At 46.2% G+C, this 144,179-nt stretch overlaps 1 protein-coding gene across 1 annotated transcript; it reads right to left on the bottom strand.

Annotated features, from left to right (window-relative positions):
- Positions 1-25,866: 25,866 nt before the first annotated feature.
- On the bottom strand, positions 25,867-138,987 carry LOC146859672 (astacin-like metalloendopeptidase). The gene is made up of 13 exons (XM_085643426.1): positions 138,864-138,987; positions 127,325-127,349; positions 124,847-124,912; positions 122,116-122,256; positions 121,896-122,013; positions 108,327-108,502; positions 102,187-102,268; positions 99,604-99,731; positions 96,613-96,728; positions 30,434-30,659; positions 28,779-28,897; positions 28,033-28,255; positions 25,867-26,186 (listed from the first exon to the last, which is right to left on the bottom strand). Exons 1-13 carry the CDS (start codon positions 138,930-138,932, stop codon positions 26,176-26,178), a joined length of 1,500 nt encoding a protein of 499 aa, XP_085499552.1. The 5' UTR covers positions 138,933-138,987; the 3' UTR covers positions 25,867-26,175.
- Positions 138,988-144,179: the final 5,192 nt, after the last annotated feature.

The following is a 144,179-nucleotide window of genomic DNA, read 5'->3' as shown; positions in this document are numbered from 1 at the left end:
GCCAAAAATTGGATTAATCACTGCAGCCGGTGAACCTTGCAGGTGACAGGATAAGTTTGTAGTGCAACCATCACAGGCCCCGTGTAAGTTAATACCCTGACAAACGAGAGAACCACTTAGTGTGTGTTCACAGTTTTCACCGCTAAGAAACACTTCAAGTTCCTCACTCCAACATCTATGTGTGTAAGGTAAATCCCAGGATGTCTTGATGTATCCTTTACCCAACCTTTCATATTTGCCAACTGGTATATGTTTTAGGCAATACTGAAAATGGAAAGTTGTAACAGGCAGAGTAATTTTACCATGTATGAGCCATTCAGTAGCTGGTTTTTCTGCCACTGTGAATGGTAATTTCTCCAGTTTTTCAATGCTTAGCACAGTGTAGTCTGCTCCCCTTTTTGCCAGTTTGATCTATTTATCAGTGAGATTGAATTCTGAAAACAGTGACGTAGTGTTGATTAAACGCCATGGCACATAACCTGCTGACCATGTTGCAACGTGACCAAGTCTTGTTCCGTGATGTCTATGACAGAAGACACAATGCTGTCCAATGAATATATCCTGGACGACAGAGTCATTAACCCATTGTCTACTACATAGAGAGTTTTCTCTAAATTAATACGATCAATTTCTTGTATTCGTTCTGCAGTCTCTGCTTTGGTAAGCTTCCATGCTTCATTATAAGCAGCATAGATACCGGCATATATGAAACGTTTTTGACGCGGTTTTCTTGGTCCTAGCAAGAATTCCCGAAGGTCTGTGCCTTCTTGAAGTAAAGTTAAGTGTTGTTTTACATCCTTCAGTGTAGCTTTTTGTAGCCAATCAAGGCAAAGTTTCCCTACACTGTATGTTGTTACTACTAAGGGTGGGCGTAGTTCGCGAAGTAGCACTTCGCGAAGCTACGCAAAGTGAAGTTCGCACTACGCGAGCTACGCGTAGCACTTCGCGAACTGCGTAGTAACATGTTCGCACTGTGCAAGATGTTGTTTTCAATGATTGCACAGTGCGGACAAGCAACCGGCACTGTGCAATCATTGAAAATGGCATCTTGCACAGTGCGAGCTGTAGTTTTCTGCTGCTCGAGTACATTTTTACTCGAGCGGCAGCTTTCTCAACGCGAACTGGTAGTTTCTCATCGCGAGCGGTCGCGAGCATACGCGACCCCTCGCAATGAGAAACCTGACCTCCTTGCGTTGGGAATCTCGCCGGGAGGTTTATTTTCCATGCTCGCGATCGCCAACTTGATGTTGCTGATCGCGAACAAGGAAAAAGTCTCGCCGGGATGTCATTTTGCTTGCTCGCGGTCGCCAACTTGACGTTGAGGACCACGAGCAAGCAAAAAATGACCGCAGCACTAAGCACCACTAAGCTAAGCGTGTTCGCACTGTGCTACGTGCAGTTCGCGTAGTGCGAAGTAGCGCGAACTTCGCAAACTACGCGAGCGTAGCGTAGTGCTTCGCCCAGGCCTAGTTACTACCCCTGGATGCTGTCTTTGAACATAGCGTGGGTCTGGCCTATTGATAGTGAAACCCTGTGTTTTGTTCAGGAATCGATCTTGGCAGTTATTCGTGTCTGTGGGCCAGACAACCATTTTTTCCATTCTGGATCTGATCTGTTGTGATGCAAAATATTATGTACGTCGACCTCCCCCAGTGTAGTGCTATTTCTTGCAGGTATAGGTATGGTCGGTGTGTTCATGTCTTTGATCTTGGCTAACCCAAGGCTGGACAGTGTCATTCAAAAACATAATTTGCTCAGGGATGATACAGGCTCTAAACAAAGCTTCTACCCCCTGTTCTTGCCAATCTTTTGTACCCGAGACATATTTTGTCTCAATGTTGTCTTTCCAAAAGTCAAAACCCTGTCAAGACAGTTGGGCAATAAAGGTTGCAGAATAAATCTGTTTCGTATTGGTTAACATATGTTTCGTTCCTGTCTTATTCACGTTTGTAAAGTAAAACGTTTCTGGATTAGACAAATTCTAGCCTGAAAAATATGTCAATTTCATTGCAAAAGTTTTCGAACTACCCTTCGGAGGTGTAGGACAATGTTCCCATTGGTTATACATAAATACATTTCTAGGTGTTGCAGATTTCTGCAACAAATGATGAGCATAGTGGTTATAACAATACATTTGTTCATAGTCTGATGAACCCTCTAAATATTCATGATTTGTGAATACTGTAGACATCTCTAGATCAGACATCATGTTATTAACAGTCTAGAAGTCCCAATCATCAGAAAAGGTATTAGAGGTAATAAAGTCAACGAAATCTTAAATAAATGTGGAATCTTCAAAAGCTCTGACGGGCCAAAAATGTTTATAGTCAGTTTTGTCACAAACTATTCCATCATGTATTGCAACGGCTGTGATGTTCACTGCTGACAAGTCTCTTGCTTTACGATGGGATGATTTGTGTGACTGGAGAAGTAAGTTCATTCTTTTACTTGCTGTGTCCATTTGAATATATCTTCCACTTATCAGCATACCCATAGTCATTACCAGAGCTAACCATAGTAGAAAGAAGAATATTCCCAAAACAATCCATAGTTCAATCCATGGTGAAACCAGACAAGTCTTTTTCAGGATATGAAAAAAGTCTGTTGCTTGCTCTTTGAAAGTTATTTGTGCTGGCGTTGTTTCAGGTTCGCTGGGATCCTCAGACAACGTATCAAAGTTCATGAAATAGCCAGAGGCAGTTCTGTCAATGGTTGGAATTGCATCAGGATTTGTTGAATTCACTGGAACTGAGGTTCCGTGTGAGACGGAACGACAGTTTTTGAGTGGTGACGAATATGGATGAGTTTGGTGTCTACGAACCGCAAATGACGAGTATAGTGGGTGTACGCAGTTTTGCTACGCAACCACGTATGGTTTGTCTCATTTTTGGGTTTGTTCATCCGAACCCTCGGGTTCCATTTTAGATACGGCATCCATTTTGTTTCTTGCCCTCAAGTAGCCAGCGAACGGATGTTGCCCGCTTCGTGACCCTGGGACTCCCAAGCTTACACGAGGGACACGTGTTTCTTTGAGGGTGACTTTTACGATAAGGGAAATGACACGGCGAAGGCAGATGGCCCCGCTCGAGACTCATCTTGCCGTGCTAGCCTATTGTTTCAGTCATGCATGCATTGGACACGAGGTCTTTGATCCAGTCATCAAGTTTCCTTTATTACTCTTAAACATTTTTTTTAACCTGTTGTGCATCTTTGTCCTTTCTTTGCATCTGTTTTTGTTCCTTCTCCTAATGTGTTTACGGTCAGGATGGAATATGTTTTATTGCGGGGTAGGCATGTTTTTACAGTTGGGAACCGGCAATGCTGCTGTAATTATGTTCCGGCCTCTTGAAACATGAACACGACTCTTTTGAAGTTTATTGTGGGAACTGAGTTGTAACCTTTGTTCGCCATACTGTGCAATGGCAAAAACGTGTATAAAAGGAGCGATCCACTTTAGCAGTTTGAAGCAGTCTCCGAGAACCTACACGTTGTGTACTTCTTGTGATTTCTGTATCCCTGCAGTAAATAAACGCTGATCTCTGACGTCGCTGGAAGTGTCCCGTGTCTCTGTGTTTTGTACGCCAGAACAGGTAACCCACGAAGGTTTCAGGTGTTGTCCCCTGGCACCGCTGGGTCTTAGAATAACCCAGTCCTTCAGTTGGCGCCCAACGTGGGGCGACATCAGCGGTACCGGTCCAAAGCCCGACGATCGTGAGGAACTTCGTGTGAAATCTCCGAGGGAAGGTGCACCCCGCTTCATCGATCCAGTTGTCGAAATAAGTGGCCCGACGTCTTTTCCCGTGAAGATCCCCGCCTCCTGACGGCTGCGACGGACTGATGCCCTGACTGTCGACCTGTTTTGGCGCCTGGCGTAGTCCTTTGTATGGCGAGACGATAGACGGGCCTTCCTGGTGACGCCATTGTTCTTTCAGTTAAGTATTTGTGGGTCGCTCCCAGTGGTCCTTTGTTGTTTGCATGGTTCCATAGCATTTGTGGTTCTTAGTTGTTGGGTTTTATTTGACGATTGCAATTGCCAAAACCGAGGGTCTTGCATTTTTTTGCGAGGACATCATAATTCGATAGCCCTTGAAGTTTGTAAACTCGGTTAGTGTGCACGATGCCTGGCCGTAGTACTTTGTTTGGGTTTCTTAAATGTTGCAGAACGGATTCCCGGCTGGAGGATTCATGTCCGATACCTCCGGTTGGAACTCCAATTTATGAGCTCTATAGTCGCCATGGCGTGGGTCCTAGCGTATATAACGAATATTGGGTTCGTTACACTAAAAATGATGGTGTTCTTAGTTGGCCATCACATGGTAGTTTCGAAACTGCCATTTTAGATAATTTGGAAGCTAAACTGTTTAAAAAGAAGGCTAGGCCAGCCATGTTTGATTCCTTCCGGTTATGGCGTAAAGAGGCCAAGCAGAAAGAAATCAAACAGAGTAAGAAAAATAAGAGAGAAGGTGTCATTACGGTGATGCGAAATGCTGAACAGTATCAGCGAGACAAAGTTAGTGCTCGACTTCATCATATGGCGGTGGATAAGTGTTATCCGGTGTTACCGTCTAATGTCGATAAAACGGGAGAAGAAGTGATAGAAGATTCGCTATTGTCCTATCTGTTGAAATCACCACCTCCCTATGCTCCAGATACTGTGGGTCCTGTGATTCCTCCTATTCCTCAACCTGCTGTTTTGGCGGCTGCTGGTCAGCCCGTCGTTCCTCCCGCTCTCTCGAATCCTCTGGTGCCGCAAATTGTTCATCCTCCTTTACCGGCTTTTCTTCCTACTGCGCTTTTCCCAGCCCCTCCTCAGCCTGTCGTTCCCGCTACTCCTGGTGCCGCGTCCACTTCTACTGTTTCCACTCCTACTGTTGTTGCTCCTGTGCCTTCTTCTTCCTCTCCTTCTGTTCGTAGCCGTCTCCTGAATGCTGTTGCTACTCTTTATTCTCCGCTTTTTGGGCCAATACTTGGATCGACTCTTTCTGATGTTGCTCAGAGGCGCAGCCAGCTTCCTGATGGTAGGGAACGTGAATCGTTGGTAAAAATGGCACGTAAATGGATTCGTAATCCTGTTAAGTACACTTCGCGTATAGTGTTTGAAACATTTTCCCAGTTTAATGCGCCCACGCAACGATTCGTGTTTGAGGAAATGTGTAAATCGTTGAAGGAAGAGTGGGATCATGATGTGGTCGATAGTGTACCGTCTGAGGTTTCTGAGCTCCAGCATCAATTTACAACTGGTGTGATTGTAGGTGATAAGGTTCGAGCTGCTCTAGAACGCCTGTTATCCTTTCGATGTACAGTGCAACCTCGAGCACTGTTTAAAGATGAGACCGAAGAGTGGATGGCAAAACCTGGTCAATATCCTATGCGGGAAGTTCCCCCAGTGTGGATGCCAGGTGATCCTAATGCTAATCCTGCTGTCCCAGGACGTTTTCAGAGAGTGTGGATACACCTCCCTTGGAAGCGATCGGAAGTTTTACAGGTGAAGCAAACTTTGCCCGATCCCCGTAAAAATCCTGCAGGTTATTATAAGGAGTTGTCCCAACTAGTAGATGCTACTGTTATGAATCTTGCTGATATCGACATGTTGTTTGGCAATGTAGTGCCTCAGCCGATTTGGGCGAAAATTCGTCACGAGAATCACGCGGCTGAGTTAGGCGGTGACTGGGCTGCCCTTACGGCGGCAGACGCCCAGCAAGTTGGTGGGGCTAAACCTGAACAGCTTATTGTGGCTTTGCCCCAGAGGATAATTACTCTTATGAAAACGCTTATGCCAGCAATGCGCGTCAATTGGGACAAATTGTCCGCGTGTAAGCAAAAGAGGGATGAGAGTGTCTCCGATTTCTTTACGAGATTTGAGGAAGCATTTGTTGATCATAGTGGTCAGGACATGAGTTCGGAGGGTGGTCAGCGGTTGTTCGTTGATAAATTTGTATCGAACTTGTTGCCCGAACTCAGCAACAAGTTGAAGAATTCTGAGAGTTCGTGGGCTGTTTCTACCACTGCTCAAATATTGGCTACGGCCCAATATTACGAAAACAGAGAAAAGGAAGAAAGCGAACGTGCAGATAAGAAAACGAAGGATCTTAAAACTAAGGTCTTATTGCAGCAAGCGTATCCTCCGCGCTCTAATTTCAATGACTCGCAACAGCCAAATCGCTCACAATCTCAGTTTTCCAGATCACAGGTGCGCAATGACTCTCCCGCACCTCGCTTTGTGTTGGGGTATAATCAATGTACATATTGTCGAGGGGAGGGCCATTTGAAGTTTAATTGCCCAGTTCTACGTGATAGGAACAATGGTGTGTCGGCTCGAGGAGGTCGTAGTGGTCCTCAACAAGCTTCACGTGGTAGAGGTCGCGGTGTTACTCAGAATCATGCCGAGCGTCTTGCGGCTTCGTCAGACTCGCAGAATTGTTTCGATCGACGCGATCTCTCGTCTGGTAGATCTGCACAGTATCATGTGGACGACTATTATGTTGAGCGTGATGTTGATACGGATGGTATCTACTAGGACAGCCATAGACAAAGGAAGGGAGAAGTATCAGTTCCGGTAGATCAGAGAGGGCCTTATGTCGCAGTTGCCACATTGGGTGTCGTTGAGCCTTTTCTGTTGGACACTGGTGCAGCAAAAAGTTCCATCATGCATTCGAAACTCCCTGGCGCGCCTTTGTCTGGCTTAACGAATGTTTCCGTTGGATTCTCTGGCGCCCCCGTTAGCAATCCAGTTTCTAGCCCCTTGCCCCTTACGATTGGGTCTCATGAGTTAGAAGCTCCTTTGATTTTGACTACTGGTTGTGGTGAGAATCTTTTGGGCTTGGATTTGTTGAAAAGGTTACATGCGAATTTGTACTGCTCTCCTACGGGAGTGGAGCTTACATTGGGTCAGAGAGTGATTTCCCCTATGTATCTATCGATCGACAAGCTCCCACCGGAATTGAGTTCTCTTCCGGCTTCTTTGTGGGCGACAGGTCCCAATGATGTGGGCCTGCTGGAAATACCACCTTATGTTGTTCAATTGAAAGTTGATGCGCGATTACCGCGCATACCCCAGTATCGTATCTCCCTTGATGGTGAACGGGCACTATTAGCGATCATCTATGATTTGATCGATAAAGATGTTATTGAGGAGACACGAGGTAACGTGTGTAATAGTCCTGTGTTGCCTATTCTGAAGCGAACTGATCCCTCCAAGCCTCCCGTGTACCGTCTAGTTATTGACTTACGGGAGGTAAATAAAATTGTTGTCCCGCAGTTTCCTGTGGTGCCTGACATTACAGCTTTACTGACTCTGATTCCAGCCTCTGCATCATGGTTCTCGGTAATTGATCTGAAGAATGCGTTCTTTAGCATTCCAATTGCTGAGGAAAGTCGAGATTTGTTTGGTTTTTCATTAGGTGGTCGTAGTTTCCGGTTCAAACGCGCACCTCAAGGCTATTGTGAGAGCCCATCGATCTATAGCCAAGCTCTCAAGAGCCAACTTGATGCATTCGTGCTGCCAGCTGGTGCGGCCTTGATTCAGTACGTTGACGATCTGTTGGTAGCTGCAGACACTGAACAAGTTTACAAAACTGCTACTGTGTCACTGTTGCAGCATCTATGCGACTTACACCACAAGGTGTCACCTTCTAAATTGCAATATTGTTGTCAAGAAGTTACCTACCTAGGTCACTTATTGTCAAAGGCGGGTAGAAGGTTGACCCCTGAAAGAATTGCAGCAATTGCTCGAATAACTGTGCCGACGACTCAGAGAGATGTGCGTGCCTTTTTAGGTATCACGTCATACTGCAGACAGTGGATTCCGAACTTTTCACTGTTAGCGAAACCATTGATAGCTCTCACGTGCAAGGATGTTTCGACTCCTTTGCCATGGACGGAGGAATGTCAGAAAAGTTTTTCTGAACTTCGTGATGCGTTGTGCTCGGCTCCTGTGTTAGGTACTCCTGATTACAGCAAGCCATTTACACTATACGTCCATGAGAGGGAAGGTTGTGCGTTGAGTGTTTTAACGCAACAATTTGGTGGCAAGCAGCGTCCGTGTGCATATTTTTCCTCGACCTTAGATCCGGTAGCTAGAGCATTGCCGAGTTGCTTGAGGGCGACGGCGGCAGCTGCGGCATCTATTCGACAATCCGCAGGTCTTGTCATGGATAATATGCTCATAGTGATGGTTCCGCATGCAGTTGATACTCTCCTGAATCGTACAAAAACTCAACATCTGACGAGTGCAAGGTTGTCTGGGTACGAGCTGACCCTTTTGGCAAGTCATGTACAGATCAAGCGTTGTAATGTACTGAATCCGGCGACATTGTTGCCGATTAATATGGAATCAGATGAGGTACCACCACATGATTGTTATTTACGAACTGAGGAAGAAACAAAGGGTCGTGTGGACCTGAAAAACACTCCATTGACAGATCCCGATGGTACTTTGTATGTGGATGGTTCTTGCTTTAAGTTGTCGAATGGCGATGTGACGACTGCGTATGCTGTAGTGACATTGAGCACGGTTGTGGAAACTGCGAGATTGAATCAGAATTCAGCACAAGCGGCAGAATTGATTGCATTGACAAGAGCGTGTGTTTTGTCTAAGGGAAAGCGAGTGAATGTGTTTACCGACAGTCAGTACGCATTCGGCGTTGCGCACAGTTTTGGAAGACTGTGGAGAGAAAGAGGATTTATGACATCGCATGAGACGAAGATCCAACACGGGCAGCTAGTGAATGATCTTTTCGATGCACTTACGTTGCCTAAACAAGTGGCGATTGTTAAATGTAGTGCACATCGGAAAGTGACGGATGATGTTGGTCGTGGTAATGCATTTGCGGATGAGATTGCTAAGGAAACGGCTAAGAATCTTACAACCCGAATGTATGTGACAAGTTCAGTAAGATGGCCGACGGAGACTGGTATGTGTGAAGACACTATTGAGAGTGTGAAAGCAATTCAGAACGAAGCCACTGAAGCTGAAAAGACCAAGTGGAAAGAAAGTATTGGAAGGTTGGATATGCATGGATGTTGGATTGATTTAACGGAACGTCAGAGGTGGATGTTACCAGATGCGTACGTGTTAGCTGTTGTGACGATGGCTCATGGGTTGTCACATATTAGTGCAAAAGGAATATGTTATGTTATGTTATGTTATGTTAAATTAAATTTATTAAGCGCACGTACGCCCGTAGGCTTCATGGCGCTGTGGAAGACTAGCAAAACATAACATGTGACAGAAAGAAAGAAAATTTAACTAAAGATAAGCTTGCTTAAAGAGCCAAGTCTTAAAAGCCTGTCTAAAGGCTAACAGATCTTCGTGGAGTCTTAGTGGCAGTGGCAAGGAGTTCCACAGGGAGGAAGCTAGGAAGTGGAAAGATCCTCCTCCCTGGCGTTGTTTCCTGATCCGGGGCACGACTAACAAATTCTTTTGGCCAGAACGGAGAGCACGGGAGGGAGTGTAACTGACCAGCAGGCAGCTAATGAATCCAGGGCCCTTACCTTGTAGAGCCCTGAAGATAATGCATCCCGCTTTAAATGCTGCTCTCTGCGCTACAGGCAGCCAGTGGAGACTGGCCAGTCCAGGTCTAATAGACTGCCACTTAGGAATTTTACAGATCAACCTGGCCGCTTGGTTCTGAACCAGTTGGAGTCTCTTGAGCTGCCCCGCCGGTAGGCCCAGATATAAACTATTGGAATAATCCAAACGGGACAGCACAAGAGCAATGATGACCTGAATCAGAGCAGGGTGGATTAAAAGGTGGGCGATCTTCTTAATCTTGCGAAGTTGGAAGAAACTTGCAGATACCACAGTCCCTACCTGGCTTTTGAGCGAAAGATCTTCATTAAAAGTGATACCTAAGCTCTTAACTGTTTGGGATTTAGCTGGAGGATCTCCCATTTCTGGAGGCCAGAAGTGTGGTCCCCAATGCAGTTCACTCTTCCCAGGCAAAATCAGTTCAGTTTTGCCTGGGTTGAGTTTCAGATGATTTAGGCCCATCCATCTCTGAATGTGAACCATGACCTCCCGAAATTCGGTGGCAGCGCCAGGGGAGTCCAGACAGAAGATCAGTTGCAGATCATCTGCATAGTTAAAAATTAAGGCGCTAAACTTTTTTAATGAAAATAACAAGGGTCGTAAGTACAAATTAAACAAAAGTGGGGACAGGGACGAGCCCTGGGGGACTCCACATTCATTTTTGATTTTGGGCGCTGTAAAAGTTCCCAATCTCACTGCCTGGGTACGCTCCGAGATAAATGACTTCAGCCATCTAAGTGCCGAGCCTCTCAGGCCAGCCTGTTCGACACGGTCGACCAAGATGGTGTGGTCGACCGTGTCGAATGCGGCCGATAGGTCGAGAAGTACCAATGCTTGGTGAATGTCCCTATCTGCATTGCTTCTTAGTACATTCTGGACCGCCAGTGTCACCATCTCGGTTGAGTGCCCTGGTCGAAACCCAGCTTGGTTATGCTCCAGATATCCAGTGGTTTCAACGAAGCTAGAAAGGCAGCTAGCAACGTGTGCCTCCAGGATTTTTGATAGGAATGGCAGCAGGGATATCGGGCGGTAATTAGATGGATCGTGAGAATCAAGACTGGGTTTTTTGATCAGGGGAATCAATAGAGCATGCTTAAATCCTGCCGGTACCTTTCCCTGGTTAAGTGAGTCGTTAAGCAGAGAGAGGATCCCGTGAGGGATAGAGTGCCCAATCTCTGTAAAAATGTGGGGTGGGCAGATGTCATCGGGTGATCCAGACTTAACCCGTGCCAGGAGAGTTGAAAAGGTTTTAGCATCTATAGCAGGAAGGGTGTCTAATGTAGTGGGGTTATTAAAAATATCATCTAAAGGAGACGATTTAGGAGAGCTAGCAATGTTGCGTTTTATATTTACAATTTTCTCTCTGAAAAAATCATTCAGAGAGTCACACAACTTCTGGGTAGGGGCTATTGATGGGGCTGTCCTATCATCGTCACAGAGCTCGTTGACTATGTTAAAAATATCTTTAGTTTTATTTGAGGAATTTAAAAATTTTTGAGAAAAATAGTCAGATTTATGTTGGAGCAAGATTTTTTGGAACTCCTTTCTTGCGGTACAGAACACTGTCCTGGCTTGAGGGGAGTAGCTTTGTCTCCATTTCCGTTCCTTCTGTCGAACTCCCAGTTTAAGATCTTTCAGTTCTTGGGAGAACCATTTGTGTGCTTCATTTCCTCTAACATTAGGGACCCGTACTAAGGGGGCTGAGAGGTCAGCTGCGTTAAGTAACCAGTTAGACAGCGCTCTCTCGCTAGTGTCCAGATCATCGTACGGTGGTGGTACGGTTTTGTTTAAAATGTCAATAAATCCCGGAAGGTCCATAGATTTCCATTTGCGGAATTCTTTGCTCTTGCATGGCTTGGGTTTGACATTTCCGCCTACTTCTAGTGTGAAATAGATGATGAAATGATCCGACCAGATACATGGGCTGATGACTGGATTGGATAAAGATAGATTATGCGTCCATATCTGGTCCAAGCTGTGACCTTTCTGGTGAGTGGGTACATGGATGTGCTGATTTAGATTCAGGTCTGTTAGCAAATCTATCAATTCAGCAGCTTGAGTATCTGTGCCTATGCTATCAAACCAGTAATTTAGGTCCCCAATAAGGATGATTTTAGAGTAGCTGACTACATATGAAGCCAGCTGCTCTGCCAGAATGGATGGATATTTGGCCATGTATTGGGGGGGTCGGTAAATCAGGACCAGAATGAGGGACCCACTTTCAGTGTCGAGATTAATCACCAAGTTCTCAGTGTCCGGAAGGATCAAAGAAGGCAGTTGCCTGACCTGAAGGGATTTCAAGATTATAGCTGCTACTCCACCTCCGGCCTTCCCAGGTGTACGGTTGGCCGTCAGAATATAGTATTCTGCAGGAAGAGCCACGAGTACGTCGGGGAGGGAGTGAGGGGTTAGCCAAGTTTCAGCTAATAAGAAGATGTCAGGTTTTACCTCCTTCAGGAAAAGAAAAATGTCTATCTGGTTTTTGACCAGGGACCGAGTATTGAGGTAGTAGCAGCGCAAGCTGTGTTTTACAGAGGGTGCAGTTTGAGGCTCAGGAAAAGGTTGTTTTAAAGGCTGAGCATGAGGCACAGCATTGATGGAAGAGGAAAGCCCTAGGCTTTGAATGCAAGTCAATGTGCGTGGGGCTAGGGAGTGCTTACAGGGACCATCAGGATTGTGAGGGCGTAAAAGCAGGAGTTCCTGAGATGAGTATTTATAAAAATGGCCAGGAGGAGTGGGCTCGGGTCCCGGTCGGCCGCGGACGGGCGCAGACGGGCTTAACTCAGGCGCAACTCCGGTGCGCCTCCGTCGCGCCCGCTGCGCTCGTCCGCTGCGCTGACACATGATGGCCCGTTTAAGTAGGGGCGGTACTCGTGGGGGTGTGGCCAAGATGACCGTGGCCTCGCCTCACCCGAGCAGCCCAATCCAAGATGTCGGCCCCAGCTGCTGCGAGCCGCCGCTGTGTTCAGCGCTGTGCCGTGCCGGTGCACTCAGAAGGAGTGGAAGGTGAGCTCTTGTCCCCTGTATGGAAGAATGAGGGTATTACTAAGTGTGCGGAGAGAGTGGTTAAGAATTGCATGGTGTGTTTGATGCACAATCCTGGCAAGGGCACCCCCACTCCACCTGGTCATTTTGCTCCACCTGTTTGTCCCTTTGAGGTTATCCAACTGGACTTTATCCATATGGAGAGATGCAATAACCTGAAGTATGTTTTGGTTGTGGATTGTGCGTTCTCTAGATGGATTGAGGCCTATCCTCTTAAGGATAATACTGCCCTGACCACAGCGAAAATCCTGCTGAAGGAATACTTTCCTAGGTATGGAATGCCACGAATCGTGTGGTCGGATAATGGAAGTGAGTTTGTGGGAAGTGTGATGCAGAGCGTGTGTAAGGGCCTTGGAATTCGTCAAAAATTCCATAGCGCTAATCATCCTCAGGCAGCGGGTTTGGTTGAAGGGTACAATGGTACCCTGAAACTGAAACTTGCAAAAATACAAGCTACGACTGGTCTATCATGGCCTGATGCCTTGCCTCTGGCTCTCCTATCAACCAGAGCGACTGTACACTCTCGAGTAGGGCTTAGCCCATATGAGATTGTGTTCGGCCGCCCTGCAAACATTTGGGGAGTCCCGAGACCTAAGGCCTTTGATAGTCTTGAGTATCCAATGCTAATTGATTACCTTCATGATTTGACCACTAAACTATGGTTAATCCATCAACAGGTCTTTGAAGCTCTACCGGTGCAGACAGAGGGTCCTGGACATCAGCTCCGGCCAGGCGATTGGGTCGTTACCCGAAATTTTGGTCGGAAACGTAACTTGTAAATGTCAAATGTCAAGGTACTTAACTTGGAGCCAAGATTCGTAGGACCCTTTCAAGTCTTGTTGACAACAAGGACTGCGGTTCGATTGGAGGGCCGGAAAAACTGGGTTCATGCCGGCCACACGAAAAAGGTACCGATCCCCTTACCAACAGACGGTTGGGTGAGAACTGGGATTTCGGCAACGGAAACTGAGACTCCTTTAAACTTTTTGCCGTTCAGTGACGCTCAACTTGTAGAGGATGATTTTTCGCTGCCAAACTCACTTGTGGAGTCATCAGTAGCAGAGAACCCAAGGTCTAGCTCGTTGTTCACCTCATCGAACACTGTTGCGCCAGCTGAACACTTGTTTGTAGAGCAAACTCGACCTGGAAGAAGTCGATACTTTCTTCGTTCAAGGACTAATAAAAAGTAGTCGTATATTCGTTTTCTCCTTTTCCTGGTGTTATGAACATTATGGACAATTATATCCTTTCTTTTTGAGTTCTTATGTGCTTTTCACTGCTAAGGGATTTGTATTAAAACTGAACATTTTGAGAAAACCCTACCATCCGGGTTACCGTAGGGCCGTGCGGGTACTCCTTTCTGTTTAGCAGGTTTCTGACGCTAGGTCGGTTACTTTTGTCGATTCCTGGGAACTCCTAGGGATTGATAATCGCTACTCAGAACGAAGTGCGTCAAGTACGTCACAGACGGTTTGTAGAGGATGGCATTCTCTAAGCTGTTGGAAGTAGAAAGGATGTCGGCGCAGAGATCAGAGTTATATAGGGTTGTACGAACAAAATGTTTTCTGTTTCAGGTGTTCCTACTGTTTCTGACTGTGTCTATGCTATTGGTGGGCGGTGTGTATTTTGGAATACAGTTGTTATTACCTTCTGTTTCACCTTCCCTTTCTCCTAAACTAAGTTCCATCACCACTGTTTCCCCACATTCTTTTCATCCCTTGCCTCAACACGAACAGGTTAGACGTGCGGAATTTATGAATAACTCCTTCGTTCAACTCCTACATCAGCATCAGTTGGTGATGAATACTACCAACTGTTGGGAGTGTGGGTTAATGCCACATACCATGGATAGGGGTATTCCATATTTGGTCCTTCCTTACAGCTCCCAGGGTTCAGCTCGAGCATTCCAAACTATGTTCCGTAGTGCACTAGATTCCTACCCCAGTCGAGAGCCACGCTCTGTCAATTTTGGTCCTGGGCCGTACCACAAGCCTTTGGCGATAGCGATAGCGGATTTAGATAGAGATGTTTTTGATGCATCACTTATCCCAGATGAAGAGGTGCAGGCCTATAAGGATCTGAGTGAGGCTGAGTATAGTACGTCAGTGGGTGATAGACAGCTTAAGAGCTCGTCCCCAATATGGATCGTACCACACCTCGGTAATTTCTGCTTGAAAGGTTTGGGTCGAAATCCGAGAGCACAACTTGGGAACAGTGCTTGCACTGACACGTATGTCCTACCGATGCTCTCTTCCGCTGTTTTTCTGACTGCTAAGGGCACTTATTTCGTATGTTATGAACGCGCATATACATGGCTACCCCGTGATTTTTCGGGTACCTGTTATCTTGCGAATCTTTTACCACCGACTTTCACAGTTGCCTCAGACTATCACAAGACTAGAGTTGTGAGAGGCGTTATTAGCAAAGAGGATACTGCCGGTCAAGAAGCAGGAGATTTCTTTAAGGGTTTCTTGCCGTTTTGGGGACCTATGGTTAATAGTAGGAACCTACGACAGTTGACCCGTGTAGTTGAGTCGACTGCTAATATTACTGCGAGTGCCCTTGGTAATTTGACAGCTGAACTTCAGGCGGATAGACTCATGACGTTGCAGAACCGGATGGTTCTAGACGTTGTTCTTGCAGATAGAGGTGGTGTGTGTAAAGTTATCCATTCGAGCTGTTGCATTTTCATTCCTGACAATGCTCCAACTGTCTACCAAGCCATCTCAAAGTTGCACAAGATTTCCGAGTCCATACACATGGACGAAGGTAATTGGACGCTTCTAGGATGGTTTTGGGGTCTGATGTCAACTTGGGGTTGGAAGATTCTGATGATCGTAGGGGTTGTTGTAACGTTTCTATTCACATGTTGTCTTTGTGGACAGTGTGGTCCTGCCTTATGTGGCCTTTGTGCTACAACGTGTATAAGACGGCCATCTGTTACCAAAGAGACATTGATGAATAGAATGATGTTCCAGCAGCAGGTGAACGATCTGATGAATATTGAAATTGATTCCGATCTTGACTAGTGCTTGCCTACATGAGGGCAAAAGGAGCGTCTGAGGTTCCGTGTGAGACGGAACGACACTTTTTGAGTGGTGACGAATATGGATGAGTTTGGTGTCTACGAACCGCAAATGACGAGTATAGTGGGTGTACGCAGTTTCGCTACGCAACCACGTATGGTTCGTCTCATTTTTGGGTTTGTTCATCCGAACCCTCGGGTTCCATTTTAGATACGGCATCCATTTTGTTTCTTGCCCTCAAGTAGCCAGCGAACGGATGTTGCCCGCTTCGTGACCCTGGGACTCCCAAGCTTACACGAGGGACACGTGTTTCTTTGAGGGTGACTTTTACGATAAGGGAAATGACACGGCGAAGGCAGATGGCCCCGCTCGAGACTCATCTTGCCGTGCTAGCCTATTGTTTCAGTCATGCATGCATTGGACACGAGGTCTTTGATCCAGTCATCAAGTTTCCTTTATTACTCTTAAACATTTTTTTTAACCTGTTGTGCATCTTTGTCCTTTCTTTGCATCTGTTTTTGTTCCTTCTCCTAATGTGTTTACGGTCAGGATGGAATATGTTTTATTGCGGGGTAGGCATGTTTTTACAGTTGGGAACCGGCAATGCTGCTGTAATTATGTTCCGGCCTCTTGAAACATGAACACAACTCTTTTGAAGTTTATTGTGGGAACTGAGTTGTAACCTTTGTTCGCCATACTGTGCAATGGAAAAAACGTGTATAAAAGGAGCGATCCACTTTAGCAATTTGAAGCAGTCTCCGAGAACCTACACGTTGTGTACTTCTTGTGATTTCTGTATCCCTGCAGTAAATAAACGCTGATCTCTGATGTCGCTGGAAGTGTCCCGTGTCTCTGTGTTTTGTACGCCAGAACAGGTAACCCACGAAGGTTTCAGGTGTTGTCCCCTGGCACCGCTGGGTCTTAGAATAACCCAGTCCTTCAGAACCAGTTAATCACTTGGTACTTCTTTGTAGACATGTGTATCAAGACAAACTGATATTTGGGTCTCAAGAGGTATTAGTTCCGTGGCATTGTTGTTTAGTCCTTTAGTTCTTACTATAGAATCTTCAAAGGTGATGAGTCTCTCAGTTTGAACCTATTGGATTGTAGCTAGAGGAGTGCGTCTGCTACATTGGTGGAGTCCACTTGGCCTACTGCTTAGTATCGGCCACATAGTGTGGTTTGATCTGGTCGATGGACACAAATCTTTTCTCCTTTTTACCAACAAGGGACGGCAGTATTACTGTTCTGGATCCATGGATTGCTAGGACAGGTACTGGTTGGCTGTAAGAAGCCCCAAATTCCTTCTTGTCTGTGATCTTTTCTCTGACTAGATCACCAAGTTTTGGGATCCAGACAGGCCTTACTGGGACGGATGATTTCCCCCCAGTGATGGTTGGCTTCAGGAACACGTTGCTTTGCTTCGTTCTTAGTTCATTTAAGTCCTGTAAAACAGCCAAACAATCTTTGATATCAAATTTCTTATTTTCCATCGCTGTGCCTTGCATAGCAAGGTCTGGTACCAACATTCTAGTTCCAAATAGAACTTCATATGGAGTGACACCCCCTAGAGAACTTCTTGGTAAATTATTAAGTGCGCGATGGACCCCATAAAGGTGTTTGACACACCCATCAACCGAACCTAATGCCATAGCTTTTATAGACTGCTTTATGTCCCGTTTTTTTTTTCCAAAACAGAATTTCCCTCAGGATGGAATAGAGAAGAATACCGCAATGCTATGCCCAAACTGGCCATGGCTTCTTTGTAAGCTCGAGAGCTAAACGGAGGAACCTGGTCAGAATGTAGTGTGCCAATTGCTGATAAAGACTCGCAAATCTTTTATAACAGTTCGAGCGTCAGCCGAGTGCTGAGGCCACATCCATAGGATCCTAGATTTAGGGTTTGTGGGATTGCATTCGACAAAGACAAAGATGCGAATTATTTAAGTATATCTGCTATGTCTATTGATGTATGTCACCACGTGATGTTTTGCACGGAGCACTGTCACTTTAAAAATGAAAAAATCACTTACTTCCGTGTCATGTGATCAAGGCTCACCCTGAGCCGAAACGCGTCAGGACGGAGTAATGCAATAAAAATATTGTAGCACGACACCGTCGTCCGTATCCATTTTTGCAAGCAAGCTGAGGAGCGATGGAGTGTGTGGATATATATATATATATATATCTATATCATGCTCGTGCTTGTTCCGGTAATTGAAAGGCACTCGAACACACACAAGGCTTCAAGCATAAGCCTTTAATGACTGGTACAGAAACGTCTAACTCCCGCCTTTCACAGTCAGATTCCCACTGCCTGACGCGTTTAAAATACATTCTTCCTCAGAGGCTTGTGTGGAAAAATGAAAGAGCACCGGCTGGTTCCAATCACACCCTTTTCACTGATGGCACGCCCCCTGATGGGCTGCTCTGAATGAGCGCTGTGCATTAAGGTTGTTGTAGTCCCATTACTTTTGTCGGCGCTCATTACAAAATGTTTTGTTGGCAAAAAAGACCTGCAAATAGGTCTCGGCAGCAGGCGCTTCTTAAATCCAAGGAATGTGCCCCACATGCGAGGACCAGCAGATGACGACCCTCGTGGCCCCCAGGTTCTTGGGGTGGTGCAGCTTTCGACGGCACGGCAGCCGCCCATAAATCATGCTCGTGCTTGTTCCGGTAATTGAAAGGCACTCGAACACACAGAAGGCTGCAAGCATAAGCCTTTAATGACTGGTACAGAAACGTCTAACTGCCCGCCTTTCACAGTCAGATTCCCACTGCCTGACGCGTTTCAAATACATTCTTCCTCAGAGGCTTGTGTGGAAAAATGAAAGCCCATCAGGGGGCGTGCCATCAGTGAAAAGGGTGTGATTGGAACCAGCCGGTGCTCTTTCATTTCTCCACACAAGCCTCTGAGGAAGAATGTATTTGAAATGCGTCAGGCAGTGGGAATCTGACTGTGAAAGGCGGGCAGTTAGACGTTTCTGTACCAGTCATTAAAGGCTTCTGCTTGAAGCCTTGTGTGTGTTCGAGTGCCTTTCAATTACCGGAACAAGCACGAGTATGATTTATGGGCGGCTGCCGTGCTGTCGAAAGCTGCACCACCCCAAGAACCTGGGGGCCATGAGGGTCGTCATCTGCCGGTCCTCGCATGTGGGGCACATTCCTTGGATTTAAGAAGCGCCTGCTGCCGAGACCTATTTGCATACTCGAGATGCCTGTTGGGCTAGTTGGCCCTCAGGGACCCTCAGTATTGAAGAGGAATTAATTCCCCAACTTACAACTCGCCAGGGGGCGCGTTTGCAGAGTGCTGCAAGGTGGGGGCGTGGCCTCCGGCACGATGCCAGTCTTTTATTTATTTTAATTTTTTAAGAAGGGGGGCTGTGTGGTTCCCCTTCTTATTCTAATTTATTGGCCCTGATGACCCCATCCCCCAGGGCCTGTCTCCTAATTATATTTTTTTGACCCCAATCCCCAGGGCCGGCCACTGTTTTTTATTATTTTTAAAAAATATATATTCATAGACACACCTAGGACATGCTGGACAAACCGTACGTACCTATCACCATGACGATTTGCGTGATATTCATTAAAAGGCGACTATGCATACAATGAATCCACGTGGAATGTATTTACACCACTAGTGAACCTCTGACATGTCTGATGCCCTACCGTGCCTAATCCCGGTAGACACCCTTGTTGTTTATATATACAAACATGGGTAGATATTGACGGGCACATTTAATACACATGCACACCAAGCCATTCAAAGGGGATTCGACAAAAATTCGACCAAAACAATGCAAGAAACCCCCCTCACGGTTAATAAAACACACATCCACTGTCGGATGTGTAATACTTTTTATTTTACTCTCTGGAAAGGGGACGAACATCACTTGAGAGTCACAGCGCGCTCCTGGCAGAGCCCAATGCTGTGTTACACCCACCATTGCCTGCCGAGTGCCACACACCTCTGTGTTGTATTCCACCAGCTAGTGCATATGCTATGACACTCTCTAGCCCATGTGCACTGTAACACCACCCCGTGAATATGTCATGCCACACTTGTCTTCGCACGGGTTATATTGCCCCATCTAACGTGCCTTCCTCGATGCCTATGTTATAACGCACAGTGCTATGCCATACATATTACAATCTGGGATCCATATCTTTGTCACAGTGCATATACAACGTTACACTCCCCAGCACATATTTTATATTACAACTTTAGAGACTAGTTAGGTTACACAACACTGCCCTGTGCATATTACACTCCAAGGCGCATATCGCATAGCACGCGCTAGTGCCTGTGCTATCTCGCGCTCTCCAATGAATCTGTCATTGCGCACAATGTATTGCATATTATATTTCACGCCCGGTTCATCTTATATCACAATTTTTGGTGCATAGTTTATACCATACACTATATCTAGTTTTCATTTTCAATCGTGCTCTCAGGACTATGTTCTATATAACACTGTGTTCACCTACCCTTTTCACGGGCATTACATTTTGCAATAGGGGGTGGAGGGTCAGGGGGTGTTTCTGCCAAGTGAGCCCGGAGTCACAGTCACAAACGTCCTCTTCTTCCTAAATAAAAGTGAGATTATGCTGCATACTTGTTCATATTTTAAGTAGTTCGCACAGACACACGTTTTAAAAACAATAAAGTTCCTAATACCCGCCTTCTCTGAACAGTTAGCTTGCTGCCCCATCCCCCTCCCCCCTATCCTCTGTTGTGTGAATCCATGGACTAGCCTCCTCCCTCCTGCCATGCATGGTCTGATGTGCTGCCACTGCCCTCAATTTAGTATGATGTACCAGTCCACTCCTCCTGCCCTCCATTGCCCAATTCTATGCCCCATCATTGACCTCCTGCTTAAACTCTGTGCTTAGCTTGCTGCCCCTATTCTCCTTCCCCCTGCCCTCCGATGTCTTTGTGCATGCCCCTGCTCCATCCTTTTTGCCCACCATATTCCATGGACCTGCCACTCCTATCTACTCTGAGTGTTCTGTTGAGCTGCCACTCCCCTCCCACCTGCCTATAACTGTCAGATGACTGTAACCTGTCCCTGCCACCTCCACCCTGCCTGTCCACATGCCATGCCCCTATCCTCTTCCTCCTGTCCTACATGGTCCATTGTACTGCCACACCCTTCTGCCCTCCCTGGTCTGTTGTGCTGCAACTGCTCCTCCTGCCTGCCCCGTGCTGTCTGTTGTGAGGCCCCTTCCCCTGAACTTTCTTGTCTGTGCACAGGTCCTGACCCTCCCTTCTATCCTCCATCGTCCTTTGTGCATGCCCCTGCACCCTCCTTCTTGCCCATCATAGCCATTGTGCTGCCACTAACCCTCCCAATTGCCATGCATGGTCTTCTGTGCTGCCATGGCCCCTCCCACCTTCCCTGTGTGGTCAGTTAGCTGCCCCTGACCCCCTCCCACCTTCCCTCCATGGTCTGTGTGTATGCCATCACAGTCTCACTGTTGCTCTTCACGGTGTGTCTTGCTTCTAGTGCCCATCCTGCCTGACCTCCATGGCTATCTTGCTGCTCCTGCCCTGCCCTATTGCCCCCAGCCCTCTGTTTACATGTGCAGACCCCTACTCCCTCCCTCCTGGCTTGTCTGTTCCATTGTAATGCCCCTGATCCGTCCCTCCTGCCCTTTATGGTCTGTTATGCTGCAGCTTTCTCTCCTGTCTGTCCATTATGGCCAGCTAGCTACCATTGCCTCTTGACCCTCTGTTCTCTGTTGTCCATGTGCATGGTCCTGTCCCCTCCCTCTTGCTTTCTATGGATTGTTGTGCTGCACTCCTGTCCCGCATGCCCTGTGTGGTGTATTGTGCTACTGCAAACCCTGATGGCTGCCCTGCAGGGTCAGTTTGGTGCACCTCTCCATGTCCCTCCTGTCCTCAGTTATCCAAGTCCATGTCCCTACCCCATTTCCTTCCATGATCCAATGTACCATACTTGCGAACATTTTGAGCTTGGTAAGAGGGAGATTTTGAAAAAAAACTGGGGTATTGATTTTCCCCTTTGAGTTACATTGAAAAAGAGGAGATTGTAGACAGGAGACAGATCAAATAAAGCCCATTTGTGCTTAAAAACATTGGACGTTTCCTGGCTGAATTGGGTCTGTTGGCATGTATGGTTGGACTACCATTGCCTCTTCCTTCTGCCCACTATGGTCTATTACATTGCCACAGCCTCTCTTGCAAGTCCTGTATTGTTGGTTTGTTGCCCCTGCCCCCCTTTCCACTGCCCTCCATAGTCTGTTGTGCTGCCACGGCCCTTCCTGCCTGCTCAGTGTGGTTAAATTGTTGCCTTTGCACCCTCCTACCTGCCTTCAATTTTCAGAGTCCGTGCTCCTGGCCTCTGCCTCTCAACAGTATCCTAATGAACAACTAGATTGCTAACATTCTATATTTATTACAAAAGTGTGGAACGCCTGACGTCATCTTGATGTAATCAAAACTGTAATACCTAGAGCATTTCCTTTAGAAATTACATATATGAGAGGGTCTTATTGGCATCAAAATTATGGTTAGTGCTCTAAAAGACTAAAATAAGGACATATTTTCTGAGTTTTCAAATAGCGACAAAGCACTTTTAAATTATTTGTTATCTTTATGTTTTTTTATCCAGTTGACCACTTGATTAAATGTTGCACTTGGGGGAGAGGATGTGGGGTTACTTCCAGAACTGCAGACTTTGCAACTGGGGAACCAGGTTGGAGTTTCTGCTTCAGCTCGACATTCTGTGATTCTGGTCAAATCACTTAGTCTCCCCATGTCTACAACCAAAATGAATTTGTTCTTGTGTGATGTAACCAATGCTCATGTAAAGCACTCCAATACCTGACAAGTCTGCACTATATAACACTGCAAAAACACAAAATAATAAGTGTTTGCACACTTCTGTCATTGGGCTATATTTGGGCTACATCTGGGTGATTTTGGGCTACATTTGGGCTCTTTTGTCTACGGTGGCCATCTTGGGAGATTTATTTGTTCTGAAGTTTCCTAATTTCCTCATGTACTGCAGTCTCCTCAGTAGGAAATGCTTTCAGTTTTTTACTTTGATTCCATCATGAAGGTATTCAGATATGTCACACATTTGCCATAAATTCTGAAAGTTAGCACTCTAGTTGCTCATTAGATCACTGTAGTAAAACTACTGTTCACCATGGAAAACTGCTCCTGGTATTAAAAGTGCATGTTTCAGTCTGCATGTCAGAATTTTTTAATGAAATAGAAGAGGATTTGAGAAGTCACTCAAAATGTGCCCTCATTTTCTTTCTTCAGCTTTAATCATAATTTCTATGGCAAAATGAACCCCCTCATTGTGTTCCTTTTTAAATTAAATGTTTTAATTGTTACCAGTTTATTCCAATCAAGATGGCTTCAGGTGTGCCATACTTTTGTCATAATGAAGACAGTAAGCGCTCTAGTTGTTTTTAAGAACACTCTGGGACATTCTGTCATTGGGCTATACTTGGGCTACATCTGGGTGATATTTGGGCTACATTTGGGCTCTTTTGTCTCTGGTGGCCATCTCGGGAGACTTCTTTGTTATGAAGTTTCCTAATTTCCTCATTTACTGCAGTCTCCTCAGTAGGAAATACTTTCAGTTTTTTACTTTGATTCCACCAAGAAGGCATTCAGATGTGTCACACATTTGCCATAAATTCAGAATGTTAGCACTCTTTTTGCTCATTAAATCACTGTAGTAAAGCTACTGATCACCAGGGAAAACTGCTGCTGGTATTGAAAGTGCTTGTCTCAGTCTGCATGTCAGAATTTTTTAATGAAATAGAAGAGGATTTGAGAAGTCACTCAAAATGTGCCCGAATTTTTCTTTCTGCAGCACTAATCATACTTTTTATGGAAAAATGAACCCCCTCATTTTGTACCTTTTTAAATTAAATGTTTTAAGAGTTACCACTTTAATCCAAGCAAGATGGCTTCAGGTGTGCCATACGTTTATCATAAGTAGGACTGTTAGCGCTCTAGTTGTTCTTTGGAACACTCTGGGAAGCTGCAGTAGAACACAAAGGAATCAACTGACAGTCTCTGCCCTTGTTGGATGTACATGTTTTACTGAGAATGTCAGACTTCATTCTCACATGACTGAGAAAGATAATGTGAATTTACAGAAAATAAGCTCTCAGTTTAGCTTATAGATCACCTTCCAAACCTCTGTGGGAAAAGCATGAGAAAATATTTTTCTCTCAATCATGATATCCCAGCAGAAGGTTTTTTCACATGGTGAAATCACCTTAGAACATACCACAATTTCTAAAATGAGTATGGTACCATCAACAAATGATTTATAATGTAACTAAAGTCTTAAAACCTTCTATTAACTGCAATGCTTTTTAATGAGGTGCTATCATGTATATTGGTCCCAAGATGGCTGCCAACACTTCTTGGATGAAGTGCTGACAGCCAATCAGATCTCAGTATGAGATGTGTGGTTAGGCTCCGCCCACATATATATATCTGATTTTACTTTTGATTTTCTCAGGAACTACTGAACAGATTGACACCAGACCTGCAAAAGGCACCTCCCTGACCTGTTGACAACCTCTCTGCCAAATTTCAAGTAATTCTGTTCAGCCGTTCGGGCTGTACCTTGGACTAAAGGTCCCTATGGAAAATTGCATGGGGAAAACGTGTTTTGGGATCCCCCTTTTTTCTCAGCCTCCGCTTGACGAATCCGTCCGAGACTTTCAGGGTAGGAGCGGAGCAGAGCGCCCCACCTATTTTGAAACTTTCTCGAGGATTCATCAACCGGCGCCAAAGTTATTCCAAATAGAATGTTGCGGATTTCCTATGGAAACACGGTCCTAACTATAACTATCTACTGGCGACCGCCAGTAGATAATATATATATATATATATATATATATATATATATATATATATATATATATATATATATATATATATATATATATATATATATATATATATATATATAATATATATATATATATGATCTTTATTTACAAGGAAGCGACATGGTGCCATGCACATCAAGAGAAAAGGCCTGCACTCTGAAACGTGAGGAATCAATGAATTTTATTAAGACAGCACTAGTCTCTGAGAACGCGTTTCAGCTGCTCTATCAGCATTTGTCAACTCACAAGCGCCATTTCTAACCATTATTTATATGTCCACCTCACGTGATTTTATTATGGTTAGCATAAATATAATTCTATATCCCTCTCGCAAGCCCATCAAATTATAAGCGTTCCGTCAAATCACAAATAGTATTGTGTGAATTAATTTCAACAGGAGTAAAATATTCAAATTTTGTAATCCATTAACACGGAGGTCAAAATACATTTTCCAACTGCATAACGATGCTAAAAGGTCAAGTGCCGTGTTTTAAAATGTCACTGTCCTACGTTCCCCACGCTTGGTGCTTTGCCAAGTGGTGGCAACATAGGACGGTGACATTTTAAAACACTGCACTTGACCCTTTAGCATCATTATACAGTTGGAAAATGTATTTTGACCTCCGTGTTAACGTATTACAAAACTTGAATATTTTACACCTGAATAACCGCAAGCTTCTTATTGAAATTAAATCACACAATACCAATTGTGATAATACCAAATACTTATAATATGATGTATAGGGGCTTACAGGAGGGACATAGTATTATATTTATGTTCACCATTATAAAATCACGTGGGATGAACATATAAATCATGATTAGAAATGGCGCTTCTGAGTTGAAAAAGGCTGATTGGGCAGCTGCAAGGGTATCCTCCCACTGAGTAGATGTGTGTGTGTCTAGCACTGCATATGGTAGACTGGTTATTAGAAAAACTAGGTATTAAGCTTCATATGGAATTCAAGAAGAGAGGAAGAGGTTCTAATGTGGAGTGGAAGGTTGTTCCATGCTTTGGGAGAGCTGTTAAAGAACGCCCATCCTCCTGATCTAGATATATCTTCAGATCCCCATCTGACGTCACTTCAGTATATAATGAGTGATAGTGCCAAAAAAACACCTAAGTTCCATTATTAGTGGCCAGGCCCTGATTCACAGCATCCATTCATCCTTTGTACCACTTCGAGCTGACACAGACGACGTGCGTGCACATGCACACATGTGCACAGGCCCACACTTGTGCACACACACACACACGTACCAAAAATAGAGAACCCCAAACAGAAGGGCAGGGCCCACTGTACCAATATAAAACTGGTTCTATGCTACATGATCTGCAAAAGAGTCTAACACTTTATTTTATATCTTTATTTCACTTCACATCAGCACAACATTTCACACTTAGCATAATTCAGGAGCCAAATGTCAGGCAGGTTGAGAATACTTGCTTCACACTTGGCAACCACTGTTGGCAACATAATTCTTACTACATGTTATAACAACACGGAACAGAACACATGTGACAAGTTCAACAAGAGAGAGAAGCAGGAACATTAAAAACTTAGACTCATTGAGAAACAAATGCAGCACTTAAACCATCCACCCATTCTTTACGTGGAACAGATGTACTTCCTGAGTCCTGGCCTTCTGTGAAGCTGTGGCATGTCAGCTTCTCCTGGGTTAGGCATTCACTGCAAGTAAATATGAGAAAACACTTATAAGTTGTTGAAGTGTAAGAAGACTCTTCCACCGACTGAATAGCAAAATTCACTCAGGTTTTCATGATACCCAAGGAATATGTACTGTGCATATTTACTGAGGTGATTATTTGCATATTATTTGATCATTCTAAACTATGAATGGGTTTTATTGTTATTGTGAATAATTGAGCCCAACCCCATGATAGAGCTGGTCAGTAGCACTTTGGGATCATTCAGACCCCAGCAGTCAGTGAATGAAGGCTGCAGGGGCTGCAGAGGCACTGTCTCCACCCATGCCTTGACAGACCACCCATCCTAATTAGCTGTAACAGTTGAAGCCAAATTATTTTTGCTGCTCACAAACAACCCCCAAGAACAAACAAACAAAACCAATGTCCCTGACATGCAATGTGTTTTCCCCAAGCCACTGGAGACCACTTTTGTTTTTCCCTTCCCGATTTCGCCATTTCTCCCATGGCAGACACTGGCACGGCAGATCTGCTTTGGGAGGCCAACCCTAAATAGAGTAGGTTTAATGATGCAACAAAGACAGAGACATGTGGCAGATGGATTACAGTCAGTAGAGGCTGCACCAGCAGTTGTCCGACTCCAAATAAGAAGGGGGACTAAGAGTTTCCCCGAGCAGTACCCCACTTATTCACAACAGGACTCCCCCTCGTTAAGACGCTGATCCTCTTTGTCTTCCATATTACAATGGTGGGAGAAGAGGATATTTATTAACTGGCACTAGTGCCCGTCTTTACAGGGCATCGACAGTAGATGCGATTTACTCTGAAATGCCAATTAGCAGCAGGACTGCCATTCCACCAACTTCTAAATGACCCCCTTTGTCTTCCACTGAAAGGGCAATGACACATGTCACTACTACCAGAGTTAGATGGTGGGAGATGAGGCTATTTATTAATTGGCACTAGTGCCCTTAACACATGTCACTACTGCCAAAGTTAGATGGTGAGAGACAAGGTTATTAATTGGCACTAGTGCCCCATGATATGTCACTACCACTGAAGCTAGATGCAAGTGATGAAGCTATTTATTAATTTGCACTAGTGTACCTTGTTATAGGCATCCTCAGGAGATGTGAAAAGGTCCAACAGTTGGCACAATTGTATCTGAACATGTATATGAATCCCACACACTCCCAGGGGTGTATGTTAATCCTTTTCTGCTGCTACCTCACCAATCTCAATCACTTACAGATGGTGCTCATTGATCAGACCTCGACAATCCTCCACATATGGACCTTGAATGCTGAGTATTTAAGGTCAATTTATACTTGCATACTATAGTTTCACTGCCACTGCTACCCTATATATTGTGTCTTGCTCTATGATGTAAATTGGACAACCATTCACTAATTAACATCACATGTGATAGCCAAGGTAGCACCTTCACAAAGTAAGGTCCCAGGTGTTGGAACTTTGAGTATTGGTGGACATGTGAGTGGTTTGGCCTTCCAATGTACTAGGGTCACACCTTTACATCCATTCCTTGTACAGTTTGTATCAATATCTTCAACTGACTCCTAAGTCAAGAAAAACACCTTCTTGACCCTTGTTGTTAATGGGTGGAATAAAGGTACAACTTGTGCTTTTTGTACACACTATATTCTTTCTAGAGCATAGAGTAGCTCTTTTGTGTAGGCTCCGCATACAGCAGAGCATACAGGCTAACCCCATGAACAGTAAACTAGAGCACATGTCTTGGTTAACACATGCCTTCTGACACTTCTTCTCAGATAAGAACAAACCCATCCCTGCGTGCTCAGCCTCAGTGATGAAGAAACAGTATGTCACTTTACTGCAGATAAACTTACCAAAAGAGTAGGTGGCCTGGAATCCCTTCATGTTCAATGAGCCATCACTGTGGAACTGGAGCAGAAGGGAGCTCCCGGTGGAGGTCACTGGTGGGACTATGCTGGATCCACAGTATTTGCCAATAAGCGGGGAGGTGGTTTTTGCACCATTGAAAATAGACAAGTAGTCATTGGCACATGTGGAATCAGGTTCAACGGCAAAAGATGTGAATGTCAATGAGACCTGCAGTGTGTAAAAGAAGTATATGTTAGCCCTTAAATGATACCTCTGTCATACCAGCAGGAGGCAGTGTGCCATAAGGATGAAGACAATGTGACAGCTGTTTCTGACCATCTTTATTATGGCAGTAGGGGGCTGTGTGAGGTATTGAAGGAGAAATATGCATTGGCCCTTATTTAGCATCGCTGTCCTGCCAGCAGGAGGCAGTGTGGCATAAAGAAGAAGAAGTATGTGTTTGCCCTTGTTTACCATCGCTGTCCTGTCAGCAGGGACCTCTTGAGTTTTTATACATACAGTTCAGAGGCTAGACAGCTTCATCACCCAGAAGTGGCATTTGATCATCTGAGGGCTTGGCAAGCTAGATCAATTTTTTAAACATGGCTCTGATTCCCTGTTCTGGAAAGCCATGGTCCCATGGCGCCCTCTCAGTCAGACATTCTAGAAGGTTCTTCATGATTCCAGGATCTACGAGGCTTGCACTCTTATTCTCAGTACTAGAATTAACTTGGATAGCTCCAGCCCTTACCTTGTATCCAGCTGGAGCCATGATGTAGAAGCCACAGTCCATGTTGGCACGGTAAACGTTAGGGAAGTAGGGGGATGAGACAGTACCTGGAGAGCTGGTGAATGTGCCCCCGCATTGTACTGTCAAAAAGGAAAAAAACAATCTTAAGTCCTCTGCAGCATAGAGTACTAGTCACGAGTGTATAATGTTCACATGCACAAACCACAGAACACCATCTCAGCTTCAGCCCTTCAACAACTGTGTGCCGAACCGGAGCCAGGAGAAGGTTTCTGCCTGCTGCCCCTTGCGCACTGTTTCTACCTCAGCTCAAATGTCCCCTAAAATAGTGGTAGATGGCAAGAAATTGAAGGTATTAATGCACATCTGGGAATCACCTGCTGTCATGTTATGAGGTCCTAGTCAGAAAGTGTAAATTTACATTAAGGATGTTAAATAGAGCTCATGTGAAAAAGCGGTTCTTCCACTAGAGGACCCCACTATCAGACATCCTTGTCAGTACACTCCGATATCACTAATCATATGTGTACCTATACATTTTGTGAATAGTGTGTTCTATGCCAACCCCGGATTATCAGTAGGCAAGATTTCACAGACACAGAAAAGAGAAACAAAACACCACTAATCCTTCCCCTTCCCTAGACTCAAGCGGATTATGTCAGCGTACTGGGCCCTCAACATCTCCTTGTATTCCATGGTGAGACTTCCATTGACTGAGAACAAGCACTTCCTGCATGAAACCTGATGCCAACATGCCCAGCTATCCTGAGAGCACAGCTTACTTGGCGTCTACAAGAGGCATTTGCGTCCTCTCTCTCCTGACTGAGACAGCTTCCCACCAAGGACCATACCATTGCTGTAGGAGCCTTTTGAGTCCTTCCTCCCCTCTCTGACACTGCTCCGACATCAATGACCATACCATTGCTGAAGGAGTCCTCTGTATTCCTCCTCCCTCTCTGAAAGTGGCCTTACACCAAGGACCGTACCATTACTGTAGGAGGCCTCTGAGTGCTCCGACCCCTGTATGAGAGCACCCTTACACCTTAGGCTGTACCATTGCTATAGGAGGTGTTTGAGTCCTCCCTCCCCTGTCTGAGAGTGCCCCAACACCACAGACTGTACCATTGCTGTACAAGTCCTCAGCATTTCTCCTCCCTCTCTGAGAGTGGCCTGACACCAAGGACCCTACCATTGCTGTAGGAGGTCTCTGAGTCCTCCATCCCCTGTATGAGAGCACCCTAACTCCAAAGACTCTACCGTTGATGTAGGAGGCTTCTGAGTTCTCCCTCTTCTGACTGAGAGCAGCCTGACACCAAGAACCGTACCATTGCTGTAGGAGACCTCTGAGTCCTCCGTCTCCTATCTGAGAACGACCTGACACCAAGGTCCGTATCATTGCTGTAGGAGGCTTCTGCATGCCTTCTCCCTATCTGACAGTAGCTGGACACCAAGGACTGTACCATTGCTGTAGGAAGCCTCTGAGTCTTCCTTCCTGCCTAAGAGTGCCACAGCACCAAGGACATACCATTGCTGTAGGAGGCCTTTAAGCCCTCCGTCTGCTGTCTGAGAGCACCCTGACACCAAGGTCCATGAAATTGCTGTAGTAGGTCTCTGAGTTCACCTCCCTGTCTGAGGCAGCCTATCACCAAGGATCGTACCATTGCTGTAGGAGGCTTTGAACCCACTGGCGGTAATGGAGCTGTCCGTCACAAATTCCAGCAACATCTCATTTCCGGAAGAGGTGAATATCAGGGGCTGCATGGTCCCACACGCTTTGCTGAGTAAGACTGGGGCCGTCTTGTTGTTGCCATCGTAAATTGTGAGGTAGTCCGAGGCGCAGTTTGTGGATGATTGGAGATCGAAGGCATCAAACTGCAGAAGAATCTGAGAAGGAAGAGCATTAAATTAGACATACTGATCTCCAGAGTGTCTAAAACTATCCTTCAATTCTTTAAAAGGGTCTTATTTTCAGTTTATGAAAGTCGTACGCGGACTACACAGTGATTATGCATTCACTCTCAGACAATCACTGAACCCTTTTATCTTGAGTCTTTAATTCATTAACTTCTTCTGTTTGCAGCCTCCTTTGCCACATACCTCGAGTTCAATTGTGTGCTTAAAGAGACACCATCATCTTATCCCTGCTCCTCCTGTCTTCTCTCATGGTGCCTCTACTAGTAACCAAACCTCTGCTGAAGCTCAGGTACGTCTTGTGAAGAAGTAACACACTGGATTTTTGATTGCTTGTGCTAAGCTGGGGCTGTCAGTCAAGTTAAAGGAGCAACAAAGAGAGATACTGTGGTGCAGGCTTCAAGAAACATGGTACAGTTGGTTCCTCACTGGTCTCATAGTGAAGACCCTAGACCTCTGGGGCACTGCCTCTGGATTATCAATAACCTGTGTTTGTACCTTTGAATGTGAGTGATGCCCAACAGCAGACCATGAAATGCAGAATGTTTCAACTCTTCAGATGAAATCTCACAAAGATTTCCACGTTAGGAATAGAAGTTTATACTTCGTGCAAGGATTGTACAGTAGAACAGAGAAATATCATGTAGTATCACATACAAAGGCATTGTAGCCCGAATATCAACTAGAGAAACATCCTGAGTATGTATAGCTAAGTATAGATTTACTACTTTCCACATCACCTCACCTTGAACCTATATATATATATATATATATATATATATATATATATATATATATGAAAATTACTGCTTTCCACCAAACAACCTTCGGTCGATTTTTCTTATTCTTCAGACACGGACCCAGTGCTTACGATAGCTGTTTAATGTCGGCCTTTACACGTTTCAGTCCTGGAAGGACCTTGATCACATGACAACGCCATCAGTGTTGACAGACCATTTAAAACGCTACAATTTGCACGTGATTGCTGATGCGTGATAGACATAGAACACAAGTTAAACATACTCTCATTAATTTCCAATGTCGCTCACTGCTTTGTTTTCAATAACATATGTATAAATACGGATAATTGCAATGTCAGATGCCAACTCACAAAAAATACGGAGATTGTCACGATTTGATGTAAAAGGTTAAAAAGTATTGTTTTTTTGTTTTTTTTGTTGTTGTCCTCATTTGCCTGCCCCACAGCCCCCCCCCAAAAAAAAAAACGACAATCACCTTGGATGTCGTCGGGAACTAGATAGGAATATCTCCTAGACCCGGACACCAGAAGATACGAACTGGCGAAAGACGTTCTCCGGAATGTTATATGGGGAGGAAAAAAAAAGAGAGGGCACACCAATCCTCTCGCTACTCCATCTAGACTTGAACAGCCTTTCGGACGGAACCACCAAGGAACCTTGGAGTATAATGGCATAATCATCGGACCCGGGAAAAAAAAAAAAACCCCGGAAGACCTGCCGAGCATTTCTACTTTCACTGAGCCAGCACGTTCCAAAAGGTGAGGTTACGTTCACAACATGATCTGGCCAAGTCCACCTTAGATGTGTCATATAAGGACCTACATACCTTCTCCCCCCAACCCCAGCTCGGAACTCAGATTCTGTGTTTTCTAATAACCATAAGATGCAAAATGCTGAGATCGCTTTCCTGTTTACAGTAAAGACTTGCCATTTTTGAGTTTGCTTTACAGTACAGTATTGTAAAGAATTGCCATTTTCTATAAGACATCTGCTGAATATTCATCATGATTGGTGTACATTTCATTGTACTGTCTCGTCTGTTTTGTTCTATTTAATTTTATACTCATTGTTTAGTGTACTTGTTCCCCCTTTTTGTAGGAAAAGAATAACCTTAAGACACTGATATATTCAATATTTCTGAACTGGAGAATACCGGTTCACACATTCACTAGGTCCTGAGGAATGCCCAACGACCCCCTCCAGGGGCGCCAGAAGGGCAGAAACATGTCGACCACATCTTTTTGATTTGGACACCTAAAGTGCTGGGGTTACATAATTTGACCCACTGCACCACTCTTGTTTTTAGAAGTCTACCAATACACCTGACGGAATAAATTTTGCTTTTGAAGGAAGTACTGGCAAGACATTTTTAAAGCCAATTTTTCACGTTATTTTGCACTTTTTTGCACCAATATTTCTGATCACTACTGCGAAGTAGCGGTTGCCTCCAGGTGGAGGAAGCATAACACAAGAGACCCAATGATAATGCTTACACGTATTCAAAAGGCGGAGAACCAAGATACACCGCCAATACCATCACAAATACGTGATTGAGGGTTCTCATAATACCTATTTTGGTATTAGTGGTTCAGACAACGACCCAAAAGACCCCTATTTCCAGTTACAAGTGATCCATTCCCTTATGATTCAAGACATATAAGGACATTAGCCAGCCTGCGTGTGATGGTGCCTTCTGGTCAACCCAAAATTTGCAAATCTGCCGTCTGGCCAGCAGAATTGCATAGAATAAAAAGCACTTTGCTTGCCCCGTGGTATTATCGTCCACGCCAAATATTATTAACGGCAGTGTGACAGAAACGGAAATCTTAAGACTAGAGTTCAAAGTGGTCTTTACTTCCTCCAAAAAGGTGTTGATAAATGGACAGTCCATAAACATGTGGACGTCGGAGGCTGCGGGGAGATTGCACTTATTACAGCATTTTCCAGTCTGATATTTGGATAGCCTTTGGGGGGATAGATAGGCTCGATGAACAGTAAACAAATGATTCCGCCTCAGCCAAGCCGGCTCAACCACTTTATACAGGAGAGTGAACGATCTTATCCATAGGTCCTCACACTGCATACCCATGAACCCCCCACTCCCCCTCATCTGGTAAAGTGAATTCCCCGTCCACCTCCTCCTGAATAGCCCAATACCAGAAAGCTACCTCTTCTCCCCCTCTTGTCTCTCTACCAACTGTTCTTCCAGGATGCTGCTCCTCCCCTTTTCCTAATCAATTCCCGGGACCAGCTAACGAGCTGCATATATTTAAATCTCGATAGTGTTGGGCCGACCTTCTCATATAACTCCTCCCAACCTACCAGTGCCCCTCCCACTAGCAGCTGTCCCCATCTTACTATCCCTGCCTCCTTTATGGGAGTTGCGAGACTATCCTTCAGACAGGGAGGGAGCCCCGGGGAATCCTAAATTGGGGGAAACTTGAAAAATAGGGCAACCCTATTCTATCTCTAATCAACTTCCAAGCTTTTGCCAATGATTGTAGGGTCTTTAACCTCACCTTCTTAAAGAACTTCCGGTCCCTGAATTTAAATAGAAAACCATCAGAAGGCAGATCCGCCCCATTCAACATAGCCTTGAACATTCTACCGATTGATGAACTTGATGGAGATTTCAGCAACATCCTGGAGTATGACAGCTGAAAGGCCCAGGCATAATATTGTATGTCTGGTAATGTGATCCCCCCCTTCTCCCTCCTCCTTCTCAGTTTTTTCCAGGCCAGTCTGGTTGATTTATAACTCCAAACAAATGAATTTATATCTTGCTGACATTTTTGAATTTGCTTAGACTCAAAAGCTAGAGGGATAGTATTAAAAATAAATGTACACTTGGGAAGGATGGACATTTTTACTAAACTAACTTTCCCAAGTATTGTCAATGGGAGAAAGGCCCAAGCTTTTTATAACGCCCGACATTCTCGAGAAACCTGATCCAAATTGGTATGTGCTATATTACCAATCTCCTGGGTGATCCTAATTCCCAGGTAGCGCATAGATGGAGTGACTACCAACTTCGGGTTTTGAATATTCCATGTCATTACCTCTGTCTTTCCTTCGTTGATTTCATACCCCGAAATCTGCCCGAATTCTTTAGCCCATTTGATGATAATGGGGAAGGCCTGCACAGGGTCAGTTGTATAAATAAGGATATCATCCGCATAGAGTCCTATCCGCTTAACCCATCCTCCAAATTCAAAAGAGGGGATGTTATACTCCTCTCCCAAGATTTGAGCGAAAGGTTCAATGTACATATTGAATAGGAGGGGAGAAAGCGGGCAGCCCTGCATGGTACCCCTCGTAATCTTAAAAGGCTCAGTAAGAGCCCCATTGACCAGAAGTCTAGCCCTTGGATCCTTATAAAGCAGCGTGATAACTCGACAAAAATTATCCCCTAAATTGAACCTTTTCAATACCGCGGCCAGATAGGGCCAATTGACCCTATCAAATGCTTTGGTAGCATCTAGGGTAAAAATGGCCAAAGGAAGAGAAAAAGTAGAAGCAATGTCTATGGCTCCAACCAGGTCGTGGGTGAGATCTGCCAACTGTCGCCCCTTATGAATCCCTTCTGATCCTGATGGATTATTGAGCCAATCTCGTTCCCCAACCTTCTCAAAAGGATGGCTGCAAAGATCTTATAGCCAACGTTTAGGAGCGAGATTGGTCTATAGGACCTGCAAACAGCCGGGTCCTTACCAGGTTTGGGGATCAGCACTATCGTTGCCTCATTCCACGATTCTGGCGGGGCTGTGCCTTCAAGAAAAATGGCATTAAAGAGGGCAGTCAGAGTTGGAACTATAACTGGACCTAATGCACCATACACTTCCCCTGGTAGGCCATCCGGGCCAGCCGCCTTCCCTCGCTTCAATTGTTTGATAGCGTTACTGACTTCCACCTCTGATATTTTAGTCTCCAAATGGTCGCGCTGTTCTGACAAAAGGGTGGGCAGATGAGCCTTGTCTAACCAAGCCTCCCTGGCCGTTGGGTCATCTACAATGTCTTCCTTATAGATGTTTTAGAAGAACTCCTGAAAGGCGATCCCTATTTCTGAGGTGGAGGTTCTGGCCTTAGCTTCCCTTTCCAGTTTAATTTCCTTAATGTATTTTTTGGCCTGATCTGCTTTTATTTTCAAAGCCAAAATTTTTCTTGCCGCCTCTCCATACTCAAAGTGTGACAACTTACTTGCCTCCCATCTCTTGGCCACCCTTTCCTGAAGTAAATTTTCAAGATTTATCTTCAACGCTACCCGCTTCTCCTGATCCTCTACCGAACCTGGGCCACCTTTCTGCTCTGCCTGCCTAAGCTCCTGCTCTATGTTAGTAATTGCTGTCCTATAAGCCTTGCATCTATATGCAGCTCTATTTGTTATGCAGCCTCTTAGGAAGGCTTTAAATGCTTCCCTTACAATGGCTATCGAAGCCGAGTTTAGATTGATTTTCAGAAATGTGCTTACCTCAGAGACGAGGAAGCAGATTTCTACCTCTTCAAGCAGGATCGTCCGGTCAAAAGACCAAGAGGTGCTGATCTGCTGGTAATGTAATATGGTAAAAGAGATGGCCGAGTGATCAGACAGATGAGAAGGGATATATGTTATCTCCTTCAGATCATCTTTCAGCTTGTGGCTAAAAAAAGCATAGTCAATTCTTGACTTGTGTTTATACTTAGAATTATGAAAGGAAACCCCTAGTATGTTACCCGATCTCTACCTCCATACATCTACCAACCCCAGATTCGACATTATAGCTATAAGTGTTTGCCTAGATTTAAGAAGGCGTCAATGCTCTTGAATTGTAAGATTTGTCGAGCTTGGGGTTTAAGACTATATTAAAGTCTCCCACCCAAACTACGGGTCTTGGCATGAAATCAGATGGTTCTGAATGTTATTCAGGAATGACGAATCATCTTGGTTCGGGCCATAATAACCCACTAGAATATACACTTGCCCTTTTAACTGTACTTTCACAAGTAGCCATCTTCCGCTGAGATCTTCCTTCTGTTCCAGAATCTGGGCTTGGATCTGCCTTTTAAATATTATATCGATCCCACGTATGTTAGCGTTGTGGTCCGTACACATATTTATCCACCCACTTCAGGTTCTTAAGCATGTCCCTCACCTCATGTTTGAGTAGATGTGTCTCCTGGATGACAATGACCTGCGCGGGGGAGTCTTTCAAGTATTGTAAGATTCTATATCTCCTGGCCCTCACACGCAAGCCATTAACATTCCAGGATAAAAACTGCAACCCAATCATAATGCATTGTCCCTTCCTGTCCTTCCTGTCCTTCTGCCTACGGAACCAGCCTCTCTAAAGTGAACCGATCTACATCTCTTAACCTGAACATGGTCAAAAGCTTTTTTGCATAATATAGGAATAACTGGGACAAACTTATGAGGACTTTTTAACCCTTTCCCCCACCCCCTCCCCTCCCCTGGAAAACCCTCCCTTACTAGTACTGGCCAGGTGTGTCGCCAGTTTGAGTCAGGAACAGACCATCCCCTGAACCCCCACAAAGCCTATTAAAGAAGGAACCGGCTTGCCACCACCTCGATATCAAGTTAGCTACTGAAACCAAAGAGATGTCAGTGAGAGCATGAAGAATGTCAGTGACGGGGTGGTATCGATGCGGGGGTGGGGACTCCATGGTGATAGTGCCCAAATTGACTTAACGTCGGGTTTATCACCTTTTGTATTTTTTTTAAATCTTTTTTTTTTTGTGTAAATTTTGTTTTTTATTGAAATTTTTTGGGGATTTTTTCTTTTTTCTCCCCTCCTCTTCCTTCCCCCCTCCCCGTTCTCTTTTTTTTTCTTCTCCCCTTCCTTTCTTTCCTTTCTTTTTCTTTTTCTCCCCCTTCTTCCTCTTTCTTCCTTTCCATATAGATCTTTCCCCCCTTTCTCCCCCCTATTTTGAGTTGTTTTCTCTTGTTACTTCTCCCTCTTCTCTTTGATTATCTAGTTATTATGACCCCCACAGCGCGACCTTCAGTTGACTTGGTAGCTTTGTCAGACTGACCTTATACGATTTTTTCTAGTCAAGCTTTTTGAAGGTATTATTCCTAAAATCTCTATTTAGTTACCTTGTCATTTTCGTTTTAACCCAAGTGATAAGCCTGACACCCTAAGAGGACAGAGAAAGAGGAAAAGGAGAAAAAGAAAAACCCCGAATCGGAAACCCGATCAGTTCCCTTCTCATGAGTGCTGACTAATGGAAGCTATTTGCTCATCTGCCTCCGGAGGGGTTCGGATATTATGCATTTTGTTGTTATACATCACCCTCAGGAAGGCAGGGAAACTCATCTGTACTGTTGCACCTGCTGCTCTAAACTTATCCATTTTTTGACCTAGCTCCCCTGTCTATCTAATGTGGTTTTAGACAGATCTGACCGGATTTCAAAAGAAAAATCTGTAGCCTTTACTGATTTCGCTTTTAATGCTAGGTTCAGTATTTTTTCCTTGAGTGTATAGGTGAGAAAGTTCACCAAGATCGTTCTTGGTTTTACTCTCCCGGGGTTGAGGCGGAAAGGGTCTCTGTGTATCCTCTGTATATCAACTCTCGAGAGCTTCCGTCGTTTCATCGAGATTAAATGAATCTTTTATTAAAGCCACCACAAATGTCTTTGTTGATTAGCGTTGAAGCACGTGTTAGCTTAAGCGCCCATTCTTGCCCATGTTTCACATCTCTATATTTGTATTTTCTGTTCCTGAAACGCTGTTCTGTTTCTTTGAAGACTTCTTGCACTGTTATGTCTTCTGAGAAATTTCTCCTAATCTAAACAAATTCTCCGTAGGGAATGCTTCTTTTCAGTTGGTTCAGATGAAAGCTCAGTCCATGTAGAATGCTATTAGTGGAAGTCGGTTTTCGGTACTGTTTGGTGTAGATTTGATTGTTCCTAATATATACAATCACATCCAAAAATTGAATCTGTTGTTTGCTCATGTTGCAGGAGAATTATAGGCCCACTGTGTTGTTATTTAGAATTGTAAAATATTCTTTGAATTCATCTTTGCTGCCGTTCCAGATCAGGAAGAGATCATCTATATATCTCAGCCATAGTTCTATCCTTGTGGTGTACATTTCATTGTCCTCGTTCCACACTATGAACTTCTCCCACCAGCCCATAGTGAGGTTGGTAGGGCTTTGGAGAAAATGAAACTCCCATGGCAGTTCCTCATGTTTGAGTATAGATCTGGCAGTCAAAGAGAAAGATGTTGTTTCTTAGGCATAGTTCAATCATCTGCATAAGCATCTTTGTATGTTTTAATTCTTGGAAGTTCCTTTGTCTTAAGAAGTATTCCACTACCTTTAGTCCTAGGTCGTGGCTGATTGAAGTGTATAATGATACAACGTCTATTGTTACTAAATAAAAACCATTTTGCCATCCAGTGTTGGTGAGTGTTCTCAAAAAGTTTCCAGTATCCTTGATATAGGAGCTCAAATTAGTGACCATAGGTGATAAGAAATGATCGACATAGATAGACATGTTCTCATATAAGAAATTGTAACTGGAAATGATTGGCCTGCCTGGAGGTTTGATCAATGTCTTGTGTACTTTCGGCAAAAAGTACATCGTAGGCATTACTGGACTCTCATTATTTAAGAATAGCGCTGCTTCCTCACTAAGGAAGCCTTGTTGCCAATTTTGTATTTCCAATTCCAAGCCAAGAGTTAACCCTCTGATAACCAAAGATCTCAAGGGGTAGCTGTGGAGCGCTGCAAAGGAATATCCAGGAGGGTGTATTTACCACACAAGTCCGTAAGTGAGAATCACACAGGAAAGAGCCACACCAATGTTAGAAACATACTGCAGTATTTATAACAAACCAACATTAAATTAGTTTGGTATATCTCCTCCCCGGAGATATGCATACACAAAAACAATATCAGTACAACAGGTAAGTAAAAACATACAAAAACACCTAGGCCCCTTTAGTGGGGCTAAACCTTATACTAAGTAAGCGGAATGTGAAAGGGGTACCTTAACAAGACTACCACCCAAGGATCTGTAGGCCAGGAGCACGGAACCACCAAAGGTAAGTAACTAGGAGTTCGTAGAAGTCAGGGTGCAGAGGTGCTACCCCGACTCAGTGTCCATAGAACAACATGGGGAAGTCAGTTAGGATTTTCAAGATTCAGGACCCTTCCTAGAGGACCCAGAGGAAACTCTTTGAAACCAGGGTGGTTGGCAAGCATCCCCACCTGTGGATACCCAGAGAAGCAGGATACCTACACTAGGGAGCTTGGGTGAATAGGTGTGAAGTGGAGTTAAAGTCAATGAGGATCTTTGGGAGTCCAGCTGCTACTGCAACCTGTAGACCAGGTCAGAGGAACTCAGGTAGGTATTCCGGATGAGAAGCACTTAAGGAAAAAGGATACAGAATTCAAGCCACCCGGAGTCGACCAGGAGGAACAGAAGCAAAGTGCCCAACCTTCTTGGGGGTACTGCACGGTAGGATGGAAGTATTGGAGTTGCAGCTGTGGAGACCAGGTGTCAATGTAGAAACACAGGAGCCATCCACGAGCAGTGCCATGACAGTTGACGAATTGCAGGAGCGTCAGTGGCTGGCAGGACCACCTACAAACCTTGTAAAAGCAGTAGAGGCATTGCAGGGAGAGTTACAGAAAGGAGGACCAGCAAGGTCAAGGGAACTGACAAAGCACAGGTAAGTTAGGGCCAGCACTCAGCAAGCAGGAGAACCAGTAGGAATCAATAGAAGACCCTGGGGGATCCTCTGCAAGCAGGCATGGGGAGTCACAGGGAGGCCTCAGCAGCACAACAAAGATGGATACCCACGTTGCAGGAGATGCAGTGAGGACATCACTTTTGCAGCATGGTGATGCTTGAGGCTGGGGCTTTTTGGAGCTCAAAGCTCTATGGACTGGAGTGTCAACAAGCCTTGGCAATGGCAGTTACACGCGGTGCACAGGGGTCCGGTTCCAGCAGCTCAACAAGGGATTGTAGTCTTGCAAATTGCACAGGAGACAGGTCAGGCCTTGGGAGAACTACCAAACCACCACCTGTTTTGTAGAGCCTTGAAGAGTCCACAGGGCAGCAGGATCCACAGACTGGTCGTCAATGTTGAGGTGCCTGTGGCTGAAGGGGAGTGACACCTTCACTCCAAGGGAGATTCCTACCAGCTGTCCTTAATGCACACTGAGTCCTTGTAAATCTGGAGAATGCATGGCCACTGATGTTGCAGGATGGGGCAAAGCATGGAGACAAAGTTGCAGTAGGAGACTATGTACCAGGAGCAGTCTTGTCTCTAAGCCAGCACAGTCAAAAGCGGAGTCCAGTGTCCAGGTGCAGAAGCGTCTTGTGGAGGATACAGAAGATGAGTTTTAAAAGTGGAATCCTTGTTCCAGTCAAATCCAGGGTCCCATCCTCAGGGGAGCCCTTAAGTAACCCAGGAAGGGGATTGGACATTGTCTGCGGGGACCCACCTAATGGGGGGCAGGGGGGAGGGTCAGGGATGCTACTCTGAGGATCTGACCAGTCAGATGCTCCCAGGGGCCTCTGTTAATCTTGCTTTCAAGATGGCAGAATCAAGCAGCTACCTGCTGGAGCTCTGGGCACCTCCTTGGGGGGGGTGCTGGACAGGGGGTGGTCAATCCCGTCCTTTGTGTGGTTTCGCACCAGAGTGGAAGCCAAGGGTTCCTGCACTGGTGCAAACCGGTTTATGCAAGGAGGGCACCAAATGTGCCCTTCAAAGCAGCCTGGTGGCACTTAGAAGCACCCCCACCCTAGCTCAGAGACACTTAATTATAAAGGAGAGGCAGCTACACCTCTCCTATACAGGAAATCCTTTGTTCTGTCTTCTGCTGCCAGAGTTAGGCTCATCAGCAATAGGGCAGAACAATGTCTAGGGTCAGCGGCAGCACTGACTTGCATACAGGCCCTGCAGGGCTACACAGGAAGACATGGAGGATTCCTCTAAGCAGGCCCTCAGTACATGCACCTAACACTAGAATCAGTGTAATTGAATGATTCAACATGTTTGATACCAAACATGACCAGGTTAGGCGTAGCCATTATGTAGTTGGACTTTTCGAGTTTGGCAGTGTCTACTACATACCTTAAAATGGCTTCACTGAACTCAATTTAGAAGAGAGAGCACGAACACTTGGGCCCTGGTTGGCAGGATCCCAGTGTACTACAGTCTAAACACACTGACACCAGGCAAAAAGTGGCAGCAACCATGTCAGAAAGATCCTACTTTCCTACAATATATATACAAACACACACAGAAAAAACAAAGGTTACAGTGATGTTATAGTTAGGCCTACATTTCACTCGTATAAAACCGTAGAAGTTCAGCAGTTATAGTTACCTGAGTTAACAAGTATTAAAAATATATACCAAGGTACCACAAAAGCTAAATGAGTATAGTTTGTTTACTACTAATGAGTGATACTTTTTCTAACATATATTATGTGAGTGGCTATGTGACTGTTTGTATCTGTGTGTGAGTGGGTATGTGAGTGGCTGTGTGGGTATTTGACTAGGTGTGTGAGTGCCTGTATTGGTCAATAAGGGGTGCACGAGTAGCTGTATGGTTGAATTAGTGGTTGTGTGACTAACCATATGAGTGACTAAGTGGGTTTGAGCAGCTGTATGGGTGACTGAGTGGCTGTGTGAGTGGGTTTATTGGTGAGTGAGTATATGGGTGGGTGAATGGGTGCATGAGTGGCTGTATGGGTGTCTGAGTGGTTGTATGGCTGAGTGAGTGCCTCCGTGAGTGGTTGTACTGGTGAGTGAGTAGGTGTATGAATTGCTCTATAGGTGGGTGAGTGGTGTGTGTGGCTGTAGGGGTCTGTGAGTGGGTGTGTGAGTGGCTGTATCAGTAGCTCAGTGGCTGTGTGAATGGCTCTGTGTGAGTGACTGAGTGTGTAGTTTGGTAGCTGTTTGAGTGGGTGTGTGGGTAAGTGATTAGGTAAGTGAGTAGCTGTATTGCACAGTGAGTGGCTGTCTTAGTGTCTGTATATGCGAGTGAGTAGGAGTGTGAGTCACCCCAGCTAAAAAAGTTAGCTGGGGTGGTAGAAGCTTTGTCACATGTGCCGCTCGGGCATGGAAGGAACTTCCTTTCCATCTCAGGAATGCCGTGGAGTTGCTGACATTCAGGAAGGGGCTGAAAACCTGGCTGTTTGCTACATTGACAATTACACACTCTGCTAATCGGAAGACAGTAGCCAGCGCCAGGACACCCTCGGGTAACCGTGCGCTCAAGAAATAAAATTAACATAAAATTAACATATCATAACAGGTATGTAAGTGGTTGTGTGAGTGGCTCTTTTGAAAGGCTGCATGGGTGAGTGACTGGGTATGTGAGTGGCAGCATGGGTGAATAAGTGGGAGTGAGAGTAGCTGTATTGGTGACTGAGTGTCTTTGTGAGTGAGTGTATGGGTGAGTAGGTCACTGTGTGAGTAGGTGTATTGCTTGAACATTAAATACTTAGAAAAAACAAGAAACAAGAGACGTTTGACAAAACAAGAGCAATTGTTTAATTAAATAGTGCAGCTAGGATAACATTTACAGGGATAGGGTCTGAGGACTATCTCAATTTACAGTCGATCGGCCATGTTCTTTTTAACAATTTGTTGAATGTAATAAAACAGGTCAGATGATCCTTTTTAGGTAAGGAATGTGAAACATTGCCTGTGAAACCATAAATGTGGGTATTTGATGAGGAATCCAGGTGGGCCGTGACCTTGTGTGGGCACAATGCGGCCAGTTGGTAACATGTCCAGATGTCTGGCATGGGGAGCGCGTGATCACTGGGTGTACTGTGTGTGCCACTAAACCTGTTCAACGCCAGCCAGCGATATGTGGATGAGGGACCAGGACTACCCTGCGGACCAATAGGTCCCATATCCAGCACCTAGGTGCAAATAACGAATGGCAGAGTCCACACCCCTGGTCGCATGGAGAGGAGTAAGAGGAAGATGCGGCTCAGTCCAGACGAAACCTGGGTCACATACACAGAGGTGTCCCAACACATGGTGCCACTGAACCTGAATTACGCAGGCCGGTTGGGCTATCCAACCTATGCCGGCGACACTCGGTGAATGGGCCATGCTGACCGCTGCCTCAGGCCTACACCACAGTTAGGTAGGTCACACATTTGGAACTGAGTCTTGATTACACCATGGCAGTGAACACCATATAAGGCATAGGACAAGTCACTATACTCACTTCGATGTGGTGCCAACAAGTCTGTGCATGGCATCACAACCACACGTGTAAGTGGCCCTACGCGGACTACTGCCCTCGGCCTACGCTGCGCTCGAGTGGGTCACAGATTTGGAACTGAACATCGGTTATTCGAAAGGCAGAATACATGTCATCGCACGCATGGAGAGGTGTAAGAGGATGACGCGCTGCAGTCCGGAGGGAACAAGATCATAGCTATGGAGGTGATCGAACACTACCGACAACTGCCCTTGTGTCACTAACTCTGTGCCTCACCAGCCAACGACACGTGGCTGTGGGCCACTGCTGACTGCTGCCTCCGGCCTACACTGCGGTGCAGGGGGTCACAGACTCTTCATTTTGCAATGGCTGAGTTCATATCAGCTTATGGGCATCATCGCAGACAGCATCCCCTCTCAGCCCCAGTGCCACTATGTCTGTTCCCCGACAATCATGGGCACTCTCTGGTCGAACTTTGGTGGCGTCTGAGTCTATGGACTGGGGGAAGTTTTCATCCTCATGTAGCTGATACCTAATTGGTGGTGGCAACGAGGCTGTCGCATTTCACTCCTCCATTTGCTGCTTCTGGATAAAATCAAACCTATCGGCGTCATGCCCTGGAGGACACCTTCCACTGTCCCCCGATACCCTCTGCAACATACACTTCGGACATTGATGGTGACCCGCACAGATTGCATGGACCATCTGACTGCACCGCAAGTCACTGTCCCATGGCTGGGTGCCTGTGCCGGCTGCTGTGCATCCGGGCCACTAACTCTGTGCTGGTCAGGTTCGGGACCCTTTCGTTTGAGATATTGGATGGGCCCTGAAGCATTGGCCTTGGGGTCATCAACACCATTTCTCTGTGGCCCTGCACTGTACGTAGCCTCCGGGCCCAACAGCGTCCCACCGGGCTCACACACCAAATCGAATCCTGACCGGCCTGGACATGGCATCACCGCAGGAGGCACACACCACCACCGCCAGGACCACCTCCAACAGCCATCAGTCGACACGGTGGTCCTGACAGACTTACGGAGTTGCTCAGACCTGTCGTAGATGCCATAATCGGCCTGATACCCTGCTCAGCACTCCAGGTGCCAGTGACTCAGTGCACCGCAAGCCATTGTCCGTTACTGATTGAGTTTAGAACTGTGGAGAGGTTTTGCAGCTATGCCACCTCATACAGTGTGGGGGCACTGAGACGTTGATGGGGAAGTTGATGCAGGTATGACACACCCCACTGTGTCTGTCGGAGGGACACAATCCAAGACTTTTTCTTCACATGGCCGTGCTCATCTCTAGTGTCCCATCCCCAGTGCACTGAAACTCACGAACACTTCTGTTTGCATGTTGGCTGTCCTCTGGACTTTCTCCGGCTCCCTCCATATTGCTCAGCAGTTGAGTCTTTTATGCATGTGTTTTCTGTTTCTATTGCACTGGTGTCTAATGTTCAAGTGGTTGCCAGCACCAGACATCCCATGCAGAATGTCTTACACTCTCCCCACACACATCCAGCCCAGGTATGACTGTACATGTGGCCTTGCCAATAAAGGGGCCGGGTGCATGTGCCCGTAGCCAGTTCAACGTGATATCCGCGTGTGTCCCTGTGGTCTTGTTGTATGCATGAGGGCCCTGGGCCGGACACCATTACATTGTGCTGTGTACACCGGATGCAAACGTGTCACCTCAGGCAGAGGGTTGTAGCTTGGACATGTAGCTTTGTCCTCACCCACTCAATTTGTAAGGGGAGTGGCCAGGGCTGTCGTACACAGAGCCAACATGGGTGTGTGACTGCAATTTGAGCGCCCCTGCCCGTGGTTCTGTACTGTGAATGTTCAACTGCATGTGTCTCTATAGCAGTGTGAGTCTCCTTAGTGGGGTGTTGGTGGCCCCTGAAGGGTGATGGACACCTACGTATGTGTCCTGGTTGGCATTCCATGGGTTCAGCCCCCACCTACACCTGTTGGGCCACCTCCTTTTGGCATGCAGGAACATGGCATTGGGGTGCGATGTGTGGGTGGGTGAAGTGTGGTGAGCCAGCTGTGCTTGCGGGTGCTTCCTGCTGTGTGGTCTGTTGCAGGCTGGGTGTTCTCCTCTGAGTAGCTTAGCTGTCCGGGTCCTGGTGGGGGGTTTCGTGGGATATCCATGTGCTGTTGTGGGCATGGGTGTCAATGGTGTGGTGGCCCTCTCCGGCATCACTGATGTGTTGTATTCTGTGCTCGGCTGAAGGTGGTGAGTGCCCCACTGTGATGTGAAGGGGAGATGCATATTGACTTTGCATTGATATATATGTTGGTGCATTGTGCAGGTTTGCATGCAGACTGTATGGCAATGTACATTGTGACTGTTTGGGGGCGCTGGATTCTTCTGCGGGACAGTGTACATTTGGTCTACATGATGGCTGTGATGCCTTACATGTACATTTCCATTTCACAGTTTCCGGCTCCGTCATATGTAGTAGGCATGTTTCTGTGCATGTGTTGAGCCAGTTGTGTCCTCCGTTCTGCAGTCCATGCATGTTGTTCCTCGTTGTCGTCAATGTGGGTGTGCTGTTCGTGCTATGTGTGTGTGCTGCAGTGTGCCAAGGGGATCGGGTCCATGGGTCTGGGTGATTGTGAGTGTGCAGTGAGCTACGCCTCGTTGTGCATGTATGCCATTGTGCCCACTCCCCCGTCCCCCAGTCCCTGTTCATTGTACTCACTGTTGATGTTGTGCCAGGTCCTCTCGAGCTGTGTCCATACTCCCTACTCCTTGCACTGTCTCCACACTGATGACTGTGGCCTGGGTTTCCTTCAGCTCCTCTGGTGGCGCTGGACTGCCACCTCCTGTCGCCGTTGCTGCCTTCCTGTTGGCAGCGGGTTTGTGCCTGGTTTAGGTAGTCATGGTTCAGGTAGTCATGTCATGCTTGTGCCTATTGGCCTCCTGGATTGGCCTCCTGGGCAATCTGACTGCAATCCAGGTGGTCTGATAGTTGCTGGTAGTGTTCTGTAATGTTAGACCCGGCCTTGTGGCATGGCCATCCCTGACCCCTGGCCACACCCCCTGACCTGTACCCCTCATTCAGTCCCTCAGTACACGGCCTAGCCGGTCCTGCCCACCAGGACCCACACACACCCGACCCGGACTTCCCTGTCCGTGCCCTCCATCTTCCCAGCACCACCGGGCCCGCGTGCCCACTTCCTGCACCTACGATGGCTGCCCGGCACCAGCACAACCCAGGCCTAGAGGCGCCACCCCGTCTGGGGAACATCGCGCTCCCATAGAGTGAGAGAGGGAGGAGCAGTTTCCATCACACCTCTGGCCTCCCTGAGGGCTGGCTCCACGCCTGCTGGGTGTCTGAGACTCCTCCCGACCCGGCCCTGAAAGGATCAAAGGACAACATGGCAGGAAACCCCAACGAGCGCCCCCCAGGCGCTAAGACCCCTGCCTACATGGACCCCCGACATCAAAGAGGAGCTGACCTATATCAAGGGGTGCTCTGGGGCTATCTGGCAGATTCGACTCTGGAACGACGAGAGCCCTGCTGACGTGGTCGCGGCTCCCTTACAACCTTGGAACCTCTGAGCCTGCTGAGTGACTCGTGGCTTCCCTGAAGATCGTAAGACCTCCGAACTTGTGCTTGAGCCCTGCTGAGTGACTCGCGGCTCCCCTGAAGAACGTAAGACCTCCGAACTTGTGCTTGAGCCCTGCTGAGTGACTCGCGGCTCCCCTGAAGATCGTAAGACCTCCGAACTTGTGCTTGAGCCCCGCTGAGTGACTCGCGGCTCCCCTGAAGATCGTAAGACCTCCGAACTTGTGCTTGAGCCCTGCTGAGTGACTCGCGGCTCCCCTGAAGATTGTAAGACCTCCGAACTGGTGCTTGAGCCCTGCTGAGTGACTTGCGGCTCCCCTGAAGATCGTAAGACCTCCGAACTTGTGCTTGAGCCCCGCTGAGTGACTCGCGGCTCCTAAAGACTCCTCTGGTCCGGCTGGACTGCCGCGTATCCCCCGGCTCGAGGATTGTGAGCTGTGCGCTGGGTATGCCCCTGCATCTATCCGGATCCCCCAAAGACTGTCCCGCTACCTCCTTCCCTACCGAGACTCTCTGAGCACGTGCTCTATTTGTACATATTTACCTTGGTGATCATAAAGATCTGACGAAGCGGAATAGATAAAGATCTGTTCCCAAGAACCTACCGTGTGGTGTCTCTTTGTCGTGTGGTGCCGTGTGTGCGATCCTAGATACGAGACTCTTCCCCCTGAGGAGTCTCCCGCCAGTGCCCGGCTACGATACCCCGAGGGTAGGTCTCAGGGTGTTCAGGTAACCTCCCTGACTCCTCTGGGGTCACCTTCTAACATGTCACCTTTGTGACGCTAGTCTTGTTTTACTGCGGTCTGCACCCCGTCTTCCTCTCCCTCTTCTCCTTGGCCTTCCCTGACCCCGTTGCTGGTAGTCTGTAGGGGTCGAGTTGGCCCCTGCGCTGTGTCAGGGTGCATCCATGTTGCTACGCGCTTGGATTGTTTTTGGTGTTTTTTTCCATTGGTTTTTATGGTGCATTGTTCCACCAGATGCGTGGGAATTTGCAGACCTGTGGCTGGTTTTCGATACTTTTTGTACCGCGGTTGGCCTCATCACGTATCGCATTTATGAAGGCGTAGTGTTGATTTTCACGTGGAGATTTGAAGAGTTATCTTGTGACTATCGCATGCTACCGCCTTGTTGTGAATTCCACGTTGGCAAGGGGTTATTTTCCCGCAATGGGCTGCGATATTGAAAGTTGCGTTACGCTACACTTGCGGTAGTTATCACAAGTTCTTGTGAATTTCCCCCAAGAACTCTTCTTCTCATGCTGTCTGGAATGCCCTGTGTTCACTCTGTATGGATCTTAGTCTTTTGCAAGGCTTGGTAACTGGACTGTAAGCCATTGTGGAGCTCTCCAGCTTGACTATTAATGTGCAGTAAGTGATGCGGACCAGGAATCAGATTTTCCGTCTCATGACCGATGGACTGAAACCGCCTCACAACCGATACCGCCGATGGACCAGCACCGCCTCACGACCGATGGACCGACACCACCTCATAACCGATACCTTGGCTTACGACAAAAGGACCAACGACAGACCTCTATGAGCAAGTCCAAAGTATTGTTATTTGTTTAATCATACAACGTAATGTGTAAAAAGAGAGGCTTGCATATTGTGATTAAACATTTAATTGTAAACACACATATTGGCCTTGGTGTATTCCCAGAGAAGCATGTTATAAAAAGGATTTTTTGCAATTATGCTTGCAAGAAGGCAGTTATCCTAATTTGATGGCTACAAGGTACGCCACTTGGCCACATCTAGTTTTGTCTGCTCACCCCAGAGGCAAAAGCAGCAGACACAGTATCAAATTGTATACATTTATTACCCAAATGCACATAGAAACTATGCCTAAAATGTGGGCTTATTTTGACTATAAAACCACACCAGAGCAGTTACACCGTGTAATTTGTATTAGCATGGGCTGTTCTGCTTCTTGGCAGAATAGTGTTTCAGTTCAGACAGCAGGCATGCTGTGTGGCCACATCATTCATTCAAATGGGAGAGTGTAATTCATAATTCCAGTCTGCAAGGAGGTAATCGCCAACAGGCACAAAACCAGTTCTTTTAAGCCTTTCTCTTGCTTGGCAAATGTGGCATGATGTTAAAAACTCCCTAGAAGCCATCTCAGGTTTTATGGGTCCTGCTGAATGTTTCTAATGCGATATATGTATTTACTCTTAATAAATACTGTCAATATTTTTATTTTAACTGAAATTGGTATGTTTTTGACCATAGTTTGCCATCTTTGCCTTGTTTTGATAATCACTCAGTTACCTGCTCTAGGGTCCTCAATCATGCAGAGCAGATCTACCACATGGTGATCAGCAATAAATCTTCTTTCTTACATTAAAGGTTTAAGGGATGTGATTTATCAGCTAATAATAGAGTTGGCCATAGCTGTCAAGTGTTCAGAATGCCCATGTGTGACCTCTTCATTTTTTTCAGAGTGCCTATGTGTGCCATTTTGTACAGAGCACAAGGGAAGAACAAAATGACAGGGACAGACAGCACGGGGACAGTGAGGGAAGAGATGGGACAGCTCGAAGTGAGCTAAGATAGTGGGATAGAGTCCATGAAATCAACTGTTCCACGCAGTGATGGCCCAACACAATGAACTATAAAACAAGGCAAATATGAGCCAGCACCTTCAGCTAGAGCTAAAACATCTACAGATTACTAGATATCTCTAGTATCAGCTATTTTCCACAGCAAGGACCCAACACCACGACTGCAAACTAGAGGTCATCTCTAGCAAGAGGTTTTGTCCATTGCCCAGGCCTAACAATCACATTGCCAGGATATACAAGGGTCCAGAAGACTGGTGCAGGGTCTTTTACCACTGAAGGCATGGTCCACGTACACATACATGTGGCAGTCCATAGACAAATGAACCACATGCATGCATGTCATTAATATAGCCATCTGCACACCCAGGGCAAACAATTCTGAACAGCTAGGCTCTGCACCAGCAATTTTCCTGATGCAGTTTGGAGTATGATTTCACATTGGTATTTCATAAAATAATGTGCTTTCTCTCACTTAATTCCCTTCCCAATCCACATTCTTGTCCCTTTCTGCTGCCCCTTAAGCCACTCTTGTGCACCTTGCTTGTCATATTATGTATTTTATTATCATGTGCCAGCGTGATTGCTGGGAAATATGAAGCTCCCCCCTTCACCCAGCCTTACTGACCAAGCTAAGCCCCTAGTTGCGTCTCAAATCCACAATGAAAATTTCAGAAAAGTGCAATGCTACTGAACAGGCTTTAAGAAAACAAAAAAAACAGACATTCAAGTAACCAAATTTGGGAAATGTTACAAATATCCCATGAAAACGAGTTGCAGCTCATACACAGAAAGTCTCTTCCTCGCTAGCAGAAAATGTTATGGTGTGAAAAAGCACTGCCACATATAGCTTTGCCCAAATACCACCTAATGAACGTGCGCACCTGGAAGCCCACAGAATAATAAATGGACAACAAAGAAAAATCCCTTCCACAGGAGCTCGCAAGGTACCGAATCCTATATGCTGCACCAGATCACCTTGCCCACTCTAACTGCATTTTTGTGTATTATAATTGTGTGCACCATACCTGATATGTAAAATAGGTGGTCAAAGATGCTGGTCTGTGGGCAGTGAGGAGGAAAGCAGGCTTGCCTCCTGCTGCAGTCCTCAATGGCGGCAGATAGTGCTGGTTGCAGGCGGCGCGGGGAGAAGAGTCTGCAGGCAGAAACGTTGTCAGTGAAGGCGGTGGAGAGTGCTGGCTGCAGGCGGTGTGAGTTGGGCAGCGAGGAGGAAAGCAGGCTGGCCCCAGGCTGCTGTCCTTCATGGCAGTGGAGAGTTCTGGCTGCAGGAGGCGTGAGTTGGGCAGCAAGGAGGAAAGCAGGCTGGCCTCCTGCTGCAGTCCTCAATGGTGAACAAAGCGGTACAAAAGGGGGTGGTGATGGACGGAGCGTCAGAACCAATCAAACACTCACACACAGTCAACAGATCTGGATTTGATCCATCACCGTTCTTTAGCCCACTCTGCCACCCCAGTTCAGACATGGCCATATGCAAATCAGTCTGACCCTGTGCCTCATGGGAACAGTCCAGCCCGAACTGCCAAGCCATGCCTTTCCTGGACCGGAAACAAGCTTCCTAGGACCGGTTTCTGGCATTTCAGCTGTCTTCAGCCAGGCTTGCTTGAATCCAGTGGCAAAGTGAGCAAGGGACTCACGACTGAGCATACCCTGCTAACTTATGGCGAACAAAGCGGTACAAAAGGGGGTGGTGATGGACGGAGCATCAGAACCAATCAAACACTCACACCCAGTCAACAGATCTGGGTTTGATCCATCACCGTTCTTTAGCCCACTCTGCAACCCCAGTTCAGACATGGCCATATGCAAATCAATCTGACCCTGTGCCTCATGGGAACAGTCCAGCCCGAACTGCCAAGCCATGCCTTCCCTGGACCGGAAACAAGCTTCCTAGGACCGGTTTCTGGCATTTCAGCCGTCTTCAGCCAGGCTTGCTTGAATCCAGTGGCAAAGTGAGCAAGGGACTCACGTCTGAGCATACCCTGCCAACTTATGGGGAACAAAGCGGTACAAAAGGGAGTGGTGATGGACGGAGCTTCAGAACCAATCAAACACTCACACCCAGTCAACAGATCTGGGTTTGATCCATCACCGTTCTTTAGCCCACTCTGCCACCCCAGTTCAGACATGGCCATATGCAAATCAGTCTGACCCTGTGCCTCATGGGAACAGTCCAGCCCGAACTGCCAAGCCATGCCGTCCCTGGACCGGAAACAAGCTTCCTAGGACCGGTTTCTGGCATTTCAGCCGTCTTCAGCCAGGCTTGCTTGAATCCATTGGCAAAGTGAGCAAGGGACTCACGTCTGAGCATACGCTGCCAACTTATGGCGAACAAAGCGGTACAAAAGGGGGTGGTGATGGACGGAGCATCAGAACCAATCAAACACTCACACCCAGTCAACAGATCTGGGTTTGATCCATCACCGTTCTTTAGCCCACTCTGCCACCCCAGTTCAGACATGGCCATATGCAAATCAGTCTGACCCTGTGCCTCATGGGAACAGTCCAGCCTGAACTGCCAAGCCAGGCCTTCCCTGGACCGGAAACAAGCTTCCTAGGACCCGTTTCTGGCATTTCAGCCGTCTTCAGCCAGGCTTGCTTGAGTCCGGTGGCAAAGTGAGCAAGAGACTCACGTCTGAGCATACCCTGCCAACTTATGGCGAACGAAGCAGTACAAAAGGGGGTGGTGATGGACGGAGCATCAGAACCAATCAAACACTCACACCCAGTCAACAGATCTGGGTTTGATCCATCACCGTTCTTTAGCCCACTCTGCCACCCCAGTTCAGACATGGCCATATGCAAATCAGTCTGACCCTGTGCCTCATGGGAACAGTCCAGCCCGAACTGCCAAGCCATGCCTTCCCTGGACCGGAAACAAGCTTCCTAGGACCGGTTTCTGGCATTTCAGCCGTCTTCAGCCAGGCTTGCTTGAATCCAGTGGCAAAGTGAGCAAGGGACTCACGTCTGAGCATACCCTGCTAACTTATGGCGAACAAAGTGGTACAAAAGGGGGTGGTGATGGACGGAGCATAAGAACCAATCAAACACTCACACCCAGTCAACAGATCTGGGTTTGATCCATCACCGTTCTTTAGCCCACTCTGCAACCCCAGTTCAGACATGGCCATATGCATTTTGTTTTGCATATGTCAACCCGAGTGGGACGGGTATGCTCAGACGTGAGTCTCGTGCTCTCCATGCCACTGGAATCAAGCTATCCTGGCTGAAGAGGGGTGAAACCCCGAAAACGGTCCTAGGATGCTTGTTTCCAGTCCAGGGAGGACCTGGCTTGGCATTTCGGGCTGGACTGTTCCCATGAGGCACAGGGTCAAGACTGATTTGCATATGGCTGGGTTCAAACTGGAATGGCATGGTGAGCAAAAAAAACGATGGATTTAGGCCCAGATCTCTGTACTGGGGTGAATGTATGACATTGTTCTGCATTCTGTCCATCAACTGTTGTTTTGCATTTGTCACCCCGAGTGGGACGGGTATGCTCAGACGTGAGTCCCGTGCTCTCCATGCCACTGGAATCAAGCTATCCTGGCTGAAGAGGGATGAAACCCCGAAACCGGTCCTAGGATGCTTGTTTCCAGTCCAGGGAGGACCTGGCTTGGCATTTCGGGCTGGACTGTTCCCATGAGGCACAGGGTCAAGACTGATTTGCATATGGCTGGGTTCAAACTGGAATGGCATGGTGAGCAAAAAAAACGATGGATTTAGGCCCAGATCTCTGTACTGGGGTGAATGTATGACATTGTTCTGCATTCTGTCCATCAACTGTTGTTTTGCATTTGTCACCCCGAGTGGGACGGGTATGCTCAGACGTGAGTCCCGTGCTCTCCATGCCACTGGAATCAAGCTATCCTGGCTGAAGAGGGATGAAACCCCGAAACCGGTCCTAGGATGCTTGTTTCCAGTCCAGGGAGGAACTGGCTTGGCAGTTCGGGCTGGACTGTTCCCATGAGGCACAGGGTCAAGACTGATTTGCATATGGCTGGGTTCAAACTGGAATGGCATGGTGAGCAAAAAAACGATGGATTTAGGCCCAGATCTCTGTACTGGGGTGAATGTATGACATTGTTCTGCATTCTGTCCATCAACTGTTGTTTTGCATTTGTCACCCCGAGTGGGACGGGTATGCTCAGACGTGAGTCCAGTGCTCTCCATGCAACTGGAATCAAGCTATCCTGGCTGAAGAGGGGTGAAACCCCGAAACCGGTCCTAGGATGCTTGTTTCCAGTCCAAGGAGGACCTAGTTTGGCAGTTCGGGCTGGTCTGTTCCCATGAGGCACAGGGTCAAGACTGATTTGCATATGGCTGGGTTCAAACTGGAATGGCATGGTGAGCAAAAAAACGATGGATTTAGGCCCAGATCTCTGTACTGGGGTGAATGTATGACATTGTTCTGCATTCTGCCCATCAACTGTTGTTTTGCATTTGTCACCCCGAGTGGGACGGGTATGCTCAGACGTGAGTCCCGTGCTCTCCATGCCACTGGAATCAAGCTATCCTGGCTGAAGAGGGGTGAAACCCCGAAACCGGTCCTAGGATGCTTGTTTCCAGTCCAGGGATGACCTGGCTTGGCAGTTTGGGCTGGACTGTTCCCATGAGGCACAGGGTCAAGACCGATTTGCATATGGCTGGGTTCAAACTGGAATGGCATGGTGAGCAAAAAAACAATGGATTTAGGCCCAGATCTCTGTACTGGGGTGAATGTATGACATTGTTCTGCATTCTGTCCATCAACTGTTGATTTGCATTTGTCACCCCGAGTGGGACGGGTAAGCTCAGACGTGAGTCCAGTGCTCTCCATGCAACTGGAATCAAGCTATCTTGGCTGAAGAGGGGTGAAACCCCGAAACCGGTCCTAGGATGCTTGTTTCCAGTCCAAGGAGGACCTAGCTTGGCAGTTCGGGCTGGTCTGTTCCCATGAGGCACAGGGTCAAGACTGATTTGCATATGGCTGGGTTCAAACTGGAATGGCATGGTGAGCAAAAAAACGATGGATTTAGGCCCAGATCTCTGTACTGGGGTGAATGTATGACATTGTTCTGCATTCTGCCCATCAACTGTTGTTTTGCATTTGTCACCCCGAGTGGGACGGGTATGCTCAGACGTGAGTCCCATGCTCTCCATGCCACTGGAATCAAGCTATCCTGGCTGAAGAGGGCTGAAACCCTGAAACCGGTCCTAGGATGCTTGTTTCCAGTCCAGGGAGGACCTGGCTTGGCAGTTCGGGCTGGACTGTTCCCATGAGGCACAGGGTCAAGGCTGATTTGCATATGGCTGGGTTCAAACTGGAATGGCATGGTGAGCAAAAAAACGATGGATTTAGGCCCAGATCTCTGTACTGGGGTGAATGAATGACATTGTTCTGCATTCTGTCCATCAACTGTTGTTTTGCATTTATCACCCCGAGTTGGACGGGTATGCTCAGACGTGAGTCCCGTGCTCTTCATCCCACTGGAATCAAGCTATCCTGGCTGAAGAGGGGTGAAACCCCGAATCCGGTCCTAGGATGCTTGTTTCTAGTCCAGGGAGGACCTGGCTTGGCAGTTCGGGCTGGACTGTTCCCATGAGGCACAGGGTCAAGACGGATTTGCATATCGCTGGGTTCAAACTGGAATGGCATGGTGAGCAAAGAAACGATGGATTGAGGCCCAGATCTCTGTACTGGGGTGAATGTATGACATTGTTCTGCATTCTGTCCATCAACTGTTGTTTTGCATTTGTCACCCCGAGTGGGACGGGTATGCTCAGACGTGAGTCCTGTGCTCTCCATGCCACTGGAATCAAGCTATCCTGGCTGAAGAGGGGTGAAACCCCGAAACCGGTCCTAGGATGCTTGTTTCCAGTCCAGGGAGGACCTGGCTTGGCAGTTCGGGCTGGACTGTTCCCATGAGGCACAGGGTCAAGACTGATTTGCATATGGCTGGGTTCAAACTGGAATGGCATGGTGAGCAAAAAAACAATGGATTTAGGCCCAGATCTCTGTACTGGGGTGAATGTATGACATTGTTCTGCATTCTGCCCATCAACTGTTGTTTTGCAGTCCTCAATGGTGGCAGATAGTGCTGACTGCAGGCGGTGCGAGGACAGGAGGCTCTGGGTGAAGACATCATCAGCAAAGGCAGCGGAGAGTGTTGGCTGCAGGCAGCGTCAGTTGGGCAGCAAGGAGGCACGAGGAGAGGAGGTTCCAGCTGAAGACATCATCAGCAAAGGCAGCAGGAAGTTTTCCAAAGGTCTGGTAAAAGTTAGCTGTGAACGTGCACCAGCTGACTTTTAAAGGGCCTTTGCTACCCACCAGTGCCAGGTATGTGACATTATAGAGGCTCTCTAAATACAGAAGTTGGCCTCTGGAAAAGTTGCTATTGCACATGTTCCAAAGGCCAACTCTGAGTACCATGGCTCTAAAGCGTCTCCTGTGTGCATTTATTATTAAATCAAACACTGGCATCAGTGAGGATTTATTAGCATGATATGTTTGCTACCAAACATCTTCGGGTAACATGAAGCCATCATGGAGCTAGGAAACTGGTAATGACAAGTATCCAGCTCATGTACTCTTTATGGCTTCCCTGTGCACTTAAAAAACCCAAGAATGGTTCAAATATTGCAGGGTCCTATCTGCTAATGTAGATATGTCCACATTTGAGATAGAGTGCACCCTGACTTAGACTGCAAGGCCTGCAGTAGGGGTGAGTTACCTTTATCTCATGCAATGTATGAGGGCATGGCACACAGGGCTGTGTCCCATGTCGACCTTCCGCATTTCTCTGCACGGAGACACACAGCCTGCAATGGCAGTTTGCATGGTCTTGGTGAAGCGACTCTGGGGTGGCACAATTCATGCTGCAGTCCCAGAGGACTCTCTTCAGTACCTATGCCCTTGGTAACAGGGGTACCACTTGCTAGGGTCTTTCAAGAGTGGATGAAATTGTGCCAACCACGATACAGTTTTGGGAAGAAAATCTGGCACTGGGGACCTGGTTAGTAGGGACCCAAAGCACTTGTTTTTTTCAGTGAATTTCTAAGGTTTTGTATTCTAACTATAACGTCCATGTAACCTTTGATATTCTAAGTCAATTTCTAGGGTTTTTTTTACATTTTATTTCCTACTGTGACCAGTAACCTTTGAGTGTGAGTGCATGAGCATTTGAGTGTCGCAATGGGTGTTTGAGTGGGTGTGTGAGTATCTGAGTGGGTCTGTGAGTGGATGTGTGAGTGTCTGAGAGGGTATTGGAGAGTGTGCATGAGTGGCAAGTGTCTAAATGGGTCTGCAGTGGGTGTGAGAGTATCTGAGTGGGTTTGCAAGTGCCTCCATAAGTATATGAGTCAGTCTGTGAATGAGTATCTGAGTGGGTGCGTTAGTCTCTGAGTGGGTCTCTGAGCAGCTGTGTGAGTAGCTGTATGGGTCTGTGAGTTGTGCAAGAGTGTCTGAGAGTGAGTTTAAGTATCAAAATGGGTCTGTGAGTGGGTGCATAAGTGTCTGAATGGGTCTGTGAATAGCTGTGATAGTGGATGTATGGGTCAGTGAGTGGGTGCATGAGTATCTCAGTGAGTGTCTAAGTGTGTCTATGAGTGGGTGTGTGAATGTCTGAGTGGGGCAGTGACTGGGTATATCAGTGTCCGAGTGGGTCTGTCAGTGAGTGTGTGAGTGCCTGAGTGTGTGAGTGGGTATCTAGGTGTCTGTGTAAGTATGTCAGTAGCTATATGAGGGACTCAGCCACAAAGGAACCATCCTGCCCTTTTGTCCAACAAGCGTCCACAGTTTTGCACAAAATGTCTACCCAGGTATAGTACATCTACTGTTAATTATTAAGTGCTACCGCCTTGGGTAAATGTCCAGTACATATTCTACACTACAGCTGAGTAATGTAGCATGAGGAAATGTCACCAGTGCCTTGTATGAGTTTTAGCAATGTGATTGTTCCTGGTTTGTTTTTATCCAGAAATAAGTGTAACATGTAGCCTATAGGGGGGCGGAGCTTAGCTCGCAGCGAAGATGGCTGCTTGAGCCATGAGCTCCGGCAAGCGGCATACCAATCCTTCAATTATCCGGCCCCACATGCCTTGAGACTGCAGCCAGCGCAGAGACTTTGATGCCGTGGTCAGAGTGCGACCCGGCGGCGCGACTCCTGCGCCGGTGTGCGCTGAAAGTACTGTGCGGCAGCCGGCGGCTCAGGAAGCGGAGCTGGGCCGCTGATCCCCGACCTCGGGTGCGCGCACAGACAGACTTGCGTTGCTGTGCGTGCGGCCTGCGGGACTGCAAGGATGCGGTCCGTTCCTGATGACCCCAGCTTTCGCAGCCCAGGCTCGGGAGTGGCACGGCGTAGTGTCGCCTGCAGTGCAGCCCAAGCCACAGAGGTGACGGGAGGGGCGATTTCGACAGCGGGCTCCCCCAATGCATGCAGAAACCAGAAACTCGGGCCGCCAAGGGACTAAATCATAGGAGTTGCGATCGCCATTTACTATTGGATTCAATTCAAGCTCAAAGATTACAAAGTGGCATCAAGCCTACTAAAGGATATGTACTAAACTCACCTGTTGGACTACAATAACCATCATGCCAATCGGCATCACTGTAAGCCACGCCCACTAGGGGCGCTTTTCATTCAATAAAAGGAGAATGTTAAACAGGTGATACTTTTTGTGCCTCTGTGGAGAAGCCCATGACTAAGAGGCGTGGTTGCCTTGAAACGCGTCAGGCATGGCCAAAATGCTGGACCAAAAGAAAGAAACACACGTACCTCTACCCGTGGCATCCCCGGGCTGCCCTCCTCCTCTTTCTCCCATTTGGATATAGCTGAAGACAGTCCCTGAAACCTGTGGCTTTTTCAATGTATTTCTATGTTTTTTAAATGCTAATTTCTAAATATAACCTCCTTGAAATCTATGTTTTTTTCAGTGAATTTCTACGTTTTTTTACATGATAATTTCTAACTATAAGGTCCCTGAAACCTATGGTTTTTTCAGTGAATTTCTAAGGTTTTTTAAATTCTAATTTCTAACTATGCCTAGAGAAGTAGGACATGTGCAGAAAAAGGAAGAAAGGAGCAGAAAGAAGCAAGAGAAATGCAGAAAGAGGCAACAGAAGTCCAGAAAGAGGAAGAAAGGTGCAGATAGAAGCAAGATATATGCAGAAAGAACCAACAGAGGTGCAGAAAGAGGCATTGATGCAAAGTCATCCTGTGCCCCGGGCACCTCCCAACTTTTGCTGACTGATACTAGTGGTTACTGACTCTGACTGACCCTGGGCTCTGCCTAACCAGGCCCAGATAAAGTGCTATGCTGAAAGACACTTAGAATATAGTGAAAACACCTACATACACAGGGTACACTATGGGTTTGGGTACCCCTGTGAATGGCATGACCTCCCCTGTAAGGCCCAAGTACATAATAGGGCAGGGGGATTAAAACTACCTCTAAGTCCCTAGCATGTAAAAGAGCATAGCATTTTAGAGGCCAGCGGCCCTTTTCTGCACTTGCATGTGTGCACTGCTGAGCCTGAGGTAAGTTTAAAAGTGGCCCTGTGTGTGCAGAAAGAGGCAAGAGAGGTGCAGAAAGAGGCAAGAGAGGCACAGAAAGAGGGATGAAGGGTGCAGAAAGAGGCAAGAGAGGTGCAGAAAGAAGCAAGAGAGGTACAGAAAGAGGCAAGAAAAGTGCACAAAGAAGCAACAGAGGTGCAGAAGGAGGCAAGAGAAGTACAGAAAGAGGCAATGGAGTTGCAGAAACAGGCAAAAGAGGTACAGAAAGAGGCAATGGAGTTGCAGAAACAGGCAAAAGTGGTACAGAAAGAAGCAAGAGCAGTGCAGAAAGAAACAACAGAGATGCAGTAGGGGGAAAGAGGGGTACAGAAAGAGGCAAGAGAAGTGCAGAAAGAAGCAAAAGAGGTGCAGAAAGAGGCAAAAGGGGTGCAGAAAGCAGCAAGAGAGGTGAACAAAGAGGCAAGAGAGGTGCACAAGGAGGGAATAAGGGTGTAGAAAGAGGCAAGTAGGGTGCAGAAATAATCAAGGGAGGTGTAGAAAGAAGCAAGAGAAGTGCAGAAAGAAACAACAGAGGTGCAGAAAGAGACAAGAGAAGTGCAAAAAGAAGCAAAATAGGTGCAGAAAGAGGACTGAGGAGTGCATAAAAAGGCAAGAGCAGAGCAGAAAGAACCAAGAGACACGCAGGAAAGGGGAAGAAGGGTACAGAAAGAGGGACAAGGGTATAGGAGAGAAGGATCTGCGTCTTATGGTTACCCCCACTGTTTGCTGGTGTTTCACTGTTTTTCGACTTTAGTCTGGCTGGGACCCTGCTATTCAGGGCCCAATGCTAGCTGCTTCCTCTCCAAATTGATTGCATGTACTTTAGGTACACCACAGATTGGATCCTGAGGTACCCTTGTGAGTCCCTAGTATATGGTATACTATGTACCCAGGGCATAGGTACCCCAGAGGCCTACCAGGGGCTGAAGCATGTATTATGCCACCCCTGGAAAGCCACCCAAAATGACACCACAGGTCTGCTACTGCAGCCTGGGTAAGGTGGTGCATGCACCCCTTACTGAGTTATAGGTTCACTATACCTCACCTATCACTGCACATACAAACCTATCTGTCACTCCTATGGCAGGCCTTAACAGGGTGCTTGGTTATATGTGAGAGGGTGCCCAGGCATGAGCTGAGCCACTCTGCAGCTTTCAGAATCTCTTCTCCGGGGTTGTCAGTGGTGCAGCCTGACCATATACACTTAAGTGCATTATAACCAAATGGTAAATGCTAACTTTGGACTGGCTGCATGGAAACATGTTGTGTTTGGTGTCAAACACCTTGGAGACATGGCAGTACTCGCATACCCGGTAGAAACTTAACAGATGCCTGGCATCACAAAATAGATGCTGCAACCACAGACACAAGTCTGGCCTCCTGCTGCTGATCGAAACTCTGGCAGGGGAGGCCTGGAAAATAGGTTTCCTATCACAGGGAGGTGTAACCACCTCCCAGACAGGCTTATGTGTATTGGGGCTGGGTGGGAGCACTCTCAGAGTACTTTGAAGTCCTGCACTGGGCGCACACTTGGTGTCCCTGTGCATAGTCCAGCTCAAACCAGTTCAGGGGTCTCCAGCCCCTGCTCTGGCGTGAAACTGGAAAAAGGAAATGGGTGTAGGCACCCCTCTTTCCAAACCCTCCCATAGGTGGGTCCCCTGAGCTAGTCCAACCCCTTTCTTAGGTATTAGTAAGGAACCCCAGGCAACAGGACTTTAGATATCCCTGGACGAAACTCTGTAGCTGAATCCTGGAACTTCAACGTTATACTCAAGACTAGAGGACTGAAGAAATTCCCCTTGGGGTCAAGGAGTGACTCCCCTGGTTGGCAGGCAGCAACAAAGCAATTTCCGGTCTGCATCTCCAAAGCTCCCGCTGGACTCCGAGGTATCTGCAGCCCAGGAAGAGGATTTCCAGACTTCTCAGAGGCTGAACCGAGTCCCCCCAAAAGCTGAGATCTGCAGCCCTCATGATTAACGAGTAACCGGAACTCCTGGTCATGGTGCACATTTGCAAGTGCTTTGACTTCCCGACGACTCTCGAAGTTGTGCTTTGGGTTGCTTGTAGCCCACGCCCCGAGCACCATCTGCACCGAAGATTGTGGGCCTACACTCAACGAGTGTTCTGTAAGCCCGCCTCTTGCATTTCAGCTCGAGTCTCCTTCGCGATCCCTGGTTCGTCAACTGGTGGGTCCCTGTGAAGGCAACTTTGATTTTCCTTGGGCTTTCCTGGTTGCTCTAGACGTTGCCCGACTCCCCACCGTGTGGTGAGTCCCTCAGACCTTGCCGGTCTGCACCGAAGCATCTTTCTCCTTTCTGCATGGGTTGCTGTTGCCAAGGCATTTTGTGTCCAATTCGGGCACCGACGCTGCAGCACTCGACATGCTTTGTGGGACAGCTCAAATCCAGCTCCTGGTTGTCCTCAACGCCTCCTGGTCCTCGTCGCTGAAGAGTCAAGCTTCACCTTCTTCACCTGAAATCACCCAACATCAGTGGGCATTCGTCTATCGTGCCCCTGGTCACTGGCTAGTGATCCAGACTCTGCCCCCTCTGCTTTCAGTTTCTTCTCATCCTTGATCCAGGCATGGATCTTTTCGGACACTTCGCATCTTCCCGGCAGCAGCACTTCTTCACCAGCTTCCATAGAAAACGACGCCGCGACCCGACACCTTTTGACACCTATGCACCCGGCTTCCCTGGGTGAGGCAACTCGAGTACTCTGGTGCTCCTGTGGGTGTTGACCCTAGAAATTTCTAAGTCCAAAAGGATTTGGTCCTAGTCCATCTCTAAGTGTCCCTAATCTTTAAAAATCTAACCGCGACTTTCCTCATAGAAGCTAACGGGAGCTTGTGGCTGTGTTCTCACACTGCACACGGCCCCCGTGGGTCCCCTGTGTCACTACCTTGTGGGGTTCCTTGGGGTCCCAGCAATTCTACAGGCTCTAGGCCTTGGGGCATATTATCTAGGGATGGTGATAATTAGCGCGCTTTTCTTTATCGCCGGCTATCGCTGGAATATCTCGCTAAGCTAGCGCTGTAATTCCAACGCTCAGCGCTATGGTGATAAATATTCCAGCGATAGCGGGGAAATTGGCCAAACATTGCCTAAAAAACAGCGATGTCCCTCCCAAAACGGCGATGATATTGGTGATCAAGGCCCTGTGGCCTTAACCCCATAATCCACCTCCCATGTTAGGTATGCCTAACACAGGAATTTAGCAGATGTTAAATTCCTGCGTTAGGCCAGAGGTACCGCGATTATTATCATCGCTACCCCTCCTTGCTAATATCGCGAAGCTGCCTTCGCGATATTTTCCCATGTTGTTTCTGTCAGCCACGCCTACTTTGCATCTCATTATCGATGCGTAGCGAATGGTGACAGAAACGGGAGATAAATCAAGAATACATATGCCCCCTTGTGTCTAGTTAAGTCGTGGTTCTTATAGCACTATTTTAGTATATGGTTTGGCTCGTCCCTAGGGCCTGACGTGTATTTGTGCTATTTTACTGCACTATTTGAAGTGTAACTTATGTGTTTGGACCTCTAACCTCATAAAGAGACTAGTAGCGTGTGTTTAGAAATAAATAGATATATTTTATATATATACCTGGTGTGGGTGCCTTTCATTTAGCCATTCAAGAGGTTATAGACTGGTAAAACAAGCTGCTTTACATTTCTTCAAGACTTAGCCTGAAGGCTGCTCTCCATAGCTACCACTAGGATAGCTTTCAATAAAGGTTGTCTTTAACCTATCTTCAATAAGGGGTTGGTTGGACTGGTGCAAGGTGCTCACTATATCTAGTGGACAGCATATGCCAGGTCAACTCCTCACAGCGAAGATACATGATCAACCCTCACAATGTTTGTTGCATTGCAACCCGGAATGGAATTGGACGTGAGTGGCCGGACCATTACGCGGATGGCCGGGGCTTTTGATTACAAGTGTGAACACACATATGAAGAACGTTTCAACAGCTGGAAGTGTGTACAGGGTGTGGGCAGTGAAGTGGCCTTTCATTTCAGAGCCAATTGCCATTCCGATGTCGGAGGGAGCTCCCAGGTTTGTCAGCTGATGCCCTCTTCCCACCCCAGGCTAAAGGTAGCGCAATTAAGCTGCTCTTAAGGAACGTTTGCCGCTCACACATATTATTCATACTTTGGGCCATCAGCGCATGTGAGCACACGCTGTTGGTAATTCCCTGGCTGATGAGGCAGCCAAATCTGCAGTAGCCACTTGTTCAGTAGTAGCAGTCACTAGGTCTATGACTAAAATTGATGATTATATTTTGGCGGCTATAGCTGCATCGAAGGGGGGAATAGTTTCCCCAAAGATTCCCTTCATGTTATTCATATTACTTGTCTTCCGATCAAGTCCCATTTACAAATATTCAGTCTTTTGGGGATCGGCTGATTCCCAACGAGGACCGCAGACTATCTTTGATCATTGCCGCTCATGAAGGCGTAGGTTCTGCGCAAGCTGGAGTTACAGCGACAGTGTCTCTTTTACAGCAAAACTTTTGGTGGCGTTGTTTATATCAACAGGTACATAAATATGTACTTTCCTGTGATATTTGTCAACAGATTAAGCCTTCTACTGTTACACGTCCACCACATACACAACTTTACTTTTCAAATTAACCCTTTGGTTGTATTTATCTTGATCACTTGCGGTCCTTTGACATCAGACACTGCCTTTAAACATATATTGGTTGCAGTGGATTAGTGCACTAGATTCCTTTGGATTTGGTCGCAGCGTAGTGCAAATGCTGGAACTGTCATAAAAGATTTGCATGTCTTTGTCGGGACATTTGCCTGTGGCACCTTTCATTCTGACCATGGTCCTGCGTTTGCCTCTAAGGCTTATCGGGATGCGATGAAGTCACTGGGGGTGCAGGTGCAATTTTCTTCTCAATACCGGAAAGAGGGCAATTCTGTTGTGGAACGGCTGAACCATGACTTAAAGCAATCTTTGGCAGCTAGAGTCTTAGGTACTGGCAGGGGTTGGCTGACTCATCTATATGGAGTCCAACTTGCACTAAATAATCTCTCTAGAAGATCTCTGGGTGGCTGGACCCCATACGAAATACACATTGGTATTAAAATGTTTGTGCCTGACCTTGATGGCCTAGACATTGTGGCGCTGCTGCAACCTTTGATATAGATAATCATTGTGCTGTGTTACAGGAGCTACAAAAAGCTCATGATTTACAAGCAAAAGCCCAGTGGCCCTCTTCCGCGAATCCAGTGGTGATGATTCCGGTTTCTGGCTGACTTCCTAAAGTTGGAGACCTAGTGCGAGAGAAAGTGGATAACAAAAAATTATTTGGTCCATCATACCGTGCACCGGTCAGAGTCCTTGGCTTAAAAAGCATACATACTGTGATCCTGCCTCTTTTACCTGGTCGTAAGGAGAATTGTTACATTTCTATTGATCATGTTAAGCTACACCATATGGCCAATACTGAACAGTATGCCTCGAAGTATTCCACGCCGAGATCTTTCACTGACTCCGATAGCTTCAACTTCGTCGACTACTCCCCAAATAATGGAGGTGGATATGGAAACTTCATTTGATTTATTGCCGGTTTTACCTTCTACTTCCAACATTGCAGATATTGAGTATGCTTCTCCTCCAGTTGAGGTCATAATTGACATTCCTGAGAGTACCATACACGAACATGCCAATGTTGCACAACCCCCGTTGTTTTTATTTGGGTTCAAATGGTTATTATATGGACCATAACAGCTTTTCTTCTGCAACATCTTCTTCGCCCTCGTCTGTGGCAAAACCCCTACACGTACCAGTCTTTTCATTCCTGGTTCAAAAAGACTGGTTCTGTCCTGTATATATATATCTGGATGGTGCTTACGATGACATTCCTCTTCATGTGGATTGGGTTTGTGACTGTGTTTTTCCTTCTCATTAGTAGCTATTATTTCCCCGAAAGCTCTGCTGTTGATTTAGTTGACGAAGTTGTGGCCCTTGTCAACATTTCAGCTTTCCCTGTTGTTGAAGGCATTGTTTGGGATAAAGTATCATATGATATATGTGGCCCGACTAAAATTTTAAACATTCCATAAGTTTTCTGTGTTTCCTTAGGAGATGTTGTTTTGCCGGCCATACACTCTGATGACTGGGATGTTCATGCCGTTCATTCATTGTTCTCTGATTTGCAATATTATGCTGTTTTTGACACTGAAGACTTGTAAACTGTTCCGGTCACGTGACAGACGAGTGGAGCAGAGCGGATGAGCTGACGAGCGGAGTGAGCCTCTGAGCTCGGAGCCCCTGGAGCTGCGGAGCGTGGTGTGTCCAGCTGTCTGGCCTGACCAGTCCGGCACGACCAGCCCAGTATGACTAGCCCGGTCAGCCCGGTCAGCCCGTCCAGACAGGATCAGCAGCAGCAAGGCAGAAGGGCGAAGGAGCAGGATCGGGAGTAGGAGCCAGAACGTCGGTGAGGCCATCGGTAGCGGTAGCAGGCTGTTTGCAGGCTGGGTGCAGGCTAGCTCTTGAACCCGGGCTTTGGTCGTCAGCCAGTTTTTCAAAATATTACGGTCCTATGTGCCACGGGAGCTGGTCATTTCCTTAGCCCTTCCCAGCCTCCCCTGTCTCTGCCCCCCTCCTCCTCTGCCTCGCCACCCTCCTCTCCCCCAGCCCCATCCGCCTCTTCCAGCAATCATTCCGGCAATCATTTAAACCACCACAGCGGTCATGGGCCACGGGCTGCTGCACTGACCGCGCTACAGGACACGCCACGCCATGCCACGTTACGATTCATCAGTAGGGTAAGCACGGCTGCCTTTTAGCAGGCGGCCGCACCAAGTGAGAGCCCTGCCTACCTGCTAAGGCCGCCTGTTAGATCAGGTCTGGCCTGAGTCTGCAGTAGCCTTGTGAGTCCTGCTTGCCAAAGCCATACGTGTACCCGCACCCGCACCTGAAGCCGTTTCATCAGCCTTAAACTACTTATACTACCTAAAAGTCCGGCAGTCTTCAGCTTACAGTTTTACTGTCCTAGGATTGGTTTTTAAAAAAACTGAAAACTGACAAGAATCAAGAGTCAAGAATCATTACTTTGAAATACCTCATTACCTCGAGTCACTTTAAACTTGCTGTTACACCCAAGCTTGCCATGCGTTGAAACACAGTCCGAGCTCCAGCCTAGCATAGGAGCGCCTACTTCATTGGAGTCTACGCACGACAAGGGACCAATAAGGGAAATCAGGGCGCACTTAGCCCCCAGCCATCTCAGCCATTCTAGCATCTGACTCGTGTCATCCAATTTGCATCAAACAAGGGCCTCAGTCAACACTCGCTGTAGAACAGTACAGCGGCCATTAGTTTTTTTTGTTGTTTTGCAACCTGCCAGGCCCTTTGGGTTTACCAGTTAGAATATTCGGAACATCCAGTGCGGAGTACCCTTTAAATTAATTTTGAGTGCAAAAAAAAACCTCTTAGGAAACTGGTTGTTGGTGGTACCCTGTCCCCCCCATAACAAGAGCTTCCCAAGCTTCTCAAGCCTCTCAACCATGAGATCAGGCCGGGAGAGGCAAGCACCATCAAAGTCCATAAAAAATATTGGAAGGTAAAAGTAATCTCCAATAGTTTGGAAGCATTGACCGACCCTCCTACGCAGTTCCAATCTCAATCATCTGTAAGTTCAACATTAGATCACGATCTTGATTCCGGATATAAATTTAAACTTCGGCAGCCCTCAGGGCAAGAGCAACTCGTTAATACTCACTTGCCGTATTCAGCTGTAGGGGGGACGGCCACATCGCAGGAACGTATGAGAAACGAGGCGCCAAACCAGGGCTCAACAGCCCCCACAAACCTAGCGATAAACCAATCCTCCATAAGGGACTATTTTAGGAACCTTGTGCCATCGGCAGCCCCAAAGAAAAACTCTAGTCCAAGGGCTTTCCCCCAGGTTTCTCCTTTAACAAAAGCAGTTGCAACCCCAAACAAAATTTTTATCCAGGCTCTGATCCACGGTGGCAGTTAATGAAGGCGAAATATGTCCGCAGCCATTTTCCATAGCAACTACGGAACCAAATAATTTGGACATTTCAGCAACTCCAGAAAGCAGTTGATCGCCTCAAGCCCCAGGACAGACTCTCCCGGATCAACAGTTAGTTCAAACAGAACATGTTTCAACCCAAGTCCTCAGTCTCAAAGAAGTTAGTTCTTCAACTGTCCAGACCGCACAGTCCCCAAGTCAATTCTTCCCATTACCATCAAAACCCTTCATTGTATCTGACAACCAAAAAACAAAAGCCAGCATAATGATTCCTCAAGTTGTGTCTCATCATTATTCCCAACTTAAAAATTCAGTACCAAAAACACAACCAGAAACGGCCACCTCAGGAATTTACAGGGGGAATCAAAAGGGGTCAGGAGACAACTTTACCCTCACCCCCTTAGACCTCTCGTTTTTTCAAACAATCAACAAAAACCAGATGCCCATGAAACCTCACCAGTTCTAGATCAAACCGATCTTTGGACTCAGTTACTTCAGACTCTCAAAAACTCGGCAGCTGCCTTAACTTACCACTCCGGCAAAATGGACATGAAGGGGCACCTCTTGAATACGCTAGCGGTGTACACCGCTGGTATAGATCAGAAACTGAGGCTCTAAATCTGCTCATCACAAAATCTCAATCCCAAGCCAAATTGGTCCAATCAATATGCTGCTGCTCCCCCATCATCGATTCATTATCACAATTTCTTTCCTCTGTGATAACAGAAATGAAGAACATACCGTTGACAGGGTCATAAGTCTCACTAACTCCATCCTGTAACATAGTTGAGGGACCATTTGCCACGGAAGTTCAGTCCCTATCCATTCCACCGCATTTTACGGAGTTAGAAGACAGCAAAGCAACCCCCACTATTTCAGTTGAAGAACACCACAAACACAGGTTGTCCAAAAGGGAAAAAAAAAGATTACGGAAGAGTCGGAACAAATTCACAATAGAAACCAAAACACAAAATCCCAGAGACTCGGCCGATATCACTTCAGTCCAAGCACGAGAGCAGCAGCTCACCTCAGGTGTGATCCCGAACCCGAATTTAGCACCACAAGTCCCGACTCCCCACAAAGATCGCTGGCAACAAAATATCCATCAAGAGGGTGGGTCTCGAGGACGTGTGTCGCTTTTTGCGCACCCAACGCAAGTAGAATCTGGACCTGGAACATCACCAATAACTGCTCCTGCACCAGTTACATCGCTATCGGGAACCGAAAACCCTTTGATGCAGCCCTTAGACACCACCCCCAATAGTCCACCATTAGTGGAGTACAACCCACACGCTCTGCAACGTATAGTTATCCAGCCTATCCATCAAAATCTTTAAAAATGTTCCAGTAGCCATCCGCAAACGTCTTCAAGCAGAAGATTCCTTGCTCATTCATCAATCAATAACCAATGTGAGCCGTTTACATTATGCGCTGCCACACTTACAACCACACAGGTTTCCTTTGAAAACTCAACGAAAAAAAGTCCCTAACAGACGATAAAGCTCTTAAACAGCCAAATCCCAACCCAGGTACCATACTATTGCTAACCCCAGAGTACGTCTCAAGAGGCCCCCACGACATTTTAAATTGTGGAAACATATTAAGACTCTTTAAATCTATTCCGGACTTGAGCACTCTGCAGTCTAACTACATAATTGCTATCCATTTCATTCCATCACTAGGAACCAATGCGGGCGAAATAACCCAACTAACACTGGCAACTCCAGCAATTCGAGAATTGGTTCAGTCAAATGCAGATCAATTCAAAAATTGGGGCATTATAATATCATCATTTAGTGCCCCTCGTTACCCATCAATTTTGGAAACCAATCTGGACCAGGTTTCCAGTGTAATCCCGGTCCTCTTCTCAGTATTAAAAACAGCAAGGAGCTGTTCTCCGAAAGCAACCCAGAAGTACAAACCAAGTCAGCCAAACTCAGCAACAGTAGATTGGTCTTGGCTCCCAGGGGCACTAGTTAGAAGCCAGAATGATTGAAATGCTTCCAATCCAGGCATATCAATATGTTCTTGGAACATTAACGGCCTAGGGCACAAAATTCAATCAGCACCTACTAGTGACTTCTGAAAGGAGCACGATATCATTTACTGCAGGAAACCAGGGCAGTCGACAACATACCTATAGAAGGCTATCTCGAATTTGCGTAGTTTGCAACAAGACAGTCCAAGTTCGGTAGGCCAAGCGGCGGCCTAGTTATTTACGTGTCAACCAAACTATCTCTGCATACCAAGCAGCTGAAATTCAAGGAAGATTGGCTCCATGGGTTTTTAATGGGAAGCGGACAGATCGAAAGCCAGTTGCTTCTTCTTAACCTCTACATATCCCCGCGTACCTCAGAAAAAGTCCAAATTGGATACCCTGACCAACATCGTATGTAATTTGCTTAGCGAGGACGGCAGTGTATCAAGTGTAATCTCAGGTGATTTAACACCAACCTTTACTGTATTTTTTTTGAGGACCCAGAATCGACTCTGCAAATGGTTCCATCACACCTAGTCACACAGTCAATTCCCATAGACAACAGACCATCTAAACTGGGGGAGTACGCAGTCACCCAGCTCAGCAGCATTGGTTACACCGTACTGAATGGTCGTTTCCCCATGGACACACCTCCAGCTTGGACACGATCCGACGGCCAAATTTACACTTTTGGGGATTTTTCACTAGGGAGCTTAGGAATCCTCCCACTGATTGAGAATTATTACATTGCACCACAAGGCGAGAGCGATCATCGGCCACAAATAATAACACTTCTCACGAAAATCCCACGCCACCAGGAGCTAGCCTACACCCACGTAGGCACCCACACAGAGAATTTAAAAAGATCAAAACGGTCTGCCGATAAGGCCCCCTCCCTGATGGAAAAATGCAGAGCACTCTTAAGTCAACAACCAGACATTGATTCCACAGCTATTAGCAGCTGAGCAAATTTTACCAACCAATTGTTACACGCAGTGCCTCCAAAGAGGAAAACTGGGCAGCAGGTATTTCGACCATACACTTCACCTGCAACAAAAAAATTAAAGCTTCACAGAAATCGAGCCCTTCGGCAAAAAATGAGGAGCCCAGACAACAAAACTAAGTTTCTCAACTATAAGAAAGCTCAAGCTGCCTTCAAGTCTGCCATACGCAGGGAAAAACGAGAGGCCTCCGATCAATTTTGGCTTACGCTCTTCCATGAAAGCAAGAAATCAAACTCAAAACAATTCGGGTCCCTGGTGAACAGGAGCCAGCGAGGCAGAAACGGCCATGGCACTGCAAACATCGGTGCCGACGAATGGACTCACTTTTTATCCTCTCACTTTAAGATCACTCATCACAAAGATAACTGCCCTACTTCACCAAGCATAAATAAAGCAATGATACTTTTCGTCCCAGCCCTTTACCCATTACCACATTTGAAGAGCCTGTACACACAAGTAGGAACAACATCGACTCACTTACTGAAAAGTTAACAGCGACACCAGAAGGAATAAAATACAGGATCTTACACTTAATAAAGAAAGCCAGGGCTGATGGCGCACCCGGTCCAAATGGTCTCCCCCAGGCCATGTTCAAATCAGATGTTGAACTTTGGTCAGAGCAATTGACCCCCTGTTTTTGGATTGTCGATCAAACAATGAAGTTCCTGAGTCCTGGAGAGGCGCTATCATCCATCCCATTTACAAAAGTGGGAAGAGAAACAACCCCAGTAATTATCGGATGATAGCCCTCCTCAACATGGAGTCCAAATACTACGCCAGTACTCTATTGGAAGATCTCCTGACCTAGGCCAATGAAACAAAGAGCCTCCCATTCAACCAAACAGGTTTCGTGGCCAAATCTGGAACAACAATCAATCTACTAACATTATCGGTCTTAATAGAGAAAGCAACCGTCCAACAAACTCAATTACACTGTTGCTTTGTGGATTTCAAAGCGGCCTTCGACCGTGTGCCCCGGGCCCTATTGTGGCAAAAATGAAAGGGCTGGGGAGTTCCTCAATCCTTGTTTCTAGCGATAGTTCAACTCCAATCCAAAACGTGGATAAGAATTAAGCTGGGTGAAGGTTCCCATGTTTCCAGGAAGATCGAGACCAGCAGTGGAGTAAAACAAGGTTGCGTGCTGGCTGCAATTCTTTTGAACTTGTTCATATCAGACCTTTCACCAATCCTTGATAGCGTCAATTGTCATCCCCCCCAATTAGATGGAGTACGTATCAGCAACCTCCTATACGCTGACGACCTGGTGCTGCTCAGCCATACGAAGGTGGGCTTACAGAGGCTACTTGATGAACTTCTCCCTTATATCAAAAACAACCTCTTAGAGCTGAACCTATCAAAAACAAAAACAATCACCTTTGGGAAACCGAAGAACACCTCATTACAAGTACCTGGGAATATTTTTAGACTCCAGAAGCTCATTTGCCAAGCAAAAAGAAGCACTAAGGACCAAAGCACCGGCTTTAGAGGCTGTGGCAACAACATTGTCAAAAAAACTATTAGTTCACAACTTTATCCCACTGTTAAAAGTGATGAAGGCAAAAACATCGAACTCTCTGACGTACGGCTAAGAGATTATGAAGGGAACCACAAACATTCTTCTAAACAAACTGACAACCAAAATCTTCAAATGAGCATTTCATCTGCCAAATTCAGCATCACCGGCACAAGTCCGCCTTGGATTTGGCTTACTTGACCACCATGGCGTAGAGGCTGGGGCATTTATAAAGCTTTGAAACAGACTGTGTCAAGCCCGAGAAGATTCACTGGAGGCTAGCCTTTGGCAAGAAATTCAGAAAAGTCATGCCAGTCACAGATATCAGCTCCAGTTGGACCAAAGTCTACAATTATTCGATATTAAGTAAATTATGGGGAACAAACCCCCCCAAGTCAGCATTAAAGTGAGCTATCAAGAAGAGTGCGAGGTTGTGGTCCTTTCACTCCAACAGGGCAACACGGTCAAAAAGAAAACACGCCTGGGCAGTAATCACTAACTTTAATCCAGGAGTCGAATCCCTTCATTTTTCAAGCACCTAGGCACTTTAATTGAAACTAAAGTTCCTGGCGCTGAGGCTGGGTGAATGGCCCTTTTTGAAAAATCTTCCTCAATGGCGCCAGAAAGACCAATGCAGGTTGTGCGGTTACCACACTGAGGAGTTGGAACATATAGTTTGCCTATGCCCAACAATGCTCTCTTTCAGACATTTATTATTGCGAGAAGAATGGATAAGACTTGGAAGCCGATCTTGCCACCAAGCCATAACAGCAGCCTTTAACCCGGACAACACAAAGCTGAATATCAGGTTAACGAAATGTATTATTAAAGCATTAAGCCAGTTGGAAGTTATCGGTCCGCCAACCCTGCCCCATTATTGAAGTGGGAAACTCCACCATTGGCCATATCAACGGCTTGTCAGTCAAAAACAAATTGCTGATTCGAATTTGGTCCGCGAGACTTTTAACAGCAGCTAATAAGCCAAGTAGAGCTTTAATTAAAAATGTAATCATTGTTTGTATCCATTTTAGAAAATGATGTCAGTGCTTTTATATTGTAAGGGTTTTTTATTTACCAACAATAAAGTTTTCAACACACTGAAGACTTGTATTTGAATTCTGCAAATTATGCTGATTTATTCTGTTATCAATATTATGGCCATCAATTTTTACATAAGACCAACACTCTGACACCGTTATTTAATTATACACAGTGGGAACATTGCCTGACACCTTTACAAGGGAGTTCAAACACCCAACAAAGTAAATTTATATATTTTTCTGGGTACAATCTTTCAGATCCATAGCCCTATTGTTATAAACTAAAGATGCCGTCGTGAACTAAGTTTATGTTGACACACACTAAATTAGTTTACTCCATGTCCTTCAGGAAGGATTTGTCCATAAAGGGTTATGCGCATTGGAAAGATGCAATTGTTTTAAAATGTATTTGGAGTACTAAAGATCGGCAAGGCACTGCAGCTTTGCATCATGCATGTCTGATGCCGTTTCAAATTTGATATTTAAATGAAATGGTACAACACAATACTTGTTTTGGTTTAGCCACTGCCAAAAATCTAAATATTTCGTCCATTTCATTATTGGCATCATATGATACATGGCAAACACACACCAACTACACAATTGAAGATTTGACTGTCATGTTTCAAAATGGTACACTCAATTCTTCTAATATTGACCCCTTGGGATGGTTACTCTGGACAACGAGCTCTAATGCATGCCAATTGCGTTTTCTGAATGCCACAAGAGGGTTTACACAAAGTAGACCTGATCCACATTTCCAACATTCCCATAGAGTTACCACATATTTAGTGGGTAAATTGTGTCAGCAATGGTTGGAATATTCCACACTTTCATCTATGAAACAACACCTTTCACTTTTGTCAGGTGACACTGATCTTGCTGATTTCCTTTTAGGTCCTAAATCCCCTCTAACAAAACGGTTTATTTATTCGGCATATAATGAATTTTGGAAACTATCGCTGATGGAAGCTGTGGTGCATCTCCACCAAATTGACCAGGCTCACTTAGAAAAAGTTCTTGCAGTAGTTGATAACAGCATTAATACATTGTTTTCCCGTATATATTCCTTGGATAATATTGCATCATCCATCATTGACATTGTACAACATGAGGTGTCTGTTTTGTATCATAGTCAAAATCAGTATCGCAGCGCCTTGGGGATCTTCTGTATTCTTCACCGAACGGCTGATTCTTGCTGAAGAGGGCCATTTGTGACCCTCCGCTCCAGGTACCCTTTTGGTTTTGCCTTTTTTGTGCTGTATTGGCCCTTCGCGACGATCGCTCCTGGGATGCTGCCTGTACATGCCTGACTTTGAAATGGTGGCCGAGGTTTCCCTCAATCCGCGTCGGCCCTCATCTCGCCGCAAGATTTGTTTGCAGTGTTATTGCGGGTCTCAAGGTTTGCCAGCGCTCTCTTCACTCTGTGGCCTCTTGACACGCTGTAATCTGCTCACTCATTCATTTTGGTCCACAAGTGTAGCAGCTGATGAAAAGGCTTTGACCAGGGTGATCCCTAAAACACGTTGATTTGCTGTACTTTACCTGCAATATTGTTGCCACCAACACTTGCTGTATTGGGGTAGCTGATTCCCATGCAGCTAAGTCCAGCGAACTGGCTGTCAATTCCCCCTACAGCCATGATGGTCTTTCTTAACAGCCCAACTCTCCCTAAAATGGCTGCCATGAATGGGCCTTCCACAAAAGCACTCCTCCTCCCCTGGTGGGGGGGGGATCCAGCTTTTGTTCCCTGGAGATTCAGAGACCCCTCTGAGAGTGACCACAGCGACAAGAGAGACACACTCAGAGGATTGGGAATGGTCCCACTACCACTGGGAGCACAGCACCGTGCACTGTGACCGGCGCACTCGATGGAACATCGGACGATGCCCCTAGGTGGAATCCAGAACCTTCTGTATGTACTGTGGTGCCTGAGCAACCTTGGTCGATGAACGGTGGAGCTGTCCTTTGCAGCTACATGAGTTTGGCTCTGGTTCACTTCTCGGCCGTCACCTACCCAGCCAGACATCGGACATTGTTTTCCTCGTCTCCCCGTTGTGTTTCTTTCCCCTCCCCTGCCTCCTCCTTCCATGATTCTTTGTCTGCCTCCCCTGTTCCAGCCTGACTTTCCTGTCTCCCCTGAATTACTTTCCCCCTTGACGTTTTTTTCTAATGTTTATGCTATGCATTTGTAACTCATGCATCTACATTATACTGTTCCCTCTCTATGTTATGCGATGCTCCAGCAACTGATGTAACTTTGTAACTATGTTCTGAAACAATGCCCTTCCTCATGTAACGCGCTCTGATACTTCCGGGCCTAACCAGCGCTATAAAAAACTTTTCAAATAAATAAATCAGTTACGTTCTGTAATGCAGTTTGCTTGGACATTGCAAACACTTAAAAATGGAAAAGTGCCATGGGAATATTTGAACGCTTCTTCACTGTTTTTGCCATTTAATTTGACTGATAAACAGAAATTAATGTGAATGAAAGACGCCACACACACATTGTTACATATTGAGCAATTGGAACAGTTACCATTTTCTGTAGCAGAGACTGATTCAGCAGTATGGTTAAGTCATGGGGTTATTTCATTGCCTATTTCACTTTTTCAGTTCACGGCCTGCATGAAGCACTATCCGGTTGGTAGATTTGAGCCCCTCGGCGATACTAATATTCATGAATTATGGTCGTTACCTTTCACCTATAGATGTCAGTGTGTGGATCAGGAAGTTTTCCTTACAGGGGAGGAGTGCGACTCCACAGTAGGACATTCCCTAGTTTGTAAACAAGTTAAGCTTCATGGAGCCTGTAACGTTTCAGCCCCGAATCTGGCTTGTTTTTTAAAAGGTACCCCTCTCCCAGCTATAATTCCCGCACTAACTTTGCTTTCAAATGGCAGTTATCTTATTCTAAATAACCATGACTGCTGCAGTTTACGGGCAGACGTCCCGTATATAGTAACAGTTTCACAACATGTTACATGTTGCAGCAAATTCCTGTTTCCATCCTGCATGGGATTGTAGATAGTTTGCTTTGGCCTTCCATTCCAACTTTGAAAACAGATTTCAATAAACTAAGCAAACTCAAAGCGCTAATATTTCATCAAGAAGTGGCTGTCATATCAGCTGGAGAGACCTTTGAAGTGCAGGTGGTGAGAACCGCAAGTGAGATACACTCGCTACTCAACATGAATCTCCCACTCCATTTTGGAGAATTAATACACCAAATATTTAATGTGTCTAATACAGAGGGCCTTGCCCGCTTTTTAAAACTCATGGAACCCGGCCTTGTTTCTTCCTTTCAGACTATTCTCGGAGTAATTCCAGCCTTTATTCATTCTATTTTTTCCATCGCCTTTGGAGGGTTACCCCTGGTGCTCCTGTTGATTTGTGGCGTCCTTGTTCTCCTATTATTGCTTCGCAATGGCTGCTCGATCTGTGGAGCTGCCAAACCTGGTCCAGTTGCAACTGTACCTTCATTGAATGCTGCAGCTTTTTGGGGCTATGCCAGTGAAGTCCTTTCCCATCAACTATTGGCTCACCTTCCGTTATGCCTACTTCACCTATGTGCAAACTGCGTTCCACTGCCTCCGGTGCCCTTTTTAATGGGCCCCGGATGTCTGCCTCTCCAATACCACCCACGCTGCCCTGGATTATGATCTTTTATTGGGTCAGTTGAAGGCCCATGACCAGATATGCGGCAGGGGTAGGCGTTTGGTGTGTGATCCCCCACTTGGACCAACAGCGGACATGAGTACCTGTGCTCATAGACGTGCATTTCATCGAAGGTGACGCAGGTTGCAGTGACATGCTCCTAACCACCACTAGATATGAGGAGCATGTGTGCTCGTACAATCCACTCAACTGGATGGCATACCTTTATATAATGGAAGAAACAGACTTGTAAATGGGGGCTACTTACCCGTGAGGGTCTTAAGACGTTGGGGGAGGTGGGCTGCTGGTCGGACTGGGTGGAGGATCATTTGAAGAGCCAGGTCTTGAGGTCCTTCCTGAATTGGGTCAGCCACGCGGATTGCCTGAGGTGCAGGGGCAGGGTGTTCCTGGTCTTGGCGGTGAGGCAGGAGAACAACCTTCCTCCTGTTCTGGTCTTGTAGATCCTGGGGACGGGGTGAGGGCGTGTTGGGAGGATCAGAGTTGTCTGACGGGTACGTGGAATGTGAGGCAGTGGTTCAGGTATGCTGGTCCTTTGTCGTGCAGAGCTCTGTAGGCGTGAGTGAGGAGATTGAAAGTGACTCTCTTGTTGACTGTGAGCCAAGTGGAGTTGTCAGAGGTGTTGCGTGATGTGACTGTGTCAGGGGATGTGGAGGTCCAGACTGGCTATAGTGTATTGGACATTCTGTAGTTTCTTGATCAGTTTCTGGGTTACGGCGGCATAGAGTGTGTTGCTGGTGATGAGTGCATGGGTGACATAATCTCTGGATTCTGTGGGGATCCATCTGAATGTCTTTTGAAGCAGGCAGAGTTTGTGGAAGCAATCTGAGGAAACTGCGTTGATTTGGCAGGCCATAGTGAGCGATAAGTCAAGTATGATGCAGAGGTTGTGTTCATGGTCTGTCAGGTGGGGGGAGATCCCAGAGCGGTTGGCCACAAGGAGTCATCCCAGGCTGAAGGGGTGGGTCCCAGGATGAGTATTTCATTCTTGTCCAAATTGAGATTGAGGAAGCTGTCTTTAATTCAGGTAGCAACGACCTACATTCCACTGTGAAAGTTGGTTCTGGCGGTTGTGGGTTAATTGGTGAGGGACAGGTTCAGCTTGGTGTCGGCATAGGAAACAATGTTGAGTTTGTGACTATTGACGATGACTGCGAGGAGTGCCATGTATACGTTGAAGAGGGTGGGGCTCAGGGAGGAACCCTGGGGTACTCCACAGCTGATCTCCATGGGTTCTGAGAGGAACGGCATTAGTCTGACCTGTGAGGAAGGAGTGGATCCAGTCCAAACCTTTTTTCGTGGATGCCGGCGTCCTGGAGTCTTGTCATTAGGGTGCAGTGGGAGACGATGTCAAAGGCAGCTGAGAGGCCTAGTAGGATGAGGAGTGCGGTCTCGCACCGGTCGAGGAGGGCGTGGATGTTGTTTGTGGTGGCAAGGAGTGCAGTGTCTGTGCCATGGTTGCCTCAGAGTTCATCAAAACAAATCACATCCTGGACACCTCCCAATCTGAGAGTTGGGTATTGATGGCCTTCTCTATGACCTTGGCTGGGAAGGGGAGGAGTGAGATCGGTCTGAAGTTCTTGAGGTCTGTCAGGTCTGAGGATGGCTTCTACAGCAGGGGGTTGATCTCGGCGTGTTTCCAGTCAAGTGGTATTTTCGATGGAGCAGTTGATGGTGCGGCGAAGCTGGTGTTGATGGCGGCCGGTGCTCTGTGGAAGATGCGGTACAGGCAGGGATTCGTTGGGGCACCTGAGTGGATGCTCTTCATGGTCTTGAGCGTGTCCCCTGTTGTTAGCGAGGTCCAGCAGAGCATGTTCTGTTGGGGTGCAGCTTGGTTGTGTGTGATGTGGCAAGTGTGGAGGCCGGGTCCAGGGTGTCGCAGCTGTCATAGGTCTTCCTGATCTTGTGGTGAAAGAAGGTGCCAAGTTCCCGCGGGGAAGGTGCCATTCACTGGGGCCCAGCCTCTCTTTTGGGTGCCCTGGTCCTACCCAGGTCACCCTGTTACTTTTGTTGGGGACCGCAGGGAGAGCATCAAGGCCCCTGCAGTCCCTGCTAGCTCCCCACCTTCTACGGGAGATGGCATTGCTTTTACAGAGAGGGAGCTACTGAAAATGCAGATCCCTCTCTGTGAAAGCAATTCTTAATGCTCCAGCTTGCTGAAAGCAGATTACAGTTTGCCATAGCGTGGCAGAAGAGGTCCGGCTTTGTCACCGGGGGTGGACATCCAGGGATATAGCAGGAGTCAGCCCTGAGTGGTGGCATTAATCCGGCCCCATATTGGCTCCATGAGAGGGGCAGCGCAGCGCCCTCCTTTCTTCAATTTTGCCCCAGGGAGGTGGCGATCCCCGGGGTTGCGCAGGGGCCGTGCACTCCTGGCATTCCAGTTAGCAAAAGCCCTGGAGAGGTCACTGTCCCTGGAGCTGTGGGGGGTCCGTGTGGCCTCCCCGCATTGATGAAAATTAAGGGCTCAGGGAGGTGATGGCTGCTAGTGCAGTGGGGGGATTCACGTACGCCCCACATAGTTAAAGGGTAATGTCCGGGGAAGTAGTGGTCCCCTGGGTAGGTTCAAGAGGCACCCCTATTTATAAGTAAATAAGCCCTGGGGAGATGGGGGTCCCAGGGCAGTTGGGGAGGCATTGCGGGCCTCCCTTGCAATTATTTGAAAACAAACCCCAGGAAGAAGGTGGTCCCCAAGGCTTCAGGAAGCCCCAGGAAGGGGGGGCCTGAGTGCCCCCATTTATTATTAAAATGCCCCAGGGACCTGGTCCACCCGGTGGCAGATTAGAAGCAAAACGCAAGAGCCTGTCGGGATGGGACCTCCCCTCCCAAGAGGCCTATGGGGTCAGGGTGTTTCTACCCTGTCCCCTTTTCTTTCTTTAAAAAGATTTTTATGTGACTCAAGCCGAGTCACAATATGATCCTATGGAAATTTCTATAGGGAAAATGCATTTTGGGGCCCCCTTTTTGTTAGCCCCTGCTTGACGGATTGTCCTGAAACTTGCAAGACAGGACCTGGAGTAAGCGTCTCATTAGTTATGAAAATTTCGTTAGGATTCGTCAAACAGTGGCAAAGTTATTGGCAAATGAAAGCACGCTCTTCCTTTGGAAACTAGCTCTTAACTATAACTACATACGGGTGACCATCAGTAGGTCATTCATATATATATATATATCGCCCAAAACTGGCCTTTTAAATGCAGCACCTGTCGTGCTTGCAAGTTTGGGGTGAATACCACGTCTTATTCTTCCGCTTTTTCAGATACACTCATCAAACTCAAGGGACACTATACGTGTCGCACGGAGTTCGCTGTCTATGTTTTAAAATGTGTTTGTGGGTTGAACTACGTTGGTAGCACTAAACTACAGGTTTTTACTTGCATACTACAGCACCTCCGTCCCACTGTCAATTCTGATCCTACATATCCCGTTGCAAGACATATCAAATTAGAGCACAATAACAATGGCAATGGGCTCCAATATTTTGTCATTGATAGTGTGCCCCTCAATAGACGAGGAGGAATCCGGGAGAAAAAGCTTAGGCAGTTGGAAACTCAATAGATTATTGAACTCGACACTAAGGCCCCCCGAGGACTGAACATCTGTGAGGATTTACATCATTTCCTGTAGTTTTGCAATTTAAGTTTTTTAGCCATTACACATTTTTATCTGTTGTTGAATTAGTTCCTTCGATTTTATAACTTTTACCTAAAGTTCTTATCCACCTCTCATGAATTTTGGTTTTATTTTTTTATCTATGACATTTTGCTGAGGGAACTCAGTTTGGGTTTGATTGCCTTTCTGCAGTATGTCTATACGACATCAAGTCAGGCATATCTTTGTCAAACTGATACATTGAGTTTCCATTATTCATCATCTACATGATATAATAGGGGGATCCCTGAACAGTATTTCTATTTCTGTCTGTTCTTTTCGGGACAACAGTTTCAGGATCACAGGCAGTAGACCATCCACTTTGGTCTACTTATGATGTTATATGGAGTATCGAAGCTGCCTTTCCAATTAACTTTTTTATTCTCACTTTAGTACCTTTGCACACTTTTTTGCACATTTTCACATTCATTGTTTACATAAGCACTTAGCACTTTAGGCTGGATAGCATCTGATTACTTAAGCATACAATTGATATTTAATCTCCTCATAATATCAATGTGTTTATATTTCGATTTGAGTATTTGTACTCTCATTTTTGCACTTTTGGATTTAATAGCATTACTGGGATATTTTAGAATTATTAAACACATATTTTTTTTAAATTCCTATATATTCGTAATATGTTCTTGATGTTTACATAATTTATTATTGCGTTGGTGCATTTTATATTTTATGTCATTCAGGCAGGTTATGTTTATATCTAACATTCGTGACTATGATTTATTTGAATTTATGTCATGTAAATATCAATTATGCCTCTAGAACGTATTTCCTATTATTTCCCTGTATTTATACATGTATTCTGCTTTATCAAAATATTAAGGCGATAACATTTTCAAGTGCAGGATTTTGCTTCTGGCTTTTCCCATACAAAATATTTCTTCCATGTCCATCGTGTCAGCTGACAGACTATCATGTGGTATTTGGGTTTTCTATATTTGTGTCACTAGCCCGTCATGCGCTCATGTGATCAAGGCCACTGTGTTGGCCGAAATGCGTCATGACCGCATTGCACCTTTAAAACTTGGAAAAAAAGGACATTTTTGACAAGCAGAATCAGCGCATTGGAGTTGTCCATTTCTCGTTTCAGTGCCGGATAGCACCATTGAGTGGTAATTGAATATATACATATAAATTCACTTAAAAAACCATAGGTTTCACACATGTTATAGTTAGCTGGACATTTCACTCATAAAAAACCAATGAAATTCCCCCGTTATAGTTACTGCAGGCAACTATAACTCACGCGACCGCAATCCTCTGCTGATGACGTCAGATATTACATCACTGTATTTAGACACTGATTTACCCATGTCTTCTTCCATTAATCTTTAGCTATGTATATATTACAAATATTTATTTTTCAGAAAGACACATATGTCATTATGTCATCAGTGATGTAATATCTGACGGCACTGAAACGAGAAATGGACAACTCCAATGAATTTGCAAGGTTTTTTAAATGCTAATTCCTAACTATAACGTGTGCGAAACCTATGGTTTTTTCAGTCAATTTGTACGGTTTTTTAAATGCTAATTTATTTATGTATTATTTTTTATATATATTTATTTTACAATAAACTACGTATTAAAAATGAATCTTATTTTTTTTAAAAAAAAATTTGGGGGGGTTTTTCAGGGTGCGCGCACTGTGCGCGCACCCCGTGATTTAAAAAAAAAATATATATTTTTTTGCCTTCGGGGTCCTTCAGGGACCCCCTGACAAAGGCTAGGGGGTCAGGAACTCTCTACCCTGCCCCCTTTTCACGTTCGCCACCTTCCTTTTTCACTCTCGCACTGAAAACAAACAAAATGGCGGCCGACACTTCCTGATTTCGACCGATTCGAACGTTGACTAACATGTAACCACCAATCAGAATTACGCTCGCGCACGTTAGGGTGCTCGCACGGTGCGCGCACCCTGCGCGCGTATAGATATATCTATGCTTTTAAATGCTATTTTCTCCGGAAATACTGAACAGATTTACACCAGACCTGCAAAAGGCACTTCCTTGACCTTATGGCTACCTCTCTGCCAAAGTTCAAGTAATTCTGTTCAGCCGTTCGGGCTGTAGCTGCGACTAAAGGTCCTATGGAAAAATGCATGGGGAAAACGCGTTTTGGGACCCCCTTTTTTCTCGGCCCCCGCTTGACGAATCACCCCGAGACTTTCAGGGTAGGAGCTGAACGGAGCGCCCCATTAGTTTTGAAAATTTCGCGAGGATTCGTCAACCGGCGCCAAAGTTATTCAAAATAGAATTTTGAGATTTCCTATGGAAACACGGTCCTAACTATAACTATCTACTGGCGACCGCCAGTAGATAATATAGATATATATATATATATATATATATATATATATATATATACAGAGAGAGAGAGAGAGAGCTATCTCTCTCTGGCGACATATATATAAATATATATACATATATATATATATATTCACTGAAAAAACCATAGGTTTCAGGGGTGTTATAGTTAGCTAGACTTTTCACTTGTACAAAACCATTGAAATTCCCCCGTTATAGTTAGTTCAGCTAACTATAACTCGCGCGCCCGCAATGCACTGCTGATGACGTCACATATTACATCACTCATGACATGGTCAGTGACATCACTCATGACATCACTGATGACATCTCAAATGACATCACTGATGACATCATCCAGTGAATGTGTTTTTCTGAAAATTAAATATGTTTTATATATGTATATCTCAAGGTCGATGGAAGAATAAATGGGTATATAAGTGTCTAAATGGATGATTTGTTTTTGAAAAATTGATTGTGTAACTGACTGATTAAGTGTATCATAGTGAATACATGGCTTAGTGAGTAATGTTTAAATATGTAAATATCTGTATCAGTCTCTCACTTTGTGTATAAGTGGCTGCATGGGTTGGTGAGTAGCTACATGGGTGTCTATATAGGTTATTAGTTGGTTTTTTGAGTATCAGTCTGAGTGTCTGCATGGTTCGGTGGGGGGTATTACGTAGTGCATAGGTGCATGAATGAGTGACTCACTGTTTGTATGTGTTGAACACAGCATGTGTGCAGGACTGTATGGGTGGATGAGTGTGTGTATGGGTGTGTTAGTGAGTGAATGACTGTCTCAATAGTGTCTTTATGAGTAACTACATATGTTTTAAACTAGTATATGTGACTATTGGTGTATATATGTGAGTATATGTGAGAGTGAGAGATTGAAAGAGTTCCTGTATGAATAAGTATGTGTTTCTATAAGTGATTGTTTAAAAGACTAAGTATGTGTAAGTTTCCGTAGAAGTAAGTATGGTGGTGTGTGTATAACTGTATATGCAAGTAAATGTATGTTTGATTCTTTATTAGCATGAGTGACTATGTGTGTGAGTAACTCTATGGATGAGTGGCATTGTGTAACAGGATGTATAGGTGTATGAGTACATATGATGAGTGAGTACATGTATGAGTGACTGTATAGGACTGTTGGTGAATGAGTGGATGTGTATGTGGATCTTAGAATTACTGAAGAGGTTGTTGTAACTGGTATTGGTATGTCCATTGTTTTGAAAATTTTAGTCTCTATTTTTGAATGTGTGTATCAAAGGTTATATTAGGGTGAGAGGAGGTCTGCCACTCTATCACAAGGATGATGTCATCAGTGATGTCATCAGTGATGTCATTTGAGATGTCATCAGTGATGTCATGAGTGATGTCACTGACCATGTCATGAGTGATGTAATATGTGACGTCATCAGCAGTGCATTGCGGGCGCGCGAGTTATAGTTAGCTGAACTAACTATAACGGGGGAATTTCAATGGTTTTGTACAAGTGAAAAGTCCAGCTAACTATAACACCCCTGAAACCTATGGTTTTTTCAGTGAATTTCTGAGGTTTTTTAAATGCTAATTCCTAACTATAACGTGCCTGAAACCTATGTTTTTTTCTGTGAATTTCAAAGGTTTTTTAAATGCTAATTTCTAACTATGCCTACAGAGATAGGACATGTGAAGAAAGAAGAAAAAATGCAGAGAAAGAAACAAAAGAAGTGCAGAAAGAAGCAACAGAAGTCCTCAAATACGAAGATAAGTGCAGGAAGAAGGATAACGTGCAGAAAGAACAAAAAGAAGAGCAGAAAGAAGCCTTGTTGCAAAATCATCCTGTACCCTCAACTTTTTCAGACGGATACTGGTGGTAACTGAGTCTGACTAACCAGTCCTAGAGCCAGTGCTATGTTAAAAGACACTTAGAATACAGTGAAAACACCTACATACACTAGGGAACATTATGCGTTGGGGTCCCCCTGTGATTAGCATGACCTCCTCTGTAAGCCCCTAGTGTATAATAGGGCATGGGGATTAAAACTACCTCTTAAAACAGGCCACAGGGCGTTTTTGCACACGTTAACTCAGGCCCCGTCCCCTCCCTTCACCACTGTGTAAACACGCCCTGTGTCCATTTTTAGTTGAGAGATTAAGTTCATTTGAATCCTCACACGTTTTGGTGCATAGTTTATACCATACACTATATCTAGTTTTCATTTTCAATCGTGCTCTCAGGACTACTCTCAGAATTACGCTCGCGCACGTTAGGGTGCTCGCACGGTGCGCGCACCCTGCGCGCGTATAGATATATCTATGCTTTTAAATGCTATTTTCTCCGGAAATACTGAACAGATTTACACCAGACCTGCAAAAGGCACTTCCTTGACCTTATGGCTACCTCTCTGCCAAAGTTCAAGTAATTCTGTTCAGCCGTTCGGGCTGTAGCTGCGACTAAAGGTCCTATGGAAAAATGCATGGGGAAAACGCGTTTTGGGACCCCCTTTTTTCTCGGCCCCCGCTTGACGAATCACCCCGAGACTTTCAGGGTAGGAGCTGAACGGAGCGCCCCATTAGTTTTGAAAATTTCGCGAGGATTCGTCAACCGGCGCCAAAGTTATTCAAAATAGAATTTTGAGATTTCCTATGGAAACACGGTCCTAACTATAACTATCTACTGGCGACCGCCAGTAGATAATATAGATATATATATATATATATATATATATATATATATATATATATATATATATACAGAGAGACAGAGAGACAGAGAGAGAGAGAGAGCTATCTCTCTCTGGCGACATATATATAAATATATATACATATATATATATATATATTCACTGAAAAAACCATAGGTTTCAGGGGTGTTATAGTTAGCTAGACTTTTCACTTGTACAAAACCATTGAAATTCCCCCGTTATAGTTAGTTCAGCTAACTATAACTCGCGCGCCCGCAATGCACTGCTGATGACGTCACATATTACATCACTCATGACATGGTCAGTGACATCACTTATGACATCACTGATGACATCTCAAATGACATCACTGATGACATCATCCAGTGAATGTGTTTTTCTGAAAATTAAATATGTTTTATATATGTATATCTCAAGGTCGATGGAAGAATAAATGGGTATATAAGTGTCTAAATGGATGATTTGTTTTTGAAAAATTGATTGTGTAACTGACTGATTAAGTGTATCATAGTGAATACATGGCTTAGTGAGTAATGTTTAAATATGTAAATATCTGTATCAGTCTCTCACTTTGTGTATAAGTGGCTGCATGGGTTGGTGAGTAGCTACATGGGTGTCTATATAGGTTATTAGTTGGTTTTTTGAGTATCAGTCTGAGTGTCTGCATGGTTCGGTGGGGGGTATTACGTAGTGCATAGGTGCATGAATGAGTGACTCACTGTTTGTATGTGTTGAACACAGCATGTGTGCAGGACTGTATGGGTGGATGAGTGTGTGTATGGGTGTGTTAGTGAGTGAATGACTGTCTCAATAGTGTCTTTATGAGTAACTACATATGTTTTAAACTAGTATATGTGACTATTGGTGTATATATGTGAGTATATGTGAGAGTGAGAGATTGAAAGAGTTCCTGTATGAATAAGTATGTGTTTCTATAAGTGATTGTTTAAAAGACTAAGTATGTGTAAGTTTCCGTAGAAGTAAGTATGGTGGTGTGTGTATAACTGTATATGCAAGTAAATGTATGTTTGATTCTTTATTAGCATGAGTGACTATGTGTGTGAGTAACTCTATGGATGAGTGGCATTGTGTAACAGGATGTATAGGTGTATGAGTACATATGATGAGTGAGTACATGTATGAGTGACTGTATAGGACTGTTGGTGAATGAGTGGATGTGTATGTGGATCTTAGAATTACTGAAGAGGTTGTTGTAACTGGTATTGGTATGTCCATTGTTTTGAAAATTTTAGTCTCTATTTTTGAATGTGTGTATCAAAGGTTATATTAGGGTGAGAGGAGGTCTGCCACTCTATCACAAGGATGATGTCATCAGTGATGTCATCAGTGATGTCATTTGAGATGTCATCAGTGATGTCATGAGTGATGTCACTGACCATGTCATGAGTGATGTAATATGTGACGTCATCAGCAGTGCATTGCGGGCGCGCGAGTTATAGTTAGCTGAACTAACTATAACGGGGGAATTTCAATGGTTTTGTACAAGTGAAAAGTCCAGCTAACTATAACACCCCTGAAACCTATGGTTTTTTCAGTGAATTTCTGAGGTTTTTTAAATGCTAATTCCTAACTATAACGTGCCTGAAACCTATGGTTTTTTCTGTGAATTTCAAAGGTTTTTTAAATGCTAATTTCTAACTATGCCTACAGAGATAGGACATGTGAAGAAAGAAGAAAAAATGCACAGAAAGAAACAAAAGAAGTGCAGAAAGAAGCAACAGAAGTCCTCAAATACGAAGATAAGTGCAGGAAGAAGGATAACGTGCAGAAAGAACAAAAAGAAGAGCAGAAAGAAGCCTTGTTGCAAAATCATCCTGTACCCTCAACTTTTTCAGACGGATACTGGTGGTAACTGAGTCTGACTAACCAGTCCTAGAGCCAGTGCTATGTTAAAAGACACTTAGAATACAGTGAAAACACCTACATACACTAGGGAACATTATGCGTTGGGGTCCCCCTGTGATTAGCATGACCTCCTCTGTAAGCCCCTAGTGTATAATAGGGCATGGGGATTAAAACTACCTCTTAAAACAGGCCACAGGGCGTTTTTGCACACGTTAACTCAGGCCCCGTCCCCTCCCTTCACCACTGTGTAAACACGCCCTGTGTCCATTTTTAGTTGAGAGATTAAGTTCATTTGAATCCTGAGGGTCCCTAGGGTCCAACTAGCCCACTAGGTACCTCCAGTAAGTGCCACAGAGCTGCGTTGCAGAGAGGTGTAAAAAGTGGCACGGCCTGGACCACCTCTCTGCAATGCAGCTCAGTGGCGCTTACTGGAAGCACTTGGTGGGCTAGTTAGCCCCCAGGGGCCCTCAGTATTGAAGGGAAATTATATCCCCAATTTAAAACGTGCCATAGTGCGTGTTTGCACACGTCACCTCAGGCCCCGTCCCCTCCCTTCACCACTGTGTAAACGCGCCCTGTGGCTGTTCTAAGTTGAGAGATTAAGTCCCCCTGAATCCTAAGGGTCCCTAGGGTCAAACTAGACCACTAGGTACCTCCAGTAAGCGCCACAGAGCTGCGTTGCAGAGAGGTGTAAAAAGGAGCTTGGCCTCAGAACACCTGGCTGCAGCGCAGCTCCCTGGCGCATACTGGAGATGCCTGTTGGGGGCGCGTTTGCAGAGTGCTGCACGGAGGGGGCATGGCCTCCGGCACGATGCCAGTCTTTTATTTATTTTAGTTTTTTAAGAAGGGGGGCTGTTTGGTTCCCCTTCTTATTCTAATTTATTGGCCCTGATGACCCCATCCCCCAGGGCCAGTCTCCTAATTATATTTTTTTGACCCCAATCCCCAGGGCCGGCCACTGTTTTTTATTATTTTTAAAAAATATATATTTATAGACACACCTAGGACATGCTGGACAAACCGTACGTACCTATCACCATGACGATTTGCGTGATATTCATTAAAAGGCGACTATGCATGCAATGAATCCACGTGGAATGTATTTACACCACTAGTGAAGCTCTGACATGTCTGATGCCCTACCGTGCCTAATCCTGGTAGACACCCTTGTCGTTTATTTATACAAACATGGGTAGCTATTGACGGGCACATTTAATACATATGCACACCAAGCCATTCAAAGGGGATTCGACAAAAATTCGACCAAAACTATGCAAGAAACCCCCCTCACGGTTAATAAAACACACATCCACTGCCGGATGTGTAATACTTTTTATTTTACTCTCTGGAAAGGGGACGAACATCACTTGAGAGTCACAGCGTGCTCCTGACAGAGCCCAATGCTGTGTTACACCCACCATTGCCTGCCGAGTGCCACACACCTCTGTGTTGTATTCCACTAGCTAGTGCATATGCTATGACACTCTCTAGCCCATGTGCACTGTAACACCACCCCGTGAATATGTCATGCCACACTTGTCTTCGCACGGGTTATATTGCCCCATCTAACGTGCCTTTCTAGATGCCTATGTTATAACGCACAGTGCTATGCCATACATATTACAATCTGGGATCCATATCTTTGTCACAGTGCATATGCAACGTTACACTCCCCAGCACATATTTTATATTACAACTTTAGAGACTAGTTAGGTTACACAACACTGCCCTGTGCATATTACACTCCAAGGCGCATATCGCATAGCACGCGCTAGTGCCTGTGCTATCTCGCGCTCTCCAATGAATCTGTCATTGCGCACAATGTATTGCATATAATATTTCACGCCCGGTTCATCTTATATCACACGTTTTGGTGCATAGTTTATACCATACACTATATCTAGTTTTCATTTTCAATCGTGCTCTCAGGACTATGTTCTATATAACACTGTGTTCACCTACCCTTTTCACGGGCATTACATTTTGCGATAGGGGGTGGAGGGTCAGGGGGTGTTTCTGCCAAGTGAGCCCGGAGTCACAGTCACAAACGTCCTCTTCTTCCTGAATAAAAGTGAGATTATGCTGCATACTTGTTCATATTTTAAGTAGTTCGCACAGACACAATGTTTAAAAAACAATAAAGTTCCTAATACCCGCCTTCTCTGAACAGTTAGCTTGCTGCCCCATCCCCTTCCTCCCTATCCTCTGTTGTGTGAATCCATGGACTAGCCTCCTCCCTCCTGCCATGCATGGTCGGATGTGCTGCCACTGCCCTCAATTTAGTGTGATGTACCAGTCCACTCCTCCTGCCCTCCATTGCCCAATTCTATGCCCCATCATTGACCTCCTGCTTAAACTCTGTGCTTAGCTTGCTGCCCCTATTCTCCTTCCCCCTGCCCTCCGATGTCTTTGTGCATGCCCCTGCTCCATCCTTTTTGCCCACCATGTCCCATGGACCTGCCACTCCTATCTACTCTGAGTGTTCTGTTGAGCTGCCACTCCCCTCCCACCTGCCTAGCATTGTCAGATGACTGTAACCTGTCCCTGCCACCTCCACCCTGCCTGTCCACATGCCATGCCCCTATCCTCTTCCTCCTGTCCTACATGGTCCATTGTACTGCCACACCCTTCTGCCCTCCCTGGTCTGTTGTGCTGCAACTGCTCCTCCTGCCTGCCCCGTGTGGTCTGTTGTGAGGTCCCTTCCCCTGAACTTTCTTGTCTGTGCACAGGTCCTGACCCTTCCTTCTATCCTCCATCGTCCTTTGTGCATGCCCCTCCACCCTCCTTCTTGCCCATCATAGCCATTGTGCTGCCACTAACCCTCCCACTTGCCATGCATGGTCTTCTGTGCTGCCATGGCCCCTCCCACCTTCCCTGTGTGGTCAGTTAGCTGCCCCTGACCCCCTCCCACCTTCCCTCCATGGTCTGTGTGTATGCCATCACAGTCTCACTGTTGCTCTTCATGGTGTGTCTTGCTTCTAGTGCCCATCCTGCCTGACCTCCATGGCTATCTTGCTGCTCCTGCCCTGCCCCCCTGCCCCCTTGCCCCCAGCCCTACTCCCTCCCTCCTGGCTTGTCTGTTCCATTGTAATGCCCCTGATCAGTCCCTCCTGCCCTTTATGGTCTGTTATACTGCAGCTTTCTCTCCTGTCTGTCCATTATGGTCAGCTCGCTACCATTGCCTCTTGCCCCTCTGTTCTCTGTTGTCCATGTGCATGGTCCTGTCCCCTCCCTCTTGCTTTCTATGGATTGTTGTGCTGCACTCCCGTCCTGCATGCCCTGTGTGGTGTATTGTGCTGCTGCAAACCCTGATGCCTGCCCTGCAGGGTCAGTTTGGTGCACCTCTCCATGTCCCTCCTGTCCTCTGTTATCCAAGTCCATGTCCCTATCCCATTTCCTTCCATGATCCAATGTACCATACTTGCGAACATTTTGAACTTGGTAAGAGGGAGATTTTGAAAAAAAACTGGGGTATTGATTTTCCCCTTTGAGTTACATTGAAAAAGAGGATATTGTAGACAGGAGACAGATCAAATAAAGCCCATTTGAGCTTAAAAACATTGGACGTTTCCTGGCTGAATCGGGTCTGTTGGCATGTATGGTTGTACTACCATTGCCTCTTCCTTCTGCCCACAATGGTCTATTACATTGCCACAGCCTTGAAGGAGGGTAGATTTTGTATCACAGGGGGCCCCTGGCCCGTTCTGTCCACACCTGAAGTATGAGACCCTTGTCCTTGCCCTGCCAGCTGCATTTGTAGGCCGTATTAAATTGACCAGCGGGTCCTGTGTTGCTATATAATTATCCTGAGACATCCTTACCACTCAGCCAGCATAAAACCCCTGTGTAGGCCCTTCTGTTCAATATGTAGGCCTCTTTGTTAAATTGACCATAGCTCTGCAATTTTAGTGTATAGCAGTCTGAAGGCAGGTCTGCGAGGCCTTCTGATCCAAACTAGTAGCCCCCACCCTACCCGAGTGCTCCGTGCTCGGTATCAAAGTTTAACATCCCCCTGAAGCTGTCGACATACAGTAGGCTGCATCCTGGACTGGTACTTGCTTCCTGGGCAGGTTTCCCGCTTTTAAGGAAGTGGCAACCGCAGAGCGTCAAGTTAGGAGAACTGAGGAGATTTTATACATGAATATATTGAATTCCCGTACAATACCCATTATTTTCTGCTTGCTCTATGGAACTTACGATAAGCGATTGGCCTGAGAGACTGACCTTTTCACCCAGTCCATTGTCAGCATTAAGTGGGTAAATGACGAAATGTCTGGTAAAATCTGCAGACGAAGCTTTTGGGTAGCATACGTAGGTAGATGTAGCGTGCAAAGGAGCCCACAAAATGATATAAAAAGGGAGCACCCACAGATATCGACGGACTACCTCGCCGTCTGTATGTAGGTTAACAGGCAGTGCAGGTTTTCCCCAAGAGCTGGGAGCTCTTGTCTTCCTTTGCTTAAAATGTCTTGCTCTGCTTTGCTTGAAGTATCTTATTCTATTTTACCTATATGAAATGTCATGTTATGTTTAACCATTGTTCTCTTTACTTTTGCATTTAAAAGATTTTGTATTGTAATTGCAGGAATGCTTGCTCTAAGAGTAAACGTGAGTGTTCCTAGGTAACATTTTCCTTGGTGTAACTTGTTTCTCATGATGCATTTATAGATGTGTTTTCTCTCTCTCTCTGTCAGTACATTAATTGAGATACAGAGAATATTATGACAGCTGTATGATTATCTGGATTCTGTATTTTGTACTTTATGTCTCTATTCTGCGGTTTCTTTGAAGTTGCATCTTCTCATTAAACTGCCATTGTATTCTGCCTCCAATTCCATGTCTCATATGTCTGTTTTCTTCATTTTTGGAGCAAGCGTTCCTAGGCACCCCGGCTCAAATTAAGGTGCCCCTTTTGTCCCTGACTCACTCTCCTGCTCAGTTCTGTGGTGGCTCCCGGGGATCTGGGGACCGCCCCTAGCTTCCTTGACCCGTAATAGATCTTCCCTCCCACAGCCTCTCTTGCAAGTCCTGTATTGTTGGTTTGTTGCCCCTGCCCCCCTTTCCACTGCCCTCCATAGTCTGTTGTGCTTCCACGGCCCTTCCTGCCTGCTCAGTGTGGTTAAATTGTTGCCTTTGCACCCTCCTACCTGCCTTCAATTTTCAGAGTCCGTGCCCCTGGCCTCTGCCTCTCAACAGTATCCTAATGAACAACTAGATTGCTAACATTCTATATTTATTACAAAAGTGTGGAACGCCTGATATCATCTTGATGTAATCAAAACTGTAATACCTAGAGCATTTCCTTTAGAAATTACATATATGAGAGGGTCTTATTGGCATCAAAATTATGGTTAGTGCTCTAAAAGACTAAAATAAGGACATATTTTCTGAGTTTTCAAATAGCGACAAAGCACTTTTAAATTATTTGTTATCTTTATGTTTTTTTATCCAGTTGACCACTTGATTAAATGTTGCACTTAGGGGAGAGGATGTGGTGTTACTTCCAGAACTGCAGACTTTGCAACTGGGGAACCAGGTTGAAGTTTCTGCTTCAGCTAGACATTCTGTGATTCTGGTCAAATCACTTAGTCTCCCCATGTCTACAACCAAAATGAATTTGTTCTTGTGTGATGTAACCAATGCTCATGTAAAGCACTCCAATACCTGACAAGTCTGCACTATATAACACTGCAAAAACACAAAATAATAAGTGTTTTGCACACTTCTGTCATTGGGCTATATTTGGGCTACATCTGGGTGATTTTGGGCTACATTTGGGCTCTTTTGTCTCCGGTGGCCATCTTGGGAGATTTATTTGTTATGAAGTTTCCTAATTTCCTCATGTACTGCAGTCTCCTCAGTAGGAAATGCTTTCAGTTTTTTACTTTGATTCCATCATGAAGGTATTCAGATATGTCACACATTTGCCATAAATTCTGAATGTTAGCACTCTAGTTGCTCATTAGATCACTGTAGTAAAACTACTGCACCATGGAAGTCTGCTCCTGGTATTAAAAGTGCATGTTTCAGTCTGCATGTCAGAATTTTTTAATGAAATAGAAGAGGATTTGAGAAGTCACTCAAAATGTGCCCTCATTTTCTTTCTTCAGCATTAATCATAATTTCTATGGCAAAATGAACCTCCTCATTGTGTTCCTTTTTAAATTAAATGTTTTAAGTGTTACCAGTTTATTCCAATCAAGATGGCTTCAGGTGTGCCTTACTTTTGTCATAATGAAGACAGTAAGCGCTCTAGTTGTTTTTAAGAACATTCTGGGACATTCTGTCATTGGGCTATACTTGGGCTACATCTGGGTGATATTTGGGCTACATTTGGGCTCTTTTGTCTCTGGTGGCCATCTTGGGAGACTTATTTGTTATGAAGTTTCCTAATTTCCTCATTTACTGCAGTCTCCTCAGTAGGAAATACTTTCAGTTTTTTACTTTGATTCCATCAAGAAGGCATTCAGATGTGTCACACATTTGCCATAAATTCAGAATGTTAGCACTCTTTTTGCTCATTAGATCACTGTAGTAAAGCTACTGCTCACCAGGGAAAACTGCTGCTGGTATTGAAAGTGCATGTTTCAGTCTGCATGTCAGAATATTTAATGAAATAGAAGAGGATTTGAGAAGTCACTCAAAATGTGCCCTAATTTTTCTTTCTGCAGCACTAATCATACTTTTTATGGAAAAATGAACCCCCTCATTTTGTTCCTTTTTAAATTAAATGTTTTAAGAGTTACCACTTTAATCCAAGCAAGATGGCTTCAGGTGTGCCATACGTTTATCATAAGTAGGACTGTTAGCGCTCTAGTAGTTCTTTGGAACACTCTGGGAAGCTGCAGTAGAACACAAAGGAATCAACTGACAGTCTCTGCCCTTGTTGGATGTACATGTTTTACTGAGAATGTCAGACTTCATTCTCACATGACTGAGAAAGATAATGTGAATTTACAGAAAATAAGCTCTCAGTTTAGCCTATAGATCACCTTCCAAACCTCTGTGGTAAAAGCATGAGAAAATATTTTTCTCTCAATCATGATATCCCAGCAGAAGGCTTTTTCACATGGTGAAATCACCTTAGAACATACCACAATTCCTAAAATGAGTATGGTACCATCAACAAATGATTTATAATGTAACTAAAGTCTTAAAACCTTCTATTAACTGCAATGCTTTTTAATGAGGTGCTATCATGTATATTGGTCCCAAGATGGCTGCCAACACTTCTTGGATGAAGTGCTGACAGCCAATCAGATCTCAGGATGAGATGTGTGGTTAGGCTCCGCCCACATATATATATGCTTTTAAATGCTATTTTCTCAGGAAATACTGAACAGATTTACACCAGACCTGCAAAAGGCACTTCCTTGACCTTATGGCTACCTCTCTGCCAAATTTCAAGTAATTCTGTTCAGCCGTTCGGGCTGTAGCTGTGTCTAAAGGTCCTATGGAAAAATGCATGGGGAAAACGCGTTTTGGGACCCCCCTTTTTTCTCGGCCCCTGCTTGACGAATCCCCCCGAGACTTTCAGGGTAGGAGCGGAGCGTAGCGCCCCACCTATTTTGAAAATTTCGCGAGGATTCGTCGACCGGCGCCAAAGTTATTCCAAATAGAATGTTGCGGATTTCCTATGGAAACAGGGTCCTAACTATAACTACCTACTGGCGACCGCCAGTAGGTAATATATATATCTATATAAATATATATATATATATTCACTTAAAAAACCATAGGTTTCACACACGTTATAGTTAGGAATTAGCATTTGAAAAACCTTGCAAATTCACTGAAAAAACCATAGGTTTCACACACGTTATAGTTAGGAATTAGCATTTGAAAAACCTTGCAAATTCACTGAAAAAACCATAGGTTGGATAAACTTGAACCGCATAGTTAATATCTTCTATAAACTTATAAACAGTTTAAAATATATATTTTTTTTAATGGATTTTCACGGTGCGCGCACCGTGCTCGCACCATGCACGCAACCCGCGATTTTTTGAAAAAAAAAAAATGTTTTCTTCACCCTCCTGACAAAGGCTAGGGGGTCAGGAACTCTCTACCCTGCCCCCTTTTCACCCTTCTTTTTCACACTCACACACAAAATGGCGTCCGACACTTCCTGATTTCGACGGATTGAAATGCCCACTGTGCTCGCACCGTGCGCGCACCGTGCGCGCACCCCGCGATTTTTTGAAAAAAAATAAAATGTTTTTTTCACCCTTCGGGGTCCTTCAGGGACCCCCTGACAAAGGCTAGGGAGTCAGGTACTCTCTACCCTGCCCCCTTTTCACGTTCTCCACCTTTCTTTTTAACTCTCACACACAAAATGGCGTCCAACACTTCCTGATTTCGACGGATTGGAATGTTGACTGACATCTAACCACCAGTCAGAATTACGCTTGCGGACATTTGGTGCGCGCACCGTGCGCGCACGGTGCGCGCATATAGATATTTATGTACTTTAACTGCAATTTTCTCAGGAACTACTGAACAGATTGACACCATATATGCAAAAGGCACATGCCTGACCTGAGGACTACCTCTTTGCCAAATTTCTAGTAATTCTGTGCAGCCGTTCGGGCTGTACCTTCGACTAAAGGTCCTATGGGAAAATGCATTGGGAAAATGTGTTTTGGGACCCTTCTTTTTTCTCAGCCCCCACTTGACGAATCACCCCGAGACTTTCAGGGTAGGAGCTGAGCGGAGCGCCCCATTAGTTTTGAAAATTTCACGAAGATAAGTCAACCGGCGCCAAAGTTATTCAAAATAGAATTTTCAGATTTCCTATGGGAACTCGGTCCTAACTATAACTATCTACTGGCGACCGCCATTAGATAATATATATATATATATACATGTGATCAAGACCATGGTAACGTGGTCGAAACGCGTCAGGCTGGGCACTTGCTTGTTCCTTACTTGATGCACTTCACTTTGCAATAAAAAAGTGAAATATTTGGAACTCCATGCTGTGTTGGCTGTACCTGCTTTTTGCTACTGAGGTGGTAGCAATAAGGACTGTGTTTGTTTCATATATATATACATATACACACTATACACTGACATATACTCATTTTTCATGAAGTACCAATGCAATTTCCCTTTGTTTTACAAGTTCCGGGTCTCCAGTTTCGCTGTGAGTGCCGCCGTAGCCGCTGGTATATAAATATATATATACAAGTTCAAAGTGTGCTTCAAAGACAGACCACATGGGGGCAGTACACAAAGCTGAGAAAGCATGTCAGTGTAGTTCCCCAGAGGATATGGGCATGTAAGGGTTAACCTATTATTGGACAGTGTATCAGAACAGAAAACTGGGAAACACAGCCATAGGTTTTACCCCTTGAGAGTATGGTACACAAATATGGAGTTTAAAATTAAAATAACACAATTTGAACTTGAGTAATGTGTCTAACATAGTTGTATAAGTTGTATATATAGTAATATGGCAGGAGGAAAGCGTGACTAGCTCCATCAGCTTCTCTTTGTATGTCGTACCTTATCAGAAGGCACTTGGATCAGGTAGACACAGTTGACGTTGTTTGGGTACGAGGAAGGGTTATTGGGAGATGCCAGGGTGCCGGTCGGGTCAGAGAAAATAGTGCTGCAAACATCTGAAACGAAATATGAAAATTTAAATTAGAGTAGAGTTTCCTCCCTCCAACGGCTCCTAATGAGAATTTCTCAGTTAGGTTCACTAGTATTTGAAGAGGCATTCTTATACCTCCACCAAGAAGTAGTCCCTTGACCTAAACAATGATCTTTGTGGCTGGTGCATGTCTTAGCAATGATATGGAAGCACACACAAGAGTATAAGTAGGTACCAACATCTACAATTGGCACATAGAGATTCAAGACAATCAGCCCTAGCGCCGATAAAAACACAGTAGAGGTAGGATAGGTTTTCGAAAGCATACATAAAAAGAATCTCTGCGAAAGTAAATTATTTTGAACCAGGAGCAAAAATTTTCTCTCACTTCAGTCTCTCTTTACTGGTCTGTAGTGAGTTGTGTATTCAGATCAAAGGAACATCCATGGTGTATATAGCTATAAAGCCACTTAACTCCTAATGCAATGAAAACATGGAACCCAACGGTAGGTACATTTTCATACCTAGGAATCCAAAGTTCATACTCCATAAAGGGAACACCTAGGGGCATAGCAGAAATCTAACATTAACACCATCTGAAACACCAATATAAGAGGAAAATTTTTCCATAAAGAAGGAAATTGTGCTCAAATCCCATCAGGTTAAGAATTTTGGGATTCAGTCAGAGGATAAATTATGGCATTTCCCTGTTCACCAAATAATTAATAATCGGATTCCCCCAGTGGATAAATGGAAGGATCCCATCAGTGAATGGATACTGGGATCACGGCATGATATGAATTCCAGGATGTCATGAAAGGGAGAATGATGATTTTCCAACAAAGGGATAGATGGAAGGATACAAACAGTAGATGAATGTTTGGATCCTATAAAAGAACAGTGATGGGATCTCATTGGTGGATGTAGCCAGGATGTTTTGAGTATGTGAATGCTGCGATTCCATTGTGTGTCAGTTGTTCAGTCAAATTAACCCCTTCGACGCTCATGACGGAACGGTTCCGTCATGAGCGTCGGTTGAGCTGTGCTCATGACGGAACCGTTCCGTCATGACCACGCCCGCGCAGGTAACGGTCAGCACAGCGGGGGAATCCGCCCCGCATGGAAGGGGTTAAGGCATTAGTACTGAGATCCTATTAGGAAATATGTCCTGGTATCTCATCAGGAGATCAGTAAGGATCCTGTCAGGGAAAGTGCAAAGCAACGCATTGCCTTTGCAATGCGGAAGGAACAACAAATGCGTCTGAACCACTCATTCCATTTACAACACAAGTTGTTACAACGACATGCATTGGGTAAAGCAGCGTTGTACTTTAAAGTCCAACACTTTCCCTAGTGTTGCAGGGACTGGAGTTTGGAATCGTAAATTATACTATTCCAAATTTCAGTTCCCCCAAGGTAAGTCGTTGTAACGCCTTGCATTGTAAATAGAATGCGTGGTTCAGATGCATTTGTTGTTCCGCCCCGTGTTAAGGAACACATGGGAAAGGAAAGTGTGGTTGTATCAGGTATCAGGTGGTAGACCCGTTAGTAGACTAATACTGAAACCATAGCCACAAATAAATAGTTAGATCATGTTTACATATGATTTCTGGGATCTAATTAGTAGCAAACTCCAGGATCCGCTGAATCTATGCTGGGAGTTGAATACAGGGATCCATAAGTAAATTAACGCTGGGATACCGTCATGAACTGAATGCTGACATCTCAACAGGGATGGATGCTAAAATCCAATAAGAGAATAACTGCTGGAATCCAATCAGGGAATACATCATGGAATCAAATCAGAGAATAACTGCTGGAATCCAATCAGAGAATAACCACTGGAATCCAATCAGTGAATAAATGCTGGGATCCAATCGGGATAAATGTTGGGCTCTTATCAGAGGATACACACTGGGATCCCAGTGGTATATATATGCTGGCATCAAGTCATGTGATAAATACTGAGCTCCAATCTGGATAAATGCTGAGATTTCATTCTATCAGCAGGAAGAACAGAGATTGTCGATTGGAGCAGGTTTTAGGTCTCAGCAGTCAGTTGGTCAGTTCTATTTGTCTGCCTTAGCTAAAGATAGTGAAACATATTTATCTTGGCTGATACTGTTAGATTTATCAGCCTCATTCCACACAGTAGACTATGACCTACTGCTTGAATGGCAGCCACTGTGTTGAATGCAGCGCTAGAATGGTTCAGATAATTTCCTGACAGAACAGACACAAAAGGGCTTAATTACAAGAGACCGGAGCGTCACTTTTTTTTACGCTCCTGTGGCGCAGGCCTCTCAATAATATCTATGAGGCGACGCAAAGCCTCCCTACATGGCTTTGCATGACCTCATAAATATGGAGTAAGGCAAGTCAGCGCAAAGTGATGCATTGACTTACGCCGCATCAAGAACACGTTCCATGGGCATTGCGGTGGATGTTCCCACGTAACACCAATGAAATTTGATGATGCCTCAGATTTACAAAATCACTTGGATCTGGGGCAGCTCCAAAATCTTACACCTCCCAAGGGCAGGCGGAACGAGGAAAAATGTTTTCATTTCTCCCATTTTTTCTTCTCTCCACGTGTGCTACATTCTGCAGTACATATAGAATGAGAAAAACGCCTCTCTGGATTGTTTTTGTGCAGGAAGGTGTCAGCAAGGGTGTCTACGTTGGTGCTAGGTAGCAAATTGTGTGCCAGCACAGGGGGAAAGGACAGGAATGCACCATATTTCATCAATACAAATAAAATAACAAAAAAAGTCCCATGATGAATGATATTGGTGGATATTGAGCTGGAATCATTAAAAATGTAATATTACAGCCTAGGAGGACAGATGATGTGACTGTTATGAAGTTTCAGTATCTATCTGTAGACATCCACTCCTTACCGCACTGGTATAGGGTATTGATTTTGGAAACATCCAGGTTGCTAAGCCCAATTCTCTGTCCGATGGGTACGCCAGGATTTGGCTTGGGCACGATGGACGGCTGTCCAGATGTGTTACTGAAAGCATACCTGGGGAAAGGAAGACATCACAGGTAAACTCAGCATGTACGTGCAATTATAGCTAATTATTAATACAGTTCATATAAAACACTACTGCAAGTTAAGGTGAGTCTACAGTGGGAACAGGTGAGGGTCAAATATTTTGTGTTTGCTTAAAATATTGCATATCTTAAAATATTGCATATTTAAACTCAATCTCAATGATTCTCTAGAATTAGCCCCCTGCAGGTCCTGCCCAGCTCAGTCTAAAACGTTTCAGTTCTCCTTTTCATGAGTCTCTAAGCCAGGGGGCAGCACACGCCCACCTCAGTGCCTTTGCCCTCACTTATCATATAAAATCCTAAAAAGCACTGATATGAAAAATTCCTCCAGTGGAGTCTCATGACATTTCCTCTTTTGACAGAGGTTGCATCAGCACTGAGGCATCATCCTCATGCAATTCATCAACAATGGCACTTCCACTCCAAAGCAATCAATCAATCAATCAGTGACACTTATAAAGCGCGCTACATACCCGTAGGGTCTCAAGGCGCTGGGGGGATGGGGGGGGGGGGTGCCGCTACTGCTCGAACAGCCAGGTCTTCAGCTTCTTCCTGAAGGAGAGGTGGTCTTGGGTCAGGCGCAGGTCGGTCGGGAGGGAGTTCCAGGTCTTGGCGGCCAGGTGGGAGAAGGACCTTCCTCCTGTAGTCGCTCTTCGGATGCGGGGGACGGCGGCGAGGGCGTCGTTGGCTGATCGGAGGTGGCGTTTGGGAGCGTAGAAGTTGACTCGGCTGTTGAGGTAGCTCGGGCCTTAGTCGTGTAGGGCCTTGTGTGCGTGGGTGAGGAGGCGGAAGGTGATTCTTTTGTTGACGGGGAGCCAGTGAAGGTCTCTCAGATGTCCGGAGATGTGGCTGGTTCGTGGGATGTCGAGGATGAGTCTGGCTGAGGCGTTCTGGATCCGCTGGAGTCTCTTCTGGAGCTTGGCGGTGGTACCGGCGTAGAGGGCGTTGCCGTAGTCCAGTCGGCTGGTGACGAGGGCCTGGGTGACGGTCTTCCTGGTCTCGGTGGGGATCCACCAGAAGATCTTCCGTAGCATGCGTAGGATGTTGAAGCACGCCGAGGTGACGAGTTATTCACCAATTCAGACGACACATAGATGCCCTTCCTCACATGTGAACATTACACTCTATGGGAAGATGTTCACTGACACAGCCAAGACTCAACTTCCCTTTCTCACTTCATCATCTATGGCAGTTCAACACTGTGGCAACTTCATACGCCAGCCCAGCCATCATTCCGTACCCCGCTTCATATACAGAGCGTTGATCCTAACAAATCGTGTTCACCAACACAGCCATGATGGTACTACTCTTCTTCACCCATGGACATTCAACTCTACGGGAACATGTTCACTGACACACCCATGAATATACTGACCTTTCTCACTTTCATCACCTTAGCCACTTTCTGGCACTCATGACACCAACACAACCATCCTTCAACTGCACCTCTTCTATTCTAATAGACACAGTCAGCACTCTGTTGCCCTTCCTCTCATATACAGATCCTAATATGACCATGCTCTGCTACCTGTACCCCCACCACCATCAAATGCAAAATATACACCACCCTCTACTTCCCCGGTCCAGCAATCTCAGCGCTGATCAAAGAGATCACATCAGAATGGGATCAGAATCACTGGGTGTGATTTAGGGTTTGATGGACGGAGAATAAGGTGGGTGGCGGAGGACATAACCTATGCCATCCCAACAGTACTCCATCGCCAAATTTAGACATGACTGCCACCCCAGAAGTCATCTCTGCACATAACAAGGATATCACCATCACAGCGGTTCCTTTCAGTTACTAAAAGGTTTCACCCAGATTGTGGGTGATTCTCCCTGTCCCTCATTGCTATGGGGCATATTATCAACAACGGCGTTAAAATTATCGCCGCTTTAGCGTCAGAAAACTGCCGCTAAAGCGGCGATAATGAACTTGATAATATGCCCTGGAAATTTCCCATAGAAGCCCATGTTCTGGTGTCAACATGGGCTTCTATGGGAATTCTCTGCGGCATAATGTTAAGCACATTATCGCTGCTTTAGCGGCAGTTTTCTGCTGATAATATGCCCCAGGTTTTTCCTGGCAGTGATGGACAGGAAAAAAAGATATTACACCATCCACCCTAAATAGGTCTGGCATTGTAATGCCATTCTTCAGATGGCCACTACTATATTGAGCTGTCGGAGGAAATACTTCATCAACAGAGCCAACAGGGGCTCTGTCAACTGGATACCGAGGGTCTGCCCATCTCTAAATGACGCGGGCTGTCCTAGGGTTTGGCGAACAGGGTAATCCGTCATATTTGCAATGGAGTACACTGTCTGCCTAAATCTAAGTAAGGGTCACTGTCTATATGTAAAAGCCTTTAATGAGAGTTTTAAACAGAACATCTCTTCTTAGCTGAGCATCGGAGACTTACTTCCCATAATGCATCACTGAGGAGTAGTCGTATGGCAGGCCAAGGTTGTTGGTGTTTTCTTTGCCGAAGTTGACGGTGTATTCTGTTAAGATGAACAGACGGTAAATATGAGTTAGTGATGACTGAACCTGACATGGCACATTTCAATAAAGAGAAAATCCCTGCTCTATAGGGGGCAGTGCTGCTCTATAGGGGTTAGAAATAGTCTAATGGCTAAAGTGTTACATTTGGAACAGGGGGGGTTGGGTTCAAATCTCAGCCTTGGAACAAGTTTGAAAAGCATGTGATTTATGTTAATTCACTTAATCGCATCGGCATTTGAAATTAAATCGTGTGATTCTAAATTTAAATCCTATTTGATGAAGAGCACCATCTTACTCTCAAGCGAGGTTCACACTGAATAAATACCAAAGCCTCCATCCATCCAGGAGGGGTGTACTGGAATTTCGGCCATGTTGAAAGAGTACTTACGGTTGTCTTTTTGAAGGGAAAATCATCATGTTTTATCCTTAGGAAAACGTTTTTGCCTCATAAAATGATCCAACCCCCTTGATAATCTCCATGGTGCACCCTTCACCTTAGATTGTATTGTATTTTATTGTAGTTGCATTTATATAGCGCTTACTACCCCTGACAAGGCATTGAAGCACTTTTTGCTGGGGAGCACAATGATCCGGGCACCCAAGGTTTAGCATTAGTCTTGTGCTCTCAAAAAAAAACCTTCCATGCATTTACTCCAGTTTCGTTGAGGAAGAGTAAATTATTAGGAGTTAGGTGTAATCATTTTGGAAGTGGAGGGTATGTGCGTTCTAATAGATGATTAGTGGGATTAATACATACAAGAGGAGATTAGGTATTATTAGTTTGCAGGAATTGCTTTCAAAGCAGAGGTGGTTTTGTCAAAAATTTGGAATAAATGAGGACATAAGCAGTAATACAATAATGAAGATTAAGGCAAACATGCCTGTGACTTAAAATAGGCTGTGCTCAGAGAGAGGAGACACACAGAATATGACAAATAAGGAGATAGGCGGTCAAATGAAAGGTTGAGGGGAGTTTTCATGCAGAGTTTTGGGACCACAGAGGAGGCTTTTTGAGATGCTATGAAATCGGAGGATGAAGAAACTGCCCACAGAAACACTAACATGTGTATGTGAGATAGTGGAGTGAGAAAGAGTGATGCTCAATGTGCTGTACTTCTCATCTGGGCCCAGATGAAAACACACGCTTTGTGCTTGGGTTTGTGTTACTTTTCTAGTGCAAACCTGATGAAAAGTGTTCAGGTGGGATTTACAATCCAATGCAAATCTCAATTTCCATTCCAAAGTAACGCAAAGTCGCTTTTTGCACTGCCTTGCATTACTTTGAGTCAAAAGGGCAGTCCATGGGTGGTCCATGGGTGGTCCTATGCAACCACCCAGGGGTTTTGACGTAAATCCCTATCTACAACAAATTGTAGACAGGGATTTGGCCCAAAATCCTGCGCTTCCTCGAGGGAAGTGTAAGAAGGTGAAATGTTTTAATTTCTCCTTATTTCTCCCACTTTGCATGTGTGCTGCATTGTACAGTATACAAACAACAATTGAGAAAAGTTTTAAAGCATAGTTTTTGTATTGAAAGGGATGCTGCAGCCCCTGCAGTGCAGCAAATTATGTTTAAATCTGGGCCCGTCTCTCTGTAGCGGGGCACTGTAGTTGTCATTCAATGACCCTCATTATCAACATCATGAAAATGCATTTAAACACACTTTACGTTTCATCCTGTGCAGGAAATTTTATGGTATGCAAAGAACAAATGGTTTCAAATGAGACATTGCTTCAGTAAACCCCCTCAGCAGTAGGCCACGAGCCAGGACCAGCAATGTAGGCCATTGGTACCACTCGGGCTGGGTTCTAACATGAGATGTTTGCAAGGTATGGATGCCTAGAGATGGAAAATATGTGATAGCAAGTTATCACTCTTTGCCTTTTGACTGTTATTATTGGATTAGCAACCATAGCCCAAAAATAAAAATTTTATTCATATTCTTGATAAATATACAAATTCATCATAATATGTGGAAAAATAAATCTATATCCACAAGATTAGTTAAATTCAATATTATTTTAAAAAAATAGGATTATTAATTGTAATAATAACAATACAGTCCTTAAAAAAATACCAATAAAAATTAATTGTATTCGTTTTATATTGATATAGATTATATGCATAATTTTCACTTACTATTTCAAATAATAATAGTTGCTATATCTTACATAGGCAATGTATGTCATGAGTGAACATAAACCCAATTGTATCATTCAGATTTGTTGTCATCATCTTCTTCATCTGAACCGGTGTCGTCATTGTCTGCGTCTGTTTGATTTTCACAGACGGGAAGTCTGCACATGACAGTGCACTTGAGGTCATTTAGACTGCAGACACATGTTGGCAGTTTGCCGTTCCTAAAGCAGTTGCAAGCTAGTTGATCTAACACAGCCTAAGGTGCTGGCTGCCCCTCCATCCAGTCCACTACCAGTTGCTCTGCTCCCCCGCGTGTTTCCAAATTCCTCCCTCTCCCAATTGGACTAGGTGTCTGTGGATCATTCAGAAGACATCTCTTGCTTATACTTGCTTAAATATTTACACGTTCTGCATGTTTCTTCAGACCGTCCCTGCAAGAGGGAAGTTGACCCTCTATCTCTCCCTTCTTTACACAGAATAGGTGATATATCAAGTAATTCACTTGAGGAACCAAAGTCTTTGGTGTATACAGCAAGCACGAGAATTGTTCCAATTTGTCCATTAGTCCTTCAGAGAGATCCCATTCATCTCTGAGCTGCGAAAATGTTTCCTGTGTATGTCTGTTAGCAGACAGGATTTTGAATGCACTTACTTTTCCCGCAAATGTGCTTAATGTGACATCCGGTAAACGTATCACAGCTCGACAAACGTGAAAGTTATTTTCCCAATGTAAAGGACTCTCACGTATATTTTAATGCCACATCTCAGAAACAATTTCGCCATGATTCTGTCATGGAATCACAAACACATAGTAAACATATTGGTGCCATCTGAGCTTACCATTACTGCCTCATAACCCTCATTAGCAGCGTGTGCAGCATGCAGCAACAACCAACCATCTGATTCTTCGAGTGTACTGTTGAGATCGGGCATTTTGTGGCTCCTTTCAGATGTTATTTTGTAGTATTTATCTTCACAGTTCGCGAGCAGTGTTTTATTTTCAAGTTTTAGAAAATACTCTGGTTCCCTCCATTCAGTAACAAGAAATGCAAGGAGAGCTGTTTTATTCCTTACATGGCTTAGGAATTTCCTCCACTATGTGACAATCTGGGACGGTGAGATGCTCTGTAACTGGTGCCCGAGTTCTTCCCCTCTGATTGTCCTTTCGCTGTTCTTAATAGACGTCTCATTGTAAGTATCAAGCACAACATTAATTCTTTGACTCCTATTTCCTTCCTGCAAAGCCATGGACAAGGCAGACATAGCCACCTTACCGAAGTTTGATTCCTCTCCTTTTACTCTCCTAAGAAGAACCATACCATGAATCACCGTGGCTAAATTTCCAGGTATTTCCTCAGAAGGGGGTAATATTTTTCTGCAAGTACGTTGCTAAAACAATTTTGTTTCACTTTCACAAAAGACCTCCTGGAGTTGCTAAAGCCCAGGGTAAAGGTCCTAAGGGACGAGAGAGTACATCCGCCATTTGAAGGTTTGGATTCTGTGCTGTCACAATGATTCAGATAGTGCTTTGTCTGCTTTTATAATGATTATTCTAACATTGCTGTTCACTGCCTTCTTCTTCAAATGTTAGTTTAGGTTTTTAGTTTGTTCATTTTCATTGGGTCATTACATTTTTTAATAGGTGGACTATTCTCAAGTCGCTCAAGTTTGAAGTCCTTACAGCACTGTTCACCTATTTCATGTGCCTCCATTATGTTGGATTCTATGTTTTGTGATTACTATTTTGCCGTGGATAGACTAATGAGATCATTTGGCCCAACAAATGAGTTTATCCAGCTTTGAGCCAGACTAACAGCTCTAGTAATAGTATTTTCGTCTTTATCAATTTGTGACTTATCTAGGTCTGCGTGAGTAAGATCTGATCTGTTGTTACAAACTATTTCTCTTATCTGACACAAAAAGGCGCTCCGTGTTCAGCCGTCAGATAATATGATTTCACAGCACCCACCTTGAGGTTGAACCTTGTCGTACCACCCAGAGTCTGCATGTCTTTGTTGACTGTTACCTCCATAGCTTGATCGACCGACCGGAATTCGTCCAAACGGATTAACATCTGACAGTTGAACTGAAAAGCATCTGTTGATGAAGTTGTGGTGTATCTCTAGATGTTTCACTGCAAGTAATGTTATTTCAGCATAGTATATAGGAAGATATCTAGCGTAGTTAATACTGTCATACGCAAAACACCATGGGAACATGGAGCGAATGGCGGTAAGATGTAAATGCCAATTTACTTCTTGAGCAGCACACAGCAGAGCCAGCAAAACATATTCAACCATATCCACATACGACATCCAAAATGCAGAGATCCATTCTTATGATGAAGATGTTCCAGGAATACATACCAAAGCTGTTTTACTTCGGCAAAGGCAACATTCTGCAAGAGGTCGTCTAATCTGTTGACATAGGTATTTTGCAAAGTCATTAACATCCTCAATGAAGGAGTAGACTACTTGAATTTTCCCTTTGTAATTCTTCTCCACCCAGGGGGTAAGTTCCAACCAAGCCAGTCTCAACATTGCTTCATGCACACAATTGTGTACTCGAACAGCATGATTGTACATACGACCTTCTAGTACTGATGATATAAAAATTGTACATATGACTTTTTAGTACTGATGATATTGATCCTTCTGCTATCATATTTGCTTCAATGCAAAGGTTGCAAAGTCCAAATTCTTGAAAGCGGCTCCCAAGAAAGGACATGACATTGCAAATGATGTGAAAGATGCCCATTCGAAGAATGATTCTGTTGTACTTTGCTTTATTCTTCCACACGATTTCAGTTGCTTTTGCGTAGAGAGCTTGATCCATGACCACTACGATTTTCGCCAAATACAATAACTCCCTTATCAGCTCTGACTGTTTCAAAATTTCAGAAACAGTTGTCAACTCATTTACAAGGGCATTAATGGTGGGCAAGTAGCCAGTAGAATCATTTGATACACGAACTAGGTCTCTAGTACTGATTTTAAATCCTGTCCAACTTTATATTATCTGTGCAAGGCTAACTTCTTGTCTTGTAACAACCCAGATTATGTTCTTATTTTGTACAAGCTTCAATTGGGCAACATATTCTGGCATGACTTCTGTACTCGTTATCAATGGCTGAGGCCCAGCTCGTTCACCAGAGACATACTTGAACAATTCTTCAGTATTTGTGATAGTCGATGTTTAAACAACTTGGGCTGCACAGCTATACCATTAACCGGATAAGTTGTGCCCTTACCAGTAAGAGTCTCCTCCATCCTATCAATGTTATCCCTTGCTAAGTTAGTGAAGACATGTGCTGAATGTCGACTGGAAGAACAATTTGCTCATTATAGTAGCAGCAAGTTTCTGAAGACATAAGGCAGCATCATTTTCTTTCAGTTGTGAATATGAAATACCATGACCAAGTATGTTCAGAGCGCGAATGATTTCAACATTGTCTGTCAGCGTTTTATGGTGTATGGGAGCAACAAATGCTTGGGGGGTTTCTGCTGGCCATTTTCACTGCATATATAGTATACTGACTGAATGATTGCATAAATAAGGTGACCCTTTTGGTTGGCTTTGTGTTTTCTGGATCTACATCAAGGTATCTTGGGAGTGGAGTGGTAACACACAAAAGGCAAAGAGTTATGACTAGCTGTCAAATATTTTCCATCTCTAGGCATCCATACCTTGCTAATAAATTATATAGTGATAACTTTTCGGCGTGTGACAATAACGAATATTGATCACCGTTACCAAGACTCAGATTGGTAGAAAAAGTGAGTTAGTAGGTTTCTGTGTTCAAATTTTAGCTGAACCAATGAGGTGTTTAAATCAGTGCAAAGGTGTGCCCATCGGGAATCTGAGTTGTATTTAGTTTTCCCTCTTAGTGGTAAGTGGAGCCCGGGGGTGTCACTGACCGGGTGAGATGTACTGCCACATAATGGTCACGTAATTGTCGCGGTCGCTGCGGTTCTGCTCATGGTAGAAGCCCAGAGCATGGTTCAGCTCATGCTGGATGGCTCCTTTCGACATACATCCCGCGGAGAGAGATACCTGCTGACCTCCTCCTGACTTCCCGATGACCGACCAGCACCTACAGGAGAAGATGGAGAAGGGAGATCAATAAATAACTGCAATGGCACCTTTGGAGAAAGAATATTACAATCTTACCTCATATAAGGAATCGGCCTGTGCATCTACTCTCTGACTGTCACTGTCTGTAAGGGAGGAGGGATTCTAGGACAGTGACACTGTGCAGTATAGGGTGTGATAAAAGACCTTGCATGTAAAGTAAAGCTGTGTCATCCTGAACCAGTTTGATTCATTTCTGGCCTTTCCTGTGACAGTCTGCCTGTGAGGGCAGATCTACCAGCTGTCCATGGGTAAATCTGTTCAGCCGGGTCTAGTGGCTCAGTGGACTAATGCGTCCATTGCAGGGGCCTGTGTTCTACTTCATGGTCACAGGTTCAAATCCTGGCGGGTCCACTCAGCCTTTCATCCATCTGATGTCGATAAAATGAGTACCATTGAGTTGGGTAACAATGAACATCTGTTATTCAGCGCCAAGAGACCTCTGGGTGAACGTGCGCTTTACAAATACACATGTTATGTTATAGCTATGATTCATACTCCAATGAAGTCAGTGTTCCGGTTGTGTGTGGAATGTTACATGTGTGTTGTGTAGCTAAGAAAGCATATACATTAAGGGTGCTGTCTTAAATGATGGGTTGCTTTAGGAAGTCTTTACCCTTTGTAGACTTATTTCTGCCTCTGGAATCTTGACATGGAGACCTCATGGATCTATGGGTGGGTCTTTCCTGTTAGGCCCAACATTTTTGTTCAGCAAAAGGACTCAAGACCTACTTCTGCCCCTGTGTTGTGATGGCCATTGCCCAGAAAGACCAGTCCAATTAAACATCAGGCATATCAAAGCCTTGCTGATACGTTGCAGCACTTTGTCTGGCACCTTTGCTCTACTGACCAGGAGAATTATAAACACCACCATAATAAAAGAGTGAAGACCCATTCCTGGCTGTAGAAGAGAACAATATAACATCCTCCTATAGTATAACCCCATGCATGGACTCCAACTGCACTGACATACTAGAAGCGTGCTAGGGTATTGCTTGAGGTTGTATTTTGGTCACTTGAGTAGCTAGGACCTTCTGTGTTTTATGTGTTCTCTATGTTAACTTCCTTGCATTCTTTTGTGTAAATGTAATGCACATTCAAAATCAACAAATAGCCTTTACTGGGCGTTTAGTTAATTGTGTGCAATCCCTTTTATTGTACCGTGAGTTTCAAACCCTCAACCACCTCCTGGAGCAAGCCTTGGCTACTCACCCTTGCTGCTCTTATGCTTCCACTAGGACAATAGGAGGAACTTAGTGTTAGACCTGGCTTCCTTGACAAGGTTTCTACTAACAATTTGACTTCAGACCTCCCGTTTTTACGGACTTCGTTTCTGCTGCCCAAAGTATTCTGCACACTTTACCACTGCTAACCAATGCTAAGATGGTTGTGGTATTTCCCTAAGTTGTGTTAACATTGGCTTATCCACAAATGGCATATTTAATTTACTTATAAGTCCCTACTAATGTGTACTTCCTGTGCTCAGGGCCTATAAATTAAGTTCTACCTATGGGCCTGTAACACTGATTGTGCCAGCCACTTAAGTAGCCATATAAACATGCCTCAAGCCTGCCATTGCACAGCCAGTGTATGCAGTTTTAAACCACCATGTCTCCCAGGCAAGTTAAACTTCTTGACAGCCCGAAACCTTTTTCTTTTTAATACCTATACATCACCCCCAGGGTAGGCCCTGAACAGCCCAGAGGGCAGGGTGCAGTGTATTTAAAAACAGGACATGTACTTTTAGGTTGTACATGTCTTGGTAGTGAAAAATTCTTAATTTATTTTTCACTACTGCAAGACCTACATCTTCTGTAGGATAACATTGGGATTACCTTATGACATTCTATTAGTGTAATGTCCAAATGGGAAGATATGATTGGTTCAAGTTTGGTGTCTCTGGAATCCTAATTTAAACTGCTAATTTGAGGTGAATTCGGATTTTAAATTACAAGCTTGAAAATGCCTCTTTTAGAAAGTGGGATTTTGTTTTGCCTTATCCATTTGGTGCCAGCAGCCTGTCTCTGATCACATGTCTGGGATGGGTGAGAGCTGGGCTTTGTGTATTCCTCCTAGACAGCCACACACAATGAGAGCTTAGATGTGACCTGATTGGCCATCCTGACAGAATGGAAGGGAGGAGCCGGGCACAGCCTCACATAAACCTGAATAGGCTGCGTCTTGTCCACACACTAAGAGCTCCATACACCTCCCTCCCCATGGTGATGCTGGAGCCAGGGCAGAAAAGAAGGGAATCTGTTCACTTCAAATGCATCTCTTTGAAGTCCCCTCAGTTCAAAGGCATCACTGGGTATAAGAACTGGACCTCAGGCACCACAACTTCAGTGTATTTCTGGACCTGTGGATACTCTTCCAGTATACTCCACTGCTATTCTGCTGGACTCTAGCTTTGCTGTGCTGACCTGCTGGCTCCTGCCCTACATAACAGGCTTCCAATAACCTTGCATCTGCACCTGGACTCTGTGATCTGAGTCTACCCTGCCAAGTGGACCCTCGAAAGTGGTGCAACCCTATTCTTGGACCTTTCGGAATTTTGGCCTAATGTGATTACCAGCAGAACCAATACTTCTTTTCTGCTGAGCGGTGTATCTTCCAGCCAAACTGACACATCTCCTCAGCTGAACGACGCATCCTCGTGCAGAAAAAAGCACTCCTGCCGTTGCATTGATTGGGCCTGGTGCAGAAGGTTGGCACTGTCATTTGCATCTTTGGATCTAACGCATCACTGAAGGCGTTATGCATCTCTGACCCTGGTCCTCGTATCCTTCATCTATGGCAGCGCAACAACAACGCTTGCCTCTGCATCGCTGCATCGCAGCCTCGGAGCTCATTGGAACTGACACATCACCCCAAATGTGTGCCGCATCCTCGACGCCCAGACATCGCATCTCAAGATCCCATCAATGGGATCCTCGAAAACAATGCACAGGACCTCGCTGCGCATCTCGGAACTAATGCATCGATTTGACTGTGCAACGCTACTTGTCTCCAATCCATGCAACGCTCCGCAACCAGGATTTAAGGTACTTTGTTCAGCTGGCCTAACGTGGTGCTTGTAGCCGGCCTGTGCTCCATTGCGGGCAGCTTGGACTTGTGACTTTGTCCTGATCTGGCATGACCAGATATCTCTTTTGGCGCTTTGTTCTTTTTGGAGCTATTTTTCTCTAAATATTTGAAATTCAATATCTGTGGTTTCCTTGATTGGATTTTAGTTGTTTTGGTCTGGTTTTATTTATTAAAATATTCTCTATTTTTCTAAACCTGGTGTGGGATCTTTTAGTTTGGTGCTTTCACTGTTTTACTGTTTGAAGTGTTGCACAAATACTTTACGCATCACCTTCAAGTGAAGCCTGACTGCTCTGTGCCAAGCTACCAGAGGGTGAGTACTGGCTAATTTGGGGATTAATGGTGCCTTACTCTGCCTAGGACTGTGGTTACTGTTTGACCAGGGCACTCACCCCAGTCAACCAGAAACCAAATTTCTAACACTTAGGGGGATATTCACAAGGATCTATCTCTGATTTAACGGCACTTTAGTGCAGCCAAAGTTGTGATAAATGTATCTCCCCATTCACAAGCTGGCGTTACCAGCCCACAGCACCAGTTTACTCATGATAGCAGCCACAAAAAACATCGCCATGGATTACCCCCGCAATTATCGCTAATGAGTTGCAGAGTAGGCGATCCTGTGCCAAAAGCCACGACAACACAACTCCACAACATTCACAATGACCAAACAGAACTGCGATAAGAACACAAAACAGGTGATAAGGTGCGTTAGCAGCAGGAAAATAACACCTGCTCTGACCTGGTGCTAAGTCGAACCGTAGCCTGCACCACAAAAGCGAGCACAGCCCACAGCCACATCGGAAAGGCAGCAGATGCCATGGAGCCACTGGTCATGCGACCCGGACACCCAAGAGTGTCACAACACCCACCGCTACCACCCCAGGACCCCATACAGCACAAGGAACCCCCCTCCATGGACCACCACCCAGGCAGCGCTGACAAAGATAGCGGATCCCCAGGAAACACACCAGCCTCACAGACCCAACACCTGACAATGTTCTTGCCCAGCACAGGCTCAAAAGGACAACCATTGCACGCATCATGACCAACAACGCCCAACAGGCTGATGGCACCAACACAGCAGACAACCAATATCCCACCCCACACAAAGCTGCTGGCTGTGCTGCACCTGTAGGCCCCTGGCACCCCCCAACCAACACCCGCCACAGTCGAAGGAGTCATTCAGCCAGCCACATCCAAGTCACTCACACCTGTCCTTGACATCACCACAGCCTGGTACCCCAGTCCCCATACGTCAAACATAATGTGCAGGATCCGCTGGAGACCAAGCAAGGACCATACGCCATAGCTGGATGCACGCACATGTTGTGGGCATTCAACAGCACACGTCATACCTGTGCCCCCTGACGACACAGCACACAATCACCGCAACAGAAAGCACATACTCACATCAATGTGCAGGCAACAACCGAACACTGTGTAACCTCCACCAATCTCTCCTCCAAATACCCAGCCACTGTGCATGATCCCTCCATCCTCCGACAGTCCATCAGCAACCAGCATCCCCAGGATGGCACCAAGGGAAATGCACAGCCCCTTGGCAAGTTCAAAATGAACACCCCACTAACCTCAACTCCACAACCATGCAACTCACAACTCTGGCAATGCACACGTCACAAAAACAAAACCAACATGCAAAACAACATGCCCACCCACCAGATGGACAATTTACCCGGACCAGCCATTAGAGTCTGCCCTAACTATTGAATTGCCTCAGGGGGCCGTACTATTATGAACTTTGGTTTTGCTGGCCAATAACATCAATATATTTATTTTTGTACTATTACACTGTGTGTATGTTGTTTTGCACTTATTTCACTGAGCACTAAGTTCTACCTTGGTTATTATTTGTTATGTTTTTGTATTATGATGGCTCTTGCGAATGATTTTCTGATGACAAATTTCATAAATGAATGAATTCATATAAGGATATTAAGGTCTGTTTGTTTTTGTGTCACTGTTGATTCATTCAGATATTCTGCTGCATATCCAGTTGGATATGGTTTTACCCGACAGAACTATTGTAATTTTGATATACACCCACCAGATACGACAGGACACCTCACAATGGAAACCTTGGCAATCCATGAACATGAGCCATCAATGGCATGGCACCTCAGCCACACAATAGCCAATTGTGGGGAGAGGTGACAACCAGGCATCTGTGAAGGATGCAGGAGAACCATGATTGGGAAACTGCACATTGCCAAGAGTGGCAGAGATGTGCTGGACAGACCGCAGTATGCAGAATACACCCATATCCAGGGTGACATACACCTCTGGCGTATGGATTGTAGTGGACAGTGGACGCAACCATGTCACCCTGGCCAGTGGGAGAGTTTGTGGAAATGTTGCCTGTTACGTCTCCCCCGTAAGCGTGAGCAGAGTGGGATGGTCCTCTTCCGGAAAGCCCAACGTCTCTGCCAGGTGGCGCCACTCAACACACGACAAGACCGACGGGGTCCCCGTGAGCCGATCTTGTGTGCATGCCGTACCCCGGACCGCTGAACCCTGAACCTGTCAGGCCCGCCCCTGTGCCGCCAGGCCACACTGATCACCTGCCGACACCGGTGTGTGTCACGGTGGGCCCACCACGTGCAGGTGCAAGCACCAAGCCCGAGGCCAGCGACCTTGGCATCCTCCTCAGACTAGGCCTGGGCGGTAAATTCCATTCCGCTGGCGGAATTTGCGGTATTTGGGTAATTTCACGTTTTGCGGAGAACGCTGAATTGCCCAAAATTCTGCGTTCCGCGGCTTCGCGGAATTTTTTGCTTGTTCGCGTTCTCAAAATGCATGTTCATGAGATATTTTCCCTGAGCATGCAAACAGCATTCACGAACAGTAAAAAAGCATCGCAAACAAGCAATTCTGCGTGTTCGCAGAATCTCTGTGTGCTCACGGAGATTCTTTACCATTTTGCGGTGCTTTGCGTAATGCGACTGCGCAAATTCCGCTCACCCCTACCTCACCCCTACCTCAGACCATCACGGGCTCCACAACAGAGGCCCGCTTTCGTCCTTTCTCGGTGACGTACTCTACTGCCGCCTCCGGCCTACACCACGGTCAAGTAGGTCACACATTTGGAACTGGGTCTTGATTACACCATGGCAGTGAACATTATCCAAGGCAGAGTTCATGTCACTATACTCCCTTCGATGTGGTGCCACCAAGTCTGTGCATAGCATTACAACCACACGCGTCTGTTGACCTTCGCGGACTATTGCCCTCGGCCAACTCTGTGCACGAGTAGGTCACAGAACTGGAACTGAACATCGATTGTTCAACGGCAGATTACATATCTATGCACGCAAGGAGAGGCGTGAGAGGATGACGCGTTGCAGCCTGGAGGGAATAGGATCATCGTCACGGAGGTGATCGAACACCACCGATAACTGCCCTGTTGCCACTAACTCTGTGCATCACGAGCCAACGACAGCTGGCTGTGGGCCCTTGCTGACCGCTGCCCCCGGCCTACACTGCGGTCAAATAGGTCCCACACACCTTCGAATTCAACCTCTGTATGTTTATGGAAGACTTCATGTTATTGTACAGGCCTCATCACAGACTACATCCCCTTTCAACCCCGGTGCCAAGATGTCTATTCCCTGAGACCCATAGTCACTTTCTGGTTGGACTTTGGGGTGACTGAGTCCATGGACTTGGGCTTGTCGTCGCCATCATGGCGGTGATAATGACTTCGTGCCAAAAACGAGGCTGTGGCATTCCAGCCCATCATTTGCTGCTTCCGGATAACATCATACCTTTCGCCTCATGCCCTGGAGGACACCTTCCATTGTCCTTCGCAACACTCCACAACATACACCTCGGACATTGATGAGGACCCACTCAGGTCACATGGCCCATCTGACTGCACTGCAAGTCACCGTCCCGTGGCAGGATGCCTGTGCCAGCCACTGTGCATCCAGGGCCACTAACTCTGTGCAACTCACATCAGTGACCCTGTCTGATTGAATATTGGATGACCTCTGTGACGGTGGCCCTGGGGTCATTGATGCCATGTGCATGTGGGCCTGCCCTGTCCGCTGACTACAGCCTCAACTGCGGACCACCAGGGCTCACACCTCAAATCGAGTCCTGACTGGCCCAGACGTCACACCACCGCAGGAGGCACATGCCACCTCCGCCAGGACACCCTTCAAATGCCATCTGCTAGAGTCAAAACTGTGGTCCTGAGAAACCTACGGCGTTGATAAACACCTGTTGTGTATACCATCATCAGACTGATACCCTGCTAGGCACTCGAGGTGCCACTGACTCAGTGCCCCGCAAGCCATCGTCCGTTACGGATTGTGTTTTGTGCTGTGGTAGCAATCTCATCTCAAAGAGTGTGGGAGGCCTGGGACGTTGTTGAGGAAGCTGATGCAGGTCTAACACACCACACTGCATCTGCATCAGGAATACCTCGAAGGGACACAATCCGAGACTTTTTCTTCAAATGAGCGCGCTCATCTCTAGTGTCCCAACCACAGTGCACTGCAACTCATGGACACTTCTGTTTGCATGTTGTGTGTCCTCTGGACTTTCTCCGTCTCCCTCCATGTTGCTCAGCAGTTGACTCTGTTATGCAGGTGTTTCTTCCATTTTCTGTTGCACTGGTGTCCACTGTTCAAGTGGTTGCCAGCACTAAGCACTCCGTGCGGGCTGGCTTACTCTCACCCCACACACATCCAGCACAGGCGTCACTGTACATGTGTCCCTGCCAAAAAAGGGGCCGGGTGCACGTGCCTGTAGCCAGTTTAACATGATATCTGCGTGTGTCCCTGTGGTCTTGTAGTATGCATGAGGGCCCTAGGACATTACATAGTGCTGTGCACTGCGGATGCAGACATGCCACCGCAGGCAGCGTGTTGGAGCTTGGCCATGTAGTTTTGTCGTCACCCACTCAATTCATAAGGGGAGTGGGCTGGGCTGTCGTAGGCAGAGCCGACGTTGGTGTGTGACTGCTATTTGCGTGCCCCTGGGTATGGTTCTGTACAGTGAATGTGCATCTGCATGTGCCTCTATGGCTGTGTGGGTCTCCTTTGTGGGGTGTGGGTGGTCCCTGAAGTGTAATGGACACCAACGTATGTGATCTAGTTTGCCTTCCATGGGCTTGGACCCCAACCACACCTGTTCGGCCACCTCCTTTTGGCGTGCTGACACTTGGCAATGGGGTGCTCTGTGTGGGTGGGTGAAGTGTCGTGAGCCAGTTGTGCTTCGGGTGCTTCCTGCTCTGTGGTCTGTTGTAGGCTCTGTGACCTCCTCTGAGTAGCTTGTCTGCCCAGGTTCTGGTGGTGGGTTGTGTGGGATGTCCATGGGCTGTTGTAGTGTGTCGGTGTCGAAGGTGTGGTGGTCCTCTCTGGCATCACAGATGTGTTATCTTGTGTGCTCTGCTGGAGATGGTGCACGCCCCTCTGCAATGTGAAGGGGAGATGCATGTTGACATTGTGTTGACATGTATGTTTGCGTATTGTTCTGGTCTTCATGCAGACTGTATGACAATGTACAATGTGACTGTTCTTGAGGTGCTGAATTCTACTGCAGGACTGTGTACATTTGGACTACAGGACGGATGTGGGGTCGTACGCGTATATTTCCATTTCACAGTTTCCTGCTCTGTCAGATGTAGTAGGCATTTTTCTGTGCATGTGGGGAGCAAGTTGTGTCCTGTGTTCTGCAGTGTCGGCTAAGCGCATTGTACCACTTTGTCGTCAATGTGGGTGTGTTGTTCTTGTTATGTGTGTGTGTTGCAGTGTGCCAAGGGGATGAGGGAAATGATCCTGGGTGATTGTGGGTGTGCAGTGTGCTATGCCTCGTTGTGCATGTGTGCCATTGTGCTCATCTCCCCCCGTCCCTCCAGTCCCGGTTGATGTTGTGTCAGGTCCTCTTGAGTTGTGTCCGTACTCCCTTCTCCTTGCACCGTCTCCACACTGATGACTGTGGCCTCGGTTTCCTCCGGCTCCTCCCGTGTTGCTGGACTGCCACCTCCTGTCGCCATTGCTGGCTTCCTGTTGGCAGTGGGTTTGTGCCTGGTTTCAGTTGTCACGTCATGCCGGCACCTCTTGGCATCCTCGATTGGCCACCTTGGCACTCCGACTGCATTCCAGGTGGTCTTCTTATGGGTCAGTTGCTGGTAGTGTTCTGTCACCTCTGTGACGCTGGTCTTGTTTTCCTGCGGTCTGCACCCCGTCTTCCTCTCCCTCTTCTCCTTGGCCTTCCCCGAGGCTGTTGTTCCTTGCTGGTGGTCTGTGGGGGTTGTGGGGTTCGCATTCGCTTCTGCGCTGGGTCAGTTTGCATCCATGTTGCTCCATGCTTTGGCTTGTTTCTGGTGTGTTGTTTCGGTCTTTATTTGTGGTGCATTTGCCCGCCAGACGCGTGTATTTGCCGGCCTGTGGCTGGTTTTTGTGGCTTTTTGTACCGCGTTGGACTCGTTGCATGTTTTTTTGCGTCCGCGTTTCGCATTTTTGCTGTGTGGCGTTGGATTTTGTGCGGCCAGTTGACGTGTTATCTGGTGACTATCGCATGCTACCTCCGCGTTGTGAATACTTGGTTGGCACGGCGTAATTTTCCTGCGTTGGGCAGTGATTTTGGAAGTTGCGTTAGGCTACACCTGCGGTAGTTATCACACGTTCTTGTGAATATACCCCTTAGTTATTCAGTTGTAGTGCAATAGAACCTGTGGCCCTGGGATACCATCAGTAAATGACAGTACACACCATTGATGTGGAGCAGTAAGCGCCAACCACTGACACTGCCCAGTAACCACTAACTGCCCAAAAAACCTTATGAAAATTTTGGCAGTTTATTGAAGACAACTGTAAGAAAAGTATCAGACTTCAATGGCCACCGCTGAACTGCCAAGGATCACTTTTGTCAGCTAGGTAATTACAGCATCAGTGAGTGAACACATCCAAAGCATTTTATATTTGAGGGTCATATGATTCACTTACAGAAATACACCATATACTGAAACAATAAGAGGATCGCATAGACAGACCCATGGAGAGCACAGTGGTGGGAGCCACATCACAACACTAGGGAATGAACAATGCAGATAGAATCCAAAAATCAGAACCTCTAAGTTATTTATAGTCCAGTGTAGGTTCAGCATTAAGAGTTTAAAATGTTACATAGAAATGATGGAAATGCGGATCCCCCACACAGAGACCACGGGCCCTTATGGTACATTTTCACTGAGAAGTCAAAACCATTTGGTATTATTTCTTACAAAGATGTGATAGCACATGGAAGGTCCATCACTGAGTTCACTTCACCTTGAAAGTCTTTCAATGAGAGTCCACTGACCATGGAACTGAGAGTCCACTGCGCATGAAATGTCTTTCACATAAATTCTACTGCTCATGGAGGGTCATCTCCCACAGAGAGTTTTCAGTCATTGCGGGTCATATCTCTGTAGAGGACCTATTGTTAAGACTCCACAGAGCATGGACAGCCCCTTGATGAGTGCTCGCATCCCATGGAGGACCATCTCCTACTGAGAACCCATAGCCCATGGAAGGTATATCAATTAAAATCCACAAACTATGCATGGTCTTTCACTGTGTGTCCACTACACAAAGAGAGTCATCAGCAGTCGTGGAACCATGGGGATCTTTCACTGTGACTCCATAACCCAAAGAGGGTCCTGATGCCCAATAATGAGCCCATGTGGGGTCTTCTACATAGAGAACATAACCCCAGGGGATACCTCGGTATGAGCTCACAGAACATTGACGGTCATTCACAGAGGCACCACAAACCATGGAGGGTCTCTAAGTGGTAGTCAGCAGCCCACAGATGATCAGTAACTTAGAGATGTCAGCCCATGTAAATTCATTGCTCATTTAGGGTGTTGCACCATGTTATCAAGTTTTTTTTATATTGACCTCAAAAGCTACAAAGTATAGCCATATTATTCTATACTAAACATCTATATAACCTGAAGATATACATAGCAATATATAGTCCCATTTGGGTGCATTGTGAATCAATTGTTTTGCTGGGTTTTGTACATGTTGTAATTTGTGGATCAGAACGCAGGAAGACCCATTTAGACTGAGTTACAAACAACCAGTAGATTTAATGTCAAGGAATGGACCAAGATCTTCTGGGAGTCAAAAGGCAGAAGGAGGGCACATTTCTGGAGTATTTTTAACATAAAATACCTGGTAGATATGAATTTGAAAATTAAAAGATAAATTGGAATAAAAAATCACTCCCAGATTGTGGACTGATTCTGCTGGAATTGATGGGGTATCAAAGAAGCTACACCAACAGTGAGAGGACCACATATCCGGTTTACCAATCTGATGATCTCAGTATTATTCGTTTTACTCTTTAAGGAACAGCAGACCTAAGTCACAGAGGAGGAAAGGGATTCCCTGAGGCTAGATGTCCCACTAGAAGTTTAGCTTTAGTGAAAACACAATGTGGTGTGAACTTGGAATAACAACCACCTTTCATCTCTATACAAGACTTTTTCCAATGCCACAAAAATACAGTGGTGAATATAACTATATTCACATCACTACCTTTACCCCCTTCTATGCATCTTAACTGTGCTGTGTGAAGATAGAAGGGCAATTTTATGAGAGCCTTGCGTCACGTTTGCACCACACAAAGTGGTACATGAGTGATGTAAGCATCTAAGAGACATTTATTTAGCCATGCAAAGCCAGATCGCGTGCCCTTGAATGGCTTCATAAATCTGAAGGTATGCAACGCAGCGCAAATCGGTGTGTTGCCTATCCCTCTGCAAGGGAGACATTCCATGGATGTTTCGGTGGGTGTCTCCACGCAAATCTCATCGTTTTTTAAACATTCCCAGATTTACCAAACCTGGTAAACCTGGGAATGCGCCAGAAAGATACGCCTACCCAGGTCAGGTTTTTCCTCTTTCTATGTGTACTCCATTCTGCAGCACACATAGAACGAAGAACACACCTCTATGTTTTCTTCTGTGCAGGAAGGTGTCCCTTCCTGCACAGAAACAATCCTGCCTACTACACAGGCACCCCTGCACCATAACATGGGGAAAGGAAATGAATGTGCTGCATTGCTTAAACACTGCACATTCCTGCTTTTTCCAAGTGAGTCAGGGCAGTGCAGCAAAGTGACTTGCTATGGTGGCCTGCACCACTATTTTCATAAATAGGCGCCAAAGTGTTCTACCTTGGGTCCTATGAGATCTGGAGATCATGCACATTTATTTGTCTTGTCCTTTTACTATCAGGGAAGATTACACAGTCTGTGTGATTGATCCCTTCTGGTGTGTTGCTGACTGTAGGACCAGTCCTTAGAGTGTCCTGTGCTCTTACCCATCTATTGGTTGGAACTGGAGGTAATCAGGCTCAGTGATGGATCTGGCCTGATGCTGAATATAAGGATCAGTCCTTAGGGTGCCCTGTGCTCATACACCCCCTTTCCTCCACCACAAGCAGTATCTGGAGGTAATTAGTCTATGTGATAGATCTGTTATGATGCTGAATGTTGGATCAGTCCTTAGTGTGCCTTGTGCTGTTACCCATCTGCAGACAGGGTCTAGAGGCAATGGGTCTATCTGACGGAGCCCTACCAGCTGTGATGCTGAATGTAGGATACAACCTTAGGGTGCCCTGTGCTCTTACTCATCCAGATGCAGGGTCTAGAGGCAATGGGTCTATCTGACGGAGCCCTACCAGCTGTGATGCTGAATGTAGGATACAACCTTAGGGTGCCCTGTGCTCTTACTCATCCAGATGCAGGGTCTAGAGGCAATGGGTCTATCTGACGGAGCCCTACCAGCTGTGATGCTGAATGTAGGATACAACCTTAGGGTGCCCTGTGCTCTTACTCATCCAGATGCAGGGTCTAGAGGCAATGGGTCTATCTGACGGAGCCCTACCAGCTGTGATGCTGAATGAAGGATACAACCTTAGGGTGCCCTGTGCTCTTACTCATCCAGATGCAGGGTTAGGAGGTAATGAGTCTGTCTGATGGTACCCTACCTGGTGTGAAGCTGAATGTAGGATACAACCTTAGGGTGCCCTGTGCTCTTACTCATCCAGAAGCAGGGTTTAGAGGTAATGAGTCTGTCTGATGGTACCCTACCTGGTGTGAAGCTGAATGTAGGATCTGTCCTTAGGGTACCCTGTGCTCTTGCCCACCCACAGAATGAACCCGGAGGTATTGAGTCTCTCTCATGGAGCTGTACCTAGTGTGATGCTGAATGTGGGGTCAGTCCTTAGAGTGTCCTGTGCTCTTACCCATCCACAGGCAGGATCTGGAGGTAATCTGGTTCCGCCGTGCGGGTCACAAAGCTAATACAGGTCACTGATCCAAACCCACTCATTGCATTTTTAATAGCAGCCAGATCTTGTACACCTGAGAGATAACAGAAGAAATGAGAGGATGACATAAGTTCCAAAAACCTGGAAAGGTATCTATGAAAGACAATGTTTGGCCTTGGTGTAAAAGTGAACTCACTGTAAGTGGGACTGAGGGTGTAGGGCACACGGACGGTCCCATCGCTGGATTTAGGCCAGAAGCAGCTGTTGTCTGGACATACGAGGGCATTGCGGCCTGGGCGGATGGCAATGTCCCCTTCGTGTACCAGCTGTGAGCTGCCTACAACAGTAAAATACAGCAACAGTATTCAGTGTCTGCTATAAACCGGAAGGAACAAGACCTAAAAAGCAATGTCAGGATTTCTTTTTTAAAATACACAAATTCATCCAGGTGGAGGACGATGCGGCCATTTCAGATACATCAAACCAAAGCGAACAAATGACCCTAATCACTGAAAAAAGGCCTCAGCACACAGGCAAGGACAGAGAGTGACTGCAGCTGGTAATATTTACTGGGAATGGTTTCCTGTTATGTTAAAATAATTTATTAAGCGCACGTTCACCAAACTGTTTCTTGGCGCTGAGCGGGGACGGTTGCTCGGACAGAAACAGTGGAATTAATTGTAAGCCTGGGCAAATAGCCATGTTTTGAGGGATTTTCTGAACTTGGAGTAGGAGGTGGCCAGACGCAATTCAGGAGGAAGGGGGTTCCAGAAATGGGGTGCAAGAGCCGAGAATCTTAGGCCACCGTGTGTTTTACATTCCTAAGTGTTGTCATCTTGTCATATCAGGAATTATTTATGGCACCACTAAAAGCAATACTGACTTACCATAATAACATCGAGCATATGAAGACAGAATTTCCTATTAACCTGTATGATTGTCAACTGCCTTCTAAGTGCTTTCTATCTTCTCTCAGCAAACACCAGCAACGACATCACACATGTTGTAAGACGCAGCCATTTCACCCTGTCACCACGCTAGAATCCGTGTAATTCTTCGTCCACACATTTGTATTGATTAAGGGCCAGATGTATGAAGACACCGGTTTGCGATTTCCTAATTGTGAATCCTTGTGATTCGCAGTTAGGAAATCGCAAAGCGGCATGCATGAAAGTGTGTTGAATACTTTCTGTGATTCCTAGGGGACCGCCAATGACCTACCTCATGAATATTAATGAAGTAGGTTGAAATATGCGACCCCACTAGGAATCGCAAAATTCACAGCGATAGTGGCCTGCTGGGGTTAGCAGACCACCATGTCCGTGATTGCTTTTAAATAAAGCAATCTTTTTTTCCTTTAATTTTTGGAGAGTAGGCAATGGTCCATGGGACCACTGTCTGCTCTTAAAAAATGCTTTAAAAACATTCACAAAAGAGGGAAGGGTCCTTTGGGGACCCCTTCCCATGTGCAAATGGGTTACAACCTACTTCAAGTAGGTGGTAAAATGAGAATGTTTTGTGACTGCATTTCGGTCGCAGAACATTTATACATACCAACGCGATTCGGTATTAGGAAGGGACGCCCTAAGCATGTCCCTTCCTAATAGCGAATCGTAATCCCATTTTGTGATTCGGTAACATGTTACTGAATCGCAAAATAGGCTTTGCAACATCTGAAAAGCATTTTTTTTGTCGCAAATGGGCCGATTCTCCAAATCAGCCCATTTGCGTTCTCAGAAAGGCTTGATACATCTGGCCCTAAAGGATTGTACATGCCATTATCTGTGTCACATACAAGTATGAACCAATGTATAGAATTCTTTGAATATTCACTAACTGAACTAAACCAGCGAGCAGATTTGATGTATACAATCCGTACCACACAAATGTTAGTTTAATTTTCATTGATTTGATTGTATTAACACAATCCTTCAAAATGTATACCAGTGTGAGCCAATCATATGCTTTGATTAAAAATAGTAGTACTGTGGTGTTGACCTGATACGCATCTGTATGTTGTTACCAAATGTTTCTATGATATTGATTTGAAATGTGTTTGGGAGGACTTTCGTTCCAAGAATGCATTTCTTTTTAAGTGTGTTATTCCACTTATCTATATGTTTTTAAATGGATGGCATCTGTTCCCAGATATACTACATTAGTAAAATATGAGCCAATGATTGTGTATTAAGACCAGATTGAGATGGCTGCTTCTATCTGCACTACAGCTGCAGAGGCAGGCCTGAGACATGTTTAAAAGCCTACTTTAGTTTTCTGCTGCCCAGTAGTAGAGACTAATGTATACGGGTCCGGTGGCTCAGTGGACTAAAGCGTCCACTCTAGGGACCTCTGCTCAACCTCATGGTCACAGGTTCCCATCCCGGCAGGTCCACTCAGCCTTTCATCTGAGGTCAATAAAATTAGTACCATTGAGTTGGATAACAATGAACATCTGTTATTCAGCACCAAGATACCTACGGGTGAACGTGCACTTTATAAATACATGTGTTGTGTTATGTTACGCTCTGAATATACATAGCACCAGGGACTTATAAGTAAATTAAATGTGCCAATTACGTGTAGGCCAATGTTATTATGTTTTAGGGAGAATGCAGAAGCACTTTACCACTGGTCAGCAGGGAAAAAGTTCACAGAGTCCCAAATCCGATGGGTTAAGAACAGGATGACAGAGGAAGACATGAAACTAGAGTGACCCTGCAGAAAGGACCATGTCCAGGACCTTGGTTGTCTTTGGTGATGGTTGTGAAGACACCTGGGCGCAGGCTACCAGCTGACTATCTTGTAACAAAGTATAGCGCCAAGAGGCCTGAAGTTTTCTATTACATTTGTTCTCTTTGGTGATGATCTGGAGGGCATCTGAGCTCAGGCTCAAGTCTAGTGCCCAGAAGCCGGAGGTTTTCTCTTACCTTTGTTCTCTTTGGTGATGATCTCGAAGACGTCTGGTCTCAGGGGCTTCTCTGAATCCCGGGTGTCTGAAAGACAAGGCACATTCCCAGCTTCACATCAGCTGCTGGTGCACAGGAATAGGCGGATTCAGAAATCAATTACAAAAGATTAAATATTAACTGGATCCAAGTGTGCATCTGAATTTTCTTCGCACAAAATGCGTATTTCTGCGAAATCAAACATATTCATGCATATTGTGTGGGAGGGGGTGAAATGCGCAGAGCCCTGTAGGTGCTAGGATATATGTAGCAAACAAGGAAAAATATGCAGGTCCATCTTTCTTATGGGGCAGGAGCTCCTAAAATGTGTAAGTTTCTAAATTCTTTCCCAGATACCGGTTTTAAATACACAATGGAGTTGTTCGATCAATAAATTGCTCTATTTCTATCAACCAGCCAATGGGTTTTGGGGCCAGATGTATCAAGCTTTTTTGAGTTTGCAAACAGGCCTTTGCAAACGCAAAAATATTTCTCAGATGTAGCAAAGCCTATTTTGTGATTCGGTAACATGTTACCTAATGGCAAAATGGGATTATGATTTGCTATTAGGAATGGGGGTGTTTAGGGCGTCCCTTCTTATTACCTCATTGCATCGGTATGGACGTATGACAGTACTTTTTGGCATCCATACTATGGTACTACCTCTAGGTTACCAATTTTTATTGTCTTCAATTTATAACTTTTCTCACCAGCTCATTGTTTTCTCGTTTTAGAATTCGTAATACACGCTATTTTCCTTTTATAGGCTGACAGTGCCCTCTGAGGTCCACACCCACCTATCATACTATTCATACCTACCGATCAGCTGGATATTTAAGAGGTGAGAAGTAGCCTACACTATTACGTAATCTCACCCGTGGTTTTTCCTTACCTGAGATTTATAATTAGTGAGTTCCATTAGTACTTGGGCTTCTTTGCTGTTCACACTGGACGAAGGCCCTTTCCAGTTCACCTGCTCATTCATCTATAGAATTACCTCTCTCAATAGTTTGGGGTAAACAACATTTCTGATATGAATACTTTTTTCCTTTCCATTAATTGGGAGGGTCTTTGTATTCTATGGGTTGGGCTATTTTACACTTTTAGATATGACTATTTTACATGTTTTTGATATAAATTTTCTCTCCCATTGTACACATAACAATACTGTTTTTGTTTGTGAAATTTATATCTATATTTGATGTGAAATTGTGTATTTATTATGATTATGTAACATATTTGTTTTCAGTTCTTGGGCCTTGTTGGTGTTTCCCTTATGGTTGTTTTATGTATGTAATATTTATGTGAGGTTTTGTTATACGAGTCATTTTGATGTATGTTATGTGTTTTTGATGTTACGTTTTGTTTATAATTGTTACAGCTCTGACGAAGTTTCCTCTGGCAAATTGGGAACGAAAAGCGTTTGCTGTGTGCCAGTTTTAAAGATTGATTAACTAAAAAGAAGTAGTTTTATAACAAATTTTGCTTGCTTGGTTGACTCTGCAACGAGTGCATCTTCCATTTTTCTTGAAAATGTGGCCACTATTGTCACGTCCGGACAGCGGGTGCAGGAAGTGATTGCACCACTCTCTAACATATTGTACACAAGGATTGGATTTGCTTGACCTTGGTCTGCCGTTTGTTCTTTTTCTGTTAACTCGGTATGTATGAATGTTTTGCGACAGAAATGCGGTTGCAAAGCATTCACATTTTACCACCTACTTCAAGTACTCATTCACAGATGGGAAGGGGTTCCCAAGGGACCGCTTCCCCTATGTGAATGTTTGTAAAAGCATTTTTTAAGAAACTACCTTAAAAAATTGAAAGGAAAACATTTCTTTTTTCTTTTTGAAAAGCATTGCGTTTTCATTTAAGGCAAATGGGCTACTTTACAAAAAAAAAGATTGCTTTATTTTAAAGCAATCACAAACATGGTGGTCTGCTGACCCCAGCAAGCCACCACCCCTGTGATTTTTGCAATTCCTAGGGGGTTGCACATTGCGACCTACCTCATTAATATTTATGAGGTAGGTCATTTGCAATCCCCTAATCGCAGAGTGCTCAACAGACTTTCATGCATGCCGTTTTGCGATTTCCTAATTGTGAATCGCAAGGATTCTTAATTAGGAAATTGCAAACAGTGTCATCATATAGCTGGCCCTTGGTTCTCTGTGTCAGTGTTTCTCCCACTCTCACTTTCCTATCTTAGCAACTTCTTTTTGCGCATGCAGTCTGTGGTGTGAATGCTCTCCCTTTTCATCCTCACACCTCGTGACTCACAGGGGCATTATGTTCATTCATATGACAATCATACTCTGCATCCCTTTGTAAATCCACAAGAAGTGATTTAAAGGCATTAAGTATATAGTACACAATGCAGCCGCGCCCCGGGTCCAGCGCTTCGTTAAGTAGAGGAGCTATGCTCAAGTTCAAAGATATTCCGATTAAAAAAGTACTTACGATTTTTCTCCAGTTCATAGGCATTCTGCAAAAGAGAAAAATTGCATTTTAATCACCTAATGTAAGTATAAGGATTGTAGAACATTAGGGAAACATAAAGTCATGTTTTGAAAGATGACATAAGATGAAGGTTGGGCTGTGTGTCAAAATATCAAAACAACACATCTCCACCTGCAACGGTGTGAGCTGCAGGACATCCCCTTGCACAGTATCATCAAGGTAAGAGTATATTGGGGAGTGGAGATTTACTGCTCCAATGCCCCCTTGTTGAATTCCCTTGTTGATACTGTGCAGCTGATAACTTGCACTCAATATTGCTGCGGGTCGATATTCAAGCACCCATACTGTGGTAAAACACTGTGGCTCCTGGCCTGGTTTGGCCCCTTGTTTCACACACTCAGGGCTGCACAAGTGTCAAGGGTGAAGTCTGTGGTTCATTCACCTATTTGGATACTGTCAACTGCTGAAGGAACGTTTCGGAGAAAGTGTCACAAGAACAAATGGCCTTCAGCAGCACAGATGGCTCCAAAGATGTACAGAGTTCACTATAATGTAACAGAAGAGTCTATGGAGCTGTCCTTGAGGTACCTCAAGTAGAACCATCTGATGGCCACACTAATCCTGATGTGGGTGCAAACTCCTCTTTGTGCCTAAATCGGAATTCCAACTTGTGTGCTAATTTCATACCCGTAGGTTTTTGGCAAGCACGTTTTTTTCCCTGTAAAAAGTGGCAAAAAATGTGTAGGCACACTTCACAAACTCCATGTTTGTCTTCCCAAACATATTTATATCTGATTTGTGTGATTTAGGCATCACCTCCCATTCCGAGACCCCAAATGCAGAAAACTGAGCACATTGTACAATAGCCATACATCCACCGTGTACACACCACACTAAATACCCTACCACACAGCCCCACTGCACACAATGAGCTCAGTTTGATGCAGGAATTACATGGCCCAATCAGAGACACGAACATCTTGGTGGGATGCAGGCCCAGAATGATGACCTTGGCCCTGGAAAATGTCAATCAATCAATCAATCATGACATTTGTATAGCGCACTACTCACCCGGGGGGGTCTAAAGGCGCTGGGGGAGAGGGGGCCGTCACTGCTCGAAAAGCCAGGTCTTGAGTTGCTTCCTGAGGGAGAGATGGTCCTGGGTTAGTCGGAGGTGGATGGGGAGGGAGTTCCATGTCTTGGCTGCTAGGTAGGAGAAGGATCTTCCACCGGCGGTGGCTCGGCGGATGCGTGGAACGGCGGCGAGGGCATGGCTGGTCGACCTTAGCTGGCGGGTGGGCGTGTAGAAGGTCAGGCGGTCGTTGAGGTACTTGGGGCCCAGGTCGTGGAGAGCCTTATGTGCATGGGTGAGGAGTCTGAACGTGATCCTCTTGCTGATTGGGAGCCAGTGCAGGTCTCTCAGGTGGCCGGAGATGTGGCTGTGTCGGGGGATGTTCAGGACGAGTCGTGCGGAGGCGTTCTGGATGCGTTGGAGTCTTTTCTGAAGTTTGGCCGTGGTTCCGGCGTAGAGGGCGTTCCCGTAGTCCAGTCGGCTGGTAACAAGTGCCTGGGTGACCGTCTTCCTGGTTTCAGTGGGGATCCAACGGAAGACCTTTCGGAGCATGCGCAGGGTGTTGAAGCATGATGACGATACGGCGTTGACTTGTCTGGTCATCGAGAGGGAGGAGTCCAGGGTGAAGCCCAGGTTACGTGCGTGGTCCGTTGGCTTGGGAGTGGAGCCCAGGGCGGCGGGCCACCAGGAGTCATCCCAGGCGGAGGGAGATGGTCCCAGGATGAGGACTTCCGTCTTGTCTGAGTTCAGTTTCAGGCGGCTGTTCTTCATCCATTCGGCGACGTCTTTCATTCCCTCGTGTAGGCTGGTTCTGGCGGAGGCTGGGTCGTTGGTGAGGGAGAGGATCAGCTGGGTGTCGTCTGCGTAGGAGATGATGTTGAGGTTGTGTTGGCATGCGATGGCTGCGAGGGGGCTCATGTATACGTTGAAGAGGGTGGGGCTGAGTGAAGATCCTTGTGGTACGCCGCAGATGACTTCGGTGGCCTCGGATCTGAACGGGGGGAGGCGGACTCTCTGGTTTTCTTCCGGCGAGAAACGAGATGATCCACTCCAGCGCCTTCTCTTCGATACCGCTGTTGCTGAGGCGCTGCACTAGGGTGCGGTTGCAGACGGTGTCGAACGCTGTGGAGAGGTCCAGGAGGATGATGGCCGCTGTTTCCCCGTTGTCGAGCAGGGATCTGATGTCGTCCGTGGCTGCGATGAGGGCGGTCTCGGTGCTGTGGTTGGCTTGGAAGCCGGACTGCGAGTGGTCGAGGGATCCGTTCGTCTCGAGGAAGGCGGCAAGCTTTCTGTTGACGGTCTTCTCGATGACTTTGGCAGGAAAAGTGAGGAGCGAGATGGGTCGGAAGTTCTTGAGGTCGGTGGGGTCCGCTGTTGGTTTCTTCAGGAGGGCGCTGAGCTCGGCGTGCTTCCAGCTTCATGGGAAGGTGGCGGTGTTAAAGGAGGCGTTGATGATGTCTCTGAGTTGGGGTGCGACGATAGAGTCGGCCTTGTTGAAGACGTGGTGGGGGCAGGGGTCGGTAGGGGATCCGGTGTGGATGGTGTTCATCGTGCAGATGGTGTCTTTGGTACTGACCGGGGTCCAGGTTCTGAGGGTGGTGGTGGGGGGCGATGGTTTTGGTGGTAGGGTGTGTGGTCGGAGCGCCGAAGCTGTTGTGGATTTCGGCGATCTTGCGGTGGAAGATAGAGGCGAGTGAGTCGCAGAGGTCTTGCGAGGGAGTGATGTCGTTGTTACCGGCATTGGGGTTGGAGAGCTCTTTGGTGATGCTGAAGAGTTCCTTGCTGTTGTGGGCGTTGTTGTCCAGTCGTTCTTTGAATGCTGTCTTCTTGGTGGTGCGGATCAGCTGGTGATGTATGCGGGTGGCGTGCTTGAGGGCAGTCCACCGCAGTTGGTGATCCATTGCGTGAGGTTGTTGGCTGTTTCGGTGGGGTCCATTGTGCTGGCAGGTGGGTTCTGGCTGAGGGAGGTGGTGAGCTGGTCGGCGGTGATCTTGTTCCAGTTCCTGCGGGGAACCTGTTGCGGGTGCTGGTGGGTCGTGGTTCTTCTGAAGCTGAAGTGGACACAGCTGTGGTCAGTCCAATGAAGTCCGGTGGAGTGGCTGAAGGAGATGTGCTTGCTGGAGGAGAAGACTGGGTCGAGCGTGTGGCCAGCGTAGTGGGTGGGGGTGTTCACCAGTTGTTTGAGGCCGAGGTTGGCAAGGTTGTCCAGCAGGGTGGTGTTGTTGCTGTCTTTGTTGTTCTCCAGGTGGAAGTTGAGGTCCCCTAGGAGGATGTAGTCTGAGGAGGAGAGGGCGTGCGGGCTGATGAAGTCTGTGATGTCTTCGCTGAAATGTGTGCGTGGTCCTGGGGGTCTGTAGATGAGGGTGCCTCTGAGTGTGGTCTTGGGGTCGGTGTGTATCTGGAAGTGGAGGTGTTCGGTGGCGGTGAAGGTGTCGTCGGAGCTGGTCGTGATGCGGATGGTGTTCTTGTGCACGATGGCGATGCCTCCTCCAGTCTGGTTGACGCGGTCCCTCCGGGTGATCTTGTATCCATCCGGGATGGCGATGTAGGGCACTGAGGAGGCGTTCATCCAGGTTTCCGTGAGGAAGGCGACGTCTGGTGATATAGTGTCAAGCAGGTTCCAGAGTTCGATGGCGTGTCTGTGGACGGAGCGGGTGTTGAGCAGGATGCACTTGAGGTGGTTGCTGTTGTTGTTCAGCTTAGCGGGTTCGGTGCAGGTCCGGAGGCAGGTGAATTTGCAGGCTTGGCAGGTGAAGGATCCGTGGGGGCATTTCGGGGTGGCTCGGTAGCATGCTGGCGGTCGGCCGGTGTTGAGTGCGTTGAGGGTGGCGGCGTTGTAGGTCCGTCGAGTGGTCTGGCGCTGGCAGGGGTCAGGGGTCCTGGCACTGGGCGCGGGCCAGGCACGGAAGGGCGCAGACGGGCTTGCCTCTGGCGCGCCTTCGGCGCGGCCGCTGTGCGGCCTCCATATAAGTGGGAGTGGGAGGGAGGGGCAGCTGGGAGGCAGGAGCGGGGTGGCGAATGGGGCAGCGGGGGGCGTGGCCTCAGGGTTCAGCAGCGGGAAGGTGGACGTGGGGGGGCGCGGGCTGGAGTGGGGTCCTGAACGAAGAGCGGGTCACAGTTAATGGCACAACAGAGCAGGGTACAGAAAAGAAACGGATCAATGGGGCACGGAATACAGAGGGTACAGAGTACAGAATAGAAACGGGTCAATGGGGCGCAGTTAAGGGCACAACAGAGCGGGGGGAGCCAAAGAGCGGGGTACAGAACAAAAAACAGGTCAGTGGGGCACAGTTAAGGGCACAACAGAGCGGGGGGAGCCAAGAGCGGGGTACAGAACAAAAAACAGGTCAGTGGGTCACAGTTAAGGGCACAACAGAGTGGGGGGAGCAAAAACGGGGTACAGACGCGAAACAAGGTCACTGGGGCACAGAGCGGAGCACAACGAGCGGGACTCACTTAGCAGTGGCGGCGGTGAGAGCAGGCAGCGGCACCAGCAAGGCACAGGAGGGCCGTGTGGCGGCTGAGGGGGTGACCTACCTGCAGGCAGGGTCAAAGGTCGCTCCCTTCAGTGCTGCGCGGCCACCATATAAGTGGGAGTGGGAGGGAGGGGCAGCTGGGAGGTGGGAGCGGGGTGGCGAATGGGGCAGCGGGGGCATGGCCTCAGGGTTCAGCGGCAGGAAGGTGGACGCGGGGGGGCGCGGGCTGGAGTGGGGTCCTGAACAAAGAGTGGGTCACAGTTAAGGGCACAACAGAGCGGGGTACAGAAAAGAAACGGGTCAATGGGGCACGGAATACAGAGGGTACAGAGTACAGAATAGAAACGGGTCAATGGGGTGCAGTTAAGGGCACAACAGAGCGGGGTGAGCCAAAGAGCGGGGTACAGAACAAAAAACAGGTCAGTGGGACACAGTTAAAGGCACAACAGAGCGGGGGGAGCCAAGAGCAGGGTACAGAACAAAAAACAGGTCAGTGGGGCACAGTTAAGGGCACAACAGAGCGGGGGGAGCCAAGAGCGGGGTACAGAACAAAAACAGGTCAGTGGGACACAGTTAAGGGCACAACAGAGCGGGGGGAGCAAAAACGGGGTACAGACGCGAAACAAGGTCACTGGGGCACAGAGCGGAGCACAACGAGCGGGGACTCACTTAGCAGTGGCGGCGGTGAGAGCAGGCAGCGGCAGCAGCAAGGCACAGGAGGGCCGTGCGGCGGCTGAGGGGGCGACCTACCTGCAGGCAGGGTCAAAGGTCCTGGGAGGTTCACTACAAACACCCCTGCCAAAGTCTTTCTCCTTATAGGAATTGAAAAATAAGCTCAGGTGGAAATCATACTTTCACAGTCACTTCAAATTTGATTGACACTTATCACCTGTCCAGGTAAGCTGACCTCTATCCCAGCTTGATCCTTATGGTGCCCCCAGCCTGCTAGACCGATACCACACAAATGCTCATGGAAGACCCTCCTGCGCCTGTGATGTGCCTCTAAGATTACGGTCAGTATCTAGACACATTGTGCAGATAACAACGGTGCAGCTGCACCAGGGGTGCAGGAGGTGTGAAGGCCTTGCATATGTAATACTGTCACTGAGTTACGCTCCTGTGCAGATGCACTCTCTGTGAAGCACACCTAAGAGGCATCACATATATAGAGGGTTTTTCAATACTGCCACTTATATACTCTCCTGTACAGGTGCACTTGCAGTGTAGCACACCTGAGAGGCCTTACATGCACTCAGGGCTATGTATTAGTTTCAGTCATATACTCTCCAGTACAGGTGCACTTGCAGTGCCGCACACCCGAAAGGCCTTACATGTATTCAGGGCTATGTGATACTTTCACTCATAAACTCTGCTTTACTGGTGACCTCTCTGTGAAGCACACCTGAAGGGCATTACATATACACAGGGTTGTGCAAAACGGTCACTCATATACTCTCCTGTACAGGTGCACTAACAGAGCAGCACACCTGAGAGTCATTACATGTGCACAAGGCTGTGTACTACTGTCACTGATATACTATCCTGCGCAGGTGCGTGCTCTGTGAATGTATGAAAGTAGGATCTGCTTTCAAGTTTACCCCCACTTTTTGCTGGTGTCCTTATGTTTTCTGACTAGTCTGACTGGGATCCTGCTTATGAAGACCCCAGTCTCTGTACTCTCTCCCTAAATTGGACCATGATGAGTACTTAGGTACATCCCAGATTGGCAACTGGTGTACATTTGTAAGTCCCTAGTATATGATACTAAGGTATCCAGGGCATAGGTACACCAGGTGTCCCCCATGGGCTGAAGCATGTAATATGTCCCCCATGGGAGACCACTCAAATTGTGACTACAGACCTCCCATTGCAGTCTTTGTAAGCTGGTTCTAGCATCGCTTACGACAAATATACGGTTTCTTATAGCTGAGGTCACTACACTTAAAAACCTAAAAGTAACCCCTAAGGCAGTCCTTTCAATCCTGAAGACAGGGTGCTTGGTTATAACTGTGAGGGTGCCTCTGCATGAGCAGAACACCCCTACAATTCCTGGAGTCCTTTCTCCAGGCGCTGTAAATGCATCAGCCATTATGATACATAGAATGGCCTTGCACCATTACGAGATGGCTAACTCTAAACTGGCTGCCACGAACCCTGGCGTGTTTGGTGTCAAACATGTTGGAATCATACCCCAACACCGTAAACGGTATTCAGAAGAGCTCCTGAGACCAGACATCTTCGAGATCATCACCAAAGAGAACTAAGGTAAGAGAAAACCTTGGACTTCTGGGCTCTAGACTTGACCCTAAGCTCAGATGCCCGTAAACGGTATTGGAGGTATGATTCCATGCACTGTGGGGCTTCTCCAGGGAGCCCTGCGTGCTCCCAGTACCAGTCTTACAGACCCGTACAGCAAGCTATGGCTGCCGCTGACCAGAGACATGATTCTTTCCTCCTGCTGCTGAGCCAAGCTCAAGCAAGGGAAGGTAGGACAATAGCTTTCCTGTCACAGGGAGGTGTGAACACCTCCCAGACAGGACTTAGTGTATTGGGATGGGTGTGGGCGCTTGCCAGTGCTGCTATTTGGTGCCCTCCTTGCATACGTCAGCTGGACCCAGTTCAGGGACCCTTTGGCTCCAGCTCTGGCACAAAACTGGACAAAGGACATGGGAGTATCCTCCCCACTGTCCAGCCCCTCCTCTGGGAGGGACCCCTGAATCGTCCCAACCCTTTCCTTAGGGTACTTAAGGGCTTACCTGTAGGTGGCATTTCAGATTCATCGTTGGACAAGATTCAGATCTGAAACCACTTCATCTTCAACCGTCTGGGCACCTTGGACTTCGTTGGACTTCGCTGTGGGAACCAAGACCGCAACTGGGAAGACTCCAACTGGCAAGAAACCTGCTGCTCCTGGTCTCGTCGTCCTGCCAGTCTTCTGCGTCATCTGTGCCTGTGCTCCATACAGATTCTTCACCAGGCCTGTGGACATCCAAGACACCTAAAGGAATCTCCCTAGGAGTAAAGGAGTCCCTCCCCTGCATCTGCAGCCATTGCAAGGAAGGTGACCGGTTTGCTGTTCCTGAGCACTCGTAGACTCTGAAAGGTTCAGCAACACAGGTGGTGTTTCTGCAACTCCCTTGAGGCCTGCACTGTCTTCAGAGCAAGTTTGTTGCCAGTATCCCTCGTCGGAACTGCTGGAGCAGAACCACTGTGCACCACATCGATTTGCCGCTACCAAGGTTTGTTGACTATCTCCTCCAGAGATCTGTGGGCTCCAAGAATCTCCAGCCTCCATCTCTTGCTACCAAGATCTTCAGCCTCACCGCATCTTCTGCACCGTGGCAAGCTGCTCGAGGTCCTTTTGCGACTCCTGTGCCTTTGGCCTGTGGGACCTCTTGAGGGTCTTCTTTGGTTCCAGTGGGCTACCCTGTTTGCTCAGGGCCTTCTCAGACTTACCTGCTCGTGGTGAGTTCCTTGCACCTTGCAGGTACCAACACTGCACCAATTCGTCTGCCATGTATCTTGCCGCTGCCAAGGCTTCTTTGGTGCTCCCGCCAGACACCGACCCCCTGGCTCTTGACATCCGACATGGGACAGCTCGTGAACGAATCATGGTTTTCCACAGCGTTGCCTGGTCCGAATAGCTCAAGTCAAGGTCACCATCAACTCTCCTGCATATTCCGACATCAGTGGGCACTCGTCTTCCGTGCCTCCTGTTAACTCCCAAGTGGCATAGACTCTGTTCCCTCTGCTTGCAGGTACCGCTCTTCCTGAATCCACCTTTTGGTTCCCTCAGACTCTTTCACCTTCTTTGCCAGCTGCATCTTCATTGATGTACTCCATTGAGGTCTACGGCGCTTTCTGATGTCACTTCATACCTATGCACCCGGCTTCCCTGATGTATGTATCCTGGTTCCTGGGGTATCCATGGGTGGGGAGACTCTCCAACCTTCCATCTTCCACGGGGTTTCTACAGGGTCCTCTGGGAAGGGTCCTTCTTCTTAACAACTGCAACAGCGACTTACCTATTGACTTGTATTGAGCATGCGGTTGTGTTCCTACTCTTCACATGGCCTCCATGAGGTTCCTGGTTACTTACCTTGGTGGTTCCTTGGGTCCCCAGCTCTTCTACATCTTCTGGGTCCAGTCTCAACTTGTGGTTCGCATTCCACTTTATTAGTATATGGTTTGGTCTCCCCCTGGGGACCACTGTGTATTTGCGCTACTAACGTGTGCTATTACTGAAGTATTGTGTGTATTGTGATTATATCTACAGGGAGGAGATGTTTCAATGTGTTAGTGAGTGTTTATGATAAATACATATATTTATAACTACACTGTGTGGTTCGTTTTCACTTAACCTACACTATATGATTAATACTGGTAAAACAAGCTGCTTTACACTCCTTCTGGACTAAGCCTGAAGGCTGCTCTCCATAGCTAACATTTAGAGAGCTTTCTATGGTTGTCTAAGACCACTAAAATTACCATAAGGTTTGTCAGGATTAGTGCAAGGTGCTTCACTTAAATAAGTGTACACCCTAAACTAAGCTAGCCTCCTACAGTGAAGCACACCTGAGAGGCATTATATGTGTACAGGGCTGTTGAGTACTGTCACTGATATACTCTTCTGTACAGGTGCTCTCTTCGTGAAGCATACCTGAGAGGCATCACATGCGCACAGGGCTTTGTAACACTGTCACTGGTATACTCTCTTGCATAGGTGCGCTCTCAGTGAAGAACACCTTAGAGGCATTACATGTGCACATGGCTGTATAATATGGCCACTCATATACTCTCCTGTACAGGTGCCCCCACAGTGGAGCACACCTGAGAGGCATTACATGTACATGGGCTATGTGATGCTGTCACTTATATACTCTACTGTACAGGTGCTCTCTCTGTGAAACAGACCCCGAGGCATCACATGTGGACAGGACTGTATAATACTGTCACTGATATACTCTGCTGCACAGGTGCAATTACAGTGAAGCACGCCTGAGCTATGTTACATGCAGTGTCGCCAGCCTCGGAACGGAGGTGGTAGAGCGGGGGGAATGGATACAAAAATGAACTTACCTTCACTTCGCCGCCACACGCCTCTCCTCTGTCCTCTTCGTCTGCACTGGCAGCACAGGAAGCAGACTCTCCCAGCCAATCAATACACTGCATGACAAGAGTCATGATTGGTCTGAGCGGCCTGTTTGGCTGCTCAGGCACTGTCTGGGAGCCTCTGCATGTTTTCTAGCAGGCTGTGCAACATAGCCATTAGGAGAACATGGTAAGTGCGCATGAATGAACATTCATGCGCACATAGGAAGTGCAAACTACTCCTCACTGTGCTCAGCCCCGCCCTGCCCTGGCTCCAGTCCTGCAGAAAAAAAATAATAATAACGTTGTGTTATTATCATTATATTTGTATACTTGCTCTGCTCAAATAGCAGTGGGGCGACGCTCAGTTACATGCGCACAGGGCTATGAGATACTGCCACTCATATACTCTCCTGTACAGGTGCAAAGAGGACCTATATATTATGGTTACTGTGGTACTTGGCTCTTCAGATGCATCCACAGTCAGGTGAGGTACATCAGAGAGGCTTTATGTGTACATAGATCTATCTAACACTATTACTGCAGCTCTCACCTGCACAGGTGTGCTTACAGTGATGCACACCTGAGAGTCTACAACTGCACAGAACCATAAATAACACTAATACTGCAGCTCTCACCTGCACAGGTGCACTTACAGTGATGCAACCCTGACAGTGTCGGCTTGCATAGGGTGTGCTGTGGGGCAGTGGGGCGGGGCGGGAGAGGGGCAGGGTGGGGGTTGTAAACTCGGACATACGATGGAACGGAGAAACATAATAATTACTTTCCTCAGTTCCATCGTATGTCCAAGTTGGCTACCCTCCACCCTACCCCTCCCCCGCCCCTCCTGACCGCCCCACAGCATGCCCTATACAAGCCACCACTGACACCTGAGAGTCTACAACTGCACAGAACCATATATAGCACTGTTACTGCAGCTCTCATCTGCACAGATGTACTTACAGCGATGCAGACCTGAGCGTCTACAACTGCACAGAACCATATGTAGCACTGTTACTGCAGCTCTCATCTGCACAGATGTACTTAGAGTGATGCAGACCTTAAGAGTCTACAGCTGCACAGAACCATATAAAATACTGTTACTGCAGCTCTACCCCACACCTGCACACAGCTATATCTATGATTGTTAAAGGGGTCTCGCCTGCACGGGTGTACTTACAGAGATGAACACTTGAGAATCTGCAACTGCACAGAACCATGTATAACACTGTTACTGCGGCTCTCACCTGCACAGGTGTACTTACAGTGAGGCACACCTGAGCGTCTACAACTGCACAGAACCATATATAACACTCTTACTACAGCTCCCATCTGCACAGGTGTACACACCTGAGAGACTACAACTGCACAGAACCATATATAGCACTATTACTGCATCTGTCACCTGCACAAATGTACTTACAGTGATGCACACCTGAGAGTCTACACCTGCACAGAACCATATCTAACACTGTTACTACAGCTCCCCTCTGCACAGGTGTACACACCTGAGAGTCTACAACTGCACAGAACCATATATAATACTGTTACTGCAGCTCTCCCCCACACCTGCACACAGCTATATCTATGATTGTTAAAGGGGTCTCGCCTGCATGGGTGTACTTACAGCGATGTACACTTGAGAATCTGCAACTGCACAGAACCATGTATAACACTGTTACTGCGGCTCTCACCTGCACAGGTGTACTTACAGTGAGGCACACCTGAGCGTCTACACCTGCACAGAACCATATATAACACTGTTACTGCGGCTTTCACCTGCACAGGTGTACACACCTGAGAGACTACAACTCCACAGAACCATATATTTAGGACAGTTACTGCAGCTCTCACTTGTGTCTGGACTCAGCTCTACATACCATTGTTAAAGGGGTCTCACCTGTACAGGTAAGCTCCAGCAGGTGTTCACCAGGCACACTGCGACCAGGGCCCATCCTCTGCTGTCCATCCTCGGGTTCTGGGGCAGTGCTCAGGTCACCACCGGACAATGTTTCTTCCTTCTGGGAGATGCTTTGTTGACCCCAGACCAGTCCTTAATATACCCAGAAGAGGCTGAGCATCCGCCAATCAGCTCTCAGTCCCAAGGATGACACCTCTTTCAGCACAGGTCACAAGGTGTGTCTGTCCTGGAGAGCATGCCCTGGGATTGACTCTGTGCCATAACCAAGGTAATAATAAGCAGCTTTTAAGTGTGGTAAATTTGGTTTGTGACAGACCGTGCGTCGTGTATTCTTTCAGTAAGAGGGTGAATTTGTGATTGGACACAGACGCGCCTTCAAGGGTTTGGCTCCTCAAACAACAACTAAAGTCCTCGAGGCACCGAAAGGCCCGGATTGGAGAAGCTCACAGGAGACACAAAAAGTGCATCCAATGAGCTGGACTTGCGTCTGAAGAGCAGATTTATTTTTTCAAGCTCTGTAGATGGGTCAGAGTTAAACAGTTGTAAATTGAAGGCAGGGTGGGAAGATGAAAGGAAGAGTGTAGGAACGAAAGGCAGAGTTGGTGGACAAAAGGCAGAGTTTTTGGATGAGAGGCAGAGTAGTGGGAGGGGAGGAAAGGAGGAGTTGGAGGATGATAGGGAGGGTGGGAGGATGAAAGGAAGAGTGTAGTAACGAAAGGGAGAGTAGTGGGATGAAAGGCAGAGTAGTGGGATGAAAGGCAGGAGATGAAAGGCAGAGTGGGAGGTTGAAACGAAGGGTGGAAATATGAAAGGCAGGGTTGGAGGATGAAAAGCTGGATGGAAGGGTCGATGAAAAACATAGTAGAGGCTGAACAAAAGGAAGGGTGGAGTGAGGAAAAGAAGGGTGGAAGGCTACATGGACATAACAAAGGTACAAGGCTGTGGACAGATGGAAGGAAGGCTCGAAGAAAGAGTGAAATGGTGAAAGGAAGGGTGTAAGGATGGTTTCACCAGTGACGTACTACCTTGCACCCTCACGAAGGCAATATGGTGCCCCCTCCTGAATTACATACCTCAATCTCAGCTCAACATCTTCCTAATAAAACAATTCCCACTCGGTGCATGAGAGCCCGCCCACCGCCTGCTCACTGTTCACCAATCAGCACCTTCTTTATCCTCCAGTCATTTGCTTTCCTTCATAGAGCATGGTATCTTTCGTTTTATAGGGGTAGGTGTAACTGTTGTAATTATAACCAATGACTAGTAATCACAGCAAAATTACTGGATATTCTGCATCATTACATGAAGAGCGTAATCCAGCATTACTCAATCTGAACTAGTTGCGTAATTTCAGCAATTTTCCATCACAAGAGTAATGCGTAATTATTGAAATGACTCCAGTTGCTGTAGGCTCATTGAAATATTGCCCAGGCCTAGGTTTTTTTCGTAGTGTTTGATATATTTTCTTTTCTTTTTATAGATAATTGTGGCTTCTGTTTTGTTTCCTTCTGGTGTATTGTTTTCTCCCATAGTGTGTAATATCTTTGCCTGATTTCTTGTTTTCTTAAAAGGTGCACAGAGTCCTTTTTGCGGGTGCCTTGACTCACGGCCTGTGTTGCTTTATTTTTAGAGGCATCCTGTGCTGGCTTGTGCCTATTCTATTCCTCAGCCTTTTGCTGCACAGGGAGTCATACACGGCTCTGCCAATGCACCTCAGCACTGTCATACAGAACCTCTAGCTGTGTCAGTACCGGACACACACAGAGCTCTGCCAATGCACCTCAACACTGACATACACAACCTCTGGCTGTTCCAGTTCTAGACAGATGCACAGCTCTGCCAATGCACCTCAGTACTGATGTGTACAAACTCTAGCTGTGTCAGTACCGGACACACACATAGCTCTGCCAATGCACCTCAACACTGACATACAGAACCTCTAGCTGTGTCAGTACCGGACACACACATAGCTCTGCCAATGCACCTCAACACTGACATACAGAACCTCTAGCTGTGTCAGTACCGGACACACACATAGCTCTGCCAATGCACCTCAGCACTGACATACAGAACCTCTAGCTGTATCAGTACTGGACACACACATAGCTCTGCCAATGCACCTCAACACTGACATACAGAACCTCTAGGTGTGTCAGTACCAGACACACACATAGCTCTGCCAATGCACCTCAGTACTGATGTGCACAACCTCTAGCTGTGTCAGTACCGGACACACACATAGCTCTGCCAATGCACCTCAACACTAATCTACTCAACCCCCAGCTGTTCTAGTGCAGTACACACACATAGCTCTGCCAATGCACCTCAGCACTGACATACAGAACCTCTAGCTGTGTCAGTACCGGACACACACATAGCTCTGCCAATGCACCTCAGTAGTGATGTGCACAACCTCTAGCTGTGTCAGTACCGGACACACACATAGCTCTGCCAATGCACCTCAGCACTGACATACAGAACCTCTAGCTGTGTCAGTACCGGACACACACATAGCTCTGCCAATGCACCTCAACACTGACATACAGAACCTCTAGCTGTGTCAGTACCGGACACACACATAGCTCTGCCAATGCACCTCAACACTGACATACAGAACCTCTAGCTGTGTCAGTACCGGACATACACATAGCTCTGTCAATGCACCTCAACACTGACATACACAACCTCTAGCTGTGTCAGTACCGGACACACACATAGCTCTGCCAATGCACCTCAACACTGACATACAGAACCTCTAGCTGTGTCAGTACCAGACACACACATAGCTCTGCCAATGCACCTCAGTACTGATGTGCACAACCTCTAGCTGTGTCAGTACCGGACACACACATAGCTCTGCCAATGCACCTCAACACTGACATGCACAACCTCAAGCTGTGTCAGTACCGGACACACACATAGCTCTGCCAATGCACCTCAACACTAATCTACACGACCCCCAGCTGTTCTAGTGCAGTACACACACATAGCTCTGCCAATGCACCTCAACACTAATCTACACAACCTCTGGCTGTTCCAGTTCTAGACAGATGCACAGCTCTGCCAATGCACCTCAACACTGACATACAGAACCTCTAGCTGTGTCAGTACTGGACACACACATAGCTCTGCCAATGCACGTCAGCACTGACATACAGAACCTCTAGCTGTGTCAGTACCGGACACACACACAGCTCTGCCAATGCACCTTAGTACTGATGTGCAGAACCTCTAGCTGTGTCAGTACCGGACACACACATAGCTCTGCCAATGCACCTCAGTAGTGATGTGCACAACCTCTAGCTGTGTCAGTACTGGGCACACACACTGCTCTGACAGGGCACCTCAACACTGACATGCTAGACCTCCAGCTGTTCCAGTACTGGACACACACATAGCTCTGCCTATTCACCTCAACACTGACATGCACAACCTCTAGCTGTGTCAGTACTGGACACACACATAGCTCTGCCAATGCACCTCAACACTAATATTCATGCACATAGATTTTCCAATGCACCTCAACACACATGCACAACCTCCATCGGCTCTAGTACTGGACACACACAGCTCTGTCACACACATAGCTCTGCCAATGCACCTTAGCATTCAAATACACACCCTCCGACTGTTCCAGTACTGGACACACACAGAGTGTTCTGCCAATCCACCTCAACACTGACCTACACAACCTCCAGCTGTTTCAGTACTAGACACATGTACAGCTCTGCCAATGAACCTCAACACTAACCTACACAACCTCCAGCTGTTCTAGTCCCAGAAACCCACATAGCTCTGCAAATGCACATCAACACTAACCTACACAACCTCCGGTTGTTCCACTACTAGACACATGCACAGCTCTGCCAATGCACCTCAACACCGACCTACACAACTGTTGTAAATTGAAACTACGATGTGATTAAGCATTTACTAAAGACATGAATTCTCCTGCCTTACACATGTCTCTTTCGTTATGTTGACTGAAGTTTGGACTCCATTTTGTATTGTCATGTCTCCACGTGCTCAACACGAGGAGAGTCCTATCTTCGTGTTAGTTGCTCTTGTAATCTGCCTAGTAACAGTCTATAAATAGTTCCTTTGTCCGCCTGGCGCATGCCCAGACTTGACCACATCTGTTATCAGTTAGTCCTTGCTTGACCATGTTTTCGCGGGCTCAAGGAGTATGTCAGCTCCGCCCACATATTGATCTTGTATCGAAAATGTCCATAAAAGGTAACATTCCTCGCCTCATGTTGTATCCTCCCACTTATGAGCCCCTCTGTTGTGTATAAAAGGGGACCGTGTACGCAAGTTCTTTGTGCTACTCTATGCAATACTGAAGGGTATTGTATGGATTGTAGGACCACCCTTAAGGGTTAATAAACTCTGTCTTTGTACTTTGCAGTTTCCGTGCCAACTTCCTTATAGATTCCATTACAGGAGAGCGAACCCTTGTGTCCTGCGGGCCTAGCTGGGGCCTGTATTCATCAATTGGCGCCCGTCACGTGGGGCTCATCGGCGACTCGGATGCTCGAAGGATTGGTCGCGACGAAGGTGAGGAATTTGGCCGGGGATGTGATCACTGCCAGAGGCATTTTAGTCCTGGCATCCCGAGGTTTTTCTTCCTTCCCTTCCGACCTGATCATCTGAGTGGCGCTGGTCCTCGACTGAGACCTCTTCTGTCGGTCCTGCCGTGACAGCCGTTTGGGCGAATTTTGGAGCTTGGCAGTTGGAATCTGGACTCTTGATTGGTAGGAACCGTTGTACGGTACTTGCTCCGAGTTTTTGAAGCCTGGTTTGGCTATTTGAGTTTGATTTGTGATGACCGGTCATATCTTGTATTGATTATTGTGAGAATATATGCGTTGCAACACATATAGGCAGGTAATGTGGAGATATTTCTCCGGAACTGTGTAACTTTGAACGGCACAACGTTTAAGTGCCATTTTTTTGATAATACTGCATATTCTGCATTATTTTTGAGCATGCCTGCTTTTAGCGCACTCCGTAAGTGGTGCTGCTGCTTTGGAAACCGGTTAAACCTCGAGGAATCTGCTCCAGCTCCCCCAGAGGGGACTCCTAATAGGGATATGTATGTGAAGCATGGTCTTTCCTCCATAATGTACAGCACAGTATGGAGGAAATATACCAGAAAGGATCCTGAGTTACGGTGGCCGTTGTATGGGTCGTTTGATATGCGTAAGATTGAGTATGTGGAACAGTGTATGTGTAAACGGCGTGCTCGTCAAGACATGTTTGAATGTGTGCGATTATGGGTGAAGGAAGTGCGTG

The sequence above is a fragment of the Triturus cristatus genome, chromosome 3_1 (genome assembly GCF_964204655.1).
Source record: "Triturus cristatus chromosome 3_1, aTriCri1.1, whole genome shotgun sequence".
Classification (NCBI taxonomy): domain Eukaryota; kingdom Metazoa; phylum Chordata; class Amphibia; order Caudata; family Salamandridae; genus Triturus; species Triturus cristatus.
Note: the sequence above shows the minus strand (reverse complement) of the source record. Positions and strands in the feature narration are given on the sequence as shown.

What these genes read in the sequence shown, in the direction of transcription:
- LOC146859672 (XM_085643426.1), bottom strand. Translation starts at nt 138,932, where the DNA reads ATGGACAGCAGAGGATGGGCCCTGGTCGCAGTGTGCCTGGTGAACACC. An exon ending in CTATGAACTGGAGAAAAATC is followed by an intron (nt 124,913 to 127,324) that starts GTAAGTACTTTT and finishes CTTGTCTTTCAG; the next exon opens with ACACCCGGGATTCAGAGAAG. An exon ending in TCAGTGATGCATTATGGGAA is followed by an intron (nt 99,732 to 102,186) that starts GTAAGTCTCCGA and finishes TCCTTTCCCCAG; the next exon opens with GTATGCTTTCAGTAACACAT.